At 49.7% G+C, this 144,179-nt stretch overlaps 1 protein-coding gene across 2 annotated transcripts; it reads right to left on the reverse strand.

The window, feature by feature from the left end:
• Window positions 1-8,474: 8,474 nt before the first annotated feature.
• LOC141235431 (resistin-like) lies at window positions 8,475-82,493 on the reverse strand. 2 transcript variants are annotated; one of them, XM_073668113.1, is made up of 4 exons: window positions 82,224-82,360; window positions 50,861-51,038; window positions 50,563-50,640; window positions 8,475-8,827 (listed from the first exon to the last, which is right to left on the reverse strand). In XM_073668113.1, the coding sequence occupies exons 2-4, from the start codon at window positions 50,943-50,945 to the stop codon at window positions 8,694-8,696; spliced, it is 297 nt and encodes a 98-aa protein (XP_073524214.1). In that variant the 5' UTR covers window positions 50,946-51,038; window positions 82,224-82,360; the 3' UTR covers window positions 8,475-8,693. The 2 variants fall into 2 exon arrangements, with proteins under 2 accessions (XP_073524214.1, XP_073524213.1); XM_073668112.1 differs by lacking the exon at window positions 82,224-82,360 and adding an exon at window positions 82,363-82,493 and having other exon boundaries at window positions 8,477-8,827.
• Window positions 82,494-144,179: the final 61,686 nt, after the last annotated feature.

Consider the following 144,179-nt stretch of genomic DNA (forward strand, 5'->3'; position numbering starts at 1 on the left):
ATTACCCACTACGTAGCTATCGGCAAGTGAGCAGTGAGCGTATGGCGTACACACCTCCGGATTCCAACGCATGGAATATGTGTATATGCCCCCGTACGATCACTGCCAGTTTCACGATAGCCCAATTAATATTATTCGCTGCCACCACCGATCAGTTTTAAAATATAATACAGGCCTGATCGGACGCCTGCTTTCTGGTAGCGTATAGCTTCAAGGAAGGAACGTTTACAGAGCAAAAGAAACAGGACTATTAAATTTTATATTTAATCCAAAAGGGAGGCAGTGTTTATGAAAAATATACAAATATTTTACAAAGGGGGGCAATACAATACAGAGTATACAGTTACACAAAATAAAAGGGATTAATAAAAGACTTACTAGACAGATCGCAGAGACGATTCAGTTTAGCTGGAGGGGAGGCGCTCCAATTGATTAGGCTGTTATGGAACGGGACCCCTGCTTATAGAATATATAACTCCTGGCATGAGTATGGATCAATCTTCATCTGGATCTTTTATGCCAAAGGGGGGACCTGCTCACATACTCCCCTGCGATGACTTCACGTGGGTTGATCTCCGCCTTTCATGGTTTTATTAAAATATCTAACTTCTGCGATAACTTCTTGCTGGTTGATCACAGAAATTCGCAAGTGATACCATATTTTTTATTACGAATTTACCTTTCTTTAGAGACTAGACATGGCATAACTACCATTGGTTATTTTGGATCTTTTGCGCCACAGCTCACCGGAAGGGCTCACAGATCCGAAAACATATGCGTATTGTTCCTTAGCTGACCCTGCTGCTAAAAATATGTGTCCCATTATTATCATACGTATAGAACTTCCGATATTCCATATTTCATGTCGGTGCCTACACGTCTGGTAAGCAAAGGGAGTTTGCAAATGATGCAAGTGTGATAGAATTTCTTTGAAGCTTAAACGAGCTGTTTCCTCTTTAGCCTGGTGTGTATTTATCACAGGCCTCTGCTGCTACAAGTTACATTTTTATGTTAATTAGAATGGACACTTGGTGGCTCCAGCTATTTGCATAGAAGCCATTTCTCTAGAACGCCAGCTCTTGCTCCTTTGACAAATGCTATAGGGGAGGGGGGAAGAGGGTTTTGGAGGAAGAGAGAGATTCTTAATATTTTCTATGACACTCACAAAGAAAGGTCAAAGATGATTAAGAAACCTGTTATAACTCCATATTTTTTGACCAAATACACCCCTTATTTCTTTTCTCCCTCTCTGCTTCCTGATGCAGTGCTGCCTTCGTGATCTCTCCCTCGATGCAGAATCTGCACTGTACGCACTCCTCTCTCTCCACTCTGTGATATAGTATGGATCATTGTTATCATTCTGCACATTGTACTCCTGTAGTATGAACATGAAAAATGGCTATTTTATATTTCAAATCCATATTGAAATATAAACCAGACATCTCAGCATTTGTAGGTGTCTTACCTCAGTAGACTCTAGGGGTCATTAGTCCAGACATACTAAAGCATTAGGCTAAGTTTGCTAAGTCTGAGGTTTAATGTTTATTACTGAAGGGAATTAGCCTTTTGTATGCGCTGTGTTTGTCAGGTGATGTAGAACTAGAGACAGACGATTGCACAAAATTGTAAATAAAACTACTGACATATGATTTAAGATGGAGAAGCTTATTGTAGTACCAAAAATATAAGTGGCTATCTGAAACCCATTATGATGTATCCAACCATTAATCAATATTTTGATTATATATTCTGTGTTAAGGTAGACTTTATCTGTGAATGTATCTCACTGATACATAGTTTCTTAACACAATATATTGTCTGGGAAGAAAACCTTGTTCTGATTTATAACCCGGTGTAGGATTTACTCTTATCATATGTAAACATTATGACAGAAGTAGAATGGTCCGTGAACAGGTCTTGTCCGGCATTGCTCATCTGTGATAGCTGGCCACTGTCACGGGATTGGAATGCTGGACAACAACCTATGAACTTTCATGCTTACGTAATATTAGGTTGGATAAGCATTATTCTAAAGTATAAAGCTGTTGAAGAATTCAGTTATGGCAGAAGCATTGTGGACCTGTGAAGAGGACGCTCTTCACAGTGTAGGACCTAGGACGCATTCTCTGCCCATCGCTGAGCGCTTCTCCAGCTGAGGTTTCCGGACAGATGATGTATATGCTACTAGGGAAATCTTTTTCTTCTTCTATCGGGACCTAGGATGCATTCTCTGTCCATCGCTGAGCGCTTCTCCAGCTGAAGTTTCTGGACAGATGATGTATATGCTACTAGGGAAATCTTTTTCTTCTTTTTATCCAATAGTAAGTATGTAACCTTTATAAGTATTTAAAATTAGTAACCTTTAATCTACAAAAGTGTACGCAATATCATAATATCATACTATTCCTTTGATTCTGTATTTTATCTTTCAAATTAACTATTATAAATAAAATTGCGTTATATTACAAGTGGTTGCCTTCTTTAAAGCCGTATCCGAACCTTATTGCTAAAAACTTGGCAATACATAATTTGGCGTAGTCGGCAGGTTGCGCAGAAGGCTCAGAAGTTATTTTTATTGGAAAGTAGAAGGGACTCTGTGTGATAGTGTGATATTGCGTAAAACATGCCTCTCTTTAAGAAAAAAGAGGTTGTAAGTGTTTCTGCAGAAATTCCACGGTGGGTGCAGGCTCCTTACCATATTTTAGCCAAAGAGTGGTCGCAATGTGTTGGATTAAGTGAATCATGGGAAAAATGTTTGAATGATGCTGAACCTGATGATGTCGTTGAATGTTTGCAAAAAGTGAGAGTGGAAAAAAAGCAGGAATTGGGTGCTGTGAGCAGGAGAGGATGGATTTTGTTACATGCATGTAGAAAACAGCTTGAGGAAAGAATACGTATATTAACAAAAGTTCAGGAATTGGAAAGACAATTGTGTGAGGCCCAGAATGCATTGGTTATAGCACAGTGTCAGAATAAGCTATTAATGGACAGATGTGATGGATATCAGCATGTAGCAAAAAAGGCAGCGGTATGTGTAGCGCAGTATAAATACAGAAGGAGACGAGGGAAGGTTAATAAAAAGAAAGTAGCTTTGGCCATAGCCAAATCAGGAATAGAGTGTAGCCCTGATCAATGGGATGGTGTCCACAGGGATAAAATAGACGGGATTGGTACTGACGAGATGTGGAAATTGTATCTAAAGAGAAGACTTAATAAAAAGTCAGGGGTTTCACATAATAGAAAGGTTACAGTAAAAGATTCTGAATCCCCACAGCAGGGGCCGGGCAGGACACGGGGGGGGAGAGAGAGGACCCACTCCCTCCTCGTCGCCAGCAAAGCCCACAGCAGGGGCCGGGCAGGACACGGGGAGAGAGAGGGCCCACTCCCTCCTCGTCGCCAGCAAAGCCCACAGCAGGGGCCGGGCAGGACATGGGGAGAGAGAGGGCCCACTCCCTCCTCGTCGCCAGCAAAGCCCACAGCACCGGGGTGTGAGGATCTTTATGCTGAAGTTAAATCCTTGATACAGGAATTCAAAGCCCAACAGAAGGGGGCATCATTTTCTCCTAATATGATGTCTTCATCTGAAATGGAGGATCGATGGAGGGAGACAGATAAAAGTGACTGACATGCTGGCCACGCCCCACAAATGTTGGTAGATACAGGGGCGGAGGCCAGTTTGATTAAGGGAACTCCAAAACAATTCAGTGAGTGCAAGATTATAACTACAGAATTAGGAGGAAAGCAAATTGAGGCAATTCAGGACAGAGGAAAACCAGGAGTTAGTGGAATCTCCACATTGCATGAGAAGTTAAGCAAAGTCTCTGTGGGACTTCAGGAGCAAGAGATACCCTTTGAACATTTGATTCCTGAGCAGAGGAAACAAGCGTGGTTTACAGAAGGGTCAGCTAATATCAAGGTAACAACCATGTGTGGAACGCAGTGGGCTATCAGACTACAAGTATACATAGCAAAGAAGTATGGGGAAAAGAGTTGGGGCAAGATATCTGGGCAATTGTGCAAATTATTAAAGTGACTGTGTTTCATGTTGATGCTATTTGTGCTTCAGATCCCGTGGAAAGATTCTTCAACTCAGTAGCAGACGAACAGTCCAAAATATCAGTCACTGAATCCAGTAAAGACTGACACCACTGAGGAGCTGCTCGGACTGACACCACTGAGGAGCTGCTCGGACTGACACCACTGAGGAGCTGCTCGGACTGACACCACTGAGGAGCTGCTCGGACTGACACCACTCAGGAGCTGCTCGGACTGACACCACTGAGGAGCTGCTCGGACTGACACCACTGAGGAGCTGCTCGGACTGACACCACTGAGGAGCTGCTCGGACTGACACCACTGAGGAGCTGCTCGGACTGACACCACTCAGGAGCTGCTCGGACTGACACCACTGAGGAGCTGCTCGGACTGACACCACTGAGGAGCTGCTCGGACTGACACCACTCAGGAGCTGCTCGGACTGACACCACTGAGGAGCTGCTCGGACTGACACCACTGAGGAGCTGCTCGGACTGACACCACTCAGGAGCTGCTCGGACTGACACCACTGAGGAGCTGCTCGGACTGACACCACTGAGGGGCTGCTCGGACTGACACCACTCAGGAGCTGCTCGGACTGACTAAATGGGCACAGACCAGAGGGTGCCCATCAGGTTAGATGTAATCAAGGAAACAATTGTGAAATGTCCAGTATGCCAACATTCACAACAAAGACCTGTCCCCCATGTTGTTAGGGGTCAAATAGCCCGAGGTAAACTACCTGGACAAATTTGGCAGGTAGATTACATCGGCCCCCTTCCACAAGATGGAGGGTGCGTGTATGTATGCACGGCTGAGGATACATACTCAGGGTATATGATGGCTTGTCCGTGTAAAATGGCCAATGCTAACAGTACCATTAAAACCATGGAAACCATAATATTATATTACGGTATTCCATTGCAAATTCAGAGTGACAATGGTAGTCACTGCAAGAACAGGAAACACCATTAATGAGAATGATTACCCCCAATTTACAGATCATGCCTTTAAAAGCTACTACCACAGGACAGACAGTTCTCTATTGGGAACTAGAGCCAGGGTCTCGGGGACCTTATAGGGCCACCCCACAGGCAGCAGGACTAGATTTACACTCTCATGAGGAAATTAGATTAGAAATAGGGGTGGTAAAGGCAATCAGAACTGCTATAGGATTACAAATGCCTCCTGAGCATTTTGGTTTTATAGCTCCAAGATCAGGTTTGGCCCTGAGAGGAATTCAAGTGATGGGAGGAGCGATAGATCAGGATGATCAAGGTGAAATCAAGGTGCTCCTGTTGAATAGTGGGGATAGTGACTTGTTGATCCAAAAAGGAGACAGGATAGCTCAATTATTAATTTTGTCTATCCAGAAAATGAAAATAATCAAGGGAACAGCTCCGACAATAATAACAGTTGGAGGAGACAGAGGTTTTGGCTCCACTCATTTTCTGAATGATGGTGCAAAAATCTGGGTGAAGCAACCTGGAGATAAAGGTCCTCCAGAACCTGCAGAGGTGATGGCCCAAGGGGCGGACAATGTGTTACTAGTGATGAAGCCAGGACAAGAGAAGTGGGAACATGTTCCTGCAGACAGGTGTTATCTCAGAGACTAATGTATATATTTCCATTGTAGACTCAAAATTGGAGATGGTGGATGATCGGTGTTACAGACATGGTCCTTTTGGTCTCTGTCACTACCCAACCGTTATACAGAAGGGAAAGAGAAACGCCGGAGAAGGAGAATGAGGCTTTATGGAAAATTAAGCAGAATTTATGGAGTTACTTGGCGCAACTGACAAACATGAGCCATTTTTGTATGGCAAAGACTGCTACGGCTACAAATGTGTTAGAAACTTGTCTGGTAGCTATACCAACCCCCTTACGACTGTGGACCAAATTGATAGGGGGATTTATCCAAGATGAGGAGATGGAAGAAGGAGATGTGCTTCAGAATTATACATACAACCCGTATTACGCTTGTATAAACTGTACTGGAGAAGATTTTATTACTGAAGATATGATCACTATAAAGACTCAAAACATTGCATCTGCTGAGTTACGTTATCAAATGACTTGCGACCAAAATAAAATAGGTAAATGCCAGCAAATGAAAATAGAAAGAAAAACAGGGACTAATGGGATTGATATTATTTCTAGTTCCCGTACAGGTAAAGATTGTAAGAAAATAAGGTCGGGGAAAAATATGAAGTGTAATAATACAGTAACGTCCCCCTCATACATACAACATGTAAAATTGCCCAAGGGGTGGATGTTTTCTTGTGGGAATATAACTTTTAACTATATTCCGGCCAATATAACAGGGGGGCCATGTGTTATCTCTAGATTAGGTTTAATGATGTATCCTTTATTCCCATCTCATAAAATTAAGCGTTCCAAAAGGGGATTTTCTCGCTTATCAGAAAATTGTAATTATAACGTAAATTTACTAACTGAATCAGAAATTCTAGGAATATATTTGACAATGATAGGATCCCCTGTCATAACGGCATATGCTGCCCATACTGTAGGTCGATTATCTTGTCTTGTGGCTAGATCAATAAATATTACTAGTAGAGCTTTAGAGAATATATCATTGGATATACAAAGTTAACGAAAAGCAATTTTACAAAATAGGGCAACTATAGATTATTTGTTGTTAATTCATAATCATGGATGTCAGGAGTTTGATGGGATGTGTTGTTTTAATCTGTCTGATCACAGCCAAGATTTGCAGTCTCAAATAGATCAGTTACAGGATGATGTTAATCACATCATGCACAGTGACGGTAAATGGTGGGACTGGTTATTTTCCTGGCTGCCTGATTTTGGGTATTTACGCTATATTTTAGGAGTAATTTTTGCAATAATTTGTGCATGTATTGCTTTATGTTGCTGTATACAATGTATTCCTTCTTTGTTATCTCTATGTCGCTCATCTGTTGAAGTTATTCCTTTGGGATATGGCGTTGGATATAAATAATGTATGGTTTCAGATAACCAAGGGTGGATTGTAGTATGAACATGAAAAATGGCTATTTTATATTTCAAATCCATATTGAAATATAAACCAGACATCTCAGCATTTGTAGGTGTCTTACCTCAGTAGACTCTAGGGGTCATTAGTCCAGACATACTAAAGCATTAGGCTAAGTTTGCTAAGTCTGAGGTTTAATGTTTATTACTGAAGGGAATTAGCCTTTTGTATATGCTGTGTTTGTCAGGTGATGTAGAACTAGAGACAGACGATTGCACAAAATTGTAAATAAAACTACTGACATATGATTTAAGATGGAGAAGCTTATTGTAGTACCAAAAATATAAGTGGCTATCTGAAACCCATTATGATGTATCCAACCATTAATCAATATTTTGATTATATATTCTGTGTTAAGGTAGACTTTATCTGTGAATGTATCTCACTGATACATAGTTTCTTAACACAATATACAGTCTGGGAAGAAAACCTTGTTCTGATTTATAACCCGGTGTAGGATTTACTCTTATCATATGTAAACATTATGACAGAAGTAGAATGGTCCGTGAACAGGTCTTGTCCGGCATTGCTCATCTGTGATAGCTGGCCACTGTCACGGGGTTGGAATGCTGGACAACAACCTATGAACTTTCATGCTTACGTAATATTAGGTTGGGTAAGCATTTTTCTAAAGTATAAAGCTGTTGAAGAATTCAGTTATGACAGAAGCATTGTGGGACTGTGAAGAGGATGCTCTTCACAGTGTAGGACCTAGGACGCATTCTCTGCCCATCGCTGAGCGCTTCTCCAGCTGAGGTTTCCGGACAGATGATGTATATGCTACTAGGGAAATCTTTTTCTTCTTCTATCGGGACCTAGGACGCATTCTCTGTCCATCGCTGAGCGCTTCTCCAGCTGAAGTTTCTGGACAGATGATGTATATGCTACTAGGGAAATCTTTTTCTTCTTTTTATCCAATAGTAAGTATGTAACCTTTATAAGTATTTAACCTTAGTAACCTTTAATCTACAAAAGTGTACGCAATATCATAATATCATACTATTCCTTTGATTCTGTATTTTATCTTTCAAATTAACTATTATAAATAAAATTGCGTTATATTACAAGTGGTTGCCTTCTTTAAAGCCGTATCCGAACCTTATTGCTAAAAACTTGGCAATACAACTCCCCTCCCTCCTTGCAGACAGTAACATAAGTGATATCTTCCATCTACACTAATACAGTACAGTCTGTGTGCTCCCCTCCTCCCCTACCAATCTGTGTGATTTCTCCTTCTCTGCACACTCTGACCTGCACGCTTTCCTCCCTCTCCACACTCTGATATAGTACAGTCTGTGTGCTCTCCTCCTCCCCTACTCTCCCCTATAAGACCTCAGAGATCACACATTTTTGGACAGAACGCTATTGGAAAGTTCTCTGGAATAAATAATGAATTCTGATTGAATGCTAATAACGTTTCTTTATTCACAACATGAGCATGACTACACAATGACAGGCAGACATAATACCGCCACGTAGACGGACCTCACATGCACTCCACCACTTCTACATGTGATGAGATTATAACCATGGTCTGATGACACCAGACACAATGTATACTGATAGGAGCCGTGTCTCGATACGTGGCTGGATGACGCCTGGATCCCGGACAGACACACGTTTAGCTGTAAGTTATCTTGCAGCATCGGGCTGATGTCCAGTCGATGTTACTACACTGACAATGGCAGGTGTTCTGATTTCTGATGTCCCATGAGCCACAGGCCATCCCGCAGGAGCAAGAGAAAGGGATGAAATCTACAGGAGAAGGAAAGAGTATTATAGGAGTAATTCATTATGTGCAGGGCAGTAATCTGTGGACTGAAGAGCCACCAGCCTGTGGGTCAACTGGGAGTTTCCTGTTGCTCATGTCTAGCTCTGTGTGATGTCACTGAGGAGTTTCCTGTTGCTCATGTCTAGCTCTGTGTGATGTCACTGAGGAGTTCCCTGTTGTTCATGTCTACCTCTGTGTGATGTCACTGGGGAGTTTCCTGTTGTTCATGTCTACCTCTGTGTGATGTCACTGAGGAGTTTCCTGTTGCTCATGTCTAGCTCTGCGTGATGTCACTGAGGAGTTTCCTGTTGCTCATGTCTACCTCTGTGTGTGATGTCACTGAGGAGATTCCTCTTGCTCATGTCTACCTCTGTGTGATGTCACTGAGGGGTTTCCTCTTGCTCATGTCTACCTCTGTGTGTGATATCACTGAGGAGTTCCCTTGTGCTCATGTCTAGCTCTGTGTGATGTCACTGAGGAGTTTCCTTGTGCTCATGTCTAGCTCTGTCTATGATGTCACTGAGGAGTTTCCTTGTGCTCATGTATAGCTTTGTGTGATGTCACTGAGGAGTTTCCTGTTGCTCATGTCTAGCTCCATGTGATGTCACTGAGGAGTTCCCTTGTGCTCATGTCTACCTCTGTGTGTGATGTCACTGAGGAGTTAACTCTTGCTCATGTCTACCTCTGTGTGTGATGTCACTGGGGAGTTTCCTGTTGCTCATGTCTACCTCTGTGTGATGTCACTGAGGAGATTCCTGTTGCTCATGTCCAGCTCTGCGTGATGTCACTGGGGAGTTTCCTGTTGCTCATGTCTACCTCTGTGTGTTGTCACTGAGGAGTTTCCTGTTGCTCATGTCTAGCTCTGTGTGATGTCACTGAGGAGTTTCCTGTTGCTCATGTCTAGCTCTGTGTGATGTCACTGGGGAGTTTCCTGTTGTTCATGTCTACCTCAGTGTGATGTCACTGAGGAGTTTCCTGTTGCTCATGTCTAGCTCTCTGTGTGATGTCACTGAGGAGATTCCTGTTGCTCATGTCTAGCTCTGCGTGATGTCACTGAGGAGTTTCCTGTTGCTCATGTTTACCTCTGTGTGTGATGTCACTGAGGAGATTCCTCTTGCTCATGTCTACCTCTGTGTGATGTCACTGAGGGGTTTCCTCTTGCTCATGTCTACCTCTGTGTGTGATGTCACTGGGGAGTTTCCTGCTGCTCATGTCTACCTCTGTGTGATGTCACTGAGGAGTTTCCTGTTGCTCATGTCTACCTCTGTGTGATGTCACTGGGGAGTTTCCTGTTGCTCATGTCTACCTCTGTGTGATGTCACTGAGGAGTTTCCTGTTGCTCATGTCTACCTCTGTGTGATCTCACAGAGGAGTTTCCTTGTGCTCATGCATAGCTTTGTGTGATGTCACTGGGGAGTTTCCTGTTGCTCATGTCTACCTTTGTGTGATGTCACTGAGGAGTTTCCTGTTGCTCATGTCTACCTCTGTGTGATGTCACTGAGGAGTTTCCTCTTGCTCATGTCTACCTCTGTGTGATGTCACTGAGGAGTTCCCTTGTCTAGCTCTGTGTGATGTCACTGAGGAATTTCCTGTTGCTCATGTCTAGCTCTGTGTGATGTCACGGAGGAGTTTCCTGTTGTTCATGTCTACCTCTGTGTGTGATGTCATTGGGGAATTTCTTGCTGCTCATGTCTAGCTCTGTGTGATGTCACTGAGGAGTTTCCTTGTGCTCATGTCTAGCTCTGTCTATGATGTCACTGAGGAGTTTCCTTGTGCTCATGTACAGCTTTGTGTGATGTCACTGGGGAGTTTCCTGTTGCTCATGTCTAGCTCTGTGTGATGTCACTGAGGAGTTTCCTCTTGCTCATAGCTACCTCTGTGTGTTGTCACTGAGGAGGTTCCTGTTGCTCATGTCTACCTCTGTGTGATATCACTGAGGAGTTTCCTCTTGCTCATGTCTACCTCTGTGTGTGATGTCTCTGAGGAATTTCCTGCTGCTCATGTCTAGTTCTGTGTGATGTCACTGAGGAGTTTCCTTCTGCTCATGTCTACCTCTGAGTGATGTCACTGAGGAGTTCCCTTGTGCTCATGTCTTGCTCTGTCTGTGATGTCACTGAGGAATTTCCTGTTGCTCATGTCTAGCTCTGTGTGATTTCACTGAGGAGTTTCCTTGTGCTCATGTCTAGCTCTGTGTGATGTCACTGAGGAGTTCCCTTGTGCTCATGTCTACCTCTGTGTGTGATGTCACTGGGGAGTTTCCTCTTGCTCATGTCTACCTCTCTGTGATGTCACTGAGGAGTCTCCTCTTGCTCATGTCTACCTCTTTGTGTGATGTCACTGGGGAGTTTCCTGTTGCTCATGTCTACCTCTGTGTGTTGTCACTGAGGAGTTTCCTGTTGCTCATGTCTACCTCTGTGTGATGTCACTGAGGAGTTTCCTCTTGCTCATGTCTACCTCTGTGTGATGTCACTGAGGAGTTCCCTTGTGCTCATGTCTACCTCTGTGTGATGTCACAGAGGAGTTTCCTCTTGCTCGTGTCTACCTCTGTGTGTGATGTCACTGGGGAATTTCTTGCTGCTCATGTCTAGATCTGTGTGATGTCACTGAGGAGTTTCCTTGTACTCATGTCTAGCTCTGTCTATGATATCACTGAGGAGTTTCCTTGTGCTCATGTATAGCTTTGTGTGATGTCACTGAGGAGTTTCCTGTTGCTCATGTCTAGCTCTGTGTGATGTCACTGAGGAGTTTCCTCTTGCTCATGTCTACCTCTGTGTGATGTCACTGAGGAGTTTCCTGTTGCTCATGTCTACCTCTGTGTGATATCACTGAGGAGTTTCCTCTTGCTCATGTCTACCTCTGTGTGTGATGTCACTGGGGAATTTCCAGCTGCTCATGTCTAGCTCTGTGTGATGTCATTGAGGAGTTTCCTTCTGCTCATGTCTACCTCTGAGTGATGTCACTGAGAAGTTCCCTTGTGCTCATGTCTTGCTCTGAGTGATGTCACTGAGGAGTTTCCTTCTCCTCATATCTAGCTCTGTCTGTGAGGTCACTGGGGAGTTCCCTGTTGCTCATGTCTAGCTCTGTCTGTGAGGTCACTGGGGAGTTCACTTGTGCTCATGTCTAGCTCTGTCTGTGAGGTCACTGGGGAGTTCACTTGTGCTCATGTCTAGCTCTGTCTTTGAGGTCACTGAGGAGTTCCCTTGTGCTCATGTCTACCTCTGTCTGTGATCTCACTGAGGAGTTTCCTGTTGCTCATGTCTAGCTCTGTCTGTGATCTCACTGAGGTGTTTCCTGTTGTTCATGTCTAGCTCTGTCTGTGAGGTCTCTGGGGAGTTTCCTTGTGCTCATGTCTAGCTCTGTCTGTGAGGTCACTGGGGATTTCACTTGGGTTCATGTCTAGCTCTCTCTGTAAGGTCACTGAGGAGTTTCCTTGTCCTCATGTCTAGCTTTCTCTGTGAAGTCTCTGGGGAGTTCCCTTGAGCTCATGTCTAGCTCTCTCTGTGAGGTCTCTGGGCAGTTCCCTTGTGCTCATGTCTAGCTCTGTCTGTGAGGTCACTGGGGAGTTTCCTGTTGCTCATGTCTAGCTCTGTCTGTGAGGTTTCTGGGGAGTTCCCTTGTGCTCATGTCTAGCTCTGTCTGTGAGGTCACTGGGGAGTTCACTTGTGCTCATGTCTAGCACTGTCTTTGAGGTCTCTGGGAGTTTCCTTGTGCTCATGTCTAGGTCTGTCTGTGAGGTCTCTGGGGAGTTTCCTGTTGCTCATGTCTAGCTCTCTCTGTGAGGTCACTGAGGAGTTCCCTTGTGCTCATGTCTAGTTCTGTTTGTGATGTCACTGAGGAGCTTCCTGTTGCTCATGTCTAGCTCTGTCTTTGATGTCTTTGGGGAGTTTCCTTGTGCTCATGTCTAGCTCTGTCTGTGAGGTCTCTGGGGAGTTTCCTGTTGCTCATGTCTAGCTCTCTCTGTGAGGTCACTGAGGAGTTCCCTTGTGCTCATGTCTACCTCTGTCTGTGAGGTCACTGGGGTGTTCACTTGTGCTCATGTTTAGCACTGTCTTTGAGGTCTCTGGGGAGTTTCCTTGTGCTCATGTCTAGCTCTGTCTGTGAGGTCACTGGGGAGTTCACTTGTGCTCATGTCTAGCTTTGTCTTTGAGGTCACTGAGGAGTTCCCTTGTGCTCATGTCTACCTCTGTCTGTGATCTCACTGAGGAGTTTCCTGTTGCTCATGTCTAGCTCTGTCTGTTATCTCACTGAGGTGTTTCCTGTTGTTCATGTCTAGCTCTGTGTGTGAGGTCACTGAGGAGTTCCCTTGTGCTCATGTCTACATCTGTGTGATGTCACTGAGGAGTTTCCTTCTGCTCATGTCTAGCTCTGTCTGTGATCTCACTGAGGAGTTTCCTGTTGCTCATGTCTAGCTTTGTCTATGAGGTCACTGGGGAGTTTCCTGTTGCTCATGTCTAGCTCTCTCTGTGAGGTCACTGAGGAGTACACTTGTGCTCATGTCTAGCTCTGTCTGTGAAGTCACTGGGGAGTTCACTTGTGCTCATGTATAGCACTGTCTTTGAGGTCTCTGGGGAGTTTCCTTGTGCTCATGTCTAGGTCTGTCTGTGAGGTCTCTGGGGAGTTTCCTGTTGCTCATGTCTAGCTCTCTCTGTGATGTCACTGAGGAGTTCCCTTGTGCTCGTGTCTAGTTCTGTTTGTGATGTCACTGAGGAGTTTCCTGTTGCTCATGTCTAGCTCTGTCTTTGAGGTCTCTGGGGAGTTTTTTGTGCTCATGTCTAGCTTTGTCTATGAGGTCACTGGGGAGTTTCCTGTTGCTCATGTCTAGCTCTGTCTGTGAGGTCACTGGGGAGTTCCTTTGTGCTCATGTCTACCTCTGTCTGTGAGGTCACTGGGGTGTTCACTTGTGCTCATGTTTAGCACTGTCTTTGAGGTCTCTTGGGAGTTTCCTTGTGCTCATGTCTAGCTCTGTCTGTGAGGTCTCTGGGGAGTTTCCTGTTGCTAATGTCTAGCTCTCTCTGTGAGATCACTGAGGAGTTCCCTTGTGCTCATGTCTAGCTCTGTCTGTGAGGTCACTGGGGAGTTTCCTGTTGCTCATGTCTAGCTCTGTCTGTGAGGTCACAGGGGAGTTTCCTGTTGCTCATGTCTATCTCTGGCTGTGAGATTACTGAGGAGTTCCCTGTTGCTCATGTCTAGCTCTGTGTGTGATGTCACTGAGGAGTTTCCTATTGCTCATGTTTAGCTCTGTGTGTGATGTCACTGAGGAGTTTCCTGTTGCTCAAGTCTAGCTCTGTGTGATGTCACTGAGGAGTTTCCTGTTGCTCAAGTCTAGCTCTGTGTGATGTCACTGAGGAGTTTCCTGCTGCTCATGTCTACCTCTGTGTGATGTCACTGAGGAGTTCCTGTTGCTCATGTCTAGCTCTGTGTGATATCACTGAGCAGTTTCCTCCTGCTCATGTCTACCTCTGTGTGATGTCACTGAGGAGTTTTCTGATGCTCATGTCTAGCTCTGTGTGAGGTCACTGAGGAGATTCCTCTTGCTCATGTCTACCTCTGCATGATGTCACTAGGGAGTTTCCTGTTGCTCATGTCTACCTCTGCGTGATGTCACTAGGGAGTTTCCTGTTGTTTACGTCTAGCTCTGTGTGATGTCACTGAGGAGTTCCCTGTTGTTCATGTCTAGCTCTGTGGGATGTCACTGAGGAGTTTCCTGTTGCTCATGTCTAGCTCTGTGTGATGTCACTGGGGATTTTCCTGTTGCTCATGTCAAGCTCTGTGTGATGTCACTAGGGAGTTTCCTGTTGCTCATGTCTAGCTCTGTGTGATGTCACTGAGGAGATTCCTGTTGCTCATGTCTACCTCTGCGTGATGTCACTGGGGAGTTTCCTGTTGCTCATGTCTACCTCTGTGTGTTGTCACTGAGGAGTTTCCTGTTGCTCATGTCTAGCTCTGTGTGATGTCACTGAGGAGTTTCCTGTTGCTCATGTCTAGCTCTGTGTGATGTCACTGGGGAGTTTCCTGTTGTTCATGTCTACCTCTGTTTGATGTCACTGAGGAGTTTCCTGTTGCTCATGTCTAGCTCTCTGTGTGATGTCACTGAGGAGATTCCTGTTGCTCATGTCTAGCTCTGTGTGATGTCACTGAGGAGATTCCTCTTGCTCATGTCTACCTCTGTGTGATGTCACTGAGGGGTTTCCTCTTGCTCATGTCTACCTCTGTGTGTGTTGTCACTGGGGAGTTTCCTGTTGCTCATGTCTACCTCTGTGTGATGTCACTGAGGAGTTTCCTGTTGCTCATGTCTACCTCTGTGTGATGTCACTGGGGAGTTTCCTGTTGCTCATGTCTATGTTATGTTCTGCTACCAGAGCTAAGGAAAGAGAGGAGATCTGTCCCTACGATAGAACTCAGCTTGATCCCTACGATGTAACAGGGGACCTGATCCTGCGATCAGACCTGCTAAAGTCCTCAGCTAGTCTGTACGGAGACCTATAGATGTGGGGAAGGAATCCCTACAAGTACTAGGGACTGAGAGCAAAATGGACACCTCCTAACAGAAATAGTAGCAGACAGACGAACAAATAATAAATATAGAACACAGAGGTCCGAAGACCAAGCAAACTAACAGAGTTAGATACTGAGCACCGGCTAGCTAAAGAGTAGTAATACAATGAAGTCCAGCAAAGCCAGAAGGGCGGAGCAGGACTAAATAGGCCAACAAGGTCATGTGACCAGCAATAGAAAAAACCTAAGAGCAAGGTTCTAACAGTACCCCCCCTTCTAAGAGGATCCTCCGGATCCCCTAGGACCAGGCTTATCAGGAAATCTCCTGTGAAACGCTCTGATAAGTCTGGACGCGGAAACATCATCCGACCTCACCCATGAGTTATCCTCGGGTCCGAAACCTTTCCAGGCCACGAGATACTGCAAACTACCTCTATACCGTCTAGAATTAAGGATGCGAGAAATTTCATATTCCCCGTCCTCCACCACCGGAGGAACAGAGGCAGAGGCGTCACAATCCGACACAACAGCTTTTTTCAACAGAGAGACATGAAACACCGGATTAATTCTCCAGGAGGCAGGAACCTCCAACCTAACAGCAGATTGGTTGACAACCTGAAGCACCTTAAAGGGCCCTACAAACTTGGGACCCAATTTCTTAGAAGGAATCCTCAACCGCAGATTCCTAGAGGACAACCAAACCATGTCACCAACAGCGAACAAAACCTCCTGTCGTTTCCTATCAAAGTAGTCTTTAGATTTTCTGTTAGCCTCCTGAAGATTACCACGCACATCCGTCCAAACTCTCTCCAAATCACCGGAAAAATTCTCCTCCTCAGGCACGGCAGATACCAACTTGGAGAACGACCCAAACGACGGATGTCTCCCAGAACAACAAAAAAAAGGCGAACAACCAGCAGAAGAAGATGTATGATTGTTCAAAGCAAATTCAGCAAGTGGCAGAAACTCAGACCACCCCTCTTGATTGTCTGCCACAAAACAACGCAAGAACTGCTCAACATCCTGGTTTTTCCTTTCTGTCTGGCCATTAGATTCAGGATGATATCCGGATGAGAACGACAAATGAACTCCCAACCTGTCACAAAAGGCGCGCCAAAAACGAGCCACGAACTGAGGTCCCCTATCAGAAACAATGTCAGTAGGAACGCCATGAAGTCTGACAATTTCCTTGACAAAGGCCTTAGCGAGAGTCTTAGCGCAGGGCAGTTTGACGAAGGGAACCAAGTGACACATCTTGCTAAAACGGTCCACGACCACCCAGATGACAGTAAAACCCTCAGAGGGGGGAAGGTCAGTTATAAAGTCCATAGCCAAATGTGTCCAAGGAGCACTGGGAACCTCCAGAGGGCAAAGCAACCCCGCAGCAGGAGTATGTGAGGACTTAGATCTAGCACATATAGTACATTGACGCACCCACTTAATGACTTCCTTCTGCCATCCAGGCCACCAAAAACTGCGACTCACCAGTCTCTTGGTCTCAGAGATTCCGGGATGACCTGCCAACCGAGATTCGTGACACTCAACAAACAAATCTCTCCTAAAGGTCCCAGGCACAAACAACCTCCCATGGGGAGTGTTAGATGGGGCATTCTCCTGTGCTTTAAGAATCTCATCTTCCAAAACGGAGTCCAAAGCAGCTATCACAACACCTTCTTGTAAAATGTTCTCCTCTTTCTCAGCACCGACCATGGGAGAAAAACTGCGAGACAAGGCATCCGCCTTAACATTCTTAGTACCTGGGATGTAAGTAACGGAAAAATTAAACCGCGAGAAAAACAGTGCCCACCTAGCCTGACGGGCATTCAGGCGCTTGGCAGCATCAAGATATATCAGATTTTTATGATCCGTAAAAACCTGAACGGGAAATTCAGCACCTTCCAAGAGGTGGCGCCAGTGTTCAAATGCGAGTTTAATAGCCAATAATTCCCGATTACCAATATCGTAATTCAGTTCAGTCTCCGAAAATTTTTTTGAAAAAAAGGCACAGGGATGTACTCCATCCCCGTTATCCTGAGACAATACTGCGCCAACCCCCACAGAGGAAGTATCAACCTCAACCAAAAACGGCTTAGTCACATCAGGCTGCATAAGGATGGGAGCAGAGGTGAACCTCTCCTTGAGATACACAAAAGCTTCAATGGCCTCAGAAGTCCACTGAACCGCATCAGCACCTTTCCTGGTGAGATCAGTCAGAGGTTTGACAATAATAGAAAAATTTTTAATGAATTTTCTATAATAATTGGCGAAACCCAAAAACCTCTGTATCGACTTCAAACCAATAGGCCTAGGCCATTCCTGCACAGCTTGAACTTTCACCGGGTCCATCTCAAAACCTTCGCTGGAGATAATGTAGCCCAAAAAACTAATTCTCTGTACAGCGAACTCACATTTCTCCAGCTTAGCAAAAAGCGAATTGTCAATTAATAACTGTAATACCTCACGTATGCTCCGCCAATGAGACTCCAGATCCGGGGAATAAATCAAAATGTCATCCAAATACACAACCACATTTTTGCCGATCAAAGGTCTAAGGATGTCATTAATAAGATTCTGAAAAAATGCAGGAGCATTAGTAAGACCAAAAGGCATAACCAAATTCTCAAAATGACCCACAGGAGTGTTAAAAGCAGTCTTCCATTCGTCACCCTCCTTCATGCGCAACAGATTGTATGCCCCCCGGAGATCAATTTTAGAGAACCACTTGGCCCCCACTAACTGGTTAAACAGATCAGGAATCAATGGCAGTGGGTAAGAATTGCGTACAGTAATTTTGTTAATCTCACGAAAATCCAGACAAGGACGTAAACCGCCGTCCTTTTTTTTTACAAAAAAAAATCCAACCGCCACAGGAGACTTAGAGGGCCTAATGTGACCGGCGGCCAAACTTGTCTGTATGTATTCCTCCAAAGCCTTTCTCTCAGGAATAGTAAGATTAAATAAACGACTCTTAGGAAGAGTCGCTCCAGGGACAAATTCAATAGTACAATCATAGTCTCTATGGGGAGGCAAAACCTGCGATTCCTTCTCAGAAAAAACTCTCCAAAAATCCTGAATAGGAACAGGCAATTCCCCCCTATCCACAGCTGCAATACGCCCGTTACAACACTTGTCATAACATTTATGGCTCCAGGATTTAATTTCATTGGTAGACCAATCCAGCACAAACCAGGGCAATCCCAACACCACCGGAGAAGGCAAGTTATTCAAAACTACCAAATCCAATTTCTCATGGTGAACACCATTAATAGTGAGGGGAAATTCACAGACCTTGAGAGTAACATTCTTCAAAGGGGAGCCATCCACAGAAACCACAGCAATGGGGGATGACAAAGGTTCGGGTTTTAAATTGAGTTTTTCCAAGAATCCCCCATCAATTACATTCAGAGTAGACCCACAATCGACAAACACCCGAAATTCCATGAATTTTTCCTGAGCAATAGTGGAAGCAGCTAAAAATACACCCTTGGAATTTAAACAGGCAATACGGGCATGACTGACCATTTTTTTTTCTTTCTTCATACGAAGCACACAGCTTTTAATGAAATGACCAGAATTTCCGCAATAGAAACACAAACCTTCAGAAAATCTGCGGTCTTTTTCTTGAGAGCGAGGTGCCATCGCTCCAATCTCCATCGGTTCACCACTGTTAGTACACACATTATCATAACCAGAAACTGACATAGCAGAGGATTTGCTCTCATTAACCCTTGCACGCAGTCTCCTATCCACCCGTATAGCTAATTGCATAGCCTGTTGCAAATCTTCAGGTGTGGGATAAGCAATTAGCAGGTCTTTAACCCTTTCACTAAGCCCTGCCAGAAACAGACTCTTCAGAGCAGAATCGTTCCACCCTATTTGAGTAGACCACCGACGGAAATGAGTACAATATTTTTCCACATTACCTGATCCCTGTCTCAAATGTCTCAACTCAGTCTCAGCAGATGAGACACGGTCAGGATCATCATATAATAGCCCCAAAACAGAAAAAAAACTATCCACTGATCTAAGGCATGTATCACTAGGTAGCAAAGAAAAGGCCCACTCCTGAGGTTCTTTGCGCAAAAGTGACATTATGAACCCTACGCGCTGGGATTCATCCCCAGAGGACCTGGGTCTCAAACGAAAATACAATAAGCAAGCATTTTTAAATGAAAAAAATTCTTGGTGTTCACCAAAAAATAAATCAGGCAAACGTACCTTAGGCTCCAAGAAATGTGCTCCAGAACAGTTACTCACGTGCTGATGGAGCTCGGCCACCTCCAGAGAGAGTCCCTGCAGGCGTTTAGCCAAATCCTGAACCGACACCATGATGGAACAGAAAAATCTTTCCTTAGAGAATTTGCGGGCTGGACTTACTGTTATGTTCTGCTACCAGAGCTAAGGAAAGAGAGGAGATCTGTCCCTACGATAGAACTCAGCTTGATCCCTACGATGTAACAGGGGACCTGATCCTGCGATCAGACCTGCTAAAGTCCTCAGCTAGTCTGTACGGAGACCTATAGATGTGGGGAAGGAATCCCTACAAGTACTAGGGACTGGGAGCAAAATGGACACCTCCTAACAGAAATAGTAGCAGACAGACGAACAAATAATAAATATAGAACACAGAGGTCCGAAGACCAAGCAAACTAACAGAGTTAGATACTGAGCACCGGTTAGCTAAAGAGTAGTAATACAATGAAGTCCAGCAAAGCCAGAAGGGCGGAGCAGGACTAAATAGGCCAACAAGGTCATGTGACCAGCAATAGAAAAAACCTAAGAGCAAGGTTCTAACAGTCTACCTCTGTGTGATGTCACTGAGGAGTTTCCTGTTGCTCATGTCTACCTCTGTGTGATGTCACAAAGGAGTTTCCTTGTGCTCATGTATAGCTTTGTGTGATGTCACTGGGGAGTTTCCTGTTGCTCATGTCTACCTCTGTGTGATGTCACTGAGGAGTTTCCTGTTGCTCATGTCTACCTCTGTGTGATGTCACTGAGGAGTTTCCTCTTGCTCATGTCTACCTCTGTGTGATGTCAGTGAGGAGTTCCCTTGTCTAGCTCTGTGTGATGTCACTGAGGAATTTCCTGTTGCTCATGTCTAGCTCTGTGTGATGTCACAGAGGAGTTTCCTGTTGCTCATGTCTACCTCTGTGTGTGATGTCATTGGGGAATTTCTTGCTGCTCATGTCTAGCTCTGTGTGATGTCACTGAGGAGTTTCCTTGTGCTCATGTCTAGCTCTGTCTATGATGTCACTGAGGAGTTTCCTTGTGCTCATGTACAGCTTTGTGTGATGTCACTGGGGAGTTTCCTGTTGCTCATGTCTAGCTCTGTGTGATGTCACTGAGGAGTTTCCTCTTGCTCATAGCTACCTCTGTGTGTTGTCACTAAGGAGGTTCCTGTTGCTCATGTCTACCTCTGTGTGATATCACTGAGGAGTTTCCTCTTGCTCATGTCTACCTCTGTGTGTGATGTCACTGAGGAATTTCCTGCTGCTCATGTCTAGTTCTGTGTGATGTCACTGAGGAGTTTCCTTCTGCTCATGTCTACCTCTGAGTGATGTCACTGAGGAGTTCCCTTGTGCTCATGTCTTGCTCTGTCTGTGATGTCACTGAGGAATTTCCTGTTGCTCATGTCTAGCTCTGTGTGATTTCACTGAGGAGTTTCCTTGTGCTCATGTCTAGCTCTGTGTGATGTCACTGAGGAGTTCCCTTGTGCTCATGTCTACCTCTGTGTGTGATGTCACTGGGGAGTTTCCTCTTGCTCATGTCTACCTCTCTGTGATGTCACTGAGGAGTTTCCTCTTGCTCATGTCTACCTCTGTGTGTGATGTCACTGGGGAGTTTCCTGTTGCTCATGTCTACCTCTGTGTGTTGTCACTGAGGAGTTTCCTGTTGCTCATGTCTACCTCTGTGTGATGTCACTGAGGAGTTTCCTCTTGCTCATGTCTACCTCTGTGTGATGTCACTGAGGAGTTCCCTTGTGCTCATGTCTACCTCTGTGTGATGTCACAGAGGAGTTTCCTCTTGCTCGTGTCTACCTCTGTGTGTGATGTCACTGGGGAATTTCTTGCTGCTCATGTCTAGATCTGTGTGATGTCACTGAGGAGTTTCCTTGTGCTCATGTCTAGCTCTGTCTATGATGTCACTGAGGAGTTTCCTTGTGCTCATGTATAGCTTTGTGTGATGTCACTGAGGAGTTTCCTGTTGCTCATGTCTAGCTCTGTGTGATGTCACTGAGGAGTTTCCTCTTGCTCATGTCTACCTCTGTGTGATGTCATTGAGGAGTTTCCTTCTGCTCATGTCTACCCCTGAGTGATGTCACTGAGAAGTTCCCTTGTGCTCATGTCTTGCTCTGAGTGATGTCACTGAGGAGTTTCCTTTTCCTCATATCTAGCTCTGTCGGTGAGGTCACTGGGGAGTTCCCTGTTGCTCATGTCTAGCTCTGTCTGTGAGGTCACTGGGGAGTTCACTTGTGCTCATGTCTAGCTCTGTCTGTGAGGTCACTGGGGAGTTCACTTGTGCTCATGTCTAGCTGTGTCTTTGAGGTCACTGAGGAGTTCCCTTGTGCTCATGTCTACCTCTGTCTGTGATCTCACTGAGGAGTTTCCTGTTGCTCATGTCTAGCTCTGTCTGTGATCTCACTGAGGTGTTCCCTGTTGTTCATGTCTAGCTCTGTCTGTGAGGTCTCTGGGGATTTTCCTTGTGCTCATGTCTAGGTCTGTCTGTGAGGTCTCTGGGGAGTTTCCTGTTGCTCATGTCTAGCTCTCTCTGTGAGGTCACTGAGGAGTTCCCTTATGCTCATGTCTACCTCTGTGTGATGCCACTGAGGAGTTTCCTTCTGCTCATGTCTAGCTCTGTCTGTGAGGTCACTGGGGATTTCACTTGTATTCATGTCTAGCTCTCTCTGTAAGGTCACTGAGGAGTTTCCTTGTCCTCATGTCTAGCTTTCTCTGTGAGGTCTCTGGGGAGTTCCCTTGAGCTCATGTCTAGCTCTCTCTGTGAGGTCTCTGGGCAGTTCCCTTGTGCTCATGTCTAGCTCTGTCTGTGAGGTCACTGGGGAGTTTCCTGTTGCTCATGTCTAGCTCTGTCTGTGAGGTTTCTGGGGAGTTCCCTTGTGCTCATGTCTAGCTCTGTCTGTGAGGTCACTGGGGAGTTTCCTGTTGCTCATGTCTAGCTCTCTCTGTGAGGTCACTGAGGAGTTCCCTTGTGCTCATGTCTAGCTCTGTCTGTGAAGTCACTGGGGAGTTCACTTGTGCTCATGTCTAGCACTGTCTTTGAGGTCTCTGGGGAGTTTCCTTGTGCTCATGTCTAGGTCTGTCTGTGAGGTCTCTGGGGAGTTTCCTGTTGCTCATGTCTAGCTCTCTCTGTGAGGTCACTGAGGAGTTCCTTTGTGCTCATGTCTAGTTCTGTTTGTGATGTCACTGAGGAGTTTCCTGTTGCTCATGTCTAGCTCTGTCTTTGATGTCTTTGGGGAGTTTCCTTGTGCTCATGTCTAGCTCTGTCTGTGAGGTCTCTGGGGAGTTTCCTGTTGCTCATGTCTAGCACTCTCTGTGAGGTCACAGAGGAGTTCCCTTGTGCTCATGTCTACCTCTGTCTGTGAGGTCACTGGGGTGTTCACTTGTGCTCATGTTTAGCACTGTCTTTGAGGTCTCTGGGGAGTTTCCTTGTGCTCATGTCTAGCTCTGTCTGTGAGGTCACTGGGGAGTTCACTTGTGCTCATGTCTAGCTCTGTCTTTGAGGTCACTGAGGAGTTCCCTTGTGCTCATGTCTACCTCTGTCTGTGATCTCACTGAGGAGTTTCCTGTTGCTCATGTCTAGCTCTGTCTGTGATCTCACTGAGGTGTTTCCTGTTGTTCATGTCTAGCTCTGTGTGTGAGGTCACTGAGGAGTTCCATTGTGCTCATGTCTACATCTGTGTGATGTCACTGAGGAGTTTCCCTCTGCTCATGTCTAGCTCTGTCTGTGATCTCACTGAGGAGTTTTCTGTTGCTCATGTCTAGCTTTGTCTATGAGGTCACTGGGGAGTTTCCTGTTGCTCATGTCTAGCTCTCTCTGTGAGGTCACTGAGGAGTACACTTGTGCTCATGTCTAGCTCTGTCTGTGAAGTCACTGGAGAGTTCACTTGTGCTCATGTCTAGCACTGTCTTTGAGGTCTCTGGGGAGTTTCCTTGTGCTCATGTCTAGGTCTGTCTGTGAGGTCTCTGGGGAGTTTCCTGTTGCTCATGTCTAGCTCTCTCTGTGATGTCACTGAGGAGTTCCCTTGTGCTCATGTCTAGTTCTGTTTGTGATGTCACTGAGGAGTTTCCTGTTGCTCATGTCTAGCTCTGTCTTTGAGGTCTCTGGGGAGTTTCTTTGTGCTCATGTCTAGCTCTGTCTGTGAGGTCTCTGGGGAGTTTCCTGTTGCTATTGTCTAGCTCTCTCTGTGAGATCACTGAGGAGTTCCCTTGTGCTCATGTCTACCTCTGTCTGTGAGGTCACTGGGGTGTTCACTTGTGCTCATGTTTAGCACTGTCTTTGAGGTCTCTTGCGAGTTTCCTTGTGCTCATGTCTAGCTCTGTCTGTGAGGTCTCTGGGGAGTTTCCTGTTGCTAATGTCTAGCTCTCTCTGTGAGTTCACTGAGGAGTTCCCTTGTGCTCATGTCTAGCTCTATCTGTGAGGTCACTGGGGAGTTTCCTGTTGCTCATGTCTAGCTCTGTCTGTGAGGTCACAGGGGAGTTTCCTGTTGCTCATGTCTATCTCGGGCTGTGAAATTACTGAGGAGTTCCCTGTTGCTCATGTCTAGCTCTGTGTGTGATGTCACTGAGGAGTTTCCTATTGCTCATGTCTAGTTCTGTGTGTGATGTCACTGAGGAGTTTCCTGTTGCTCAAGTCTAGCTCTGTGTGATGTCACTGAGGAGTTTCCTGTTGCTCAAGTCTAGCTCTGTGTGATGTCACTGAGGAGTTTCCTGCTGCTCATGTCTACCTCTGTGTGATGTCACTGAGGAGTTCCTGTTGCTCATGTCTAGCTCTGTGTGATGTCACTGAGGAGTTTCCTCCTGCTCATGTCTACCTCCGTGTGATGTCACTGAGGAGTTTTCTGATGCTCATGTCTAGCTCTGTGTGAGGTCACTGAGGAGTTTCCTGCTGCTCATGTCTAACTCTGTGTGATGTCACTGAGGAGTTTCCTGATGCTCATGTCTATCTCTGTGTGAGGTCACTGAGGAGATTCCTCTTGCTCATGTCTACCTCTGCGTGATATCACTAGGGAGTTTTCTGTTGCTCATGTCTACCTCTGCGTGATGTCACTAGGGAGTTTCCTGTTGTTTACGTCTAGCTCTGTGTGATGTTACTGAGGAGTTCCCTGTTGCGCATGTCTAGCTCTGTGTGATGTCACTGAGGAGTTTCCTGTTGTTCATGTCTAGCTCTGTGTGATGTCACTGATGATTTTCCTGTTGCTCATGTCAAGCTCTGTGTGATGTCACTAGGGAGTTTCCTGTTTCTCATGTCTAGCTCTGTGTGATGTCACTGACTGGTTTCCTCTTGCTCATGTCTACCTCTGCGTGATGTCACTAGAGAGTTTCATGTTGCTCATGTCTACCTCTGCGTGATGTCACTGAGGAATTTCCAGTTGCATACTTCTAGCTCTGTGTGATGTCACTGAGTAAATTCCTGCTGCTCATGTCTACCTCTGTGTGATGTCACTGAGGAGTTTCCTGTTGCTCATGTCTACCTCTGTGTGTGATGTCACTGAGGAGATTCCTCTTGCTCATGTCTACCTCTGTGTGATGTCACTGAGGGGTTTCCTCTTGCTCATGTCTAACTCTGTGTGTGATGTCACTGAGGAGTTTCCTGTTGCTCATGTCTACCTCTGTGTGATGTCACTGAGGAGTTTCCGCTTGCTCATGTATAGCTCTGTGTGATGTCACTGAGGAGTTCCCTTGTGCTCATGTCTAGCTCTGTGTGATGTCACTTAGGAGTTTCCTTGTGCTCATGTCTAGCTCTGTCTATGATGTCACTGAGTAGTTTCCTTGTGCTCATGTATAGCTCTGTGTGATGTCACTGAGGAGTTTCCTGTTGCTCATGTCTAGCTCTGTGTGATGTCACTGAGGAGTTCCCTTGTGCTCATGTCTACCTCTGTGTGATGTCACTGAGGAGTTTCCTCTTGCTCATGTCTACCTGTGTGTGATGTCACTGGGGAGTTTCCTGTTGCTCATGTCTACCTCTGTGTGATGTCACTGAGGAATTTCCTGTTGCTCATGTCTACCTGTGTGTGATGTCACTGAGGAGTTTCCTCTTGCTCATGTCTACCTCTGTGTGATGTCACTAAGGAGTTCCCTTGTGCTCATATCTACCTCTGTGTGATGTCACTGAGGAGTTTCCTCTTGCTCATGTCTACCTCTGTGTGTGAGGTCACTGGGGAATTTCTTGCTGCTCATGTCTAGCTCTGTGTGATGTCACTGAGGAGTTTCCTTGTGCTTATGTCTAGCTCTTTGTATGATGTCACTGAGGAGTTTCCTTGTGCTCATGTATAGCTTTGTGTGATGTCAATGGGGAGTTTCCTGTTGCTCATGTCTACCTCTGTGTGTGATGTCACTGAGGAGTTTCCTGTTGCTCATTTCTACCTCTGTGTGATATCACTGAGGAGTTTTCTCATGCTCATGTCTACCTCTGTGTGATGTCACAGAGGAGTTCCCTTGTGCTCATGTCTACCTCTGTGTGATGTCACTGAGGAGTTTCCTCTTGCTCATGTCTAGCTTTGTGTGATGTCACTGAGGAGTTCCCTTGTGCTCATGTCTACCTCTGTGTGATGATACTGGGGAGTTTCCTGTTGCTCATGTCTACCTCTGTGTGTGATGTCACTGAGGAGTTTCCTGTTGCTCATTTCTACCTCTGTGTGATGTCACTGAGGAGTTTTCTCTTGCTCATGTCTACCTCTGTGTGATGTCACTGAGGAGTTCCCTTGTGCTCATGTCTATCTCTGTGTGATGTCACTGAGGAGTTTCCTGTTCCTCATGTCTAGCTCTGTGTGATGTCACTGGGGAGTTCCCTTGTGCTCATGTCTAGCTCTGTCTGTGAGGTCACTGAGGAGTTTCCTGTTGCTCATGTCTACCTCTGTGTTGTCACTGAGGAGTTTCCTGTTGCTCATGTCTACCTCTGTGTGATGTCACTGAGGAGTTTCCTCTTGCTCATGTCTACCTTTGTGTGATGTCACTGAGGAGTTCCCTTGTGCTCATGTCTAGCTCTGTGTGATGTCACTGAGGAGTTTCCTGTTCCTCATGTCTAGCTCTGTGTGATGTCACTGGGGAGTTCCCTTGTGCTCATGTCTATCTCTGTCTGTGAGGTCACTGAGAAGTTTCCTGTTGCTTATGTCTACCTTTGTGTTGTCACTGAGGAGTTTCCTGTTGCACATGTCTACCTCTGTGTGATGTCACTGAGGAGTTCCTGTTGCTCATGTCTAGCTCTGTGTGATGTCACTGAGGAGTTTCCTTTTGCTCATGTCTACCTCTGTGTGATGTCACTGAGGAGTTTCCTGATGCTCATGTCTAGCTCTGTGTGAGGTCACTGAGGAGATTCCTCTTGCTAATGTATACCTCTGCGTGATGTCACTAGGGAGTTTCCTGTTGTTTACGTCTAGCTCTGTGTGATGTTACTGAGGAGTTCCCTGTTGCTCATGTCTAGCTCTGTGTGATGTCACTGAGGAGTTTCCTGTTGTTCATGTCTAGCTCAGTGTGATGTCACTAGGGAGTTTCCTGTTGCTTACGTCTAGCTCTGTGTTATGTCACTGAGAAGATTCCTGTTGCTCATGTCTACCTCTGTGTGATGTCACTGAGGAGATTCCTGTTGCTCATGTCTACCTCTGTCCATGATGTCACTGAGGAGTTTCATGTGGCTTATGTCTACCTCTGTGTGATGTCGCTGAGGATTTTCATGTTGCTCATGTCAAGCTCTGTGTGATGTCACTAGGGAGTTTCCTGTTGCTCATGTCTAGCTCTGTGTGATGTCACTGAGGAGTTTCCTGTTGCTCATGTCTAGCTCTGTGTGATGTCACTGAGGAGTTTCCTCTTGCTCATGTCTACCTCTGCGTGATGTCACTAGAGAGTTTCATGTTGCTCATGTCTACCTCTGTGTGATGTCACTGAGGAGATTCCTGTTGCTCATGTCTACCTCTGTGTGTGATGTCACTGAGGAGATTCCTCTTGCTCATGTCTACCTCTGTGTGATGTCACTGAGGGGTTTCCTCTTGCTCATGTCTACCTCTGTGTGATGTCACTGAGGAGTTTCCTCTTGCTCATGTATAGCTCTGTGTGATGTCACTGAGGAGTTCCCTTGTGCTCATGTCTAGCTCTGTGTGATATCACTGAGGAGTTTCCTGTTGCTCATGTCTAGCTCTGTGTGATGTCACTGAGGAGTTCCCTTGTGCTCATGTCTACCTCTGTGTGATGTCACAGAGGAGTTTCCTCTTGCTCATGTCTACCTGTATGTGATGTCACTGGGGAGTTTCCTGTTGCTCATGTCTACCTCTGTGTGATGTCACTGGGGAATTTCTTGCTGCTCATGTCTAGCTCTGTGTGATGTCACTGAGGAGTTTCCTTTTGCTTATGTCTAGCTCTTTGTATGATGTCACTGAGGAGTTTCCTTGTGCTCATGTATAGCTTTGTGTGATGTCAATGGGGAGTTTCCTGTTGCTCATGTCTACCTCTGTGTGTGATGTCACTGAGGAGTTTCCTGTTGCTCATGTCTACCTCTTTGTGATGTCACTGAGGAGTTTTCTCTTGCTCATGTCTACCTCTGTGTGATGTCACTGAGGAGTTCCCTTGTGCTCATGTCTACCTCTGTGTGATGTCACTGAGAAGTTTCCTCTTGCTCATGTCTACCTTTGTGTGATGTCACTGAGGAGTTCCCTTGTGCTCATGTCTACCTCTGCGTGATGTCACTAGGAAGTTTCCTGTTGTTTACGTCTAGCTCTGTGTGATGTTACTGAGGAGTTTCCTGTTGCTCATGTCTAGCTCTGTGTGATGTCACTGAGGAGTTTCCTGTTGTTCATGTCTAGCTCTGTGTGATGTCACTGAGGAGTTTCCTATTGCTCATGTCTAGCTCTGTGTGATGTCACTGAGGATTTTCCTGTTGCTCATGTCAAGCTCTGTGTGATGTCACTAGGGAGTTTCCTGTTGCTCATGTCTAGCTCTGTGTGATGTCACTGAGGAGTTTCCTGTTGCTCATGTCTAGCTCTATGTGAGGTCACTAAGGCGTTTCCTCTTGCTCATGTCTACCTCTGCGTGATGTCACTAGAGAGTTTCATGTTGCTCATGTCTAGCTCTGCGTGATGTCACTGAGGAGTTTCCTGTTGTTCATGTCTAGCTCAGTGTGATGTCACTAAGGAGATTCCTGTTGCTCATGTCTACCTCTGTCCATGATGTCACTGAGGAATTTCATGTGGCTTATGTCTACCTCTGTGTGATGTCACTGAGGAGTTTCCTGTTCCTCATGTCTAGATCTGTGTGATGTCACTGGGGAGTTCCCTTGTGCTCATGTCTAGCTCTGTCTGTGAGGTCACTGAGGAGTTTCCTGTTGCTCATGTCTACCTCTGTGTGATGTCACTGAGGAGTTTCCTCTTGCTCATGTCTACCTTTGTGTGATGTCACTGAGGAGTTCCCTTGTGCTCATGTCTACCTCTGTGTGATGTCACTGAGGAGTTTCCTGTTCCTCATGTCTAGCTCTGTGTGATGTCACTGGGGAGTTCCCTTGTGCTCATGTCTAGCTCTGTGTGATATCACTGAGGAGTTTCCTGTTGCTCATGTCTAGCTCTGTGTGATGTCACTGAGGAGTTCCCTTGTGCTCATGTCTAGCTCTGTGTGATATCACTGAGGAGTTTCCTGTTGCTCATGTCTAGCTCTGTGTGATGTCACTGAGGAGTTCCCTTGTGCTCATGTCTACCTCTGTGTGATGTCACAGAGGAGTTTCCTCTTGCTCATGTCTACCTGTATGTGATGTCACTGGGGAGTTTCCTGTTGCTCATGTCTACCTCTGTGTGATGTCACTGGGGAATTTCTTGCTGCTCATGTCTAGCTCTGTGTGATGTCACTGAGGAGTTTCCTTTTGCTTATGTCTAGCTCTTTGTATGATGTCACTGAGGAGTTTCCTTGTGCTCATGTATAGCTTTGTGTGATGTCAATGGGGAGTTTCCTGCTGCTCATGTCTACCTCTGTGTGTGATGTCACTGAGGAGTTTTCTGTTGCTCATGTCTACCTCTTTGTGATGTCACTGAGGAGTTTTCTCTTGCTCATGTCTACCTCTGTGTGATGTCACTGAGGAGTTCCCTTGTGCTCATGTCTACCTCTGTGTGATGTCACTGAGAAGTTTCCTCTTGCTCATGTCTACCTTTGTGTGATGTCACTGAGGAGTTCCCTTGTGCTCATGTCTACCTCTGCGTGATGTCACTAGGAAGTTTCCTGTTGTTTACGTCTAGCTCTGTGTGATGTTACTGAGGAGTTCCCTGTTGCTCATGTCTAGCTCTGTGTGATGTCACTGAGGAGTTTCCTGTTGTTCATGTCTAGCTCTGTGTGATGTCACTGAGGAGTTTCCTATTGCTCATGTCTAGCTCTGTGTGATGTCACTGAGGATTTTCCTGTTGCTCATGTCAAGCTCTGTGTGATGTCACTAGGGAGTTTCCTGTTGCTCATGTCTAGCTCTGTGTGATGTCACTGAGGAGTTTCCTGTTGCTCATGTCTAGCTCTATGTGAGGTCACTAAGGCGTTTCCTCTTGCTCATGTCTACCTCTGCGTGATGTCACTAGAGAGTTTCCTGTTGCTCATGTCTAGCTCTGCGTGATGTCACTGAGGAGTTTCCTGTTGTTCATGTCTAGCTCAGTGTGATGTCACTAAGGAGATTCCTGTTGCTCATGTCTACCTCTGTCCATGATGTCACTGAGGAATTTCATGTGGCTTATGTCTACCTCTGTGTGATGTCACTGAGGAGTTTCCTGTTCCTCATGTCTAGATCTGTGTGATGTCACTGGGGAGTTCCCTTGTGCTCATGTCTAGCTCTGTCTGTGAGGTCACTGAGGAGTTTCCTGTTGCTCATGTCTACCTCTGTGTGATGTCACTGAGGAGTTTCCTCTTGCTCATGTCTACCTTTGTGTGATGTCACTGAGGAGTTCCCTTGTGCTCATGTCTAGCTCTGTGTGATGTCACTGAGGAGTTTCCTGTTCCTCATGTCTAGCTCTGTGTGAGGTCACTGAGGAGTTTCCTGTTGCTCATGTCTAGCTCTGTCTGTGAGGTCACTGAGGAGTTTCCTGTTGCTCATGTCTAGCTCTGTGTGATGTCACTGAGGAGTAGCCTGTTGCTCATGTCTAGCTCTGTGTGATGTCACTGAGTAGTTTCCTCTTGCTCATGTCTACCTCTGCGTGATGTCACTAGAGAGTTTCATGTTGCTCATGTCTACCTCTGCGTGATGTCACTGAGGAGTTTCCTGTTGCTTACGTCTAGCTCTGTGTGATGTCACTGTAGAGATTCCTGTTGCTCATGTCTACCTCTGTGTGATGTCACTGAGGGGTTTCCTCTTGCTCATGTCTACCTCTGTGTGTGATGTCACTGAGCAGTTTCCTCTTGCTCATGTATAGCTCTGTGTGATGTCACTGAGGAGTTCCCTTGTGCTCATGTCTAGCTCTGTGTGATGTCACTGAGGAGTTTCCTTGTGCTCATGTCTAGCTCTGTCTATGATGTCACTGAGGAGTTTCCTTGTGCTCATGTATAGCTTTGTGTGATGTCACTGGGGAGTTTCCTGTTGCTCATGTCTACCTCTGTGTGTGATGTCACTGAGGAGTTTCCTGTTGCTCATGTCTACCTCTGTGTGATGTCACTGAGGAGTTTTCTCTTGCTCATGTCTACCTCTGTGTGATGTCACTGAGGAGTTCCCTTGTGCTCATGTCTAGCTCTGTCTGTGAGGTCACTGAGGAGTTTCCTGTTGCTCGTGTCTATCTCTGTGTTGTCACTGAGGAGTTTCCTGTTGCTCATGTCTATCTCTGTGTGATGTCACTGAGGAGTTTCCTCTTGCTCATGTCTACCTTTGTGTGATGTCACTGAGGAGTTCCCTTGTGCTCATGTCTACCTCTGTGTGATGTCACTGAGGAGTTTCCTGTTCCTCATGTCTAGCTCTGTGTGATGTCACTGGGGAGTTCCCTTGTGCTCATGTCTAGCTCTGTCTGTGAGGTCACTGAGGAGTTTCCTGTTGCTCGTGTCTATCTCTGTGTTGTCACTGAGGAGTTTCCTGTTGCTCATGTCTATCTCTGTGTGATGTCACTGAGGAGTTTCCTGTTGTTCATGTCTAGCTCTGTGTGATGTCACTGAGGAGTTTTCTACTGCTCATGTCTAGCTCTGTGTGATGTCACTGAGGAGTTTCCTGTTGTTCATGTCTAGCTCTGTGTGATGTCACTGAGGAGTTTCCTGTTGTTCATGTCTAGCTCTGTGTGATGTCACTAAGGAGTTTTCTACTGCTCATGTCTAGCTCTGTGTGATGTCACTGGGGTGTTTCCTGTTGTTCATGTTTAGCTCTGTGTGATGTCACTGAGGATTTTCCTGTTGCTCATGTCAAGCTCTGTGTGATGTCACTGAGGAGTTTCCTGTTGCTCATGTCTAGCTCTATGTGAGGTCACTGAGGCGTTTCCACTTGCTCATGTCTACCTCTGCGTGATGTCACTAGAGAGTTTCATGTTGCTCATGTCTAGCTCTGCGTGATGTCACTGAGGAGTTTCCTGTTGTTCATGTCTAGCTCAGTGTGATGTTACTAGGGAGTTTCCTGTTGCTTACGTCTAGCTCTGTGTGATGTCACTGAGAAGATTCCTGTTGCTCATGTCTACCTCTGTGTGATGTCACTAAGGAGATTCCTGTTGCTCATGTCTACCTCTGTCCATGATGTCACTGAGGAATTTCATGTGGCTCATGTCTACCTCTGTGTGATGTCACTGAGGAGTTTCCTGTTGTTCATGTCTAGCTCTGTGTGATGTCACTGAGGAGTTTCCTGTTGCTCATGTCTACCTCTCTGTGATGTTCACTGAGGAGTTTCCTTTTGTTCATGTCTAGCTCTGTGTGATGTCACCAGGGAGTTTCCTGTTGCTCATGTGACGCGCCCCTGGGCCTGAGTCGCGCAGCGTTGCGCACGCGGGAGCCTACCCGGAGCCGGATCAGATGGGGGTAGTAGTCTCGTGGCGGTGACCCGGTCCGTGCCCAGGGAGTCAGACTAAGTGGCAGTCTATTAGCAGTAGATGGTGGATGACTACGCCACCCGTTGAATGCAGCTATGGAGCTGCCGCTGCAGGGCAGACCGCTGAGGCCGGTGGAAGGATGGTGCAACGCGGATGGTATAACCCCCAACGGGAGGGGTATGGCCTCAGGGCAGCCGACGTGGATGATGGGGGTAGCAGGAACCACTCAGAGACGATGCGGTGTAGTTCAGGGTCTTTACTGGTGACAAAGATAGACCCTCCCGGAGTACTTGCTAGCAATCGGGGCCTGGTCAGTCCTTGAGCAGATGGGATCTCCCCTGGCCAGGCGGAGTTGTAGGCCTTCCCAACTAACTGTACTCTTCTGGCTACCTTGCTAGAGGCGGGTAAAAGTAGCCCACGTCCGTGAGTGTACCGTGTGGTGCTCACCCGTATGGCCGGTGACTCGGGGCCTTCTAATGGCTTCCGCTCCACGATGGCGGTGCTGGTCCCACGCGTGTGACCGTGCCTTCGGGTTTTTGGGCCAGAGGACCTGCAATCCCCTGCCGGTCGGTTTCTGCTGCTGGGTAGAGATTAGTCCCCACAGCCTCGGACTCAGTCAGGGCGAGCTCTGCAGCTGCCAGCCCCTGACTCCTTGTAGCACTGTTCCCACAGAGCTCCTGATGTTCTTTTCCTATATCTGCTTCTCTGTCTCTACTTCTTCTCTACTCCCTAACCCTGCCTCAGCCCTAGGTTTATATAGGGGAAGTTCTTCCCCTCCCAGGACTGGGCAGGAGGTGTGGCATGCATAGGATCCCTGACCAAGAGACCTCCCACCTGCTCTCAGACGTAATATCTCTATCACTGTGGCAACCAGACCCCTGGGGTGTCACATTCCCCCCTAGTGAAATTTAGTACTCCGGGACTAAACATATTTTTGGAAAAACATAACAAGGTATAAACCATAATAATACAATAAGAAAAACACATAAAGATGGTCACGGCGTGTCCGCAACCGGGTGCAGTTTTTTGAAGAAAAACAAGGTGTCCATTTCACCAAAACAGGGAGACGTAACCAGGTAGGGGTCTGTCCTGCCCCGAGTCCTTAACAGTCTTTAGTCCGTCCTGGGTTACGCTCCAACTATGTACACAGGATTCTCGGTAAATCCACCAAAGACTCCTATAAACAACTAGAAACACATAATTATACACAAGCAACAAGAAAAACAGGTAACCACAAATAAAACAATTTATACACTTCAAATCCTCCAACGTGCGGGTAACTGGCCTCTAGTGGCCCTAGTGGACCTACGGAGCTGACTGTCTGGCCCTGAACTACAGGGTGTAGGAGCTGTTAAGGGTAAACTGGGCAGCGGTCTACGGGCCCTTTGGCTCACTAGGGATATGGCAGGCTCACTGCAAGCAGAGGGTTGATCCTCCTGGTCTGCTGGTGTGGGGTCTTCTGCCTCCTGGACCGGCTGTTCTTCCAGCTCTACCTGTTGCTCCGTAGGTGCTTGGGATGCTGGTTGGAGGAAGGTGAGTACGGGTACCACAACTGCACCATTGACTTGAGTCCAAGACCGAGGGAAATCTCCGAGCACAGTACTAACCATGTCTTCCCTTTCCTCTACGGGTCGAGGGTCTTCTTGTTCCTCCTCAGGGTTCCGTAGCTGTTCGGGACACTTCTTCAGGTGATCCCGGGATACAATGGTCGTGGGTTCCCCTCCGTCTTTACTGATGGTACAGACCTTTGGGTTGTCGTGGCTTGAGGGCAGTACGGTGTACGGGTCCTTCTCCCACTGGTCGTCCAACTTGTGGAGCCGTCTTTTTCTCTTCAAGACCTGCTCTCCGGGTACCAGGGGAACAGCGGGAGCATACTGGTTGTAAGTTTTCTCTTGTCTTTCCCTAGCCTGACAGAGACTTCGCTCCACACTCTCCTGTACTCTCCGGTACTGCTGCTGCCTCTCTGTGTCCCAGTCTGCTTCTGGTGAAGTGTCCTCGGGTGTCAGGACTCCCATTTCCAGGTCAACAGGTAACTTACCAGGTCTCGCCCTCATTAGGTAAGCCGGGGTACAGTTGGTGGAACCTACCGGGATGTGGTTGTATAGGTCCACCAGATCGGGCAGCTTCTCAGGCCACAGACTGCGTTCTTCCAGGGGCAACGTTTTCAGAAGATCCATTACCACCTGGTTCATTTTCTCACAAAGTCCATTAGTTTGCGGATGATGGGGTGTTGTCCTTATCTTTTCCGGCAGCCATACAGAGTGCAGAATTCTTGGAAGACCTCCTCTTCAAAGGCAGGTCCCTGGTCTGTCAACACTTGGTCCGGGTACCCATGTGGACGGCAGAAATGCTGCTGGAAGGCTCTAGCTGCTGTTCGAGCTGTTAAGTCCTTGACGGGGACGACAACCAAGAACCGGGAGTAGTGATCCACGATGGTTAGTGTGTAGACGTAGCCACTTCTGCTTGGGGTCAGTTTTACATGATCCAAGGCTACCAGTTCCAATGGCTGCCGGGTGACGATGGACTGCAGGGGAGTCTTCTGGCTGGCACGGTCCTTCCTTCTTAGGTTGCACGGGCCACAGTCTCTGCACCACCTCTCGATGGTTCCCCTCATGCCTACCCAGTGGAACCGCTCGCGCAGCAGGAACTCCAGCTTCTTCCATCCGAAGTGTCCAGCCCCGTCGTGGTATGCCTCCATCACCATGGCTGCGTCTCTTCGTGGCACCACTACTTGCCAGATTAGTTCATGCGTCCGGGAGTTAACCATTCTGCGGCACAACTTCCCCTTGTAAAGGAACAGTCGACTCTTCTCAGCCCATAGTTGCTTGGCTTCCTCCGGAGCGTCTGGGTCAAGGCGAGCCTCTGGCCGAGTCAGCATCTCCTTCACCAGTCGGACGGCAGGGTCACTGTCTTGCGTTTCCTCCCAGTTGTAGTGAGGCAAGGGGTTAAACGTAGCGGCTTGCTTACTCCTTACCCGATGGGAATACTGGATAGTCCCATGACGGTGGAACGCGGGGAGTTCAACTTCTTCCAGTCCCTCTGGATCTTCTCCTACGTCCGGTAGGTTTGGCATCCTGGACAGGGCGTCCGCGTTGGTATTGGAGCGTCCTGCCCGGTATTTGATTGTGAACTCGTAGTTGGACAGACGGGCCATCCATCTCTGCTCTAGGGCACCGAGTCTTGCCGTGTCCAGGTGTGTCAACGGGTTGTTATCCGTGTACACGATGAACCGGGAAGAAGCGAGGTAGTGCTTAAAGCGTTCGGTGACTGCCCACACCACTGCCAGGAACTCTAGCTTAAATGAGCTGTAATTCTCAGGGTTTCTCTCGGTGGGTCGCAGTTTTCGGCTGGCGTAAGCGATTACTCGTTCTTTCCCCTGCTGGATCTGGGACAGCACGGCTCCTAGCCCGATGTTACTTGCGTCGGTGTAGAGGATAAAGGGCTGGCTGTAATCAGGGTACGCCAGGATTTCATCCCCCGTGAGGGCCATCTTCAGCTGGCGGAAGGACTCTTCTTCTAACTTCTCCCATCTGAAGGGTGGCTTCTGGTTCTTGGCCTTCCGGGACTGGCCTATCAGGAGGTCCTGCATAGGAGCTGCCTTTTTGGTGAAACCGGGGATGAATCTGCGGTAATAGCCTACCAACCCGAGGAACTGCCGCACTTCTTTTACACTGGAGGGACTTGGCCATTCCTTAATTGCGGTGATCTTATCAGGGTCGGGAGCCACTCCGTCAGCGCTCACCACGTGTCCCAGGTACTGCACCTTTGGTTTCAGGAGGTGACACTTGGAGGGTTTCACCTTTAGGCCGTAGCTTGCCAGAGCTTCGAACACTTCCGCCAGGTGTTTCAGGTGGTCCTCATACGTCTTGGAATATACGATGACATCGTCCAGGTACAACAAGACCGTCTCGAAGTTTCTGTGGCCCAGACAGCACTCCATTAATCGTTGGAAGGTTCCTGGTGCGTTGCAGAGTCCGAACGGCATGCAGGTAAACTCGCTAAGTCCCATCGGGGTGGTGAATGCGGTCTTCTCCCAGTCCGCCTCTGCTACAGGAACCTGCCAGTACCCACTAGTGAGATCCAAGGTAGAGAAGAAGTTAGCAGATCTTAAAGCAGCCAAAGACTCCTCTATCCTTGGTAAGGGGTACGCATCCTTGTGTGTGATACGGTTGATTTTCCGGTAATCTACACACATCCTCATGGTGTTGTCTTTCTTTTTGACTAAGACTAGTGGAGCTGCCCAGGGGCTACAGCTATCCCTGATCACCCCAGCCTCCTTCATGTCTCTAAGCATCCCCTTGGCGTGTTGGTAGTGTGCAGGGGGTACGGGTCGATACCTCTCTTTTATGGGAGGATGGTCTCCCGTGGGGATGTGGTGTTCTACCCCCTTGACTCGCCCGAAATCTAACGGGTGTTTACTAAACACTCTCTCGTACTCTTGAACCACCCGATAGACTCCCTGTTTCTGGTGTGAGGGAGTGGAGTCAGTACCCAAATGTAGTTGCTGACACCAGTCCTCCATCGTTTTCTTAGAGCCGTTACCTTCCTCCGGGGAAGATGGAGGCAAGGGTTTTACGGACTGTATGGAATCTTGATTGATGGTATACAATTTGGCTAGCGTGGCATACCGGGGCAGGTACACTTCCCTCTTCCCGATATTTATTATGCGAACGGGCACCCTCCCATGGCGTACATTGACCACCCCCCGTGCTGTCAAAATGGTGGGCCTACTGTCTGAGTAAACTGGTTCTACCATTGCCTGGTAATCTCTACCTCTCAGACCAATAGCTGCCCGGCACCAAATCATCATTTCACTTTTCGGGGGCATGGCAATAGGGAAAGGGTCACACATTCGCACGCTACCAATCTCACCACCGGAGAGTTCTAGCTGTTGCCGTCGCATCAGTGCCCGGATCTCTTTCTGGAGCACTCGCTGCTGGCCGGAGCTGGCGTTCTTGGCAACCTGCTGTAAAAGGAAAATCACCTCTGCAAGACAATTTTCAATTACATTAGTTCCTAGAGTTATCTTTGGGTGACTCTCGTGTTTGTCAATGTCTACAATGATCAGTCCCTGTGCTGCCAATTTGACTCTACCGATTTTAATGGTCACCTCTTTAAATCCAATCTGTGGCACGGGCTGACCATTGCTGGCGATGATACTCAAGTCGTCGTCAGGGTAGCGGGTGATATCCGAGTCATTCCAGTACTGCTTGAAGAGCACGTACGGGATGGTGGTGACCTGTGACCCGGTGTCCAGTAGGGCACTCATAGGAATGCCATCCAGTACCACGGGTAAGACTGGACGTCCTCCCACATATTTGTCGCGCCAGTTCGATGGGCCTGGTGATCTTTTTCCTGGGGGTTGGCCCTCTACCCCAGGTTGTGCCAGTTTAAAGGACAGTACCTTGCCATATGTCCGGGTTGATTGCAGCGGCGGCAGATGGGTCGTCCGTCCTCGTTGTATCGGTCGCTGGGTCTTCCTCTGGCCGGTGGGGTCCTCCTTGGTCGACGCCACGGGATGTCCTCCGGTCCGGATGCCAGCTGGATCTTCCCTGGAGTGGAAACCTGTAAAGACTGCACAGTTCGGGTTAGCGCAGCAACGCTTTTAGCGAGCTCTTGGACCTGATGGTGCAGGTCTGGAGCCGGGTCATTGTTCAAAGCCTGCGCATCAGCTCCCACAGGCCCTGCCGACAAGGGCGCCGCCTCCTGGTGGTAAGTGGGGCGTTTGTGGGTCACAACGCCACCGGGTGCCGGTTCTCGAAGCACCCGGATGGCTCTGTCCTTGAACTGTGCAAATCCCAGATGAGGGTCCTGTAAGGCCATTGCCCGCAACTGGGTTCGGTGGGCATTGCAATATAAACCCTCTATAAATTGTTCAGTCAACAGCCTGTCCTCGTCTCCCACGCCGTCAGGGTCGGTCTGCTTAATGGCTCTCAGGGCCTCTTGTAGGTTCAGGGCATAGTCCCTTATACTCTCATGTGCCCGCTGTTTGCACCCGTAGAATCTAAGCTTGATCTCGGCTGAGGTGCGGGTATCAAAGGTGTCCCTCAGCCGGGTTAGTATCCCCGCGACAGTCCTCCCCCCAGGTGGCCAGGACTTTACCTCCCTTTGGGCTGCCCCGGTTAGTTGGGCCACCAGGATGCTCACTTTTTGCTCCTCTGTGAGGGGGTACACCTGGAAGAGGCTATCCAGCTTTTCTCTAAAGTCATGCAGGGTATGGGACTCCCCTGAGTACTGGGGTAGCCAGGCTGCCCCCGGGATATAGGGCATGGTGAAAGGCATGACCGCAACAGCGGTGGCGCTGGCGGGGGTTGAAGCGGTGAAGCTCTCCTCCGTATCCAACATCCTTCTCCCCCCTAGTGGACCGTGGCCTACCTTGCGACGATCCTCTTCCGTAGGCCGCGGCTCCGCAGTGGATCGTCAGGGTTGAGGACCTTCCGTCGCGCTCCTGTGACGTCGGCGTCTGCTGGGCTCCTTCCAGGACCTTACGCAACGTCCGGACGTGAGGCGGGGCTTCAGTTCTCGCGCGCTTTCGGAGTCCACGCCCCTCTTCTTCCCGCGCGGCGTCTTCAAGATGGCGGCCAACGGCGGGAAAACTCCACGGATGGCGGGAAGAAGGCTGAAGATGGCGCCGGATGGCGGGAAAACCTCACGGATGGCGGGAAGAAGGCTGAAGATGGCGCCGGATGGCGGGAATATTCACGGATGGCGGGAAGAAGGCTGAAGATGGCGCCGGATGGCGGGAAAACTTCACGGATGGTAAGTTTTAAAAGTCTCTTTTTCAGGCACGCAGTACCCGGTGGTTGCGGGCACGAAATCCTGCCGACTACGCCAAAAGTTGACGCGCCCCTGGGCCTGAGTCGCGCAGCGTTGCGCACGCGGGAGCCTACCCGGAGCCGGATCAGATGGGGGTAGTAGTCTCGTGGCGGTGACCCGGTCCGTGCCCAGGGAGTCAGACTAAGTGGCAGTCTATTAGCAGTAGATGGTGGATGACTACGCCACCCGTTGAATGCAGCTATGGAGCTGCCGCTGCAGGGCAGACCGCTGAGGCCGGTGGAAGGATGGTGCAGCGTGGATGGTATAACCCCCAACGGGAGGGGTATGGCCTCAGGGCAGCCGACGTGGATGATGGGGGTAGCAGGAACCACTCAGAGACGATGCGGTGTAGTTCAGGGTCTTTACTGGTGACAAAGATAGACCCTCCCGGAGTACTTGCTAGCAATCGGGGCCTGGTCAGTCCTTGAGCAGATGGGATCTTCCCTGGCCAGGCAGAGTTGTAGGCCTTCCCAACTAACTGTACTCTTCTGGCTACCTTGCTAGAGGCGGGTAAAAGTAGCCCACGTCCCTGAGTGTACCGTGTGGTGCTCACCCGTATGGCCGGTGACTCGGGGCCTTCTAATGGCTTCCGCTCCACGATGGCGGTGCTGGTCCCACGCGTGTGACCGTGCCTTCGGGTTTTTGGGCCAGAGGACCTGCAATCCCCTGCCGGTCGGTTTCTGCTGCTGGGTAGAGATTAGTCCCCACAGCCTCGGACTCCGGGTCCGGTGATACTTCTCAGTCAGGGCGAGCTCTGCAGCTGCCAGCCCCTGACTCCTTGTAGCACTGTTCCCACAGAGCTCCTGATGTTCTTTTCCTATATCTGCTTCTCTGTCTCTACTTCTTCTCTACTCCCTAACCCTGCCTCAGCCCTAGGTTTATATAGGGGAAGTTCTTCCCCTCCCAGGACTGGGCAGGAGGTGTGGCATGCATAGGATCCCTGACCAAGAGACCTCCCACCTGCTCTCAGACGTAATATCTCTATCACTGTGGCAACCAGACCCCTGGGGTGTCACATTCCCCCCTAGTGAAATTTAGTACTCCGGGACTAAACATATTTTTGGAAAAACATAACAAGGTATAAACCATAATAATACAATAAGAAAAACACATAAAGATGGTCACGGCGTGTCCGCAACCGGGTGCAGTTTTTTGAAGAAAAACAAGGTGTCCATTTCACCAAAACAGGGAGACGTAACCAGGTAGGGGTCTGTCCTGCCCCGAGTCCTTAACAGTCTTTAGTCCGTCCTGGGTTACGCTCCAACTATGTACACAGGATTCTCGGTAAATCCACCAAAGACTCCTATAAACAACTAGAAACACATAATTATACACAAGCAACAAGAAAAACAGGTAACCACAAATAAAACAATTTATACACTTCAAATCCTCCAACGTGCGGGTAACTGGCCTCTAGTGGCACTAGTGGACCTACGGAGCTGACTGTCTGGCCCTGAACTACAGGGTGTAGGAGCTGTTAAGGGTAAACTGGGCAGCGGTCTATGGGCCCTTTGGCTCACTAGGGATATGGCAGGCTCACTGCAAGCAGAGGGTTGATCCTCCTGGTCTGCTGGTGTGGGGTCTTCTGCCTCCTGGACCGGCTGTTCTTCCAGCTCTACCTGTTGCTCCGTAGGTGCTTGGGATGCTGGTTGGAGGAAGGTGAGTACGGGTACCACAACTGCACCATTGACTTGAGTCCAAGACCGAGGGAAATCTCCGAGCACAGTACTAACCATGTCTTCCCTTTCCTCTACGGGTCGAGGGTCTTCTTGTTCCTCCTCAGGGTTCCGTAGCTGTTCGGGACACTTCTTCAGGTGATCCCGGGATACAATGGTCGTGGTTTCCCCTCCGTCTTTACTGATGGTACAGACCTTTGCGTTGTCGTGGCTTGAGGGCAGTACGGTGTACGGGTCCTTCTCCCACTGGTCGTCCAACTTGTGGAGCCGTCTTTTTCTCTTCAAGACCTGCTCTCCGGGTACCAGGGGAACAGCGGGAGCATACTGGTTGTAAGTTTTCTCTTGTCTTTCCCTAGCCTGACAGAGACTTCGCTCCACACTTTCCTGTACTCTCCGGTACTGCTGCTGCCTCTCTGTGTCCCAGTCTGCTTCTGGTGAAGTGTCCTCGGGTGTCAGGACTCCCATTTCCAGGTCAACAGGTAACTTACCAGGTCTCGCCCTCATTAGGTAAGCCGGGGTACAGTTGGTGGAACCTACCGGGATGTGGTTGTATAGGTCCACCAGATCGGGCAGCTTCTCAGGCCACAGACTGCGTTCTTCCAGGGGCAACGTTTTCAGAAGATCCATTACCACCTGGTTCATTTTCTCACAAAGTCCATTAGTTTGCGGATGATAGGGTGTTGTCCTTATCTTCCGGCAGCCATACAGAGTGCAGAATTCTTGGAAGACCTCCGCTTCAAAGGCAGGTCCCTGGTCTGTCAACACTTGGTCCGGGTACCCGTGTGGACGGCAGAAATGCTGCTGGAAGGCTCTAGCTGCTGTTCGAGCTGTTAAGTCCTTGACGGGGACGACAACCAAGAACCGGGAGTAGTGATCCACGATGGTTAGTGCGTAGACGTAGCCACTTCTGCTTGGGGTCAGTTTTACATGATCCAAGGCTACCAGTTCCAACGGCTGCCGGGTGACGATGGACTGCAGGGGAGTCTTCTGGCTGGCACGGTCCTTCCTTCTTAGGTTGCACGGGCCACAGTCTCTGCACCACCTCTCGATGGTTCCCCTCATGCCTACCCAGTGGAACCGCTCGCGCAGCAGGAACTCCAGCTTCTTCCATCCGAAGTGTCCAGCCCCGTCGTGGTATGCCTCCATCACCATGGCTGCGTCTCTTCGTGGCACCACTACTTGCCAGATTAGTTCATGCGTCCGGGAGTTAACCATTCTGCGGCACAACTTCCCCTTGTAAAGGAACAGTCGACTCTTCTCAGCCCATAGTTGCTTGGCTTCCTCCGGAGCGTCTGGGTCAAGGCGAGCCTCTGGCCGAGTCAGCATCTCCTTCACCAGTCGGACGGCAGGGTCACTGTCTTGCGTTTCCTCCCAGTTGTAGTGAGGCAAGGGGTTAAACGTAGCGGCTTGCTTACTCCTTACCCGATGGGAATACTGGATAGTCCCATGACGGTGGAACGCGGGGAGTTCAACTTCTTCCAGTCCCTCTGGATCTTCTCCTACGTCCGGTAGGTTTGGCATCCTGGACAGGGCGTCCGCGTTGGTATTGGAGCGTCCTGCCCGGTATTTGATTGTGAACTCGTAGTTGGACAGACGGGCCATCCATCTCTGCTCTAGGGCACCGAGTCTTGCCGTGTCCAGGTGTGTCAACGGGTTGTTATCCGTGTACACGATGAACCGGGAAGAAGCGAGGTAGTGCTTAAAGCGTTCGGTGACTGCCCACACCACTGCCAGGAACTCTAGCTTAAATGAGCTGTAATTCTCAGGGTTTCTCTCGGTGGGTCGCAGTTTTCGGCTGGCGTAAGCGATTACTCGTTCTTTCCCCTGCTGGATCTGGGACAGCACGGCTCCTAGCCCGATGTTACTTGCGTCGGTGTAGAGGATAAAGGGCTGGCTGTAATCAGGGTACGCCAGGATTTCATCCCCCGTGAGGGCCATCTTCAGCTGGCGGAAGGACTCTTCTTCTAACTTCTCCCATCTGAAGGGTGGCTTCTGGTTCTTGGCCTTCCGGGACTGGCCTATCAGGAGGTCCTGCATAGGAGCTGCCTTTTTGGTGAAACCGGGGATGAATCTGCGGTAATAGCCTACCAACCCGAGGAACTGCCGCACTTCTTTTACACTGGAGGGACTTGGCCATTCCTTAATTGCGGTGATCTTATCAGGGTCGGGAGCCACTCCGTCAGCGCTCACCACGTGTCCCAGGTACTGCACCTTTGGTTTCAGGAGGTGACACTTGGAGGGTTTCACCTTTAGGCCGTAGCTTGCCAGAGCTTCGAACACTTCCGCCAGGTGTTTCAGGTGGTCCTCATACGTCTTGGAATATACGATGACATCGTCCAGGTACAACAAGACCGTCTCGAAGTTTCTGTGGCCCAGACAGCACTCCATTAATCGTTGGAAGGTTCCTGGTGCGTTGCAGAGTCCGAACGGCATGCAGGTAAACTCGCTAAGTCCCATCGGGGTGGTGAATGCGGTCTTCTCCCGGTCCGCCTCTGCTACAGGAACCTGCCAGTACCCACTAGTGAGATCCAAGGTAGAGAAGAAGTTAGCAGATCTTAAAGCAGCCAAAGACTCCTCTATCCTTGGTAAGGGGTACGCATCCTTGTGTGTGATACGGTTGATTTTCCGGTAATCTACACACATCCTCATGGTGTTGTCTTTCTTTTTGACTAAGACTAGTGGAGCTGCCCAGGGGCTACAGCTATCCCTGATCACCCCAGCCTCCTAAATGTCTCTAAGCATCCCCTTGGCATGTTGGTAGTGTGCAGGGGGTACGGGTCGATACCTTTCTTTTATGGGAGGATGGTCTCCCGTGGGGATGTGGTGTTCTACCCCCTTGACTCGCCCGAAATCTAACGGGTGTTTACTAAACACTCTCTCGTACTCTTGAACCACCCGATAGACTCCCTGTTTCTGGTGTGAGGGAGTGGAGTCAGTACCCAAATGTAGTTGCTGACACCAGTCCTCCATCGTTTTCTTAGAGCCGTTACCTTCCTCCGGGGAAGATGGAGGCAAGGGTTTTACGGACTGTATGGAATCTTGATTGATGGTATACAATTTGGCTAGCGTGGCATACCGGGGCAGGTACACTTCCCTCTTCCCGATATTTATTATGCGAACGGGCACCCTCCCATGGCGTACATTGACCACCCCCCGTGCTGTCAAAATGGTGGGCCTACTGTCTGAGTAAACTGGTTCTACCATTGCCTGGTAATCTCTACCTCTCAGACCAATAGCTGCCCGGCACCAAATCATCATTTCACTTTTCGGGGGCATGGCAATAGGGAAAGGGTCACACATTCGCACGCTACCAATCTCACCACCGGAGAGTTCTAGCTGTTGCCGTCGCATCAGTGCCCGGATCTCTTTCTGGAGCACTCGCTGCTGGCCGGAGCTGGCGTTCTTGGCAACCTGCTGTAAAAGGAAAATCACCTCTGCAAGACAATTTTCAATTACATTAGTTCCTAGAGTTATCTTTGGGTGACTCTCGTGTTTGTCAATGTCTACAATGATCAGTCCCTGTGCTGCCAATTCGACTCTACCGATTTTAATGGTCACCTCTTTAAATCCAATCTGTGGCACGGGCTGACCATTGCTGGCGATGATACTCAAGTCGTCGTCAGGGTAGCGGGTGATATCCGAGTCATTCCAGTACTGCTTGAAGAGCACGTACGGGATGGTGGTGACCTGTGACCCGGTGTCCAGTAGGGCACTCATAGGAATGCCATCCAGTACCACGGGTAAGACTGGACGTCCTCCCACATATTTGTCACGCCAGTTCGATGGGCCTGGTGATCTTTTTCCTGGGGGTTGGCCCTCTACCCCAGGTTGTGCCAGTTTAAAGGACAGTACCTTGCCATATGTCCGGGTTGATTGCAGCGGCGGCAGATGGGTCGTCCGTCCTCGTTGTATCGGTCGCTGGGTCTTCCTCTGGCCGGTGGGGTCCTCCTTGGTCGACGCCACGGGATGTCCTCCGGTCCGGATGCCAGCTGGATCTTCCCTGGAGTGGAAACCTGTAAAGACTGCACAGTTCGGGTTAGCGCAGCAACGCTTTTAGCGAGCTCTTGGACCTGATGGTGCAGGTCTGGAGCCGGGTCATTGTTCAAAGCCTGCGCATCAGCTCCCACAGGCCCTGCCGACAAGGGCGCCGCCTCCTGGTGGTAAGTGGGGCGTTTGTGGGTCACAACGCCACCGGGTGCCGGTTCTCGAAGCACCCGGATGGCTCTGTCCTTGAACTGTGCAAATCCCAGATGAGGGTCCTGTAAGGCCATTGCCCGCAACTGGGTTCGGTGGGCATTGCAATATAAACCCTCTATAAATTGTTCAGTCAACAGCCTGTCCTCGTCTCCCACGCCGTCAGGGTCGGTCTGCTTAATGGCTCTCAGGGCCTCTTGTAGGTTCAGGGCATAGTCCCTTATACTCTCATGTGCCCGCTGTTTGCACCCGTAGAATCTAAGCTTGATCTCGGCTGAGGTGCGGGTATCAAAGGTGTCCCTCAGCCGGGTTAGTATCCCCGCGACAGTCCTCCCCCCAGGTGGCCAGGACTTTACCTCCCTTTGGGCTGCCCCGGTTAGTTGGGCCACCAGGATGCTCACTTTTTGCTCCTCTGTGAGGGGGTACACCTGGAAGAGGCTATCCAGCTTTTCTCTAAAGTCATGCAGGGTATGGGACTCCCCTGAGTACTGGGGTAGCCAGGCTGCCCCCGGGATATAGGGCATGGTGAAAGGCATGACCGCAACAGCGGTGGCGCTGGCGGGGGTTGAAGCGGTGAAGCTCTCCTCCGTATCCGACATCCTTCTCCCCCCTAGTGGACCGTGGCCTACCTTGCGACGATCCTCTTCCGTAGGCCGCGGCTCCGCAGTGGATCGTCAGGGTTGAGGACCTTCCGTCGCGCTCCTGTGACGTCGGCGTCTGCTGGGCTCCTTCCAGGACCTTACGCAACGTCCGGACGTGAGGCGGGGCTTCAGTTCTCGCGCGCTTTCGGAGTCCACGCCCCTCTTCTTCCCGCGCGGCGTCTTCAAGATGGCGGCCAACGGCGGGAAAACTCCACGGATGGCGGGAAGAATCCTGAAGATGGCGCCGGATGGCGGGAAAACCTCACGGATGGCGGGAAGAAGGCTGAAGATGGCGCCGGATGGCGGGAATCTTCACGGATGGCGGGAAGAAGGCTGAAGATGGCGCCGGATGGCGGGAAAACTTCACGGATGGTAAGTTTTAAAAGTCTCTTTTTCAGGCACGCAGTACCCGGTGGTTGCGGGCACGAAATCCTGCCGACTACGCCAAAAGTTGACGCGCCCCTGGGCCTGAGTCGCGCATCGTTGCGCACGCGGGAGCCTACCCGGAGCCGGATCAGATGGGGGTAGTAGTCTCGTGGCGGTGACCCGGTCCGTGCCCAGGGAGTCAGACTAAGTGGCAGTCTATTAGCAGTAGATGGTGGATGACTACGCCACCCGTTGAATGCAGCTATGGAGCTGCCGCTGCAGGGCAGACCGCTGAGGCCGGTGGAAGGATGGTGCAGCGTGGATGGTATAACCCCCAACGGGAGGGGTATGGCCTCAGGGCAGCCGACGTGGATGATGGGGGTAGCAGGAACCACTCAGAGACGATGCGGTGTAGTTCAGGGTCTTTACTGGTGACAAAGATAGACCCTCCCGGAGTACTTGCTAGCAATCGGGGCCTGGTCAGTCCTTGAGCAGATGGGATCTCCCCTGGCCAGGCGGAGTTGTAGGCCTTCCCAACTAACTGTACTCTTCTGGCTACCTTGCTAGAGGCGGGTAAAAGTAGCCCACGTCCCTGAGTGTACCGTGTGGTGCTCACCCGTATGGCCGGTGACTCGGGGCCTTCTAATGGCTTCCGCTCCACGATGGCGGTGCTGGTCCCACGCGTGTGACCGTGCCTTCGGGTTTTTGGGCCAGAGGACCTGCAATCCCCTGCCGGTCGGTTTTTGCTGCTGGGTAGAGATTAGTCCCCACAGCCTCGGACTCCGGGTCCGGTGATACTTCTCAGTCAGGGTGAGCTCTGCAGCTGCCAGCCCCTGACTCCTTGTAGCACTGTTCCCACAGAGCTCCTGATGTTCTTTTCCTATATCTGCTTCTCTGTCTCTACTTCTTCTCTACTCCCTAACCCTGCCTCAGCCCTAGGTTTATATAGGGGAAGTTCTTCCCCTCCCAGGACTGGGCAGGAGGTGTGGCATGCATAGGATCCCTGACCAAGAGACCTCCCACCTGCTCTCAGACGTAATATCTCTATCACTGTGGCAACCAGACCCCTGGGGTGTCACACATGTCTACTTCTGTGTGATGTTGTAGCACCCCGAGGACTCGGCTGCTACAGGGGTATTGCACCTCGAACCAGAGGTGTGGTATTCCACTCCCGGGTAAGGATGGAGTGTGGACCAGGACTCGGTAGGCTGCATGCACCACACACACCCCATTTCCGAGGGACAGCTCAACGGTGCTCCCACTAGACAGAAGTGCAGGCATGACAGCATCTGTCCCTGGCTGGAGTGGGGAGGGGAAAGTACACCCAGTGGTGTAGGAGCAGATAGGGGTGGGTCTCTGGGCATAGATAGGAGCCCATTGGTTGCTAGTTACCTGGGCTCGGGTGTTAGAAGGAGGTATATAAGGTGGGCACCATCTTAGGACAGCGAGTTCCAGTTCAGTTCAGAGAGGAGGAGAAGAAGACAGGAGCTCAGCCAGGAGGGCTGACAGGGAGCTGTGGCTCAGTCTGGGCGCAGCTCCAGAGGCAGGCCTGGAGTGGAGGCCAGAAACAGCAGAAAGAGAGAGGAGAAGGAACGGAAAGGAAAGTAAGAAAGGAACTGGAACAGAGGAGAAAGGAAGCAAGGAACACAGAGAAAGGCCCAGAGACACGAGGACAGAAGGAACCCCATATGCCCAGGAGATACAGGGTGAAGGGTTGGCAGAGCAGGGTACCGGAACCCAAATTGGTGGAGGCGACTAATCCTCAGCCAAAACCGGAGGTTGTGACCATATCTTGGTGCGACCCCTCACTACATCCACCAGGAAAGCATACCACATAGGGTCAGGGAAACCGGAGAGAGGTTTCGCCAACAGAAGGCCCGAGGAAGCTGGACAAAGGTGGGTCACTGGTGGGGACGGCCAGGGAAAGGAAGAGAAGGGAGCTCTGAACCGCACTCTGGAATTGCCTGGGAGTTGACTGAGTCCCTCACCTGGTGGACGCAGCATGACTCGGGCGGTCCTAACTGCGCACAAGTGACCTGATAAAGAACTGTGAGTAAAGCACTGAAAACTGCAACTGCACGTCTCTGTGGTTCCTCGCCGCACCAGCACCATTAGTACTGGGACGCTCACACCATACACATTAGCTGCCCTGAGGCAATACTTCTCCCGTGGGGAGTTATTCCATACTCGGCTGCGCAAATTACATCAGCCTTAGCGGTCTGCAGCGCAGCGGCGGTCCCCACTGACCGCAATCCACGGGTGGCGTAGTCGGACATTGTTATTACCTAAGACTGCCACTGGTTTGACCGCCCTGGGCACGGACCGGGTCACCGCCACACGGAGACTACAATCCCCAGCATCTTACAGGAGGCCCGGCTCCGGGTTCCCCAGCACAGGCCCAGGGGGCGCGTCAATGTCACTGAGGAGTTTCCTGTTGCTCATGTCTAGCTCCGTGTGTGATGTCACTGGGGAGTTTCCTGTTGCTCATGTCTAGCTCTGTGTGATGTCACTGAGGATTTTCCTGTTGCTCATGTCTACCTCTGTGTGTGATGTCCCTGAGGAGTTTCCTGTTGCTCATGTCTACCTCTCTGTGATGTTCACTGAGGAGTTTCCTGTTGTTCATGTCTAGCTCTGTGTGATGTCACCAGGGAGTTTCCTGTTGCTCATGTCTAGCTCTGTGTGATGTCACTGAGGAGTTTCCTGTTGCTCATGTCTAGCTCTGTGTGTGATGTCACTGGGGAGTTTCCTCTTGCTCATGTCTAGCTCTGTGTGATGTCACTGAGGAGTTTCCTGTTGCTCATGTCTACCTCTGTGTGTGATGTCACTGAGGAGTTTCCTGTTGCTCATGTCTACCTCTGTGTGTGATGTCACTGAGGAGTTTCCTCTTGCTCATGTCTAGCTCTGTGTGATGTCACTGCGGATTTTCCTGTTGCTCATGTCTACTTCTGTGTGTGATGTCCCTGAGGAGTTTCCTGTTGCTCGTGTCTAGCTCAGTGGGATGTCACTGAGGAGTTTCCTGTTGCTCATGTCTAGCTCTGTGTGTGATGTCACTGAGGAGTTTCCTGTTGCTCATGTCTACCTCTGCGTGATGTCACTGAGCAGTTTCCTGTTGCTCATGTCTACCTCTGCGTGATGTCACTGGGTAGTTTCCTGTTGCTCATGTCTAGCTCTGTGTGATGTCACTGAGGATTTTCCTGTTGCTCATGTCTAGCTCTGTGTGTGATGTCCCTGAGGAGTTTCCTGTTGCTCATGTCTAGCTCAGTGTGATGTCACTGAGGAGTTTCCTGTTGCTCATGTCTACCTCTGTGTGATGTCACTGAGGAGTTTCCTGTTGCTCATGTCTAGCTCTGTGTGTGATGTCACTGAGGAGTTTCCTGTTGCTCATGTCTACCTCTGTGTGTGATGTCACTGAGGAGTTTCCTGTTGCTCATGTCTAGTTCCGTGTGTGATGTCACTGGGAAGTTTCCTGTTGCTCATGTCTAGCTCTGTGTGATGTCACTGAGGATTTTCCTGTTGTTCATGTCTACCTCTGTGTGTGATGTCCCTGAGGAGTTTCCTGTTGCTCATGTCTAGCTCTGTGTGATGTCACTGAGGAGTTTCCTGTTGCTCATGTCTACCTCTGTGTGATGTCACTGAGGAGTTTCCTGTTGCTCATGTCTAGCTCTGTGTGATGTCACTGAAGATTTTCCTGTTGCTCATGTCTACCTCTGTGTGTGATGTCCCTGAGGAGTTTCCTGTTGCTCATGTCTAGCTCTGTGTGATGTCACTGAGGATTTTCCTGTTGCTCATGTCTACCTCTGTGTGTGATGTCCCTGAGGAGTTTCCTGTTGCTCATGTCTAGCTCTGTGTGATGTCACTGAGGAGTTTCCTGTTGCTCATGTCTACCTCTGTGTGATGTCACTGAGGAGTTTCCTGCTGCTCATGTCTACCTCTGAGTGATGTCACTGAGGAGTTTCCTGTTGCTCATGTCCAGCTCTGCGTGATGTCACTGGGGAGTTTCCTGTTGCTCATGTCTACCTCTGTGTGATGTCACTGAGGAGTTTCCTGCTGCTCATGTCTAGCTCTGTGTGTGATGTCACTGAGGAGTTTCCTGTTGCTCATGTCTACCTCTGCGTGATGTCACTGAGCAGTTTCCTGTTGCTTGTGTCTAGCTCTGTGAATGATGTCTCTCAGGAGCACACAGAGAGATCTTTGTGGCCACATAACAGTGAAAAGTAATCCTCAGAAATAATAGGAGTTGTGGGGGTTTTGATCCATATCCTGGCAGGTAAGGACTGAGAAGCCCCTCGTCCTGCTTTATAACCTGATCACCTCTACACATTGGATACTGAAATATGGCTTCTGTATTGTACCTGGTGGGCAGGAGGCCAGGGCTCCTTTTGCGTTAACATCAATGCACACAGTCTTACTATTCTTTATGATGGTCTCACCTGAAAGAATAAAAACAACATAATGAGGATTAAAAGGAGCAAATCAACCCTCGCTTTTCAGTAAATGAAGTATCATGACAAGGAACGCAAGTTAATGAAGAATTATGAATCCTGAAGACCCCAGTGATGCGGAGGATCTTCATAAAATGGGACAATAATATGTAGCAAACATCTGACAGTCTGAGAGGGTTGATACCCATGGAGCAAATCATTTACTGACCCATTGATTTCATGAGATTGGTGAGGGAGATGACATCAGTGAGACTACATTCTGCTGGACACCCGCTGTTGACGGTGATGACCATGATGGACAGGATGACGAGAGTCAGACACTACTTCATCCTCATTGTTACAAGCAGAATCGTGCGGGCTCTGGTGGCGTGGACTCCGGGGGCTTCCTGTGAATGATAAATCCTAGTATATTAAGAGAACATATTCTAGTCTTATGTGATACCTGTGGTCAGGTATCTTTAGGTGCTACGACAAAGGGGCTTAGAAAAGGCATCACCTCTGTCCTTGGTACTTGCTTCATACTGCAGCTCATTCACACTACAACATGGTTTTTCACATATTGATATTGTCAGGAGAATTTCTCTTTACCAATGGAAACCTGGAGACATCGGAGTTGGCATCACCCTAACTCCTGGAGACCCACAACTCGCCTCCATGAAGATGGCACGAAGAGTGTCCGCCCACTATACATTTACCGTAGATTATATAGAGGTGACGCTGCTATATCAGCTTTCATTCCCTTTGGAGATAGGGTCATCTTTACGTCGATCTGTTTAGGAAGCTGTATGCTGTCTGATCATTGCAGAATGAGATTGTTATGGTTTATTCCTTTACCCGTAGAGGTAACTGTACCCCCTATTCTTCCATTGTTGTGCAATCACATTTCTGGTTGACAAGGTGTATTGGCTGTCAGTGTAGATAGCCACAACTTTCTCTTTAGCAAGTGTACAAGCTTCTGTAAGTGCTACAAGTTCTTGTGCGGGTAGCTGTTTTGGGAGCACTTTGGCTCTCAGGACTTTACCCTGAGTTACTACTGTGTATATGACGCACCCCCTGGGGCCGTGGGGTACTCGGTAGCTGTGCCGGTCCTTTCTGGGGTAGTCACAGTGGCAGTGACCCGGTCCATGGCCCAGGGTGGTCAATAAAGAAAAGTCAATTGGGGAATAAAGGCTTGTGGGGATAATGTTCGTGACGCCACCCGTGGTATGCGGCTATAGGGGGCCGCCGCTGCGGTGCAGATCCTCTGGAGCTGATGGTGACGCAGCAGAGATAGTGCAGCTCTCCACGGGCAGAGCCAAGACCCAGGGCAGTATATTGGACTTGACGAGGTAGATGTTGTTGGCAGGGACAGTGCACTGCAGGGCCGGTGACGCAGCAATTAAGTCAAGGACACAGTGGGGTGCAGTCTTCAAGTGTTTACTCACAGTTGATATGGAGTTTCAGGTTACAATGGCCAGATTATAACCGCCCACCGAGTCCTGTGTCCTCCGGGGAAGTGATCCAGCCAACTCTCAGATATCTTGGGTGCACTTGAACGGGACCCCTTTCTTGTGTACCTTTCCAGGTCCTCTCTCTCTGCGCTGGCTCTCGCCCTCCTGCCCTGCGCCTCACACACAGTGTCCCGAGCCAGTGGCCGTGGGCCTAGTTGGGTGGCATCCTTTCTGTCCCCTTTTGTCCTATATGGCCACCTTTTCAGCGAATATGTGTGGATTTTGGCGACGGCACATGAAGATACCGCAACCTCCCATTTGCTAGTTGAGTCTTGCAGTCCTCCACTGGTCTGGGGCCAGACCCCTACTGCGGCCTGATCCTTTCACGATCAGCAGGAACTAGGGCTCACGGGTGGGCTCCGCACTTCCCGTGCCCCTAGGATCCTTTTTCTCTCTGGAGCCTTTCTCACTGCTCCGGTCTTCTCTCCTCACTCTCCCACTGCTGGGCCCCTTTTACTGGGCCCCCTCGTTGTCTGGACCTCACTTCTCACGGTCCTCCCTCCTTCTACTAACTACTTCTAGATGTTTCTACCCTTCCTTTTATACTCTTCTTTCAGTGCTCCCCTAAATTACTTCCTCCACCCACCTCCTCTACTTAGTTCCACCTTCCAGACAGGGACCAGGCCTGTGCTCTCCCTTAGGAGCTATCTGGACCTTCCCTTATGAAGTGGTGTAGTGTTGGATGTGAGTGGTTGGGTCCCAGGTAGTGCTCCTGTGGCACCCCAGGGGTCTGGTTTCCACAGTAATAGCAGTATTACGTCTGTGAGCAGGTGGGAGGTCTCCTGGGCAGGAATCCTAAGCATGCCACACCTCCTGCCCAGTCCTGGGAGGGGAAGAACTTCCCCTACATAAACTGGGGCTGAGGCAGGGTTAGAGAGAGGAGTTCCAGACAGAGACGGAGTCTGGTCTGGACACGCAGAAACAGGGACAGATAGACATCAGGAGCTCTGTAGGAGCCAAGGAGAAGCGCCAGGGGCTGGAGCTGTGCAGAGCTCGCCCTGGGAGAAGGTACTAAAACCGGACACAGGAGTCCGAGGCTGTGGGGACTAAGATATACCCAGCAGCAGAATCCATCCGGCAGGGGATTCCAGGTCCTCTGGCCATAAAAGCCCGGAGGCTCAGTCACAACGAAGGGACCAGCACCGCCATCCCGGAGCGGAGGCTAACAGGAGGCCCCAGGTCACCAGCCATACGGGTGAGCACCACACGGTATACCCAGGGACGTGGGCTACTTGTAACCGCCGAAAGCAGGGTAGCCAGGAAGGGTACAGACTAACGGGAAGGCCTACAACTCCACCTGGCCAGGGGAACTCCGGCTTACTCGCAGACTAACCACGCCCCAACTACTAGCCAGTACTCCCGGGGGAATTTGCCTTGTACCATCAGTAAAGGCCCCGAACTGTACCCTCGCGTCTCCGTGCTTCCTTGTCGCACCGTTAGTGCTGGGACATCCACACCATCACACCCAACATCACCCACATCCGCTGCCCTGAGGCCATACCTTTCCCGTTGGGGGTTATATCAACATTGCTGCACACCTATACCACCGGCCTCAGCGGTCTGCCCTGCAGCGGCGGTTTCATAACCGCATTCAACAGGTGGCGTAGTCGGACACTAATACCATCATACCAATAACTGCCACTTAGTTTGACCACCCTGGGCGCGGACCGGGTCACCGCCACACGAAGACTACTACCCCCATCGGATCCCGCACGCGCGCCGCACTACAGCACTGGCCCAGGGGGTGAGACAACTTTGGCGTAGTCGGCAGGATTACGTGCCCGCAACCACCGGGTACTGCGTGCCTGAAAAAAGAGACTTTTATACTTACCTGTGGTGAAGTTTCCCGCCGTCCGGAGTCGTTTCCCGCCATCTGGAGCCGATTCCCGCCATCCGACGCCATCTTCTGCCTTCTTCCCGCCATCCGTGGAGTTTTCCCGCCATTGGACGCCATCCTGAGGGCGCCGCGCGGGAAGAAGAGGGGCGTGGACTCCGAAAGCCCGCGAGAACTGAAGCCTCGCCTCACGTCCGGACGTTGCGTAAGGTCCTGGAAGGAGCCCAGCAGACGCCGACGTCACAGGAGCGCGACGGAAGGTCCTCAACCCTGACGATCCACTGCGGAGCCGCGGCCTACGGAAGAGGATCATCGCAAGGTAGGCCACGGTCCACTAGGGGGGAGGAGGATGTCGGATACGGAGGAGAGCTTCACTGCCACAGCCGCCGCCAGCGCCACCGCTGCTGCGGTCATGCCTTTCACCATGCCCTATATCCCGGGGGCAGCCTGGCTACCCCAGTACTCAGGGGAGTCACATACCCTAAATGACTTCAGAGAAAGGCTGGATAGCCTCTTCCAGGTGTATCCCCTCACGGAGGCGCAAAAAGTGAGCATCCTGGTGGCCCAATTAATCGGGGCAGCCCAAAGGGAGGTAAAGTCCTGGCCACCTGGGAGGAAGAGGACTGTCAGAGACATACTAACCCGGCTGAAAGACACATTTGACACCCGCACCTCAGCCGAAATAAAACTAAGATTTTATGGGTGCAAACAACGGGCACATGAGAGTATAAGAGACTATGCTCTAAACCTACAAGAGGCCCTGAGAGCCATTAAGCAGGCAGACCCTGACAGCGTGGGAAATGAAGATAAGCTGTTGACTGAACAATTCATTGAGGGTCTACTGTGCAATGCCCACCGAACCCAGTTGCGGGCAATGGCCTTACAGGACCCTGACCTGGACTTTGCACAGTTCAAGGACAGAGCCATCCGGGTGCTCCGAGAACCGGCACCAGGTGGCGCTGTGACACACAGGCGCCCTGCTATCACTTATCACCAGGAGACGGCGCCCTTGTCTGCAGGGCCTGTGGGAGCTGATGCGCAGGCTTTAAACAGTGACCCGGCTACAGACCTGCACCATCAGGTCCAAGAGCTAACTAAAAGCGTTGCCGCGCTAACCCGAACTGTGCAATCTTTACAGGTTTCTACTGCAGGGAAGATCGAGCTGGCATTCGGACCGGAGGACATCCCGTGGCGCCGACCAAGGAGGACCCCACCGGCCAGAGGAAGACCCAGCGATCGATACAACGAGGACGGACGACCTATTTGCCGCCGCTGCAATCAACCCGGACATGTGACAAGGTACTGTCATTTAAACGGGCACAACCTGGGGTAGAGGGCCAACCCCCAGGCATAAGACCATCAGGCCCATCAAACTGGCATGATAAATACGTAGGGGGACGTCCAATCTTGCCTGTGGTACTGGATGGCATTCCTATGAGTGCCCTACTAGACACTGGGTCACAGGTCACCACCATCCCGTACGTGCTCTTCAAGCAGTACTGGAATGATTCGGACATAACCCGCTACCCAGACGACGACCTGAGTATCATCGCCAGCAATGGTCAGCCCGTGCCGCAGGTGGGATTCAAGGAGGTGACCATTAAAATCGGTAAAGTCGAACTGGCGGCACAAGGACTGATTATAGTGGACATAGACCGTCATGAGAGTCACCCTAGAATCACCCTGGGAACCAATGTAATTGAAAATTGTCTTGCAGAGGTGATTCTCATTTTACAGCAGGTTGCCAAGAACGCCAGTTCCGGCCAGCAGCGCGTGCTCCAAAAAGAGATCCGGGCACTGATGAAGCGCCAACAGGTGGAACTATCTGGTGGTGAGATAGGTAGCGTGAGAATGTCTGACCCGTTCCCTATTGCCATGCCCCCAAAAAGTGAGATGATGATTTGGTGCCGGGCAGCTATTGGTCTAAGAGGTAGAGACTACCAAGCAATGGTAGAACCCGTCTACTCAGACAGTAGGCCCACCATTTTGACAGCACGGGGGGTGGTCGATGTACGCCATGGGAGGGTGCCCGTTCGCATCATAAATATCGGTGAGAGAGAAGTACACCTGCCCCGGTATGCCACGCTAGCTAAATTGTTCACCATAAACCAGAATTCTGTACAGGCCGTGGAACCCTTGCCTCCATCTCAACCAGAGGAAGGTAACGGCTCTAAGAAACCAGTGGAGGACTGGTGTCAGCAACTACATCTGGGTACTGACTCCACTCCCTCACACCAGAAACAAGGAGTCTATCGGGTGGTTCAAGAGTACGAGAGAGTGTTTAGTAAACACCCGTTAGACTTCGGGCGAGTAAAGGGGGTAGAACACCACATCCCCACGGGAGACCATCCTCCCATAAAGGAGAGATACCGACCCGTACCCCCTGCACACTACCAACACGCCAAGGGGATGCTTAGAGACATGAAGGAGGCTGGGGTAATCAGGGACAGCTGTAGCCCCTGGGCAGCTCCACTAGTCTTAGTGAAAAAGAAGGACAACACTATGAGAATGTGTGTAGACTACAGGAAGGTCAACCGTATCACACACAAAGATGCGTACCCCTTACCAAGGATAGAGGAGTCCTTAGCTGCATTAAAATCTGCTAACTTCTTCTCTACTTTGGATCTCACTAGCGGGTACTGGCAGGTTCCTGTAGCAGAGGCGGACAGGGAGAAGACCGCATTCACCACCCCGATGGGTCTCAGCGAATTTAACTGTATGCCGTTCGGGCTCTGCAACGCACCAGGAACCTTCCAACGGTTGATGGAATGCTGTCTGGGACACCGGAACTTCGAGACGGTCCTGTTATACCTGGACGATGTCATCGTCTATTCCAAGACCTACGAGGACCACCTGAAACACCTGGCAGAAGTGTTCGAAGCTCTGGCAAACTACGGCCTAAAGGTGAAACCCTCCAAGTGTCACCTCCTGAAACCAAAGGTGCAATACCTGGGACACGTGGTGAGTGCTGACGGAGTGGCTCCTGACCCTGATAAGATCACCGTGATTAAGGACTGGCCAAGACCCTCCAGCATAAAGGAAGTGCGGCAGTTCCTTGGGTTGGTAGGCTACTACCGAAGATTCATTCCCGGTTTGACCAAAATGGCAGCCCCTATGCAGGACCTCCTGATAGGTCAATCTCGAAAAGCCAAAAACCAGAAGCCGCCCTTCAGGTGGGAAAAGCTGGAAGAGGAGTCCTTTTGCCAGCTGAAGATGGCCCTCACGGGGGATGAAATCCTGGCATATCCAGACTACAGCCAGCCCTTTATCCTCCACACGGACGCAAGTAACATCGGGCTAGGAGCCGTGCTGTCCCAGATCCAGCAAGGAAAAGAACGGGTAATCGCTTACGCTAGCCGAAAGCTACGACCCACCGAGAGGAACCCTGAGAATTATAGCTCATTCAAGCTGGAGTTCCTGGCAGTAGTGTGGGCAGTGACCGAACGTTTCAAGCATTACCTTGCCTCCTCCAAATTCATCGTGTACACGGATAACAACCCGTTGACACACCTGGACACTGCAAAGCTCGGTGCTCTGGAACAGAGATGGATGGCTCGCCTGTCCAACTTTGAATTCACCATCAAATACCGGGCAGGACGCTCAAATGCCAACGCGGATGCCCTGTCTAGAATGCCGAACTTACCGGACGTAGGGGAAGATCCAGAAGATCTGGAAGAAGTTGAGCTCCCTGCGTTCCACCGTCATGGGATTACCCTGTATTCCCACCGTGTGAAGGACAGGCGCTCCGCGACGTTCAATCCCTTGCCCCACTACAACTGGGCGGAGACGCAAGACAGTGATCCTGCAGTCCGTCTGGTGAAGGAAATGCTGACCCAAGCCGATGCCAGTCTGGACCCAGACGCCCCAGAGGAGACTAAGCAACTGTGGAAGGAGAAAAGTAGGCTGTTCCTCTACAGGGAGAAGTTGTGCCGGAGAATGGTTAACTCTCGAACACATGAGTTGACCTGGCAGGTAGTGGTCCCCAGACGAGACGCGGCTATGATTCTGGAGGCGTACCACAACGGAGCAGGACATTTCGGGTGGAAGAAGCTGGAGTTCTTATTGCGTGAACGGTTCTACTGGGTAGGCATGAGAGGAGCCATCGAGAGGTGGTGCAGAGACTGTGGACCGTGCCACCTAAGAAGGAAGGACCGTGCCAGCCAGAAGACTCCCTTGCAGCCCATCATCACCCGACAGCCACTGGAACTGGTAGCCCTGGACCATGTGAAACTGGCTCCAAGCAGATCTGGGTATGTCTACGCCCTCACAATCGTAGATCATTACTCCCGGTTCCTGGTGGTGGTCCCGGTCAAGGACTTAACGGCTCAAACAGCAGCTAGAGCCTTCCAGCAGCACTTCTGCCGTCCACACGGGTACCCGGACCAAGTGCTGATAGACCAAGGGCCAGCCTTCGAAGCGGAAGTCTTCCAGGAGTTCTGCAACCTGTATGGCTGCACGAAGATAAGAACAACGCCCTATCACCCACAGACTAATGGACTCTGCGAGAAGATGAACCAGGTGGTGATAGACCTCCTGAAAACATTGCCCCTGGAAGAACGCAGTCTGTGGCCTGAGAAGCTGCCTGATCTGGTGGACCTATACAACCACATCCCTGTAGGTTCTACCAACTGTACCCCGGCTTACCTAATGAGAGCGAGGCCTGGTAAGCTGCCTATCGACCTGGATATGGGAGTCCTGACGCCCGAGGACACCTCGCCAGAGGCAGACTGGGATACAGGACGGCAGCAGCAGTATCGGAAAGTGCAGGAGAGCGTGGAGCGAAGTCTGTCTCAAGCTAGAGAAAGGCAAGAGAGGGCTTATAATCAGTATGCTCCCGCTGTTCCCCTGGTACCTGGAGAGCAGGTCTTGAAGAGGAAAAGACGGCTCCACAAGTTGGACGACCAGTGGGAGAAGGACCCGTACACCGTACTGCCATCAAGCCATGAGAACCCAAAGATTTGCGTGATCAGTAAGGATGGAGGAGAAACCACAGCCGTTGTCTCCAGAGACCACCTGAAGAAGTGTCCCGAGCAGCTGCAAAACCCTGAAGAAGAAGATCAAGAAAACCCTCGACCCGCAGAGGAAAGGGAAGAAATGATCAGGACTGTACTCGGAGACTTCCCCCGGTCTTGGACACAAGTAAACGGTGCTGTCGTGGTACCCGTCCTCACCTTTCTCCAGCCGGTCCCGCAAGTGCCTACAGAGGAACCAGTAGAGCTGGAAGAGCAGCCGGCCCAAGAGGCAGAAGAGTCCACGCCAGCAGTACAGGAGGATCAACCCTCTGCTAGTAGTGAGCCTGCCGTGCCCCTAGTGAGCCAAAGAGTGCGCAGAAAGCTGCCCAGCCTGCCCATAACACCTCCTACACCCTGTAGTGCAGGACCAGTTAGTGAGCTCCGTAGGTCCACTAGGGTTACCAGAGGCCAGATGCCCGTACGTTGGAGAATCTAAGTTGGCTAGTTGCTTTAACTATTTTATGTTTACCTGTTTTGTTGTAGCCGTTGCTAATTATGTTTTTCAGTTACAGATTTCTTTATATGGACTGACAGGTTATGGACAGTGAGTAACCGGAACTCTGTTGTAAATATGTTTGGAGCGTAACCCAGGAATGGACTAAAGACTGTTAAAGACTCGGGGCAGGACAGACCCCTACCTGGTTACGGCTCCCTGTTCTTTGGTGAAATGGACACCCTTATTGCTTCCCGGTTACGGACACGCCGTGACCATCTCATGTATTTAATTGTTATTGTTTATACCCTGTTATGTTTTAAAAAAAAAAAAAATATGTTTAGTCCAGGAGTACTAAAATTTCACTAGGGGGGAATGTGGCACCCCAGGGGTCTGGTTTCCACAGTAATAGCAGTATTACGTCTGTGAGCAGGTGGGAGGTCTCCTGGGCAGGAATCCTAAGCATGCCACACCTCCTGCCCAGTCCTGGGAGGGGAAGAACTTCCCCTACATAAACTGGGGCTGAGGCAGGGTTAGAGAGAGGAGTTCCAGACAGAGACGGAGTCTGGTCTGGACACGCAGAAACAGGGACAGATAGACATCAGGAGCTCTGTAGGAGCCAAGGAGAAGCGCCAGGGGCTGGAGCTGTGCAGAGCTCGCCCTGGGAGAAGGTACTAAAACCGGACACAGGAGTCCGAGGCTGTGGGGACTAAGATATACCCAGCAGCAGAATCCATCCGGCAGGGGATTCCAGGTCCTCTGGACATAAAAGCCCAGAGGCTCAGTCACAACGAAGGGACCAGCACCGCCATCCCGGAGCGGAGGCTAACAGGAGGCCCCAGGTCACCAGCCATACGGGTGAGCACCACACGGTATACCCAGGGACGTGGGCTACTTGTAACCGCCGAAAGCAGGGTAGCCAGGAAGGGTACAGACTAACGGGAAGGCCTACAACTCCACCTGGCCAGGGGAACTCCGGCTTACTCGCAGACTAACCAGGCCCCAACTACTAGCCAGTACTCCCGGGGGAATTTGCCTTGTACCATCAGTAAAGGCCCCGAACTGTACCCTCGCGTCTCCGTGCTTCCTTGTCGCACCGTTAGTGCTGGGACATCCACACCATCACACCCAACATCACCCACATCCGCTGCCCTGAGGCCATACCTTTCCCGTTGGGGGTTATATCAACATTGCTGCACACCTATACCACCGGCCTCAGCGGTCTGCCCTGCAGCGGCGGTTTCATAACCGCATTCAACGGGTGGCGTAGTCGGACACTAATACCATCATACCAATAACTGCCACTTAGTTTGACCACCCTGGGCGCGGACCGGGTCACCGCCACACGAAGACTACTACCCCCATCGGATCCGGCTCCGGGTATCCCCCGCGCGCACGCGCGCCACACTACAGCACTGGCCCAGGGGGTGAGTCACTCCCTCCTTACCTGAGAGTGGGGTACCACACCTCTGGCTGAGATGCAGTACCTACAGTATGTGGCAACTGGACCCACAGGGGAGCCACATATACTGGGGCATTTGCACCATCTGGGTCCTTTTTGCAAGAACCATCTACAAATAGCACTAAGTCAGTGTCTGGAATTGGTGTATCCTTAAGATCTGCTCTGGGCAGAAATGTCAAGCAAGGTGTGGGAAATACTAAGTGCAACACAAAGGGAATAGGGGAAGGGAGTCCAGACTCTAGGGAAGGGGGGGGAGTGGAGACCTCTTAGGCTGATCTGATGTCACCCTGTCTCCCCTACCGTCCCTATATTGGTTCTTCACTAATCGCTGCACAGGAACCTATCCCTGTATTTCCCTGTACGTCGCCACTGACCGATTCCCCTGCTGAAGGTGATCTAGCCTAGACTCAGCCAAGGCGACTCAGTCAGAGTCATCATAGATGAGGGCCAGAGCCCCAAAAAACTCCTCTACAGACTGGAGGCAAATTGAGTCCTGAGGTAAAGAAAACGCCCATTGTGGCACCCCTGAGGGTTCGACCACCACAGGGATGCTGCACCTTTGTAATGGGGTGTGGTATCCCTCCTTCGAGGTAAGATCGGTGCAATGGTCAGGACCCCACCTCTACATCCAACACCACACTTCTCCCACAAGGGGAGGGGGGCTAATAGGCACCAGTGTGCTGCTCCAGCCGGGATAATGGGAGATTGGGGAACCAAACGATAGGGGGAACCATGTAGTGGGTGAGGGTGGAGGACGCACATTTAGGTTACACATAATAATTTATATTTAATAAACAGCCATCTTGGGCTCAAGGTTCTTTGATTGTGATCTTCATTACTGAACGTGGCTTTCTGTGTGAACCTGCAGATGATGGAGACACGGTCCTCGTACTCTGGCCTTGAGTCGAGGAGCGGGTTTGAGCTAACGGCTGTCTCATCCCGGTCAAGGTCCCAGCCCAAGAAGGCCTGGAGCTTAGGAGTGTAGCTCCATCGCAAAAGGATCCCAGGGGGATGCAGATGGAGCGGTATACGCCACCTGTCCTCACTATTCTAGCCTTGTCAGAGGGATTCCGGCTGCGAGAGGGGTACCGGCCCCCGACACCTGACTTTGCTACTCTACGTCCTAGTCAGGGAAGTCCGGCAGGCACAGAGGATCCCACCAGGTAATGGAAGGAGCGGAGTCGCCACCTGTACCCTTTTTCTGAGCGTAGTCCAGAGGGAGACTCAGCCTATCTACACACACAGACAGGAGAGGACTCAGTCTGAAGTCTAGGAACACTCTGGTGCGGGGTCCTGATTAAGCACTTGAATTAATCGGAGGTTGTCGGACCCCCGTTCCTGGTGACCGCAGAACTCCGTGAGGAGCAGGGAGAAGCCTTGCAGCTGCACGCTCTACTGTGAGTAAAAACTCTGGAAGTCAACCCCTATGGCCTCCGGACTCTTTATTTCTGCACCGCACCGCGCAGCACCAGACCTCCTACACTACGACTCCCTCCATCCTTGTCTCTGCCCTGAGGCCCTGCTCCGCCTGTGGGGAGTAGTATCAACGACGGCTGGCACAACATCCCGCCTCAGAGGACTGCAGCAGCGCTGGTGGCCTTCACCAGATACCACAGGTGGCGTAGTCGATAGCAACCACTCAACCCTGATAGCCCATTGCACCCCTTTTTTTAATGTGACGGCCCTGGGCACGGAACGGGTCCAGGCCACGGCTACAACCCACCAAACATCTGACCCGGCTCCGAGTAACCCCCCATCTTCCCAGGGTGTGGGCTGTGAGCGTCACACCATGACTGAGGATCTCCCTGCCGTAGAGAGATCACAATTCCAAACCGATGTTCCTCTCATCTGCAGGAGTAAAGATGAAGTTTAAAACACAGTTTTCAGGCCTCACTGAATACAAAAAAATTGTCCCTACCTCCTGAAAACCTGTCCGGGAGGGCAACCTTGGGTTTAGGCTGGACAGGCCTACCTGCAGAGACTCCCACATTAGCGACCAGTAGCCGCTGATGCTGTTGCTGAACCTCACAGCGGAGGTCATTCACCTCCAGAGAAAGCCTTCGCAGCCGCTCTGCGAGCTCCGTAAGTTCTGCAACTGATCCAGTACCAAGGAGAAAGAAAAAAAAAAAAAAACACCCGAAAAAAACCCACACAATTAAACCCAAGTGTCAGGTTTTTTTTTTTCTCAAAATGTGCACGGCCGGTGATAATATCAAGCAAGGTGTGGGAAACACAAAGTGCAACACGAATGGAAGAGGGGAATGGAGCCCAGACTCAAGGGAAAGGGGGGAGTGGACTTTGGCTCTCAGGACTTTAACCTGAGTTACTACTGTGTATACTGGGGCATTTGCACCATCTGGGTCCTTTTTTGCAAGAACCATCTACAAATAGCACTAAGTCAGTGTCTGGAATTGGTGTATCCTTAAGATCTGCTCTGGTCAAAAATGTCAAGCAAGGTGTGGGAAAGACTAAGAGAAACACAAAGGGAAGAGGGGAAGGGAGTCCAGACTCTAGGGAAGGGGGGGGAGTGGAGACCTCCTAGACTGACTGATATCACCCTGTCTTCCCACTGTCCCTATTTTTTTTCTTCACCAATCGCTGCACAGGAACCTATCCCTGTATTTCCCTAGCGCCTGGATAGGGAAGGGGAGGATGAGCCCTAGTCGATCCCCACTAACAACTAAAGACAACAAGGTAGACGGACACGGGGGAAAAATAACTTAGCTTGAGCCGACTTCAGAGAGATAACACACAAGTCCTCTTAGCACCAGAGAGGAAGTAAACAGACTGCACTCGCTCCAAGTTTTCAAAAGGAAACATGTGAATACCACCGGCACCTCCCTGCAGCAAAGTGAAACTATTTAAACACCCAGGCAAGGGTGTCAATTAGAGCACGAGGGAGGTAGCCGCTGGGTCCTCGAGTGAAACAGTTAAAAAGGCGTCTATAATGCCAAAAGAAGAGATCTTCTTCAACCAACTGCAGGGCGACTGTTTGTCACATCTGACACACCCGTGACAAGAACCTTTCTGAGATGAAGTTTAAGCAGTCATGTGGTTCCCCATGTATAGGTGTGAGTGTGGATGGGTCAGTGTGGGACATCTCTGCCACCAGGTGCTGCTGTGGTTGCATCAGAGTCATACAAGAAAGATTCCTCGAGGGGGGAGAGATATGAAATCTTATTCTGCAGAAGTATGATGGGCACAGCATGTGGCTGCCTGAGGGTAGAGGATGGAACAATACTAGTGAGTAGAGATGAGCGTTGTTCTACTCGAACTGTTCGCCAATCTCAAATTCAAGCTGTTTTGGGCGGTGTTCGAGCCGGTCGGCGAACACGAACAATTTGAGAAAAATTCGGCTGTTCGAGGTTATGTTCGATAACTGTTCGTGCACCAAAATCATAACTGGATTTTTTCTCAGTAATGATGAAAATTAATGTTAATACGCAGTTTGAGTGTACAGCGGGGTGGGGGGAGGGGCAGGGGATGGATCTCTGCAGGAACAATGAAGATCTCCATTTTTTTTTCTCTTTCCCGCATTTGCAGTGGGGAGGTGCAATCTGTCAGCCTATCAGCAGCGCACACACGGAGCGAAGTGCTTTTTTTCACACAAGCAAGGGCATGTGTGATTGGCAGTGTATGTCACATGTCCTTGCCCTATAAGACCAAGCCATTTTCCCCGTCGCCACCATTTTCTCACTGCTGCAGCTGCGTGTTAGACGGCACCGCTGTTGCTGTGTGCGCTATACCTTGTTAATTTCAAGCCAATTTTCGCACAAATATACAGATAGCTTGGGAGTAGGGAATAGTTGTGATTGCAGTCCTTTTAAGGACTAGGTTACAGCATTTCCTACGACTTTTATCAGGCAGGTCTGTGCTCTTATATAGATAGATTGTGGGAGTAAAGACTAATTGTAATTGGAGTCCTTTTCAGGACTAGGTTACATCAGTTCCTATCAGTTTTTGCCAGGCAGGTCTGTGCCAGTGCTGTGCAAGTTTTTTTCACAGCATTTGGCTGAATCTAGCAAAGCTAATCCTTTTTGGCCTATTGCAGAGTGTGTTAGTCAGTGGAGTAGCCTATCTGTGTTGCAAGATATACCACCTGTGTATAGAATACCAATTTTTTTACTGCACCTAGTGAAGTAAAATCTTTTGGGCATAGCATCATTCTATTAGTCCATCTATACTGACCTCCATCAGGTTGCAAACTGAATATAATTTTTTTCTGCATCTAGCTCTGAAAAAATATTTGGGCTTCTAGCTGTGTGTGGTACTTGGTCTATTAGTCCATCTATACTGACCTCCATCAGGTTGCAAATTGAATAAAAAAATTTTCTGCATCTAGCTCTGAAAAAATATTTGGGCTTCTAGCGGTGTGTGGGACTTGGTCTATTAGTCCATCTATACTGACCTCCATCAGGTTGCAAATTAAAAATAATTTTTTCTGCATCTAGCTCTGAAAAAATATTTGGGCTTCTAGCAGCGTGTGGGACTTGTTCTATTAGTCCATCTATACTGACCTCCATCAGGTTGCAAATTGAATAAAAAAATTTTCTGCATCTAGCTCTGAAAAAATATTTGGGCTTCTAGCGGTGTGTGGGACTTGGTCTATTAGTCCATCTATACTGACCTCCATCAGGTTGCAAATTAAAAATAATTTTTTTCTTCATTTAGCTCTGAAAAAATATTTGGGCTTCTAGCAGTGTGTGGGACTTGGTCTATTAGTCCATCTATACTGACCTCCATCAGGTTGCAAATTGAATAAAAAAATTTTCTGCATCTAGCTCTGAAAAAATATTTGGGCTTCTAGCGGTGTGTGGGACTTGGTCTATTAGTCCATCTATACTGACCTCCATCAGGTTGCAAATTAAAAATAATTTTTTTCTGCATCTAGCTCTGAAAAAATATTTGGGCTTCTAGCAGTGTGTGGGACTTGGTCTATTAGTCCATCTATACTAACCTCCATCAGGTTGCAAATTAAAAATAATTTTTTTCTTCATTTAGCTCTGAAAAAATATTTGGGCTTCTAGCGGTGTGTGGGACTTGTTCTATTAGTCCTTCTATACTGACCTCCAGCAGGTTGCAAATTGAATATAATTTTTTTCTGCATCTAGCTCTGAAAAAATATTTGGGCTTCTAGCGGTGTGTGGGACTTGGTCTATTAGTCCATCTATACTGACCTCCATCAGGTTGCAAATTAAAAATAATTTTTTCTGCATCTAGCTCTGAAAAAATATTTGGGCTTCTAGCGGTGTGTGGGACTTGGTCTATTAGTCCATCTATACTGACCTCCATCAGGTTGCAAATTAAAAATAATTTTTTTCTTCATTTATCTCTGAAAAAATATTTGGGCTTCTAGCAGCGTGTGGGACTTGTTCTATTAGTCCATCTATACTGACCTCCATCAGGTTGCAAATTAAAAATAATTTTTTTCTGCATCTAGCTCTGAAAAAATATTTGGGCTTCTAGCAGTGTGTGGGACTTGGTCTATTAGTCCATCTATACTGACCTCCATCAGGTTGCAAATTAAAAATAATTTTTTTCTTCATTTATCTCTGAAAAAATATTTGGGCTTCTAGCGGTGTGTGGGACTTGGTCTATTAGTCCATCTATACTGACCTCCATCAGGTTGCAAATTAAAAATAATTTTTTTCTGCATCTAGCTCTGAAAAAATATTTGGGCTTCTAGCAGTGTGTGGGACTTGGTCTATTAGTCCATCTATACTGACCTCCATCAGGTTGCAAATTGAATAAAAAAATTTTCTGCATCTAGCTCTGAAAAAATATTTGGGCTTCTAGCGGTGTGTGGGACTTGGTCTATTAGTCCATCTATACTGACCTCCATCAGGTTGCGAATTAAAAATAATTTTTTTCTGCATCTAGCTCTGAAAAAATATTTGGGCTTCTAGCAGTGTGTGGGACTTGGTCTATTAGTCCATCTATACTGACCTCCATCAGGTTGCAAATTAAAAATAATTTTTTTCTTCATTTATCTCTGAAAAAATATTTGGGCTTCTAGCAGTGTGTGGGACTTGGTCTATTAGTCCATCTATACTGACCTCCATCAGGTTGCAAATTAAAAATAATTTTTTTCTTCATTTAGCTCTGAAAAAATATTTGGGCTTCTAGCAGTGTGTGGGACTTGGTCTATTAGTCCATCTATACTGACCTCCATCAGGTTGCAAATTAAAAATAATTTTTTTCTGCATCTAGCTCTGAAAAAATATTTGGGCTTCTAGCGGTGTGTGGGACTTGGTCTATTAGTCCATCTATACTGACCTCCATCAGGTTGCAAATTAAAAATAATTTTTTTCTGCATCTAGCTCTGAAAAAATATTTGGGCTTCTAGCAGTGTGTGGGACTTGGTCTATTAGTCCATCTATACTGACCTCCATCAGGTTGCAAATTAAAAATAATTTTTTTCTGCATCTAGCTCTGAAAAAATATTTGGGCTTCTAGCAGTGTGTGGGACTTGGTCTATTAGTCCATCTATACTGACCTCCATCAGGTTGCAAATTGAATAAAAAAATTTTCTGCATCTAGCTCTGAAAAAATATTTGGGCTTCTAGCGGTGTGTGGGACTTGGTCTATTAGTCCATCTATACTGACCTCCATCAGGTTGCAAATTAAAAATAATTTTTTTCTGCATCTAACCCAGCCAATAGTTTTGGCCTAATACCACAGTTTGGCCACTCAGCTCTGCTCGGTTACCATCCATTGTTTTTTTGTGCAAACAACTCCAGAGTTGTGAATTAGTTAACCACCAAAATGAGTGGAAAAAGGCCTGCTGCTGGTGGAAAGGGGAATAGGCGTGTTGGGAAGGGGAAAAAAGGTTGTGTCCGTGGGGTAGGTGCAGAAGAAAGACCATCTTCCAGCCAAACTAAAATGTCTACTTCTTTTAGCGGACAATGTGATAAGATCCCTTTCTTACGGCCACGCCAATCGCTACAAATTCCAGATGAGGCACAAAAACAGCAGGTGCTTCAACGGATATCAAGTGCTCCTTTAAGTGGGCTCTCCTCCACATCAACTTCAACATCACAAATACTCCAGTCCTCAAAGGTGTCACCCAAATCGCACTTGCTTCCTCACAGCTCCCAAATCTCCAGCTGCCCGTCTGAGTATGAGGTAGAACAGATGGTTGAGTCTGCAGAGCTGTTTACTCATACTATAGCCTGGGAATCAGAGGTCGACTCCAGCGCTTCTGTGAATCCAGACGAGGAAATGATCTGCACTGATGCCCAGAATCTTTATGAGTCGGATCCAGGACCAGACGCAGAAGGTTCTGACCATAATGTAGACCCTCATTCCCAAACTGTAACTCCTGTTGGTGGAGACAATGAGGAAGACGATGATAAGACTCAAATACCTGATTGGAGCGACAACTTTAGTTTTTTGTCAGGGCAGGAACAGGTTGGCTCTGAGGACGACGGGTGTGATAACACACAGGGTGATGATGATGAGGTTGGAGATCCCACTTACTGTCAACCCACAGTCAGCCAAGAGATGAGGTCAGCAGAGGAGGTGGAGGAAGATGCTAGTGACGACGAGGTCAGGTTGCGCCTTCCTGGACAGAGACGTAGTACTGGAAGCACGTCAACAACTGCATCCTCAAACACAACTCTGCCTCTGACCACAAGTCGTGGTGGCTCTTCAGGTCGCATGGGTGCTAAGCCTTGCATAGCCTGGGCATTTTTTCAGATCGATAAAGATGACCCAACTCGTGTTATCTGTAACATTTGTCAGCAAAAGCTAAGTAGAGGCCAAAAAATACATAGTTTGAGTACTTCATGCATGAACCGGCACATGGACATGAAGCATAAGTTGCAGTGGGAAGCTCAGTGTGCTACAATGCGGTCTAGCCGGCCGGGCCAACCACCGTCTGCCATATCTTGTGCATCCGCGGCCTCTTCATCCTCTGTGACTGGGGGGACAGCAGTCACACCTGTTTTGGGGCGCAGACCTGCCACCTCTTTACCCGCAACAGCCAGCGTGATTGGCAGGTCATCATTTTCTTTGGAGGTGGTAACACCAGTTGGTCTTGAGCGCTGTCCGACATCGATAGCACCACCTTTGGATCAAGGCAACCTAACATGTCCGCCTGCATCTTCCTCACAGACCGGCAGTTTGCCGGGGACACCCTTATCAACCCCGTCTAAGCACAATAGCCAGCCCTCGGTCCCTCAGATGTGGACAAGTAAAAGACCATTTCCTCCTAGCCATGAGAAAGCTAAGAGGTTGAATTTCACCATCTGCAAGCTCTTGGCTACAGAAATGCTGCCTTTCCGCCTGGTGGACACAGAGGATTTTCGAGACCTTATGTCCGTCGCAGTGCCCCAGTACCAGATGCCCAGTCGGCACTACTTCTCAAAGAAAGGTGTGCCTGCGCTCCACCAGCATGTCGCACACAACATCACCGCTTCTTTGAGAAACTCTGTGTGTGACAGGGTGCATTTCACCACAGACACTTGGACGAGTAGGCATGGACAGGGGCGTTACATGTCGCTGACTGGGCACTGGGTAACTATGGTGACAGCAGGACAAGGGGCTGCTGTCCAAGTCTTGCCGTCCCCACGAGTTGTGTGTCAATCCTCTTTATGTCATTTTTCCTCCACTGCTTCTGCCTCCTCAACCTCCTCTCGGTCTTCCACCTGCACCCAAAGCCTGTCTGGTCATGCCACAAGCTTTCTAACTGCGCAGAAGGGATCCTGCACACCTCCTTACTATGCTGGCAGTAGGGCTCAACGTCATCAGGCGGTTTTTACATTGAAATGTCTGGGAAATGTGAGTCACACAGCTGAGGAGTTGTGGTCAGCTCTGGAGAACCAATTTCATGAATGGTTGTCTCCACTGGACCTGAAACCAGGGAAGGCCGTGTGCGACAATGCTGCAAACCTGGGTGCAGCCCTTCGCCGGGGCAATGTCACACACGTGCCTTGTATGGCTCACGTGTTGAACCTGGTTGTCCAGCAATTTTTAGCCCACTATCCCAGACTAGATGGCCTTCTGCAGAGGGCACGGTCGCTGTGTGCTCACTTCCGCCGTTCGCATCCCGCAGCTCAGCGACTTACATCTCTACAGAAGTCGTTGGGCCTGCCACTTCACCGGCTAAAATGCGATGTGCCTACCCGGTGGAATTCAACTCTGCACATGTTGCAGCGACTGTGGCAGCACCGACAAGCCCTGGTGCAATACGTTCTGACGTATAGCCTGGGCCAACGAGATCCAGAGGTGGGGCAAATCACGCTGGAGGAGTGGTCTCAGATCAGGGACCTATGCACCCTTCTGCACAGTTTTGAAATGGCGACGAAGATGTTTAGTGCTGACGATGCCATTATCAGCATGACTATTCCGGTGATTTACATGCTGGAGCACATGTTAAACAGAATTCGGAGTCAGGTGGTGGCACAAGAGGAGGTGGAGGAAGTAGAGGAGGAGGAGTTGTATGCGGAAGGGCTAACATCTGCAAGGTCCAGACGGTCGGCAGCACCAAGGCGGCAGGCATGTGAGGGTGGGGGAGATGATTTTACCAGGGCGCATGGTAGCAGCCAAACTAGTGAGGAAGGTGCAGGAGCCCAGGAAGAAGTGGAGGACGAACTGATGGAAGACTCATCAGATGAGGGAGACCTTGATTACATTTCTGTTGTGCGAGGTTGGGGGGAGAGGACAGAGGAAGGAAGCATGATTGTTACCTCGCCACCAACACAACAGGGACTTGGTGCTCCTGGATGCGCAACACACATGAGTGCCTTCTTGCTGCACTACCTGCAACATGACCCTCGAATTGTGAGAATTAGAAATAATCCTGACTACTGGGTTGCCACACTGTTAGATCCCCGGTACAAAAGTAAATTTGCAGAAATTATTCCTGCCATAGAAAGGGATGCACGCATGCAGGAGTATCAGCAGAGACTGTTGCAGAATCTTACATGTGCTTTTCCACAAAACACCAGTGGTGCACGTAGTGAATCTCACAGTTCCAACTTGCCAACCGTGGTCTGTATGGAATTGTTCAATAAAGGGCCCAAAATTAAGATATCATAGATGGGAGAGGTCTCTATGAATAGGAATTCCTAAGTATTTGATACCCTGTGAGGGCCAGGCAAAGGGAAAGTTGGACTGGATGGAATCCTATATGGATTTGGGGAGGGAAACATCGAGGGCCTCAGACTTCGCTGCATTGATTTTAAAATTTTACCATGTAACAAAGTGATCTATTTCAGCCATAACAGCAGGGATGGATATATGTGATTGAGTGATATATACTAGGACATCATCAGCAAATAGAGAGCACTTGTACTCGGTGCCTCCCACCTCAATCCACCTAATATTGGGGTTATGGCGAATTGATGAGAGCAGGTGCTCCGTCACTAGGATGTATAAGAGAGGGGACAGAGGACATCCCTGCCTTGTCCCATTGGTGATTGTGAAAGGTGATGAAAATGTTCTGACGCACCCCCTGGGCCTTGGGACACCCGGAGCCGGACCCTTTTTGGTGGATGCTGGTGGTTGTAGTCTTCGTGGCGGCGACCCGGTTCCGTGGCTCAGGGCGGTCAAACCAGTGGCGGAACTATTTATGTGGTTTTGATGTTTAAATGTCCGACTACGCCACCCGTGGATTGCGGTCAGAGTGAACCGCCGCTACAGGGCAGACCGCTAAGGCTGGTGTTGTGGGTGCAGCAGAGCGTAGCATAACTCTCCACGGTAGGAGTATAGCCTCAGGGCAGTGTATGCGGAGGATGGGGGTGATGGTGCAGGGCAGCAGCAGTAACGACACGGAGTCAGTGATGCAGTTCAGGGCCTTTACTCACAGTTCTTATTATCCAGACCACGTCTGCAGGTAACGGCTGCCCACGTCGTACTGTGCTCACCAGGTGAGGGGCTCAGACAACTCCCAGATAACTTTGGAGCGCTTCACAGGACCCCCTGTGAGTGTGTCCTTTGTCTGGCCTTTCTTACCAACACTTCTGTCCGGCTGCCTCGGGCCTCCTCTTGGTAAACTTGGCGCCAGTTTCCCTGACCCTATGTGGTGCCTTCCTAGTGGGTGGAGCAAGGGGCTGCGCCACATAAAATGTCAGAGCCTCCGGTTTCTAGCTGAGGGTCGTTTCCTGCCTCCACTAGTTCGGGGACCGGTCTCCCCCTTTGGCCTGACCCCTCCACGCAGGTGGATTCGGGCGTGCGGTGGCGACTCGCCCGTCCGCACCCCTGGGATCCCTTCATTCCTCGTTCCTGGAGCCTTCTCCGCTCCTCTTCCTTCCTTCTCCCTCTTGCAGGCCTGGGCCTCTGTTACTAGGCCCGCCTCCGGAGCAGAGCTCATGCAGAGCCCCTGCTCCCTGCCACTTCTGCTCAGACTTCTCTGCACTGAACTAAGATGGTGCCCACCTTTTATACTCCCTTCTCAATGCACCCAGGAACTGCTTCCTCCCTGCTCCTGCACTGCAGGGTTCCCCTTCCTCAGTGTTCCCTCCCCCCACTCCAGCCAGGGACAGGGACTGTCGTGCCCATCTCAGGGGCATATTGGTCGCCCTGCCCCACGGCAATGTGGTGTAATGCATGCAGGTGTCGGGTCCTGATCCACACTCCATCCTTATCTGAGAGTGAGATATCACACCTCTGGGTGAGGTGCAATACGTCTGTAGCAACCGAGCCCTCGGTGCTACAGTTCCATTTATCTTCAGCCTAGGTGACGTATTGTGATACAGGGCCGTGATTTTGGCTATAAAAGGGTCCCCTAGACCCCTACCCCAAGCTTTTTAAGAGAATCATATATGGCATGCCAGGAGACTCTATGGAATGCTTTCTCAGCATCCAACGAGAGTATCTACTTACAAATTTTTAACTGCATCTAGCCCAGGAAATACTTTGTGCCTAGTAGCAGTGTCTGCTAGTCAGCGGATTATCCCGGCTGTTAAGCAAGCTACACCACCTGTAGTTTGGACACTTAATTTTTTCAAAGGAAATGCTTCGGGACCACGGGATACTTAGTGAAGAGCATCAGGAGGCACCCCAAGGCATAGGGGCTGGGACTGGCACTAGGATGCCTTGCGGTGGACAGCCGAGCTCGATCCTTATAAAAGCTTTTTAACTGCAGCAGCTTTAGTGGACGCTACTGGAGCTGGAATTACGCGGCTGCTGGCATGAGACTTGCCCTCCAATAGATCCTTGTAAATGGATTTAAAGTGTATTCATTCAAATTAGAGGGACAATTTAAATTAAAAAGCTTAGAGCTGCCTCCACCACAGGGGGGCTCTCTCGACCCACCAGCGGACAGACACCAGTATTGGGAGAGGGGGGCTGGCCGTCAGGGTTCACCGCGGCTCTGGCACAAACCCGGCGACACGGAGGTGGCACGGGCAGGAGCGGACTGGCCGTCTCGGCTTCTCACTTTTTGGATTTTAGAAGGGCATGACATGCCTATATCTGTGTCTCCCCCTCCTTTTACTCCTCCACCTCTTTTCTTTTCGCATGACTATATGTACTTGTCACTTTTCCATGTGTTAGTTGTGTCTTCTGAGCAGTTTGTCAGCTTTTGGACACCTTTGAAGGTGTTTTCTATGTGTTTCTATGTGTTTTTGTTTGCCTGCCATTGGTTTTAACGGTGTTCGAAGGTGTTCGACGAACAGTTCGACGAACAGTTCGGCGAACACACGGGTGTTCAACGAACCGAACCGAACTCGAACACTACGGGGGTGGCTCAACACTAATCCAGAGATGTAGAAGCAGAAGAGAAGTTTGATGCTGGACAAGTCCAGAAGAAGTTGTTGAGATCATTGGGAATGGGGTAAATCAGCAAAGACATCAATTTGCAGCTGAAACAGTACCTAGAAGATCCTGGCATTTTGGACCTAAAGAAAGCACAGAATACAATGGACCTAAAAGAAGTCAAGGTAGGCTTACGCCCATCCATATCATCCCTGCAAACCAAATGATGGGGGTGAGATTTGGAGTCCGGGTAGAACCGGGAAGAAAAGTCCAGAAAAGATTGTTCATGCCAAAAGACTTCTGAGAACTTCCGGAAGGCCTAGTTCAAGGTGAGACTGTGCTTACGATTCCTACTGGTGGGTTTGTTCGAGTGACAGTACCAGTGATGAATACTATGAAACACGAAATTAGACTGGATCCAAAGACTATGTTAGGTCACATCGAAACCGTTAAAATGGTATATCCAGCCAGTAGAGATCAGCCCAGGGATCTACAGTGAATTCAGTCTCCCCATCAAGGAACAGGAGTTGCCCAAAGGAGGAAATTGCGCAACCCACCTTGGGGTCCTGGGACCCCCCAGTACCCCTGGAACACTTGTGTGCTGAAGATCTAGCAGTAGCAAAACAGATGCTGAGAGAAGAGTGTCATGGGTTCTCCAAAGATGACTCTGATATAGGCTGTATCCCGTCGTTGCATTTGAAAATCAATTTGAAAGACACGACCCCAGTAACCAGAAGTTACATATCTGTGCCAAAACCATTACATCGTGAAGTGAAAGAATATTTACAAGATCTCATCAACAGAGGTTGGGTCCCTAAGTCAAAGTTGTCTTATTCCTTTACTATTGTCTGTGTTAGGAAGGAGGACGGTGCGTTAAGACTCTTTTGTGATTACCGGGAACTAAACGGAAAGTCAGTAACTGATCGACACCTGATACCAAAGATCCAAGATATGCTGGATAGTCTATCAGATATGCTGGATAAACTATCAGGAAGCACCTGGTTCTCTGCCCTCGATCAGGGTAAGACATACCACCAAGGGTTTGTCGAAGAGTCCAGTAGACCCTTGAAAGCAATCATCACACCGTGGGGATTATATGATTGTATGATTGGATCCGCATACCGTTTGGGCTCAATTCAGCTCCAGCAGAATTCCAGAGGAGCATGGAGACATGTTTAGAAGGACTGAGGGACGATATCTGCCAGCCATACTTGGATGACAATGTGGTACACAGCAAAACCTTCCGGGAGCATGTTGAACACGTGAGGACCGTATTACAGCGGTATCAACAACACGGAGTTGTTAACTCCAAAGAAGTGTGAACTGTTCAAAAGACAAGTCCGATTTCTAGGGAAAATTGGGTCCGGAGAAAGATATACCATGGACCCAGCAGAAATCGCTCCGGTACTGGCCTTAAAAGACAAGCGGCCCTCTACCATCGGGAGTTGAGGCAGGTATTAGGATTTCTCTCCTACTATCGAACTTACGTTTGGAACTTCTTCAGGATTGCCACCCCACTATACCTCCTCTTGGGGGAAACAACAGAGACAACACCACCCACAGAGAAAAAAGAACGCAGGTAGGACTGGGCTTAAAAGAAACAACGCCGTTTCGTCCCATCAGCCCATTCTCTGGATAGCAGACCACCAGGAGGTATTGGAAGAACTAGTAGGCTACCTGGTAAAACCACCCATCTTGGGATATCCTGATTTCAATTTACCATTTGTTCTTCATTGTGACGCTTCTCAAGTTGGACTGGGAGCTGCCCTGTATCAGCATCAAGATGGAAATTGAGAGTTATCGGTTACGGTTCTAGAGCGTTGAAAGACGCCAAGGAGAATTATCATCTACATTCCGGAAAATTGGAGTTCCTGGCATTGAAATGGGCTATCTGTGAATGATTTAGAGATTATCTCTACTACAGCAAATAGTTTGAGGTATACACTGACAACAACCCTTTGACCTATGTCCTTACTACAGCCAAACTGAATGCAACGGGTCAGAGATGGGTCGCTGAACTAGCTGACTTCAATTTCAGCATCAAGTACAGGCCAGGAAAATGCAATGCGGATGCTGATGGATTGTCAAGAATGCCACTAGAACCTGAGGAGTTCATGCGAGAAGGCTCGGAGGAAGTCAGTCTGGAAGCAATTGAGAGCACTACCCAAGCAGTGCAAGCTTATCAAGAGGAAGACACACCATTGTGGTGTCCGTTGACGGTGGAAACCACCATAAAAATGAGAGAAAATGATCATCCCCGGTTTATTCAACAACAACCAAAAGGGAAAATTCGTAGAGCACAACTGGAAGATCAGATAATTGGTAGAATACTACTTTATGCGGACCAAAATCGGTTTCCAAGTAAACGGGAGAGAGACAATGAGTCACCAGCAGTATCTGTTTAATTAAAGAATGGACAAAGCTCTACCTCAGTGAAGACGGTCTCCTGTATAGTAAAGGAGGACAAAACCGGCAGTTGGTACTACCCAGAGTATTCCGTAGGTTGGTCTTCAAAGAACTCCATGAAAACATGGGACACCTGAGAGTGGAAAGGACAACAAATCTGATCCGTGAACGTTTCTTCTGGCTGTTAATGCAGAGAGATATTGAGAGGTACGTGACCAGGGAGTGTGGGTGACTGAAAGATAAACGTCCTAACACATCAACCTGGGCACCTATGGGCAACATCCAAACTACGTATCCATTTGAGATGGTCTCAATAGACTTTCTACATCTCGAGACGTGCAAGGATGGTTACAAATATATCTTGGTGGTGATGGACCATTTCACTCGATTTGCTCAAGCATATGCCACCACCAATACAACGGGTTGAACAGCGGCAGAGAAGATTTTCAATGATTTTTCTTTGAGGTTTGGGTTCCCTATGAGGTTACACCACAACCAAGGAAGAGAATTTGAGAATCAGCTCTTTGCCAAGCTAGGAAAGTACTGTAGAATTCAGAGATCCCACACAACGGCCTATCACTCAGAAGGTAATGGACAAGTGGAACGTTTTAACCGGACATTATGGTCGATGTTGCGCACTTTAACAGCTGACGAGATGAAAGACTGGAAAAGTTCTCTGTCAAATGTGGTACATGCCTATAACTGTACAAAGAGCGATGCAATGGGTTATTCATCCTTCTTCCTATTGTATGGATGATCGCCAAGACTGCCAATCGACATCATGTTCGATACTCCGGTGTCAGAGACTTACAGAACATATCCAAAGTACGTTCGGAAATGGAAGGAACGGATGGCAGAGGCATACAACATAGCATCCAAAGTGATTACGCAAGGACATAGCAAGAGTAAGGAGTACTATGATCGAAAATGTGATGGAGCAGAATTGGCACCGGGAAGCCGGGTTCTAGTCAAGAACGTACGTAAGAAAGGCGGGCCAGGAAAACTTCATTCGTACTGGGAAGACAAGGTGTATGTGGTCATAAGGAGGAAAGCCGATGAAAGCCCAGTGTATGAAATCCGATTGGAAAAGGGAGACAAGAAAACAAGAATAGTCCATCGTAATTTGCTACTACCCTGTGATTATCTCCCACTACAACAAGACTTCCCAGAAGTAGACCGTCGACACTCCGGAGAAGCGGAATTACCAGACCGCATGGAACCAGGCAATTCCGGAGAAGTACAGGAGCTTACAGAGGCAGTTCCAGGAGCATCTGAGAAATCACAAATCCTTCCCAACATCTGCAGTGTAGAGTTCCAACCTGTGGGGACATCACACACCAGTCTGTGAGCTGGAAGCTGCAAACACTGCTGAAACACGGCAAGGATGGCGGAAGCTGTAGGTGACTTTCTAAAATGGCGACAGACAGCATACTTTAACAAGCAGATCCGGCAGCTCCGGGTAGGATTTGAGAAACCGCTGAACCACGAGGTTAAGCACATGGGCCAGGCATGGTACTTGTGTGAACTCGCCTTGCCTCAGAGCTGCCACCAGGTTTCGGCCATTGTCACTCACGACCATGCCTGGCTGTAGGTTCAGCAGTATCAGCCACAAATCTGCCTGCTCTTTCAGAGTTGTCCACAACTCTTCAGCATTGTGCGGTTTGTCACCTAAGCATATTAGCTTCAAGACAGCCTGTTGCCGCTTGGCTGAGGCAGTGCTGCAGTGCTTCCAGCTTGTGACTGATGTGGTCATTTCGGAGATGGAGGCTGAAGAGGAGGAGTAGGCTGAGAAGGATGAGGTGCAGGAGCTGTAGAATGTGGGGGCAACCCTGTTTGACCTAAGGCCTGCAATCCTTGGCTTTGGGAGGATGTGTTCCCTCCCAAGGTCCGACTGGGTCCCAGCTTCCACTATGTTAACCCAGTGTGCCGTCAGCGAAATGTACTGAGGAACGGCTGCCGCCATCAGGTTGCGGAATGCTTCCATCTCTAGGAGCCTAAAAGGCAACATTTCGAGCTCAAGCAGTCACGAAATGTGGGATTTTAGTAGTGTGGCCTGTGGGGCGTTGGCTGCGTATTTGCGCTTGCGTTCCAAAGACTGGGGTATGGACAACTGAACGCTGCGCTGGGACAAGGAAGTGGACATGCTTCCTGATGCTGCTACTTGAGAGTGTGCAATGACAGGTTCAGGGCAGGAGGCATCTTCACATGCACCATGGACAGGGGATTGGCTTGTATGCACAACAGCGGAAGAAGCAGTGGTGCAACCCGCAGACACTGTTCCTGGACCCAGGGGTTCTGCCCGCAAAGACGGGTGCTTTGCTGCCATGTGCCTGATCATGCTGGTGGTGGTGAGGCTGGTTGTTTTGCCACCCCTGCTGATGCTGGCCTGGCAGTTGGTGCAAATGGCCTTTTTTAGGGTTATCGGCAGAGTCTTTAAAAAAACAACCAGACTCTGGAAGACCTAACAGTTGTACTGGCAACTTCCTTTGTGTTGGTGTTACAGGGAATGGTTGCCCGCCTTCTGTCTATGGCCACCACACTGCTTCTTCCTGCCTGTTGGGGTGCTCTGCCTCCCTCCCCCTGTGTGCTGCTCTCCTCGCTCTGCATGTCCTCCTGCCAGGTTGGGTCAGTTACTATATCATCCACCACCTCGTCTTCCAATTCCGCACCCTGGTCCTCCTCCTGACTTTCTGACAATTGTGTCTCATCATCATCCACCTCTTGTGACACTTTCCCACGGTCTCCTTCATGTGAACATGGCTCCTCAAATATTTGGGCATCGCTACATGCGATCTTCTCAAGTGGACCGGGCGAGAGGCCCGAATCTATAAATGGAAAAGTGAACAGATCTTCAGAGTGTCCAAGTGTGGGATCAGTTGTCTCTGGGCACTCGGCATGGTGGGAGGAAGGAGGATCAGGGTGAGGAATATGCGGTCCAGACTCACGGCTACTGAGACTTGACCGTGTTTAAGACAGGGTGGTGGTGGTGGTGGCTAAGTGACTTGAAGCATTATCTGCTATCCAACCAATAACCTTTTCACACTGCTCTGTCAATAGTGGCGGTCTCCAATTAATTGGGACAGGAAGGTCGAGCAAAAAGATGTGGGTGTTTGTTGTGGCACAATTTCAGCTTGGCCACGGCCTCAGCAGCACCTCTCCCTACACTGTCTGATTCCGGAGTGACTGTGACAAGCATGGTGGCGCCAGGTCTGATATAGACCTGATGACGCTGTGCGGCCAACCAATCACTATAATGCCACAACCAACATGGCTGCAGCATTACAGTGAGTGGCAGACAATCCCTGCTTGTTCATTGGCACTGTAAAGAGCGCCAAACAAGCAGGGAGGGGACACGAGCTCCCGCAACCATGGAAATACTCGGCGAGCGCCGAGCATCTCGAGCAGTGAGATGCTCGGGCGAGCACCGAGCAGTAGCGAGCATGTTCGCTCATCACTAATGCTGATTGTTTTAATTGTGTTAATTGTTTATTTCTTACAGGCATCCTACAAGAAAAAGGTCATAAGATTAGGTTGTTATCAATGTTTATGAACGTTATACCAATTTCACAATGCTAATGTGTATATAAAGTTATCCATCTTTCACCACTGTCTCAGAATTGATCAGATTTACCGAGGACGACATTCAAAAAGGAGGGAAGAGTGTGACATGCAGAAGTAGTGCTTTTGCAGAGTGTGACATGCAGAAGTAGTGCTGGTGCTTTAAAAGCATCCAGCAACTAGAGGGGTTAACACAGTCACAGGAAAAGGGGAGTGTTTTAGCAGAGCCCCAGGGGGATTATGGGGAAGTTGTTTACTGTCTGGCTGGAGCCAAAGAGAAAGGTGGTGTGTGTTCTGTATCTCACAGAAGCGCCCCTGCAAGTGAAAAGGATTCAAGTCAGGAGTGAAGCTAAGCACAGGTCAGGTAGAGTTACTGAACTAGCAGTGCAGAGTATTGTCAGGCATAAATATAAGGACTGGAAGAAATGGTGTCACAGGGATCATCTCCCTCAGCAAACCCTCCCCCCTCCTCCATCTCACTGTGCTGTAAAGAATGCTGTGCTCATTAATGTGCCTTTGCATTAGAACTGTGCTGTACTGTACTACTGGGAAGACTGTGAACTGCTGTGCTGCTAAGGAAACTGTACTGTTTGTCACTGGAGCCTGTTGCTCATAAGACTTATCTTGCACTGGCTGTGCTGCTTCTTATTAAATGCTACTGTTCTACCATTTATGAGGACTCTTGTTAAGTGTGTCTGGTCATCAAGTGAAACAACCTACGTGTCTGTGCCTGACGGTCAATACCACTGTGTGCCTGAGAAAAGTTGCAGCACATGGTCTATGGTCAACCTGAGTAACGGTTCCCCTAGGATTCCAAAGAATTCATGCAACCTGTCTCGCCCCTATCTGAACCTAGCGGCGTGCGTGTAACACTAAGATTATCTAACCTAAGTGTCAAATCTGCATTATTGAAAGGTATGGGGACCAGTGGATCCCTACGGAGACTGGTAAAGTCCCCACATCCTATGTACAAGTCTGGTCCTATAATCTTCCTGATCACTCGCTCCAATTCAACCCTGTTTAATCTAAAACTGATGTGTAATCCTCTGACTCCATCCTCAAATTCCCTCTATTTAACCTTGGGGTGGGGAATTCCCTGAGTCGCTTCACAATATCTTTATCAGTCCATGGTCTAAAAACATTTGTAATTTGTTCCTGCTCATTGGGCACCTCTATCATCGGCAAGATGTCCGTAGGATTATCAGTAGGTAGAGGTCTACCCTGTGGGTCCATGCTCCATAAACCATATGGGTGACCGCTAGGGGTAGGATTTCTTTGTAGCCAGATTGGGGTCATTAACCCCCTGGATAATAAGGGCTTTTTTGGGGTCTATCTGCATTCCTTCACTAGTGTCTGAAGGTTGTGGTGGCCACACTGGGGTAGCAGGAGCTTGTGCTCCTTGATATTGGGGGTCTATTAATTACTGACATGCATCACTCCTCTTTACCACACAATGGCTGCATCTAGCTTTTGTCTGGATATCTGACAGAAAGTGAACCAGATCCCGTATTCTAAAGGGTATAACCATCCTCCATTATTTTATCAATTCTCCACCCCTCAGAATATATGGTTAAGAGTAGTCCACATTTACATTCAGGGCAAGACATTTACAGTATTCTAGCTGGTGGTCGTCCCTTCAGCAGATTACATTAATCCTGATCACCAGATAGCGTGCAAACAAAACAATTCCAACCAGAATAATCAGTCCCTTCCGCACAGTTATTGTTTGCCCATCCTTTTACCATCATATTTCACAACCTAGTATTAATACATGTATTACTTGGCCGTCAGGACTCTGTCGGGGATACAAAGCATTTGTCCTCTTGTTCTCTTGTCCTCGTCTGGGGCAGGTACCCTCCAAGAAAATATGACAGCTTGAGATCAACAATGCCCACATGGTACCTTATGGTCACAATTCAGTATCATGTTTTTGTGGTTATATATCTTCCTTACTATCCGAGAACCAATGTGTCCACCACCAAACACACAGAACACAGTCTGCAGTCCATCCAATACAATCTGTCCTCTCTCAACTACAATTTATTCCAAAGATCCGAGGCATTAAGTCAGACCATGAACCTTCAGTCTTTATGGTTAATCTTGAAACAAACTATTTCGTTTCAGTTTATCTCAGTCTATCGTATTTGTGTCTGTGACTTTTTTGCTTAATGTTCCAATAGTTTTGTTCTTAACTCCAATCGACTAAGAACCACAGCTAGTTGGCCTCCCTTATACATCCAGGGTTTTATCTCCATCCTCATGGATGAAATCACACTCATCACTTCAGGAGTCTCATCATTTTCACACACAATTCACACACAGTGCAACACTATTTAACGTGCGCATGGAGTACTTTATTACCGTGGTCTTCTCATAGACCGTGTACTATCTGAAGGACCTCTCAACTTACAGAAGACCCTCAGTCTTCAACTGGGTGTAGAATTACCTTTACTACTTAGTCCTAGAAACCGTCACTATTACACAGACAGAAACTATTATAGTAATAATAATAATGATCACAAGATGTATCCCGTAATCTGCGTCTCCTGGTCTATATTCTGCCCTGTCACCGTCCTCTGTTAGTGAGGACACCGGCCTCTTTAACGCCAGTTCAGGCAGAGGACTTCTTCCTCAGAGGTTGTTTCCATCCTACCCTATGCACCGTATCAGAACTCACCCAACGTTGGGGGAGATGTTGGATTTCTGTTTGAAAGACCAAATTTGTCAAGAGACTTTTTCTTTAGCAATGGAAAACCATAAACATGTGAATTGGCATCGCGGTTTATTATTCATATACAAGGAGACCCCCAACTCACCTCTATGTAGACGGCACGAGGAGGGTCTGCCCACTATACATTCACCGTAGATTATATAACTATGGTGACGCAGTAGGTACCAGCACAAACCAGTTATTTTCCACAGTGTCTTATCGAAACTAAATGTAGGCACATATAGGGAAGTTGCATTGTCGCGGCTCCGCTTGCTCATCATCTTGTGATTTTGTTCTTTAAACAATTGTTTCTATCTTTAGTTATTCATGAATCACTTAGGCATTGGCTACAATTAAGACATTTTAGTATTTGCACATTAATTTAACGTTTTAGAATATTTTTTCAAATTAATTTCTCTATATATTTAATCACATAAAATTTTTATAACAGATATTGACCTGCATGGGTTTTTAATTCACCCCAGCTTAAAATTGTACCATTGTTAATAGCCACAACGTGTGAGCCCAGTAGGCATGTATGTGGACCCAGCCATCATGTATGGATGCCCCCAGTCAACAGATATGGGAACCGATTCAGCATCTATGGAAGCTCCCAGCCAACACATATGAGAGCCCTGCCATGATGTATCAAAGCCCCCAGGCAACATACAGTGGGGGAAATAAGTATTTGATCCCTCTGGCAAATAACACTTAATACTTGGTGGCAAAACCCTTGTTGGCAGCACAACAGTCAGACGTTTTTTGTAGTGGATGATGAGGGTTGCGCACATGTCAGGAGGAGTTTTGGTCCACTCCTCTCTGCAGATCATCTCTAAATCATTCAGATTTTGAGGCTGTCGCTTGGCAACTCGGAGCTTCAACTCCCTCCATAAGTTTTCTATGGAATTAAGGTCTGGAGACTGGCTAGGCCACTCCATGATCTTACTGTGCTTCTTTTTGAGCCACTCCGCTGTTGCCTTGGCAGTATGTTTTGGGTCATTGTCTTGCTGGAAGACCCAGCCATGACCCATCTTCAATGCTTATAGTGAGGGAAGGAGGTTATTGGCCAAAATCTCGCAATACATGACCCCATCCATCTTCCCTTCAGTACGGTGCAGTCATCATGTCCCCTTGCAGAAAAGCACTCCCAAAGTATAATGTTTCCCCCACCATGCTTCATGGTTGCGACGATGTTCTTAGGGTTGTACTCATCCTTCTTCTTCCTCCAAACATGGCGAGTTGAGTTAATGCCAAAGAGCTCAATTTTTGTCTCATCTGACTACAGCACCTTCTCCCAATAACTCACAGAATCATCCAGGTGTTCATTGGCAAAGTTCAGATGGGCCTGCACATGTGCCTTCTTGAGCAGGGGGACCTTGCGGGCACTGCAGGATTTTAAACCTTTAAGGCGTAATGTGTTACCAATGGTTTTCTTGGTTACTGTGGTCCCAGCTGCCTTGAGATCATTAACAAGTTCCCCCGTGTAGTTTTAGGCTGATCTCTCACCTTCCTCATAATCAAGAATACCCCACGAGGTGAGATTTGCATGGTGTCCCAGATCAATGTCGATTGACAGTCATTTTGTATTTCTCCCATTTTCCAGCTTTGTGCAGGTCTATGATCTTGTCCCTGACATCCTTAGAAAGCTTTTTGGTCTTGCCCATGTTGTAGAGGTTAGAGTCTGACTGATTAATTGAGTCTGTGGACAGGAGTCTTTTATACAGGTGACTATGTAAGACAGTTGTCTTTAATGCAGGTAACGAGTTGATTAGGAGCATCTAACTGGTCTGTAGGAGCCGGAACTCATAATGGTTTGTAGGGGATCAAATACTTATTTCTCACTGCAAAATGCAAATAAATCTATCTAATTTATACAATGTGATTTTCTTGATTTTTTTTTATATACTATCTCTCAATGTTAAAATTAACCTACCATTAAAATTATAGTCTGTTCATGTCCTTGTCAGTGGGCAAACTTACAAAAACACCAAGGGATCAAATACTTATTTCCTTCACTGTATGTATGGATGCTCCGGCCAAGATACAGTGCTGTGAAAAAGTGTTTGCCCCCTTCCTGGTTTCTTATTCTTTTGCATGTTTGTCACACTTAAATGTTTCAGATCACAGCAAAAATGTAAATATTAGACAAAGATAACACAAGTAACACAAAATGCAGTTTTTAAATGAAGGTCTTTATTATGAAAGAAAAAAGAAAACCAAACCTACAGAGCCCTGTGTGAAAAAGTGATTCCCTCCCCACCCTTAAAACATATATTAATTGTGGTTTATCACATCTTTGGGAAGCAGAGTTCAATTTTCCGATCCAGACACAGGCCTGATTACTGCCACATCTGTTCTCAATCAAGAAATCACTTATATAGGACCTGCCTGACAAAGTGAAGTAGACCAAAAGAACCTCAAAGCTAGACTTCATGCTGTGATCTAAAGAAATTCAGGAACAAATGAGAAACATGATTGAGATCTATCAGCCTGGAAAATGTTATAAAGCCATTTCTAATCTTTGGGTCTCCAGTGAACCACAGTGCGAGCCATTATTCACAAATGGCGAAAATATGGAACAGTGGTAAACCTTTCCAGGAGTGGCCGGGCGACCAAAATTACCCAAAGAGTGCAGCAACGACTCATCCAAGAGGTCACAAAAGACCCCATAACAACATCCAAAGAACTGCAGGCCTCACTTGCCTCAGTTAAGGTCAGTGTTCATGACTCAACCATAAGAAAGAGACTGGGCAAAAATGGCATGCATGGACAAAAACAATGCTGAGCAAAAAGAACATAAAGGCTCATCTCAGTTTTGCTAGAAAACAAATTGATGATTGCCAAGACTTTTGGGAAAATACTCTGTGGACTGACAAGACAAAGTTTGAACTTTTTGGAAGGTGTATGTCCCATTATATCTGGCGTAGACGTAACAGCATTTCAGAAAAGGAACATCATACCAACAGTAAAATATGGTGGTAGTAGTGTGATGGTCTGGGGCTGTTTTGCTGTTCAGGACCTAGAAGACTTGCTGTGGTAAATGGAACCATGAATTCTGCTGTCTGCCAAAAATCCTGAAGGAGAATGTCCGGCCATCTGTTTGTGGCCTCAAGCTTAAGTGCACAGCAGGACAATGATCCAAAACACACCAGCAAATCCACCTCTGAATGGCTTAAGAAAAATAAAATTAAGACTTTGAAGTGGCCTAGTCAAAGTCCAGGCCTTAATCCAATTGAGATGCTGTGGCCAGAGCACGGTGGCTCAGTGGTTAGCACTGCAGCCTTGCAGCACTGCAGTCCTGGGTTCAAATCCCACCAAGGACAACATCTGCAAGGAGTTTGTATGTTCTCCCTGTGTTTGCGTGGGTTTCCTCCGGGTTCTCCAGTTTCCTCCCACACTCCAAAGACATACTGATAGGGAATCTAGATTGTGAGCCCCGATGGGGACAGTGACAATAATGTATGTAAAGTGCTGCGGAATATGTTAGCGCTATATAAAGATTATTATTATTATTATTACTACCTTAAGAAGCTCGGAAACCCTCCAATGTGGCTGAATTACAACAATTTTCCAATGATAAGCGGCCAAAATTCCTCCAAGCGTTGTAAAGACTCATTGCTAGTTATCACAAATGCTTGATTGCAGCTGTTGCTGCTAAGGGCCCAACCAGTTATTAGGTTTAGGGGGCAATCACTTTTTCACACAGGGCCCTGTAGGTTTGGATTTCTTTTTCCCTTAATAATAAAAACCTTCATTTAAAAACTGCATTTTGCATTTTGTGTTTCCTTGTGTTATCTTTGTCTAATATTTACATTTGTTTTGTGATCTGAAACATTTAAGTGACAATCATGCAAAAGAATAAGAAATCAACAGGGGGCAAACACTTTTTCACACCACTGTATATGGGAAAAAAGATCAAGCATGTGTGGATGCGTGTGAGCCCAGTAGGCATGTATGGAAGCCAGTATCTAGGCTTGCTGAGTGAAATGAGGACTGCAGTGATGAGCAAGCACTAAAATCCTCGGGTACTCGTTGCTCGGGTCGAGCAAATTAGAATACTCGGGTGCTCGACGCGAGCAACGAGCCCAATGTAAGTCTATGGGAACCTCGAGCATTTTTCAGGCTGCTCCACCCGGAGGTCTGCAGAGGACCTAAAAATTGCCCAAATCGATGGGAACAGTGCTCAAATGACATGGGAACAGCATGGGGAAGACCCCTGGAAGCATCTCTGACTCCCAGGTCACTGCTGTCAGCAACGTTGTCAGAGGTATTATGCCACTTTTATGGACTCACAATAAAACATACAAAAACGAAACCAAAATGGATTTTCCTGGGAAATATGTTAAGGAACATCCTTTCCAGGGTAATGACTTGTATATAAGGCAAAATAAATAACCAAAACCAAAAATACTCCTCCACACCTTGGGCTATGTTCACACGTAGCGTTTTTGATGCGTTTTTGCACTTTTGCATTGCTTTCAACCAAGACAAATGCATTCACTGGGAAAAGTCATTTTAACATTTTACAACCTTATCTGGCCATGTGGTGTGTGACACATCAGACACATGCATACAGTGCTGAAAAGACATGGGAACAGCATGGGGAAGACCTCTGGAAACATTTCTGACTCCCAGGTCACTGCCTAAAAGTGTGCCCATCAGAAGTGATCCTTGCCGCATCAGAGGATGCCTCCCGCCATGCACCTGTCGTTGCAGACTTGCAACAATCATCGTCCACGTCCTTGTCCCTCTGCAGCGTTCAATTGTCCTTACCCCATTCCTTGGAATGCAAGCGCAAGTATGCGGCCAGTCACCCACCCACCCACAGGCTGCAATACTATACTGCCAAATTTTTGACAGCTGCTTGCACTTGAAATGTGGCCTTTTAGACTCGTGGAGGCAGAAACTTTTCACAACCTCATGCCGGCGGCAGCCAGGTGTCCATACTCGGTCCCCAGCCACCACTATATTTCCCGGTATCGCCTCCGCCTTCCACAGGCACGGGCCTAACAACATTACCCGTGCCGTCCACAGTGCACTTACTGGGAAGGACCGCTAACCACAAACACGTGGACAGGTGAATGTGGCCAGGGACGGTACGGAGCCAGTCCACAAGTTTTTTTGCTGACAGCTGTATTTAGCTCAGTGAAAGGACTAGCATAGAGGGAAACCGTATCTACCCTGCATGTCATTTCTCCCAGGAAGTCCTCTAAAGCTGCTTGCACTTGAAATGTGGCCTGAACATTACTGCTGGTACTTTTCTGTGGGAATTTGCTTGCCTCCTACCAGCCTGGAATATTTCCAGCAAACTATGGTACGACGCCATGGTATTAGCACTGCTGTCAGTACCAGTAGCGAAGCCATCCACAATTTCCTTCTCAGGAATTTTATTTGGTAGACTGAGTGGCTGCCAAATACATTTTCTCACAAAGGAGCTGAAGATAGAGTGGCAGTATGTGCAAGTTTCTCCAGCCTGTTAGATATTAGAGGGAGAACGGCAGCACATTGGATCAGTGGTTAGCACTGAAGCCTTGCAGCACTGGGATCCTGGGTTCAAATCCCAGCAAGGACAACATCTGCAAGTATTTTGTATGTTCTTCCCGTGTTTGCGTGGGTTTCCACCTCTGTAAAAAAAGCAGCCTTAGAGTGTCCGAGAACCTTCCCACACACTTTTCTTAGCCAGGACTGCTTCTCAGTAGGGTTGGATGGTCCCACCAGAGAATCCTCTGGTGTGCCTTGGCTTCTACCTCAGGAGAGTTCATGATAGCGCTAACTTTGCAGCTGCTATGGGGCTCTTGAGCGGGTGAGAAAAGTGGGCCCTCAGAATCAAATCCTCTGGTGGGCCCAATGTTTTTCAATCTGAAACAGCTTCTCAGTGTGAGTTGTATTTCACCACAGCCATATTTTTTAGCTCGATGAAAGGACTGGCATAGAGGGAAACCGTATCTACCCCAGCTGTCATTTCTCCGTCACCAGGTTCCGCCCATTGTCACACACGACCATGCCTGGCTGTATGATCAGCGGTGAGAGCCACAGATCAGGCTGCTGTGTTACAGCTTTCAACAACTCTGCAGCGCTGGGCGGTTTGCCACCTAAGCATTAAGCATTAGTGTTGAGCGAGCACTAAAATGCTCGGGTGCTGGAAGCTCGGGCCGAGCTCACCGTGATACTCGGGTGCTCGACCAATGGTAATGTTAGTCTATGGGAGACCCGAGCATTTTTGCGGCGGCACCCCCGGCAGTCTGTAGAAAGCCTAAAAAGTGCCCAAAACGATAGTGCCAGTGCTCAAAAGACATGGGGACAGCATGGGGATTGCCCCAGGAAGCATTTCTGACCCCCAGGTCACTGCTGTCAACAACGTGGTCAGGGGTATTAAGCCACTTTTAAGGGTTCACAATAAAACATTCAAAAACAAAACTGAAACTGCTTTCCTGTGAAATATGTTAAGGAACATCCTTTCAAGGGTAAAGACTTGTGTATAAGGTAAAATAAATAACCAAAAACAAAAATACTCCTCCACACCTTGGGCTATGTTCACAAGTAGCATTTTTTATGCGTTTTTGCACTTTTGTATTGCTTTCAACCATGACAAATGCATTCACCGGGAAATGTAATTTTAACATTTTACAATCTTATCTGGCCATGTGCTGTGTGACACATGCATACAGTGCTGAAAAGACATGGGAACAGCATGGGGAAGACCCCTGGAAGCATCTCTGACACCCAGGTCACTGCCTAAAAGTGTGCCCATCAGAAGTGATCCTTGCCTCATCAGAAGATGCAGACTTGTAACTATCCCCGTGCAAGTCCTTGTCCCAGGGCAGTGTTCAATTGTACCTCCCCCATTCCTTGCAATGCAAGCACAAGTATGCAGCCTGCCACCTACCCAGGCTGCAATACCATACTGCTAGCTTGCTCTTGAAATGGGGCCTTTTAGTTTGAAGGAGGCCGAAGCTGGCCACTACCTCATGGTTGCTTCGGCAGCGAGGTATCCATACTCAGTCCCCAGCCGCCCAGCAGCCAGGTGTCCACGCTCGGTCCCCAGCCGCCAGGGGGCGGCCGGGTGTCCACACACGGTCCCCAGCCGCCCCTATTTCTCCTTGGAAGTTCCCCCACACTTTTCTTAGCCTGGCCTGCTTTAGGGCAGCATTGGACGAGCCCACCAGAGAACCAGACTCCTCCGGTGGACCCTGGCTTCTCCATCAGGGGAGTTGAGAGTGCCAAGGTGAGGAGCATGATGATGATGATGATAGAAGTTAGCGTCTGCTTTGTTTTCTTGTAATGCAAGCGCATGTATGTGACGCGCCCCCTGGGCCTGTGCTGTGCAGGGGATACCCGGAGCCGGATCACTGGGGGTTGTAGTCCTCCGTGGCTGTGACCCGGTCCGTGCCCAGGGCGATCAAACCAGTGGCAGTATTAGTAATGTGACAAATGTCCGACTACGCCACCCGTGGATTGCGGTCAGTGGGGACCGCCGCTGCGCTGCAGACCGCTGAGGCTGATGTTGTATGCGCAGTCAAGTATGGGAGAAGTATTGCCTCAGGGCAGCTAGTGTGGATGATGGGAGTGATGGTGTGAGCGTCCCAGTACTGATGGTGCTGGTGCCGCGATGAAACACAGAGACGTGTGGTGCAGTTCAGGGTCTTTACTGATGGAATAACGCAGACCCTCCCGGGAGTACTGGTTAGCAGTAGGGGCCTGGTCAGTCTGTAAGCAAGTAGGATCTCCCCTGGCCAGGTGGAGTTGTAGGCCTCCCCGACTATCTGCACTCTTTCCTGGCTACCTTGCTCTATGCGGGTAGAAGTAGCCCTCGTCCCTGAGTATACCGTGTGGTGCTCACCCGTATGGCCGGTGACTTGGGGCCTTCCGTTAGCCTCCGCTTCACAATGGCGGTGCTGGTCCCTTGCTTGTGACCGTGCCTCCGGGCTTCTATGGCCAGAGGACATGGAATCCCCTGCCGGTTGGATTCTGCTGCTGGACCTGGATGTCCCCACAGCCTCGGACTCCGTGTCTGGGTTTAGTGTCTTCAGCCAAGGCGAGCTTCCTAGCTTCCAGCCTCTGGCACTCGCTCCTGCTCCTACAGAGCTCCTGTTGTCACTTTCCCTCTCCAGGCTCTGACTCCCAGACTCTGACTGTCCTAATCCCGCCCCAGACCTAGTTTATAAGGGCAGATTCCTCCCCTCCCAGGTCTGGGCGGGCAGTGTTGCATGCTTAGGGCTCCTGACCAGAGAAACCTCCCACTTGCTCTCAGACATAATATTTCTATTACTGTGGCAACCAGACCCCTGGGGTGCCACATATGTAGTAGCGGCTAGGCCTGAGGTGGTCAGCGTTTTGGCACATATCCTACCTCCTCCGAGGATTGCTGGATGTTTTCCTGCTACTATCCCAGTTCTATGACTCCTGTTAAAACAAAGCTTCAGGTGATGAATGATGGATGAGGTGGTGGCAAAGGAGAAAGAGCAGGAGGAACAGGGACCATTCACATTAATATCAGGCCAGTCAACCACACATGTCTTGTAGGATTTGTTTCTGTACTAAAAGGAGCGGTTCGGCTACACAGTTATAGGGCATACAGTGAGTGCAATGCCTACCAAAAATTTCGAGGCACTCCAATGCCCCTTGGAAGTGACATGGAGGTCAGAGGGCCTTAACTAAACCATTTTTTCCATTTATAGCAACTGGGTCTCCTGTGCACTGCTGGCCTAAGCAGTGAATGGAAGGCTTTCCAAAACTTATGAGAAACTGCAATGCCCCTTGAAACAGACGTGGATTACAGCGTACTAAAACCTTCTACCCATTATTGGGTAGTGGGTCTCCCTTTGTGTTCGCCTATGCATTGAAAAACAAAAGCTGACTAAAATTAGGAGGAAATGCAATGCCCGTTGGATGAATGGTGGAGGTCGCAGTGGAATAAAAAGACAATATCAATGCCCCTGGGAAAAGTGGTGGAGGTCGCAGTAGCTTAACAAGACGGTTTTAATGCCCCTTGGAAAAGTGGTGGAGGTCGCAGTAGCTTAACAAGATGGTTTTAAGGCCCCTTGGAAAAGTGGTGGAGGTCGCAGTAGCTTAACAAGACGGTTTTAATGCCCCTTGGAAGAGACGTGGAGGTCGCATTAGCTTAAGAAGACAGTTTTAATGCCCCTAGGAAGAGACGTGGAGGTCACAGTGGAGTAAAAAGACAATATCAATGCCCCTTGGAAGAGACGTGGAGGTCGCAGTAGCTTAACAAGACGGTTTTAATGCCCCTTGGAAGAGACGTAGAGGTCGCAGTGGAATAAAAAGACAATATCAATGCCCCTTGGAAAAGTGGTGGAGGTCGCAGTAGCTTAACAAGACGGTTTTAATGCCCGTTGTAAGAGACGTGGAGGTCGCAGTAGCTTAACAAGACGGTTTTAATGCCCCTTGGAAAAGTGGTGGAGGTCGCAGTAGCTTAACAAGACGGTTTTAATGCTCCTTGGAAGAGACGTGGAGGTCGCAGTAGCTTAACAAGATGGTTTTAATGCCCCTTGGAAGAGACGTGGAGGTCGCAGTGGAATAAAACGACAATATCAATGCCCCTTGAAAAAGTGGTGGAGGTCGCAGTAGCTTAACAAGATGGTTTTAATGCCCCTTGGAAAAATGGTGGAGGTCGCAGTAGCTTAACAAGACAGTTTTAATGCCCCTTGGAAAAGTGGTGGAGGTCGCAGTAGCTTAACAAGATGGTTTTAATGCCCCTTGGAAGAGACATGGAGGTCGCAGTAGCTTAAGAAGACGGTTTTAATGCCCCTTGGAAGAGAAGTGGAGGTCACAGTGGAATATAAAGACAATATCAATGCCCCTTGGAAGAGACGTGGAGGTCGCAGTAGCTTAAGAAGACGGTTTTAATGCCCCTTGGAAGAGACGTGGAGGTCGCAGTGAAATAAAAAGACAATATCAATGCCCCTTGGAAAAGTGGTGGAGGTCGCAGTAGCTTAACAAGACGGTTTTAATGCCCCTTGGAAGAATGGTGGAGGTCGCAGTGGAATAAAAAGACAATATCAATGTCCCTTGAAAAAGTGGTGGAGGTCGCAGTAGCTTAACAAGACGGTTTTAATGCCCCTTGTAAGAGACGTGGAAGTCGCAGTAGCTTAACAAGACGGTTTTAATGCCCCTTGGAAAAGTGGTGGAGGTCGCAGTAGCTTAACAAGACGGTTTTAAAGCCCCTTGGAAGAGACGTGGAGGTCACAGTAGCTTAACAAGATGGTTTTAATGCCCCTTGGAAGAGACGTGGAGGTCGCAGTGGAATAAAAAGACAATATCAATGCCCCTTGGAAAAGTGGTGGAGGTCACAGTAGCTTAACAAGATGGTTTTAATGCCCCTTGGAAAAGTGGTGGAGGTCGCAGTAGCTTAACAAGACAGTTTTCATGCCCCTTACAAGAGCCATGCAGTACAGCATATTAAATACATTATTCCCATTATTGGGGAGTGGGTCTCCCATAGTCTTTGCCTATGCCTTCCAAGCAAAAGCTGCCAAAAATTAGGATGGAGGAACTTACAATGCTGGCAACACAGACCACGGTCACCCTGGTGGTATAGTGGTGGTGGAGGCTGAGGATAAGGAGAAGAGCAAAATACAGCCGAAATGAGGAAGCGTATACCCATGTGTGAGTGTGAAGCGGTGCATGGGAATACACCTCCCGAAATAACACAGTGGATTTGACTTTATGTTACTCTGCTGTCATTTGGTGGTGATGAGAAGTCTGGCCCAATCCAGCCCTTGTTCATTTTGATAAGGGTCAGCTTGTCAGCATTGTCAGTTGACAGACGAGTGCGCTTATCAGTTATAATTCCCCCAGCGGCACTAAAAACACGCTCCGATAACACGCTAGCGGCAGGGCAGGCCAGGACCTCCAAGGCGTACAGAGCGAGTTCATTCCAAGTGTCCAGCTTGGATACCCAATAATTAAAAGGCACAGAGGAATCACGGAGGATGCTGGTACGGTCGGCAAGGTACTCCCTCACCACCTTTTGAAACTTTCCACTCCTTGTGAGAGTACCCCGCACCTCAGGGCCTGTAAGCTGGGCGGATCTCAGAAAACTGTCCCAGAACGATGACAGTGTTCCCCTGCCTCTGCTGGATTGGAGTTGCGTCTCCCTCGCCTGTACGCCTTGGTTGGTCAACGAACTGTGACCTCTGCCGCTAGCGTGTTCAGATGGGAATTTTTTTAACAGTTCTGCAGCAAGGGCCTTCTGGTACTGCCACATTTTTGTAGACCTCTCCACCTCAGGAATAAGAGAGTGAAAGTTCTCCTTGTAGCGGGGGTCTAAAAGTGTCACCAACCAGTAATGACCCTCACCCAACATTTTGACAACGCGAGGGTCACGGTTAAGGCAGCGTAACATAAAGTCAGCCATGCGTGCCAGACTGGTAACGGGCATGACTTCCGTGTCCTCACCAAGATGACGTCTGACCATGCTCTCCTCCTCCTCCTCCTCCCCCCTGTCCTCAGGCCACCCACGCTGAACCGATTGTATGACGGTTGTACAGGTACTACCGTCTACAGCGCATGATACCAGCTCCTGTTCTTCCTCTTCCTCCTCCTCCTTTCCCTCATTGTCCCCCAATGCACGTTGGGATGAGATGAGGCTGGGCTGTGTGTAATCGCCCATTACGGGTTCTTGATCCATCTCCTCATTCTCTGGCTGCAATGCCTCCTCTTTAATTCTCTGCAGAGAGCGTTGCAAAAGACAGACAAGTGGGATGCTGACGCTAATGATGGCGTCATCGCCACTCACCATCTTGGTGGACTCCTCAAAGTTTGTCAGGATGGTACATATGTCAGACATCCAGGTCCACTCCAGAATTCTTATGTGTGGAGTCTGACCTGAATATCGACAGCCTTGTTGCAGCTGGTACTCTACAACTGCTCTCTTCTGCTCACAAATCCTTTGCAACATGTGGAGGGTAGAGTTCCAACGTGTGGGGACATCACACACCAGTCGGTGTGCCGGAAGCTGCAAATGCTGCTGCAACACAGCAAGGGCGGCGGAAGCTGTAGCCGACTTCCGAAAATGAGCTGACAGGCGGCGTACCTTGACGAGCAGATCTGGCAACTCGGGGTACGATTTAAGAAACCGCTGAACCACGAGGTTAAGCACATGAGCCAGGCATGGTACGTGTGTGATCTCGCCTCGCCTCAGAGCCGCCACCAGGTTACGGCCATTGTCACACACGACCATGCCTGGATGTAGGTTCAGCGGTCTCAGACACAGATCTGCCTGCTCTTTCACAGCTGTCCACAACTCACAAGCAGTGTGAGGTTTATCACCTAAGCTTATGAGTTTCAGCACAGCCTGTTGCCGCTTGCCTGAGGCAGTACTGCAGTGCTTCCAGCTTGTAACTGATGTGGTGATATCTGAGATGGAGGCTGAACATGAGGAGGAGGAGGAGGATGATGCGCAGGAGCTATACACTGTGGGGGCAACTCTGACTGACATAGGGCCCGCAATCCTCGGTGTGGGGAGGATGTGTTCCGTCCCAAGGTCCGACTGGGTCTCGGCTTCCATTATGTTTACCCAGTGTGCCGTCAGGGAGATGTACCGTCCCTGGCCACAAGCACTTTTCCACGTGTCCGTTGTCAGGTGGACTCTCCCAGTAACTGCGTTGTTGAGGGCACGGCAGATGTTTTGGGACACGTGCTTGTGTAGTGCAGGGATGGCACACCCGGCAAAATAGTGTCGGCTGGGGACCGAGTACCGAGGGACGGCCACCGCCATAAGGTTGCGGAAGGATTCTGTCTCCACCAGCCTAAAAGGCAGCATTTCCAATGCAAGCAGTCGTGAAATGTGCGAATTTAGGACTGTGGCCTGTGGGGCGTTGGCTGCGAATTTGCGCTTTCGTTCAAAGCTCTGTGATATGCGGTTAGAGATGAGCGGTGTTCGACTCGAACTGTTCGCCATTCTCAAATTCGAGCTGTTTTGAGCGGTGTTCGAGCCGTTCGGCGAACACGAACAATTTGAAAAAAATCCGGCTGTTCGAGGTTATGTTCGATAACTGTTCGTGCACCAAAATCATAACTGGATTTTTTCACAGTAATGCTGATAATCAATGTTAATACGCAGTTTGAGTGTACAGCGGGGCGGGGTGAGGGGCAGGGGATGGATCTCTGCAGAAATAATGAAGATCTCCATTTTTTTTTCTCTTTCCCGCATTTACAGTGGGGAGGTGCAATCTGTCAGCCTATCAGCAGCGCACACAAGGAGCGAACTGCTTTTTTTCACACAAGCAAGGGCATGTGTCATTGGCTGTGTATGTCACATGTCCTTGCCCTATAAGACCCAGCCATTTTCCCCGTCGCTACTATTTTCTCACTGCTGCAGCTGCGTGTTAGACGGCACCGGTGTTGCTGTGTGCGCTATACTTTCAGTGTTAATTTCAAGCCAATTTTCCCTGAGATATAAAGATAGCTTGGGAGTAGGGAACAGTTGTGATTGCAGTCCTTTTGAGGACTAGGTTACAGCATTTCCTACGACTTTTAGCAGGCAGGTCTGTGCTCTTAAATAGATAGGTTGGGAGTAGGGACTAATTGTAATTGCAGTCCTTTTGAGGACTATTTTACAGCATTTCCTAGGACTTTTTGCCAGGCAGGTCTGTGCCAGTGCTGTGCAAGTGTTTTTCACAGCATTTGGCTAAATCTAGCTAAGCAAATCCTTTTTGGCCTCTTACAGTGTGTGTTAGTCAGTGGAGTAGAGTATCTGTGTTGCAAGCTACACCACCTGTGTATAGAATACAATTTTTTTACTGCACCTAGCCAAGTAAAACCTTTTGGGCATAGCATCATTCTATTAGGCCATCTATACTATGCTCCACCAGCTTGCAAATTAGTAATAATTTTTATCTGCATCTAGCTCGGAAAATAATTTTGGGCTTGTAGCAGTGTGTGGGACTTATTCTTAGTCCATCTATACTAAGCTCCTCCAGCTTGCAAATTACAAATGATTTTTATCTGCATCTAGCTCGAAAAATAATTTTGGGCTTGTAGCAGTGTGTGGGACTTATTCTTAGTCCATCTATACTAAGCTCCTCCAGCTTGCAAATCACAAATAATTTTTATCTGCATCTAGCTCGGAAAATAATTTTGGGCTTGTAGCAGTGTGTGGGACTTATTCTTAGTCCATCTATACTAAGCTCCTCCAGCTTGCAAATTACAAATAATTTTTATCTGCATCTAGCTCAGAAAATAATTTTGGGCTTGTAGCAGTGTGTGGGACTTATTCTTAGTCCATCTATACTAAGCTCCTCCAGCTTGCAAATTACAAATAATTTTTATCTGCATCTAGCTCGGAAAATAATTTTGGGCTTGTAGCAGTGTGTGGGACTCATTCTATTAGTCCATCTATACTAAGCTCCACTACCTGTGTATGTAATAAAATTGTTTTACTGCTTCTAACCCAGCCAATCCTTTTGGGCTAATACCACAGTTTGGCCACTCAGCTCTGCTCGGTTCCCATCCATCGTTTTTTGTGCAAACAACTCCAGAGTTGTCAATTAGTTAACCACCAAAATGAGTGGAAAAAGGCCTGCTGCTGGTGGAAAGGGGAATAGGCATGTTGGGAAGGGAAAAAAAGGTTGTGTCCGTGGGGTAGGTGTTAAAGCAACAGTAACATCTGCAGAAGAAAGACCATCTTCCAGCCAAACTAAGATGTCTACTTCTTTTAGCGGACAATGTGATACGATCCCTTTCTTACGGCCACGCCAATCGCTACAAATTCCAGATGAGGCACAAAAACAGCAGGTGCTTCAACGGATATCAAGTGCTCCTTTAAGGGGGCTCTCCTCCACCTCAACTTCAACATCACAAATACTCCAGTCCTCAGAGGTGTCACCCCAATCGCTCTTGCTTCCTCAAAGCTCCCAAGTCTCTAGCTGCCCGTCTGAGTATGGGGTAACACAGATGGTTGAGTCTGCAGAGCTGTTTACTCATACTATAGCCTGGGAATCAGAGGTCGGCTCCAGAGCTTCTGTGAATCCAGACGTGGAAATGATCTGCACTGATGCCCAGAATCTTTATGAGTCGGATCCAGGACCAGACGCAGAAGGTTCTGACCATAATGTAGACCCTCATTCCCAAACTGTAACTCCTGTTGGTGGAGACAATGAGGAAGACGATGATGAGACTCAAATACCTGATTGGAGCAACAACTTGAGTATTTTGTCAGGGCAGGAAGAGGTTGGCTCTGAGGACGATAGGTGTGAGAACACACAGGGTGATGATGACGAGGTTGCAGATCCCACTTACTGTCAACCCACAGTCAGCCAGTCGATGAGGTCAGCAGAGGAGGTGGAGGAGGATGCTAGTAACGACGAGGTCAGGTTGCGCCTTCCTGGACAGAGACGGAGTACTGGAAGCACGTCAACAACTGCATGTGACGCGCCCCTGGGCCTGTGTCGCGCTGCGTTGCGCACGCGGGAGCTTACCCGGAGCCGGATCTGTTGAGGGTTGTAGTCTCGTGGCGGTGATCCGGTCCGTGCCCAGGGAGTCAGACTAAGTGGCGATGTTTTAGCAGTAGATGTTAGATGACTACGCCACCCGTTGAGTGCAGCCAGGGAGCTGCTGCTGCAGGGCAGACCGCTGAGGCCGGTGGTAGGATTGTGCAGCGTGATAGTATAACCCCCAACGGGAGGGGTATGGCCTCAGGGCAGCCGACGTGGATGATGGGGGTAGCAGGAACCACTCGGAGACGGTACTGTGTAGTTCAGGGTCTTTACTGGTGACAAAGATAGACCCTCCCGGAGTACTGGCTAGCGATTGGGGCCTGGTCAGTCCTTGAGCAGATGGGATCTCCCCTGGCCAGGCGGAGTTGTAGGCCTCCCAAACTAACTGTACTCTTCTGGCTACCTTGCTAGAGGCGGGTAAAAGTAGCCCACGTCCCTGAGTGTGCCGTGTGGTGCTCACCCGTATGGCCGGTGACTCGGGGCCTTCTAGTAGCTTCCGCTCCACGATGGCGGTGCTGGTCCCATGCGTGTGACCGTGCCTTCAGGTTTCTTGGCCAGAGGACCTGGAATCCCCTGCCTGACGGATTCTGCTGCTGGGTAGGAGTTAGTCCCCACAGCCTCGGACTCCGGGTCCGGTAAGAAATCTTCTCAGTCAGGGCGAGCTCTGCAGCTGCCAGCCCCTGACTCCTTGTAACACTGCTCCCACAGAGCTCCTGTTGTTTCTTCCTATATTTGCTTCTTTTCTCTGCTTCTTCTCTACTCACTAACCCTGCCTCAGCCCCAGGTTTATATAGGGGAAGTTCTTCCCCTCCCAGGACTGGGCAGGAGGTGTGGCATGCATAGGATCCCTGACCAAGAGACCTCCCACCTGCTCTCAGACGTAATATCTCTATCACTGTGGCAACCAGACCCCTGGGGTGTCACATTCCCCCCTAGTGAAATTTAGTACTCCGGGACTAAACATATTTTTAGAAAAACATAACAAGGTATAAACAATAATAATACAATAAGAAAAACACATAAAGATGGTTACGGCGTGTCCGCAACCGGGTGCAGTTTTGAAGAAAACAAAGGTGTCCATTTCACCAAAACAGGGAGACGTAACCAGGTAGGGGTCTGTCCTGCCCCGAGTTCTTAACAGTCTTTAGTCCGTCCTGGGTTACGCTCCAACTATGTACAAAGGATTCCCGGTAAATCCATCAAAGACTCCTACAAATAACTAGAAACACAAAATTATACACAAGCAACAAGAAAAACAGGTAACCACAAATAAAACAATTTATACATTTCAAATCCTCCAACGTGCGGGTAACTGGCCTCTAGTGGCCCTAGTGGACCTACGGAGCTGACTGTCTAGCCCTGAACTACAGGGTGTAGGAGCTGTCAAGGGTAAACTGGGCAGCTGTCTACCGGCTCTTTGGCTCACTAGGGGTACGGCAGGCTCACTATAAGCAGAGGGTTGATCCTCCTGTTCTGCTTGTGTGGAGTCTTCTGCCTCCTGGACCGGCTGCTCTTCCAGCTCTACCTGTCGCTCCGTAGGTGCTTGGGATGCTGGTTGGAGGAAGGTGAGTACGGGTACCACAACTGCGCCATTGACTTGAGTCCAAGACCGAGGGAAGTCTCCGAGCACAGTACTAACCATGTCTTCCCTTTCCTCTACGGGTCGAGGGTCTTCTTGTTCCTCTTCAGGGTTCCGTAGCTGTTCGGGACACTTCTTCAGGTGATCCCGGGATACAATGGTTGTGGTTTCCCCTCCGTCTTTACTGATGGTACAGACCTTTGGGTTGTCGTGGCTTGAGGGCAGTACGGTGTACGGGTTCTTCTCCCACTGGTCGTCCAACTTGTGGAGCCGTCTTTTTCTCTTCAAGACCTGCTCTCCGGGTACCAGGGGAACAGCGGGAGCATACTGGTTGTAAGTTTTCTCTTGTCTTTCCCTAGCCTGACAGAGACTTCGCTCCACGCTCTCCTGTACTCTCCGGTACTGCTGCTGCCTCTCTGTGTCCCAGTCTGCTTCTGGTGAAGTGTCCTCGGGTGTCAGGACTCCCATTTCCAGGTCAACAGGTAACTTACCAGGTCTCGCCCTCATTAGGAAAGCCGGGGTACAGTTGGTGGAACCTACCGGGATGTGGTTGTATAGGTCCACCAGATCGGGCAGCTTCTCAGGCCACAGACCGCGTTCTTCCAGGGGCAACGTTTTCAGAAGATCCATTACCACCTGGTTCATTTTCTCACAAAGTCCATTAGTTTGCGGATGATAGGGTGTCGTCCTTATCTTCCGGCAGCCATACAGAGTGCAGAATTCTTGGAAGACCTCCGCTTCAAAGGCAGGTCCCTGGTCTGTCAACACTTGGTCCGGGTACCCGTGTGGACGGCAGAAATGCTGCTGGAAGGCTCTCGCTGCTGTTCGAGCTGTTAAGTCCTTGACGGGGACGACAACCAAGAACCGGGAGTAGTGATCCACGATGGTTAGTGCGTAGACGTAGCCACTTCTGCTTGGGGTCAGTTTTACATGATCCAAGGCTACCAGTTCCAACGGCTGCCGGGTGACGATGGACTGCAGGGGAGTCTTCTGGCTGGCAAGGTCCTTCCTTCTTAGGTTGCACGGGCCACAGTCTCTGCACCACCTCTCGATGGTTCCCCTCATGCCTACCCAGTGGAACCGCTCGCGCAGCAGGAACTCCAGCTTCTTCCATCCGAAGTGTCCAGCCCCGTCGTGGTATGCCTCCATCACCATGGCTGCGTCTCTTCGTGGCACCACTACTTGCCAGATTAGTTCATGCGTCCGGGAGTTAACCATTCTGCGGTACAACTTCCCCTTGTAAAGGAACAGTCGACTCTTCTCAGCCCACAGTTGCTTGGCTTCCTCCGGAGCGTCTGGGTCAAGGCGAGCCTCTGGCCGAGTCAGCATCTCCTTCACCAGCCGGACGGCAGGGTCACTGTCTTGCGTTTCCGCCCAGTTGTAGTGAGGTAAGGGGTTAAGCGTAGCGCCTTGCTTACTCCTTACCCGATGGGAATACTGGATAGTCCCATGACGGTGAAACGCGGGGAGTTCGACTTCTTCCAGTCCCTCTGGATCTTCTCCTACGTCCGGTAGGTTTGGCATCCTGGACAGGGCGTCCGCGTTGGTATTGGAGCGTCCTGCCCGGTATTTGATGGTGAACTCGTAGTTGGACAGGCGGGCCATCCATCTCTGCTCTAGGGCACCGAGTCTTGCCGTGTCCAGGTGTGTCAACGGGTTGTTATCCGTGTACACGACGAACCGGGAAGAAGCGAGGTAGTGCTTAAAGCGTTCGGTGACTGCCCACACCACTGCCAGGAACTCTAGCTTAAATGAGCTGTAATTCTCAGGGTTTCTCTCGGTGGGTCGCAGTTTTCGGCTGGCGTAAGCGATTACTCGTTCTTTCCCCTGCTGGATCTGGGACAGCACGGCTCCTAGCCCGATGTTACTTGCGTCAGTGTAGAGGATAAAGGGCTGGTTGTAATCCGGGTACGCCAGGATTTCATCCCCCGTGAGGGCCATCTTCAGCTGGCGGAAGGACTCTTCTTCCAACTTCTCCCATCTGAAGGGCGGCTTCTGGTTCTTGGCCTTCCGGGACTGGCCTATCAGGAGGTCCTGCATAGGAGCTGCCTTTTTGGTGAAACCGGGGATGAACCTGCGGTAGTAGCCTACCAACCCGAGGAACTGCCGCACTTCCTTTACACTGGAGGGACTTGGCCATTCCTTAATTGCGGTGATCTTATCAGGGTCGGGAGCCACTCCGTCAGCGCTCACCACGTGTCCCAGGTACTGCACCTTTGGTTTCAGGAGGTGACACTTGGAGGGTTTCACCTTTAGGCCGTAGCTTGCCAGAGCTTCGAACACTTCCGCCAGGTGTTTCAGGTGGTCCTCATAAGTCTTGGAATATACGATGACATCGTCCAGGTACAACAGGACCGTCTCGAAGTTTCTGTGGCCCAGACAGCACTCCATTAATCGTTGGAAGGTTCCTGGTGCGTTACAGAGTCCGAACGGCATGCAGGTAAACTCGCTAAGTCCCATCGGGGTGGTGAATGCGGTCTTCTCCCGGTCCGCCTCTGCTACAGGAACCTGCCAGTACCCACTAGTGAGATCCAAGGTAGAGAAGAAGTTAGCAGATCTTAAAGCAGCCAAAGACTCCTCTATCCTTGGTAAGGGGTACGCATCCTTGTGTGTGATACGGTTGATTTTCCGGTAATCTACACACATCCTCATGGTGTTGTCTTTCTTTTTGACTAAGACTAGTGGAGCTGCCCAGGGGCTACAGCTATCCCTGATCACCCCAGCCTCCTTCATGTCTCTAAGCATCCCCTTGGCATGTTGGTAGTGTGCAGGGGGTACGGGTCGATACCTCTCTTTTATGGGAGGATGGTCTCCCGTGGGGATGTGGTGTTCTACCCCCTTGACTCGCCCGAAGTCTAACGGGTGTTTACTAAACACTCTCTCGTACTCTTGAACCACCCGATAGACTCCCTGTTTCTGGTGTGAGGGAGTGGAGTCAGTACCCAAATGTAGTTGCTGACACCAGTCCTCCATTGTTTTCTTAGAGCCGTTACCTTCCTCCGGGTGAGATGGAGGCAAGGGTTCCACAGATTGTATAGCATTTTGGTTAATGGTATATAATTTGGCTAGCGTGGCATACCGGGGCAGGTACACTTCCCTCTTCCCGATATTGATTATGCGAACGGGCACCCTCCCATGGCGTACATTAACCACCCCCCGTGCTGTCAAGATGGTGGGCCTACTGTCTGAGTAAACTGGTTCTACCATTGCCTGGTAATCTCTACCCCTCAGACCAATAGCTGCCCGGCACCAAATCATCATTTCACTTTTTGGGGGCATGGCAATAGGGAAAGGGTCACACATTCTCACGCTACCAATCTCACCGCCGGAGAGTTCCACCTGTTGCTGTCGCATCAGTGCCCGGATCTCTTTTTGGAGCACTCGCTGCTCGCCGGAGCTGGCGTTCTTGGCAACCTGCTGTAAAAGGAAAATCACCTCTGCAAGACAATTTTCAATTACATTAGTTCCTAGAGTTATCTTTGGGTGACTCTCGTGTTTGTCAATGTCTACAATGATCAGTCCCTGTGCTGCCAGTTCAACTCTACCAATTTTAATGGTCACCTCTTTAAATCCGATCTGTGGCACGGGCTGACCATTGCTGGCGATGATACTCAAGTCGTCGTCAGGGTAGCGGGTAATATCCGAGTCATTCCAGTACTGCTTGAAGAGCACGTACGGGATGGTGGTGACCTGTGACCCGGTGTCCAGTAGGGCACTCATAGGAATGCCATCCAGTACCACTGGTAAGACTGGACGTCCTCCCACATATTTGTCGCGCCAGTTCGATGGGCCTGATGATCTTTTTCCTAGGGGTTGGCCCTCTACCCTAGGTTGTGCCAGTTTAAAGGACAGTACCTTGCCATATGTCCGGGTTGATTGCAGCGGCGGCAGATGGGTTGTCCGTCCTCGTTGTATCGGTCGCTGGGTCTTCCTCTGGCCGGTGGGGTCCTCCTTGGTCGACGCCACGGGATGTCCTCCGGTCCGGATGCCAGCTGGATCTTCCCTGGAGTGGAAACCTGTAAAGACTGCACAGTTCGGGTTAGCGCAGCAACGCTTTTAGCTAGCTCTTGGACCTGATGGTGCAGGTCTGGAGCCGAGTCATTGTTCAAAGCCTGCGCATCAGCTCCCACAGGCCCTGCCGACAAGGGCGCCGCCTCCTGGTGGTAGGTGGTAGTGGGGCGTCTGTGGGTCACAACGCCACCTGGTGCCGGTTCTCGGAGCACCCGGATGGCTCTGTCCTTGAACTGTGCAAATCCCAGATGAGGGTCCTGTAAGGCCATTGCCCGCAACTGGGTTCGGTGGGCATTGCAATATAAACCCTGTATAAATTGTTCAGTTAACAGCCTGTCCTCGTCTCCCACGCCGTCAGGGTCGGTCTGCTTAATGGCTCTCAGGGCCTCTTGTAGGTTCAGGGCATAGTCCCTTATACTCTCATGTGCCCGCTGTTTGCACCCGTAGAATCTAAGCTTGATCTCGGCTGAGGTGCGGGTATCAAAGGTGTCCCTCAGCCGGGTTAGTATCCCTGCGACAGTCCTCCCCCCAGGTGGCCAGGACTTTACCTCCCTTTGGGCTGCCCCGGTTAATTGGGCCACCAGGATGCTTACTTTTTGCTCTTCTGTGAGGGGGTACACCTGGAAGAGGCTATCCAGTTTTTCTCTAAAGTCCTGCAGGGTATGTGACTCCCCTGAGTACTGGGGTAGCCAGGCTGCCCCCGGGATATAGGGCATGGTGAAAGGCATGACCGCGACAGCGGTGGCGCTGGCGGGGGTTGGAGCGGTGAAGCTCTCCTCCGTATCCGACATCCTTCTCCCCCCTAGTGGACCGTGGCCTACCTTGCGATGATCCTCTTCCGTAGGCCGCGGCTCCGCAGTGGATCGTCAGGGTTGAGGACCTTCCGTCGCGCTCCTGTGACGTCGGCGTCTGCTGGGCTCCTTCCAGGACCTTACCCGACGTCCGGACGTGAGGCAGGGCTTCAGTTCTCGCGCGTTTTCGGAGTCCACGCCCCTCTTCTTCCCGTGCGGCGTCCCCAAGATGGCGTCCAACGGCGGGAAAACTCCACGGATGGCGGGAAGAAGGCTGAAGATGGCGCCGGATGGCGGGAATCTTCACCGATGGCGGGAAGAAGGCTGAAGATGGCGCCGGATGGCGGGAATCTTCACCACAGGTAAGTTTTAAAAGTCTCTTTTTCAGGCACGCAGTACCCGGTGGTTGCGGGCACGAAATCCTGCCGACTACGCCAAAAGTTGACGCGCCCCTGGGCCTGTGTCGCGCTGCGTTGCGCACGCGGGAGCTTACCCGGAGCCGGATCTGTTGAGGGTTGTAGTCTCGTGGCGGTGATCCGGTCCGTGCCCAGGGAGTCAGACTAAGTGGCGATGTTTTAGCAGTAGATGTTAGATGACTACGCCACCCGTTGAGTGCAGCCAGGGAGCTGCTGCTGCAGGGCAGACCGCTGAGGCCGGTGGTAGGATTGTGCAGCGTGATAGTATAACCCCCAACGGGAGGGGTATGGCCTCAGGGCAGCCGACGTGGATGATGGGGGTAGCAGGAACCACTCGGAGACGGTACTGTGTAGTTCAGGGTCTTTACTGGTGACAAAGATAGACCCTCCCGGAGTACTGGCTAGCGATTGGGGCCTGGTCAGTCCTTGAGCAGATGGGATCTCCCCTGGCCAGGCGGAGTTGTAGGCCTCCCAAACTAACTGTACTCTTCTGGCTACCTTGCTAGAGGCGGGTAAAAGTAGCCCACGTCCCTGAGTGTGCCGTGTGGTGCTCACCCGTATGGCCGGTGACTCGGGGCCTTCTAGTAGCTTCCGCTCCACGATGGCGGTGCTGGTCCCATGCGTGTGACCGTGCCTTCAGGTTTCTTGGCCAGAGGACCTGGAATCCCCTGCCTGACGGATTCTGCTGCTGGGTAGGAGTTAGTCCCCACAGCCTCGGACTCCGGGTCCGGTAAGAAATCTTCTCAGTCAGGGCGAGCTCTGCAGCTGCCAGCCCCTGACTCCTTGTAACACTGCTCCCACAGAGCTCCTGTTGTTTCTTCCTATATTTGATTCTTTTCTAGGCTTCTTCTCTACTCACTAACCCTGCCTCAGCCCCAGGTTTATATAGGGGAAGTTCTTCCCCTCCCAGGACTGGGCAGGAGGTGTGGCATGCATAGGATCCCTGACCAAGAGACCTCCCACCTGCTCTCAGACGTAATATCTCTATCACTGTGGCAACCAGACCCCTGGGGTGTCACACATGCTCAAACACAACTCTGCCTCTGACCACAAGTCGTGGTGGCTCTTCAGGTCGCATGGGTGCTAAGCCTTGCATAGCCTGGGCATTTTTTCAGATCGATAAGGATGACCCAACTCATGTTATCTGTAACATTTGTCACCAAAAGCTAAGTAGAGGCCAAAAAATCCATAGTTTGAGTACTTCATGCATGAACCGTCACATGGATATGAAGCATAAGTTGCAGTGGGAAGCTCACTGTGCTACAATGCGGCCTAGCGGGCCGGGCCAACCACTGTCTGCCCCATCTTGTGCATCCGCGGCCTCTTCATCCTCTGTGACTGGGGGGACAGCAGTCACACATGTTTTTGGACGCAGACCTGCCACCTCTTTACCCGCAACAGCCAGCGTGATTGGCAGGTCATCATTTCATTTGGAAGTGGAAACACCAGCTGGTGTTGAGCGCTCTCCGACATCGAGAGCATCACCTTTGGATCAAGGCAACCTAACTTTTCCGCCTGCATCTTCCTCACAGACCGGCAGTTTGCCGGGGACACCCTACTCAACCCCGTCTAAGCACAACAGCCAGCCCTCGGTCCCTCAGATGTGGACAAGTAAAAGACCATTTCCTCCTAGCCATGAGAAAGCTAAGAGGTTGAATTTCACCATCTGCAAGCTCTTGGCTACAGAAATGCTGCCTTTCCGCCTGGTGGACACAGAGGATTTTCGAGACCTTATATCCGTCGCAGTGCCCCAGTACCAGATGCCCAGTCGGCACTACTTCTCAAAGAAAGGTGTGCCTGCGCTCCACCAGCATGTCGCACACAACATCACCGCTTCTTTGAGAAACTCTGTGTGTGACAGGGTGCATTTCACCACAGACACTTGGACGAGTAGGCATGGACAGGGGCGTTACATGTCGCTGACTGGGCACTGGGTAACTATGGTGACAGCAGGACAAGGGGCTGCTGTCCAAGTCTTGCCGTCCCCACGAATTGCGCGTCAATCCTCTTTATCTCGAAGTTCCTCCACTGCTTCTGCCTCCTCAACCTCCTCTCGGTCCTCCACCTGCACCCAAAGCCTGTCTGGTCATACCACATGCTTTCTAACTGCACAGAAGGGATCCTGCACACCTCCTTACTATGCTGCCAGCAGGGCTCAACGTCATCAGGTGGTTTTTTCTTTGAAATGTCTGGGAAATTTGAGTCACACAGCTGAGGAGTTGTGGTCAGCTCTGGAGAACCAGTTTCATGAATGGTTGTCTCCACTGGACCTGAAACCAGGGAAGGCCGTGTGCGACAATGCTGCAAACCTCGGTGCGGCCCTTCGCTGGGGCAATGTCACACACGTGCCTTGTATGGCTCACGTGTTGAACCTGGTTGTCCAGCAATTTTTAGCCCACTATCCCAGACTAGATGGCCTTCTGCAGAGGGCACGGTCGCTGTGTGCTCACTTCCGCCGTTCGCATCCCCAGCTCAGCGACTTACATCTCTACAGAAGTTGTTGGGCCTGCCACTTCACCGGCTAAAATGCGATGTGCCTACCCGGTGGAATTCAACTCTGCACATGTTGCAGCGACTGTGGCAGCACCAACAAGCCCTGGTGCAATACGTTCTGACGTATAGCCTGGGCCAATGGGATCCAGAGGTGGGGCAAATCCCGCTGGAGGAGTGGTCTCAGATCAGGTTCCTATGCACCCTTCTGCATAGTTTTGAAATGGCGACGAAGATGTTTAGTGCTGACGATGCCATTATCAGCATGACTATTCCGGTGATTTACATGCTGGAGCACATGTTAAACAGAATTCGGAGTCAGGTGGTGCGACAAGAGGAGGTGGAGGAAGTAGAGGAGGAGGAGTTATATGCGGAAGGGCTAACATCTGCAAGGTCCAGAGGTCGGCAGCACCAAGGCGGCAGGCATGTGAGGGTGGGGGAGATGGATTTACCAGGGCGCATGGTAGCAGCCAAACTGTTGAGGAAGGTGCAGGAACCGAGGAAGAAGTGGAGGACGAACTGATGGAAGACTCATCAACATTTCTGTTGTGCGAGGTTGGTGGGAGAGGGCAGAGGAAGGAAGCATGATTGTTACCTCGCCACCAACACAACAGGGACTTGGTGCTCCTGGATGCGCAAGACACATGAGTGCCTTCTTGCTGCACTACCTGCAACATGACCCTCGAATTGTCAGAATTCTAAATAATCCTGACTGGGTTGCCACACTCTTAGATCCCCGGTACAAAAGTAAATTTGCCGAAATAATTCCTGCCATAGAAAGGGATTCACGCATGCAGGAGTATCAGCAGAGACTGTTGCAGAATCTTACATGTGCTTTTCCACAAAACACCAGTGGTGCATGTAGTGAATCTTACAGTTCTAACCGTGGGACCGTCGAGTGTTCAGCTCTCAAACCATAACAGAAACACAGTATCTGCTGGTAACAGCAATTTTGCGGAATCATTTCACCACTTTTTTAGCCCATCTTTTGCAAGGCCACAGGAGACAAGAAGTCTGACACATAGTCAACGCCTAGAGACGATGGTACAGGAGTATCTCCAAGTAAACATTGAAGCCATGACTGTGTCATTGGACCTTGCTCTTTTTGGGCTTCCAATCTGGATAAATGGCCGGAGCTCGCCACTTACGCTTTGAAGATCTTGTCATGCTCCGCAGCCAGCGTTCTCTCTGAACGTGTGTTCAGCGCTGCTGGTGGTGTGCTGACAGATAAGCGCATGCGGCTGTCCACTGAGAATGTAGACAGACTCACGTTCATAAAGATGAACAAATCATGGATCCGAAAGGACTTTTCTACCCCTGTGTCATCCTGGGGAGAGTAAAAGCTTGAGGATTTCGTAAAATCACCTCACCAACCGTTTTAAGCTTTCAAACTACTAATAATTTTTAGCTGCATCTTGTCTGGAAAATAACTTTGGGCCTTGTAGCAGTGTGCGGTACTCATTCTATTATGCCACCTATACTAAGCTCCACCAGCTTGCAAATTACTAATAATTTTTAGCTGCATCTTGTCTGGAAAATAATTTTGGGCATAGTAGCAGTGTGTGGTACTCATTCTAACCAACCGTTTTAATCAACTCTGGGGCAATTGATGCCACTTAAGTGGTGTCTGTGCCACAAATTTTTGGAAAAAATGGAGACTCTTTTTGGAGTCCCCTTGCTTTGTTTTACGTGACGTTGCCATCGTCAATTAGAGGTGGGTTGGGTCCCCCCCCCCTTTTAACCGTAAGAAAATACATACACTATGGCTTGGGGTAACACAGATGGTTGATTCTGAAGAGCTGTTTACTCAGAGGTCTGCTCCAAAGCTTCAGTGTCTGCTAGTTAGCGTAGTAACCCAGCTGCGAAGCAAGCTGCACCGCCTGTGTATCTAATAATGATTTTTAAATGCATCTAGCCTAGGCAGACTGTGGGGACCCCTAACCAAACCCAGACGCTCAGCCCCCTAACGCCCCGCTTTCATTGACAATACAATCATGTAACTCTTACAACTGGATGGGTGAGGATCGGTCACAGCTTTATTAACTCTTTATACTCAGGGCAATGGGGTACTCGGAGTCCGGGCCGATAGATGCTGGGGGAAAGGGATGTGTCACAGTGGCTGGCCCGGTCCGTGGCCCAGGGCGGTCAACTAAAAGGGGGGGGAAGTTTATATGGGGTTTATAGTTCGATCGTGACGCCACCTGTGGTTTCTGGTAATTTGTACCAGTGCTGCTGCAGACCTCTGAGGCAGTTGATAAGGCAGCTGGGATGGAACGGCTCCCCACAGGTGGAGCGGGCCTCAGGGCAGAGCAGAGTTTGATGGTGGGTGGTGATGCTGGGACCTGTAGTGCAGGCGGAATGCCGCAGCAGGAGTAACTGACAGACAGGGGATTCGCTTCAATACCTTTACTGGTGCGGATGTCAGGTACGATCCAGGGTACTCAGTAGGATGGGTGCACTTCAGGACTTCTCCCCAGTGAGCTGGTATAAGGCCTCCTGGTCCGTGTCTGCCTCTCTGTATGCTCCTGGCCAGCCTGCAACTGGGCCTAGCTTCTGTGTCGTGCTGTTCCTTCACCTGTCGCTTAGTAGTAGGACCTTCTGCTGGCAACCACTATCCCTGGTAATGCTGGGGCCTTCATGGTTCCAGATCCTGTTAAGGGTTTAGCTTCAGGTCGGCCAGGGACTTGTAGTCCTCCTGGTATGCCGGTGATCCCTACTGGGTATAAAGGACCCTGTAGGCGCGGACCCGGTGTCCAGTTTATATATTCGGGGTGAGCCTATGATGCTCCTCTGCCCCCTCAACTCCTCTCTCTTCTCCTCCTTGCCTCCGGCCACACTCGGGGCCCTCAATACTGCAGCAGACGTGCTGCGTCTTCGCTGCTCTCAGCATCAGCACGCTCTCAGACTCTGACTCTATCTGACTACTTCTTCTCTTCTCACTGACTGCCTGGCTCCACCCTCCATATATATATATCCCTAACGGGCTCCCTCTGGTGGTATGAGGTGGAAGGGTGGAGGTGTTTGTATGTAATGAGGGCCTCTTGTGGAGAAGTCCATCCATGCACCCTGGGTCCTGTGGTACCTGTGAACAGCAGGGTGCCACAATCGTCCACCTCTTGTGACAAATTGCCAGCGTCGACTTCCTGTGGCCGTGCTGTTCAAATATTTGGGCATCGCTACATGGGATCTCCTCTTCCACCACTTCAAGCGGAGCAGGCGAGGGGCACAGATATGGAAATGGACCAGTGAACAGCTCTTCAGAGTGTCCAAGTGTGGGATCAGTTGCTGTCTGACGACACTCGGCATGGTGGGAGGAAGGAGCATCAGGTTGAGGAGGAGTATGCGGTCGAGACTCACGGCTACTAAAACTTGACCGTGTGGAAGACAGACTGGAGGTGGTGGTGCCCAGGTAACTGGAAGTATTATCTGCTATCCAATTAATAACCTGTTCACACTGATCAGTTCGCAATACTGGTGTTGTAGTGTGCTTCCCTAGTAATTCGGTCAAGAAGTGGGAGTGAGAAGATGTGGCTACACGCACCATCACCAGAACGTCCAGTTCCACGTCCCTTGCCACGCGCCTTGCCCATTGTAAAGGAAGTAAAATAGCTTACACTCGCACTATCAATGGAAAAAGGGTAATAAAAAGGAGATTAGAACCGTGGAAGAGGAAAACCACAGTTCTATTTCTCTGGCCTACACCAGACTCTTTTAAACAGATATATTGGTGTCTGTCCAGTCAGGGAGACACTATTACAGGTTTTTTTACGGCAAAAAATGCCAAAAGCAGGATAATACAGAGATTTGACCCGTGGAACTGCAAAACCACAGTTCTATTTCTCTGGCCTACACCAGACTCTCTTAAACAGATATATTGGTGTCTGAACAGTCACAGACACATTCAATTTTTATTTTTTTTTTGGGGGGGGGGGGGGGTACCAAAAGGTTAATAAGACGTGTATTTGTACAGTCTGACTGAGGAAAAAAAAAAATACAGGATTTAGATGAAAGAAAAAAGGATTTTTCCTGACCCCTGAGACCGGGGGATAAGTCTAGCAATTTGACCAACAGGAGCACACAGGACTGTAATGCAGCGTTTGCTGGTATAACCACTGCGTCTCCTATACAGCCTGCCTGCCTGATATCTGGGATGGATATTAGTCCTGAGAAGGACTGTTTGTTTGATTTGGCAGGCTTTACAGACCCTACACTACCTATTTCGCACTATATATCTCTCCCTAACTCAGCAGCACCCTCTCTACACTGTCTGATCCGGAGCGACTATGTCCAAGATGGCGGCGCCCGGTTTTAAATACTCGAGGTGACGCTGTGCGGCCAGCCAATCACTGTAATGCCCACAAACAACATGGCTGCGGCATTACAGTGACTGTCTGGCAATCCCTGCATGTTCATTGGCTCTGTAAAGAGCGCCAAACGTGCAGGGCGGAGACCCGAGCTCCCGCCCGAGTAATCCAGAAATGCTCGGTGCTCGCCGAACATCCCGAGTAGTGAGATGCTCGGGCGAGTAAAGAGCAGTGTCGAGCATGCTCGCTCAACACTATTAAGCATGTTATCTTCAGCACAGCCTGTAGCCGCGTGGCCAAGGCAGTGCTGCAGTGCTGTCAGCTTGTGACTGATATGGTCATTTCGGAGATGGAGGAGGAGGTGCATGAGCTGAACAATGTGATTACATTGAGGTTAAATTGGTGACGCTGTTTTTTATACTAAAGAAAGATCCTATTGTTTTGTTTTTTTTACGTTATTTTTTAAGACAAATGCATTCACTGGGAAATGTCATTTTAACATTTTACAACCTTATCTGGCCATGTAGTGTGTGAGACATCATCAGACACATCCTGTTTTATTTATGATGGAGGGTTTCTGAAAGTCATAAAGCCTATTTTTATTGGGACATCAGACGGCCCTTACTATTCTTAAAAGGCCAGCAGTCGGCCCTCTCTATTGTTAGAGAGCCATCAGCCGGCTATGCTTTGTTGTTCCCATTATTAACAAGTGGGTCTCCTATACTGTTATCGCGTATCCAGTGACTGCAAGGGCTGCCAAAAATTTGGACGCAACCCAATACCCCCTTTGAAGAGACATAGAGGAGGGTCTCAGTAAAAAAAAAATGTTCCCATTATAAAGGAGCGGGTCTGCTATAGTGGTAATGCCCATGCTGTGACTGCAAGGGCTGCCAAAATTTGGGAAAAACCCCACTAAGAATTTAAAGACACACAGAGCAGGGCCACAGTAACAAGGTACAACATGTTCCCATTAGAAAGGAGAGAGTCTGCTATACAGTTATAGGGTATGCAGTGAGTCCAACGGCTGACCAATTTTAGGAAAAACCCTACTAAGAATTTAAAGACACATAGAGCAGGGCCACAGTAACAAGGTACGACATGTTCCCATTAGAAAGGAGAGGGTTTGCTATACAGTTATAGGGTATGCATTGAGTCCATCGGCTGACTAAATTTAGGAAAAACCCCACTAAGAATTTAAAGACACACAGAGCAGGGCCACAATAACAACAAATTCCCATTAGAAAGGAGAGAGTCTCCCATAGTGTTGGCCTATGCAGTGAATGCAAGGGCTGCCAAAAATTTGGAGGCACTTCAATGACCCTTGGAAGAGATGTGGAGGAGGGCCTCATAAAAAAATGTTCACATTACTAAGGAGCGGGCCTCCTATACTTGTAATGCCCATGCACTAAGTGTATGGGCTGACAAACAATTACCCCTGGGGGGTATACATGAACATACTGTATACATTTTTTTTTTACGGGTATCATAAACACCCTTTAAAAAAAGTATGTGGGTGTTGCATCACGGAGACCACGGTCACCCTGGTGATAAGGTGGTGGAGGATGAGGATGAGGAGAAGGAGGAGGACAAATAGCCAAAATTAGGAAGCGTATACCCATGTGTGGGTGTGAAACGGTGCATGGGAATACACCTCCCAAGAAAAGACACTGGAATGGAGTTTGTTACGCTGCTATCATTCAGTGGTGTTGAGAAGTCTGGCCCAATCCAGCCCTTGTTCATTTTTATAAGAGTCAGCCTGTCAGCATTTTCAGTTGACAGGCGGATGCGCCTATCAGTTATAATTCCACCAGCGGCACTAAAAACCTGCTCTGATAAAACCCTGGCGGCAGGGCAGGCCAGGACCTCCAAGGCATAGAGAGCCAGTTCATTCCACGTATCCAGCTTGGATACCCAATAATTATAAGGCACAGCGGAATCACGGAGGATGTTGGAACGGTCGGCAAGGTACTCCCTCAGCATCTTCCCAAACTTTGCACTCCTTGTGAGAGTACCCCGCGTCTCAGAGCCTGTGCGATGGGAGGGTCTGAGAAAACTTTGACAGTGTTCCCCTGCCTCTGCTAAATTGAAGTTGTGTCTCTCTCGCCTGTACTCCTTGGTTGTCCAATGAACTGTGACCTCTGCCGCCAGCATTTTCAGATGGGAATTTTTTTAATAGTTCCGCAACAAGGGCCTTCTGGTACAGCCCCATTTTTGTAGACCTGTCCTCCTCAGGAATAAGAGATATAAAGTTCTCCTTGTAGCGTGGGTCTAGAAGTGTCACCAACCAGTAATGACTGTCACCCAAAATTTTGAGAACGCGAGGGTCATAGGAAAGGCAGCGTAACAAACTCAGCCATGCGTGCCAGACTACTAACAGGCAAGACTTCCGTGTCCTCACCAAGAGGATGACTGACCATGCTCTCCTCCTCCTCCTCCTCTCTGTCCTCTGGCCATCCACGCTGAACAGATGGTATCACAGCTGTGCAGGTAGTACAGTTTATAGTGCATGAAACTAGCTCCTGTCCTTCCTCCTCCTCCTCCTCTTCCTCATTGTCACCCAATCCACGTTGGGATGAGATGAGGCTGGGCTGTGTAATCACCCTGTATGTTTCCTTGCTCCATCTCATCGTGCTCCGCTTGCAATGCATCCTCTTTGATTGTGAGCAGAGAGCATTTCAGAAGACAGAGAAGCGGAATGGTGACGCTAATTATGGTGTCATCGCCGCTCACCATCTTGGTGGAGTCCTCAAAGTTTTGAAGGATGGTACATATGTCTGACATCCATGTTCACTCCTGAGGTCTTATGTGTGGAGTCTGACCTGAATACCGACGGCCTTGTTGATGCTGGTACTCAACAACTGCCCTCTTCTGCTCACAAATCCTTCCCAACATCTGCAGTGTAGAGTTCCAACGCGTGGGGACATCACACACCAGTCTGTGAGCCGGAAGCTGCAAACGCTGCTGAAACACGGCAAGGGCGGCGGAAGCTGTAGGTGACTTTCTAAAATGGGCACACAAGCGGCGTACAGGGAGAGAGGCCCGAATTTATAAATGGAAAAGTGAACAGCTCTTCAGAGTGTCCAAGTGTGGGATCAGTTGTCACCTGGCACTCGGCATGGTGGGAGAAAGGAGGATCAGGGTGAGGAATATGCAGTCCAGACTCACGGCTACTGAGACTTGACCGTGTGGAAGACAGGGTGGTGGTGGCGGCGGCTAAGTGACTGGAAGTGATTATCCGCAATCCAACCAACAACCTTTTGACACTGCTCTGGGTTCAATAGTGGTGTGCTGCGGTCCCCTAGAAATTGGGACAGGAAGGTCAGGCGAGAAGATGCGGGTGTTTGTTGTGGCACAATTTCAGCTTGCCCACGGCCTTGTCCTCAGCCTCTGCATGCACCATCACCATCACGTCCAGTTCCCCGTCCCCTGCCACGTGCCTTGCCCATTTTAAATGGAGGACAGCATCTTCCACGCTCACTACAACTGACTGAGTTTGGAGCGAACTTATATGTGATCTGTGTGATGGAGAAAACACAGTTTTAAATACCTGGCCTGTAGGTAAGTAGTTTGAGCAGCAAACTGGTGTGAATTGCTTCAATGACACACTAAAGGAAATTTTTAATGGAGACCAGAAATGGCCGTATTTTCTGACAACGTATATGTGATCCATGTGACGGAGAAAACACAGTTTTAAATAGCTGGATTTCTAGCGCTGTAATATGGAAAGGACCTGGCTGTATTCTGCAGTGCCAACAAGCAAAAAAACAGTGTTCTCTGGATTACTTTTTAAGCAAATAATGAGGATTAAGATCCAAAAAAAATTATTCCTGGCCCCTGAGACCTGGGACTATGTCTAGAAATATCTAACAGCAGCAGAAGGCAGAATTGGAATGGAGCCTCTTGTGCTATATGCACTGCAGTCTGCTATATACCCTGCCTGCCTATATACACCCTGCCTGCCTGATATCTCTGCAGATGGATTAGTCCTCAGAAGGACTGTTTGTTAAGATTAGAGATGAGCGGTGTTCGGCTCGAACTGTTCGCCAATCTCAAATTCAAGCTGTTTTGCGCTGTGTTCGAGCCGTTCGACGAACCCGAACGATTTGCAAAAAATCCGGCTGTTCGAGGCTATGTTCGATAACTGTTCGTGCACCAAAATCGTAACTGGATTTTTTCACAGTAATACTGTTAATCAATGTTAATAGACAGTTTCAGTGTAGAGTGGGCGGAGGGAGGGGCAGGGGATGGATCTCTGCAGAAATAATGCCAATCTCCATTTTTTTTTTCTTTCCCGCATTTACAGTGGGGAGGTGCAATCTGTCAGCCTATCAGCAGTGCACACACACAGCAAAGTGCTTTTTTTTTCACACAAGCAAGGGCATGTGTCATTGGCTGTGTATGTCACATGTCCTTGCCCTATAAGACCCAGCCATTTTCCCCGTCGCCACCATTTTCTCACTGCTGCAGCTGAGTGTTAGATGGCACCGCTGCTGCTGTGGGCGCTATACTTTGTAACTGTGTGAATTGCAAGCGAATTTGCTCTTAAATAGTCAGATAGGTTTAGGGAGTAGGGACTAGTTGTAATTGCAGCCCTTTTGAGGACTAGGTTACAGCAAGTAACCAAGTAAAACCTTTTGGGCATAGTAGCAGTGTCTGTTACTCATTGGAGTAGCCCATCTGTACCAAGCTACACCACCTTTGTATTTAATAACAATTTTTACTGCATCTAGTCCAGTAAATCCTTTTGGGCCTGTAGCAGTGTCTGTTACTCATTGGAGTAGCCCATCTGTACGGATATGCAGCGATACTAAATAACCAATGGTGCACAAGCTTATGGCCTCCATATTGGGCAGAACAAGTGCTGACAAAAAAACAGACACTCCTGGAACTCTTCCCAATAGTGGTAGCAAAAGAAATATGGGGCGCGCGCCTGGCTAACAAAAATATACGCTTCATAACAAAAAACACCAGTCTAGCGCACTGCATTAATAAGTTGGCATCATCGTCTCTCCCAGTGCTAGGCCTACTATGCCGGCTAGCATTCCTGTGCCTAAAACACAATGTATGGGTCCGCGCTAGCCATGATGCTGAGGGGTCTAACGCTGCTGCTAACGCTTTATCACAATTCAATTGGCAGATTTTCACAGAGCTCCTCCCCAACGCCCACCCATTGGGCAACAGTTTCCCACTCTCCCTATGGGCTCTAGTGGTGATGCCATTAATCAGAGCGTCAGTTGCCCCGTCGACCTGGCAAGCATATGATAAGGCATGGGAAGAGTGGACACGACTAGTAGCAGGCAGACGGGTTGACCAATGTGAACAAGCCAGATTACAAGTCACCATAGAATTTCTCCACCAGCTAATGATGAGGGGCATATCAGGGGCGTCAGCGCAGCGGTGGCTGACCGGAGTAGCATTTCACTTCCAACTACTGAATTGGGGAGATGTGACAAAGAGATTCATCATCAGACAATCCATAAAAGGGTGCAAAAGGGGTCAGCCAAGTCAGGAGTGTAGACGTCCCGTCCCGTGTCACTAAAACTGATTTCTCACATCATATCCCTAACACCATTAACATGACACTCACAATTTGAAGCAACACTACTGTCTACTGCATTTGCGATCGCCTTCTTCGAGGTGCTATGGATAAGCGAATTAGTCCCTCAATCCAAAATTACCACCAGTTGAGGCTTATTACACTGAGTCGGGTAACAACAGTAAAAACAAATATAACCATCAGATCACAAAGTAATTTCTTCCTATCACGCATTGATGGAACGCCATTGTCAAGATACAAGTTCCAAGCTATATTTAATAAATGCCTAACATCGGCAGGGAACCACCCCAAAGATTACGGGACACACTCATTCCGCATAGGCGCGGCCACGGAAACAGCAAGAGCAGGACTGTCAGAAACGGAAGTTCAGAGGATAGGGAGATGGCGATCCACGTGTTTGGCGAGATACATAAGACCGGACTTGTTATCCTAACGTGGTTTGTTTCTTTTACAGGTGACGCTAAGCCAACAGTGTGGATGATAGGCCACGCGTATATATATTGGGCAGAAAAAAGGGCGAAAGTCTGCCCAGGCGGGAGGAAATTAGAGTTTCATAACACATATTTCAACTGGAGAGGTATTAGAGGCCTGCAATGGCCACAGGTACTAATGGAGGTAATCAAGGTAGGGAGAGAGGCAAGATGTCCGGTCATCTTAGTTATACAGTCCGGGGGAAATGACCTACACAAGAGTGCATAACTAATAGCAATAATGAAACTAGACACTGAGCGCTTCAGAGAATTTTTCACAAAACTAACTATAGTATGGTCAGAGATTGTGCCGATAGCGGTATGGCAAGGTGCGTGAGACATCACGGCCATCGAATGGACAAGGCGGGTAATAAATATTCGGATGGCAAAATTTAGAAGAGACAGAGGCGGTGTAGTGATACGACACGGACAACTGGAAGGAGATAAAGCAGGCCTCATACGGCCCGACGGTGTTCACTTAATGGATATTGGACTGGACCTATTCCTGTCAGGACTCCAGGACGGAGTGGAACAAGCGTTAAGAGTGATGGATGGGGGTCAGAGTCCTGCATACGAGTACGCAGGATCCTCTGTGGCCTGGAAATAGAAAGGACATGTTGGAGAGTTACACTTGTTGGCCAACTTGCCGGTGTGGAGACCCAGGGCATGCTGCAACAAGCTGAATTATTTTAGAAATAAAATACCTTTCTAATGGAATGAGTATAAAGAGTTAATAAAGCTGTGACCGATCCTCACCCATCCAGTTGTAAGAGTTACATTATTGTATTGTCAAGGAAAGGGGGGCGGTAGGGGGGCTGAGCGTCTGGGTTTGGTTGGGGGTCCCCACAGTCTGCCTAGGCTAGATGTAGTTAAAAATTCTTATTAGATACACAGGCGGTGTAGCTTGCTTCGCAGCTGGGCTACTACGCTGACTAGCAGACTAGCAGAGCTTGGAGCAGACCTCTGAGTAAACAGCTCTTCAGACTCAACCATCTGTGTTACCCCAAGCCATAGTGTATGTAGTTTCTTACGGTTAAAAGGGGGGGGCGACCCAACCCACCAGGAATTGACGATGCCAACGTCACGTAAAACACAGCAAGGGGACTCCAAAAAGAGTCTCCATTTTTTCCAAAAATTGTGGCACAGACACCACTTAAGTGGCATCAATTGCCCCAGAGTTGCTTAAAATGGTTGGTGAGGTGATTTTACGAAATCCTCAAGCTTTTAGTCTCCCCAGGATGACACAGGGGTAGAAAAGTCCTTGCGGATCCATGATTTGTTCATCTTTATGAACGTGAGTCTGTCTACATTCTCAGTGGAAAGCCCCGTGCGCTTATCTGTCAGCACACCACCAGCAGCGCTGAACACACGTTCAGAGAGAACGCTAGCTGCAGGGCATGACAAGATCTCCAATTTTTCCAGATTGGAAGCCCAAAATGAGCAAGGGTTCAGTGACACAGTCAATGCTTCGATGTTCACTTGGAGATACTCCTGTACCATCAGGGGCGGACACAGACTGTAGTGGGCCCCTGTGCAAGAAATTTTTTGGGCCCCCCCCCCCTGCGCTTCATAAGGCAACAAAGTTATCTAAACATAACCCCCCCCCATGTGCATCTCTCGCCCCCCCATGTGCAGCTCTCATCCCCCCCATGTGCAGCTCTCATCCCCCCCATGTGCAGCTCTCATCCCCCCCATGTGCAGCTCTCATCCCCCCCCATGTGCATCTCTCAACCCCCCCCATGTGCATCTCTCAACCCCCCCCATGTGCATCTCTCAACCCCCCCCATGTGCATCTCTCATCCCCCCCATGTGCATCTCTCATCCCCCCCCATGTGCATCTCTCATCCCCCCACTCCTAGTTAACTACTTGTATTTAAAACAAATAAAACTTGTTATACTTACCCCCATGCGATCCCTGCAGAATCCTGGCGCTCGTCCACGTCGCTGCCACCAGACGGTGCCACATGCATAGCCATCAGCTTTTGTTTTGGCCAAAAGATTTTTAAAGCCGCCACCACGATAAGGTAGACTCTTCTGGCAGGGCCCTACTCTAACCTATTAAAATTTTCTTAAAATATCCAATACTCTTTTTAGATATATTTTTATTTAGTTTTCTTTAAGGGAATGTGTCATATACATTTTTTTTTAAAATGACCAATAATACCACATACAGGGAATACCGCCACACCATGACCAGACCACATATTACCACAACATAGTGACCGAATAATACCACACAGAAGGGGGAAAAACTGCCACACCATGACAGACCACATATTACCACCACATTACTAATATTACCACCACATTACTAATATTACCATAAGTGTCATTATGCACGGGAGCTCTATACATGGTATGTATAATGTAAGTGTCCAGGTAATCTAGTGATCACCAGTGACATTATACACAGGAGCTCTGTATATAGTGTCAGTGTACAGGTAATACAGTGATCACCAGTGACATTATACACAGGAGCCCGGTACATAGTATATAGTGTAAGTGTACATGTAATACACTGACTCACTGGTGACGTCTCTAGGTGAAGTACTTCAGCTACGCTTTTCTCCTTCATCCAGCACAGACCGCCATTACGTCTTCCAGCCAGGACTCGTCTCTGCATAAAATAACACAGTTATCTAGAGCACATTCCCCAACTTCTACATTACGCAGCTGAATACAGACGTGCATCCACCATCAATATATGGTTAGTTATTATACAACCTACCATTCCAAATATAAATTGTAATCCACCACGGTGCCCCCATTAACTGTAAATAGGCACTCAATATATAATTTAATTAGAACCTCTACTCTTTCCGCCAATTTGTTACCAGTTACACTCCTGCATCCGCAACGCCCCCTACTCTATACTTCCTGCTCCCCGCATTCATTATTTACATGCACCCCCTGCCCCAATTCATTATATCATGTCCTGCTCTCCCCACCCCATCATCATTTATCATTTACTGTCCCCCACCCCACATTCATTATGTGCAGCTCATTATCCCCCTACTCCCAATTCCCCCATGTGCAGCTCATTTTCTCCCAATTCCCCCATGTGCAGCTCTCACCCCCCCATGTGCCCCTCTCTCATCCCCCTCCCCCACATGTGCCCCTCTCTCATCCCCCTCCCCCACATGTGCCCCTCTCTCATCCCCCTCCCCCACATGTGCACCTCTCTCATCCCCCTCCCCCACATGTGCACCTCTCTCATCCCCCTCCCCCACATGTGCACCTCTCTCATTCCCCTCCCCCACATGTGCACCTCTCTCATTCCCCTCCCCCACATGTGCACCTCTCTCATTCCCCTCCCCCACATGTGCACCTCTCTCATCCCCCTCCCCCACATGTGCACCTCTCTCATCCCCCTCCCCCACATGTGCACCTCTCTCATCCCCCTCCCCCACATGTGCACCTCTCTCATCCCCCTCCCCCACATGTGCACCTCTCTCATTCCCCTCCCCCACATGTGCACCTCTCTCATTCCCCTCCCCCACATGTGCACCTCTCTCATTCCCCTCCCCCACATGTGCACCTCTCTCATTCCCCTCCCCCACATGTGCACCTCTCTCATCCCCCTCCCCCACATGTGCACCTCTCTCATCCCCCTCCCCCACATGTGCACCTCCCATTCCCCCCACTCCTAGTAAATTGTATTTAAAAAAAAAAAAAAACTTGTTATACTTACCCCCATGCGATCCCTGCAGAATCCTGGCGCTCGTCCAAATCGATGACACCAGGTTCTCCTGACTTCCGGTCATGTGACGGTGCCGTCACATGACCGGAAGTCAGGGGAATCATGAAAGCGCTGCCGCAGCAGCGCAGCGCTGAGATGTTCCGGCCCCGGCGCTTAGCATGGGGCCGGGGGCCCCATGAGGAGAGAGACGCACAAGAGGGGGCCCCCTTGGGGCCCCTACCGGCTGGGCCCCATACTGGAGTCAGGGCAGTCATGCCCTGATGGCGGCCCTGCTGGAGGCTGAAGGGGCCCCCTCTCCCTCGGGGCCCCCGTTCAATGAACCGGCTGCACGGGCGGTAGTTCCGCCCCTGTGTACCATCCTCTCTAGGCGTTGACTATGTGTCAGACTTCTTGTCTCCTGTGGCCTTGCAAAGGATGGTCTAAAAAAGCGGTGAAACGATTCCACAAAATTGCTGTTACCAGCAGATACTGTGTTACTGTTACGGTTTGAGTGATGAAGACTCGACAGTCCCACGGTTGGCAAGTTAGAACTGTGAGATTCACTACGTGCACCACTGGTGTTTTGTGGAAAAGCACATGTAAGATTTTGCAACAGTCTCTGCTGATACTCCTGCATGCGTGAATCCCTTTCTATGGCAGGAATTATTTCGGCAAATTTACTTTTGTACCGGGGATCTAAGAGTGTGGCAACCCAGTAGTCGGGATTACTTCGAATTCTGACAATCCGAGGGTCATGTTGCAGGTAGTGCAGCAAGAAGGCACTCATGTGTCTTGCTCATCCAGGAGGACCAAGTCCTTGCTGTGTTGGTAGCGAGGTAAGAATCATGCTTCCTTCCTCTGCCCTCTCCCCCCAACCTCGCACAACAGAAATGTGATCAAGGTCTCCCTCATCTGATGAGTCTTACATGCCCATCGCCAGTTCATCCTCCACTTCTTCCTCGGCTCCTGCACCTTCCTCAACAGTTTGGCTGCTACCATGCGCCCTGGTTAATCCCTCTCCCCCACCCTCCCATGCCTGCCGCCTTGGTGCTGCCGACCGTCTGGACCTTGGAGATGTTATCCCTTCCGCATAAGACCCCTCTACTTCCTCCACCTCCTCTTGTCCCACCACCTGACTCCGAATTCTGTTTAATGTGTGCTCCAGCATGTTAATCACCGGAATAGTCATGCTGATAATGGCATCGTCAGCACTAAACATCTTCGTCGCCATTTCAAAACTGTGCAGAAGGGTGCATAGGTCCCTGATGTGAGACCACTCCTGCAGCGTGATTTGCCCCACCTCTGGATCTCGTTGGCCCAGGCTATACGTCAGAACGTATTGCACCAGGGCTTGTCGGTGCTGCCACAGTCGCTGCAACATGTGCAGAGTTGAATTCCACCGTGTCGGCACATCGCATTTCAGCCGGTGAACTGGCAGGCCCAACAACTTCTGTAGAGATGTACGTCGTTGAGCTGCGGGATGCGAACGGCGGAAGTGAGCACACAGCGACCGTGCCCTCTGCAGAAGGCCATCTAGTCTGGGATAGTGGGCTAACAATTTATGGACAACCAGGTTCAACACGTGAGCCATACAAGGCACGTGTGTGACATTGCCCCGGCGAAGGGCCGCACTCAGGTTTGCAGCATTGTCGCACACGGCCTTCCCTGGTTTCAGGTCCAGTGGAGACAACCATTCATGAAATTGGTTCTCCAGAGCTGACCACAACTCCTCAGCTGTGTGACTCACATTTCCCAGACATTTCAAAGTAAAAACTGCCTGATGACGTTGAGCCCTGCTGCCAGCATAGTAAGGAGTTGTGCAGGATTCCTTCTGCGCAGTTAGAATGCGGGTGGCATTACCAGACAGGCTTTGGGTGCAGGTGGAGGACCGAGAGGAGGTTGAGGAGGCGGAAGCAGTGGAGGAACTTCTAGATAAAGAGGATTGACGCACAACTCGTGGGGACGGCAAGACTTGGACAGCAGCCCCTTGTCCTGCTGTCACCATAGTTACCCAGTGCCCAGTCAGCGACATGTAACGCCCCTGTCCATGCCTACTCGTCCAAGTGTCTGTGGTGAAATGCACCCTGTCACACACAGAGTTTCTCAAAGAAGCGGTGATGTTGTGTGCGACATGCTGGTGTAGCGCAGGCACACCTTTCTTTGAGAAGTAGTGCCGACTGGGCATCTGGTACTGGGGCACTGCGACGGACATAAGGTCTCGAAAATCCTCTGTGTCCACCAGGCGGAAAGGCAGCATTTCTGTAGCCAAGAGCTTGCAGATGGTGAAATTCAACCTCTTAGCTTTGTCATGGCTAGGAGGAAATGGTCTTTTACTTGTCCACATCTGAGGGACCGAGGGCTGGCTGTTGTGCTTAGACGGGGCTGAGTAGGGTTCCCCAGCAAACTGCCGGTCTGTGAGAAAGATGCAGGCGGAAAAGTTAGGTTGCCTTGATCCAAAGATGGTGATCTCGATGTCGGAGAGCGCTCAACACCAGCTGGTGTTTCCACTTCCAAATGAAATGATGACCTGCCAATCACACTGGCTGTTGCGGGTAAAGAGGTGGCAGGTCTGCGTCCAAAAACATGTGTGACTGTTGTCCCCCCAGTAACAGAGGATGAAGAGGCCGCGGATGCACAAGATGGGGCAGACGGTGGTTGGCCCGGCCCGCTAGGCCGCATTGTAGCACAGTGAGCTTCTCACTGCAACTTATGCTTCATATCCATGTGACGGTTCATGCATGAAGTACTCAAACTATGGATTTTTTGGCCTCTACTTAGCTTTTGGTGACAAATATTACAGATAACACGAGTTGGGTCATCCTTATCGATCTGAAAAAATGCCCAGGCTATGCAAGGCTTAGAGCCCATGCGACCTGAAGAGCCACCACGACTTGTGGTCAGAGGCAAAGTTGTGGTTGAGGATGCAGATGTTGACGTGCTTCCAGTACTCCGTCTCTGTCCAGGAAGGAGCAACCTAACCTCGTCGTCAATAGCATCCTCCTCCACCTCCTCTGCTGACCTCATCGACTGGCTGACTGTGGGTTGACAGTAAGTGGGATCTCCAACCTCGTCATCATCACCCTGTGTGTTCTCACACCCGTCGTCCTCAGAGCCAACCTCTTCTTGCCCTGACCGAAAAGTCAAGTTGTCGCTCCAATCAGGTATTTGAGTCTCATCATCGTCTTCATCATTGTCTCCACCAACAGGAGTTACAGTTTGGGAACGAGGGTCTACATTATGCTCAGAACCTTCTTCATCTGGTCCTGGATCTGACTCATAAAGATTCTGGGCATCAGTGCAGATCATTTCCTCGTCTGGATTTACAGAAGCTCTGGAGCAGACCTCCATTTTCCAGGCTATAGTATGAGTAAATGACTCGCCCCCTGGGCTGTGGGGCACTCGGATCCGGGCAATAGGGGCAACGATGGGAGTAGTAGTGGCAACCCGGTTCCGTGGCTCAGGGTGGTCAGGCCAGTGGTAGTCCGTTACGTGTTGTTGATTATGTCCGACTACGCCACCCGTGGATTTGCGGTCATTAGGAACCGCCGCTGCAAGGCAGACCGCTGGGGCTGATGATATGTGCAGCTGGGATGGTGTGACTCCCCACGGGAAGAGTGCGGCCCCAGGGCAGTGTAGTGGATGGTGGGAGTGATGGTGGTGAGAGTCCCAGTACCGGTAGTGCTGGAGGCGCGAAGGAGCACACAGACAATAGGTTGCAGTCCAGGGTCTTTACTGAAACAGGTAAACTGACCCATAAACAGTCCCAGCTAGGAGGGGACCTGGATGTCTGAGAGCAACGGGGAAATTGGCCCTGGTAAGGGTGAGGGTGTAGGCCTACCGTGCTTTCTGCGCTCCTTCTGGCTATCTCCTCGTTATAGGGTAACCGCCCACGTTTCCGAGCTTTCCGTGTATTCTCGCCTGTATGGCCTGCGACGTGGGTTCCTTTCTGCTCCCAGCCTTGTACGGCTTTACTGGTCCCTTCGGTTGTGGCAGGGCCTCCAGGCTTCTTAGGCCAAGGAATATACAGTCCCTTGCGGACTGGTTATCTGCTGGAGGATGTAGAATCCTCTCAGCCTCAGACACCAAAGTCTGGTAAATTAAGTCCTCTTTCTGCCAAGACAGGCTCTCTTCGCCTCTTGTCTCTGGCTTGTGGCTCTCCTCCTGCCACACTTCCTCTTAGGTGCAGTGCAACTGTCTGTCCCTGTTCTGCTCTGGGACAAGTCTCAGTGCTGAGACAGGCCATCAGTTCTCCCTAACCCTGCCCCCAGCACCAGCTTTTATAGGGGCAGCCTGCTCCCCCTACTGGCCTGAGACAGGAGGCATTGCATGCTAATGTTCCCCTGACCAGAGAACCTCCCCCTTGCTCTCAGACACAGCTTTAATACATTTTGTGGCATCCAGGCCAGGGTGCCACATTCCCCCCTAGTGAAATTTAGTACTCCGGGACTAAACAATAAACAAAGACAATATACATGACTATAAAACATTATCAGGCAAGTGACGCACAGATTGAGTTCTTAAGGTCACAGTGTGGTCTGTGACCGGGTGTCCATATCACCAACACAACGGGGAGCCTTAACCAGGTGGGGGTCTGTCCTACCCCAAGTCCTTTACAGTCTTAGTTCATTCCTTGGTTAAGCTCCGAACGCAGTCCATACAAGGTCCCGGTTATAAAAAGTCCATAACCTTTGAGTCCTTAAGGTAGCTGCAAGAAACTGAAACACAGAATTACCAAACATGCATGTAACTTGGCAAACAATTCAACATTTGGCAACAGGGTTATTTACAATCTTAGTACACTCTATATTCTCCAGCGAGCGGGTATCTGTCCCTTTGTGCTCCTGGTTGACCTTCTTAACCCACTGTCTGGTGGTGGACCAACCTGGCTTTCCCCACTAGCGTTAGGGGTACAGCTACCAGCTGGGTGCACAGGTAGGGCAGGCAGCTGTCTGCGGGTTCTTTGGCTTACCGCAGGCATGGCAGGCTCACTGTCAGCAGAGGGTTGACTCTCCTGGGCTGCTGGTACAGGCTCTTCTGCCTCTGGAACCGCTTGCTCCTCTTCACCTTCCGGCTCTGGTGTTGGTTGTTGCTGTGCCGGTTGCAGGAAATGCAGGACGGGTACCACTATGGCATCATTTATGCGAGTCCAGGACTGAGGGAACTCTCCAAGAACGGTGCTGATCATTTCTTCCTTGTCCTCTGCGGGTTCAAGGTCACTCTGATCCTCTTCTGCACTACGGAGTTGCTCGGGGCACCTTTTGAGGTGGTCTCTGGAGATGGTGTTAGTGGTTTCTCCTCCGTCCTTGGTGATTACGCACACCTTTGGGTTGTCGTGGTCAGACTGCAGTACGGTGTAGGGTTCCCTTTCCCACTGATCGTCCAACTTATGTAGCCTTCTCTTCCGCTTCAGGACTTGCTCACCAGGTTCCAGGGGACCAGCAGGGGAGTGTTGATTGAAGAGTTTTTCTTGCCTCTCTCTCACCTGGGCCAGGCTCTTCTCCACACTCTCCTGTACCTTCTTGTACTGCAGTTGCCTTTCCGTATCCCAGTCCGCATCCGGGGAGGTGTCCTCAGGTATTAGGACTCCCATCTCCAGGTCTACGGGCAGCTTACCTGGTCTAGCTCGCATCAGGTAAGCCGGGGTGCAGTTTGTAGCATTCACCGGGATATTGTTGTATAGGTCTATCAGGTCCGGCAGTTTTTCTGGCCACAGGCTGCGTTTCTCCAGGGGCAACGTCTTCAGGAGATCAATGACTATATTGTTCATCTTCTCACACATCAAGTTGGTTTGTGGGTGGTAAGGCGTTGTACAAATTTTCTTACAGCCATAGAGGTTGCAGAACTCCTGGAAGATTTCAGCCTCGAACGCTGGACCCTGGTCTGTCAGGACCTGTTCCGGATACCCGTGTGGACGACAGAAGTATTGCTGGAAGGCTCTGGCCGCTGTTTGGGCTGTCAAGTCTTTTACCGGGACCACCACGAGAAAACGGGAATAGTGGTCCACGATTGTCAGGGCGTAGATGTATCCGGACCGGCTTGGAGCCAATTTGACGTGGTCCAGAGCTACCAGCTCAAGAGGCTGCGTGGTGACGATGGGCCTCAAGGGTGTCTTCTGGCTGGTGCGGTCCTTCCTCCTTAGGTGACAAGGGCCACAATCTCTGCACCATTTTTCTACAGCTCCTCTCATGCCAACCCAAAAGAACCTTCCTCTTAGCAGGAACTCCAGTTTCTTCCAACCGAAGTGCCCCGCTCTGTCATGGTAAGCTCCCAGGACCATAGCTGCATCCAGCCTTGGAACCACGACTTGCCAGGTCAGCTCGTGCGTCCGGTGGTTGACAATCCTTCTGCACAACTTGCCTTCGTAGAGGAACAGCTTGCTCTTCTCCTTCCACAGCTGCTTGGCTTCCTCTGGGGCATCTGGATCTAGGCGGACGTCTTCCCGGGTCAGCAGATCTTTCACCAGGCGGACTGCAGGGTCACTATCTTGGGTCTCGGCCCAGCTGTGGTGAGGTAGGGGATTGATCATCACTGTAACGGGTCTGGGAGGCGGAACCTCTGGGCTACTATACAAGGGAGCGGTCCGTGTAAGGGAGCGGGTGGCGACCAGGCAGGCAGTCACAGCAGGTGACCGGGACAGTCTCTGGGTGTACGGGCAGGAGGTCACGGCAAGTGATCAGGGCAGTCTCTGGAAGAACGGGCTGGAGGTCACGGCAAGTGACCGGGGCAGTCTCTGGAAGAACGGGCTGGAGGTCACGGCAAGTGACCGGGGCAGTCTCTAGGTAAAGGGTAGGTACGACCTGTGATGGCTGAACCTCCAGGTAGGCTAGCAAGGCAGATGGAGGATGTGTGCTCCCAGGTGAGCAAGCGAGAGTCTCTGGAATAGCAGGTGGTCACAGCACGTGACGGCGGAGCCTCCAGGTAGGCAAGCAGGCCGGTAGCGGAGAAGCGCTCCCAGGTGAGCGGGCAAGAGTCTGGAATAGCTGGTGGTCACAGCACGTGACAGCGGAGCCTCCGGGCAGGCAAGCAGGCAGGTAGCGGAGAAGCGCTCCCAGGTGAGCGGGCAAGAGTCTGGAATAGCTGGTGGTCACAGCACGTGACAGCGGAGCCTCCGGGCAGGCAAGCAGGCAGGTAGCGGAGAAGCGCTCCCAGGTGAGCGGGCAAGCTGGTCCATAGACAGACTGACCGGAGTTGTAAGGCAGACCGTCGGACCTCAGGCAAGCAGGCAGGTAGCTGATGTGCGCTCCCAGGTGAGCGGGCAAGTTGGTCCTTAGACAGACTGACCGGAGTTGTAAGGCAGACCGTCGGACCTCAGGCAGGCAGGCAGGTAACAGGAAATCAGGCAGGATTAGGACAGCAAGCTGGCAGGAATCTGGCAGGTAACTGGCAGGTAACTGGCAACGGGACCTGAGGGCTGAAGCAGAGTAGAACGGTGCAACAACATTGCTCGGGCACCTCCATTTTGGAGGAGGTGCCTTATATATGGTAAAGTCCTCCGGCCATTGGCCGGGGACTCCTTAGGACGGCGCGCGCGGCCCCTTTAAGAGGGAGGGAGGGCGCACGCGCGCGCCCTAAGCACAGTGGCCGTGAAGGAGCGCGCGCTGCCAGCAGAGCGGGAGAGGGACGCCGGGCACGGAGCAGAGCGGTGAGGGGAACAGCGTCCCTGCCTAGCAGAGGGCAGGGACGCCGGCACTACAGTACCCCCCCCTTTAGGCCCCCCCTTTTTTAGGCCAGATAGAAATTTAGCTAGGATGAGAGGGGCATGGATGTTCTCCCGGGGCTCCCACGCTCTCTCCTCAGGACCAAACCCCTTCCAATCTACCAGAAAAAAGGTCTTTCCTCTTACCCTTTTGGTGGCAAGAATGTTCTCTACCTCAAACTCGTCCTCAGCAGAAACCGGAGCAGGAGGCGTACCTGTAGACTTGGAAAAAGAGTTAAGCACCACGGGTTTGAGGAGAGATACATGGAAGGAGTTAGGGATCCGTAAGTTGGCCGGGAGTTTCAATTTATAGGCCACCGGGTTGATCTGACTGATGACCTCCAGAGGACCGATGAACCGAGGCCCTAACTTGTAAGAAGGTATCTTGAGTCGAACATATTTAGATGAGAGCCAGACTTTATCTCCTGGACGAAATTGTGGAGGATCCAGGCGTTTTTTGTCAGCGTGTCTTTTCATACGCTCGGATGACAGAAGGAGTGCGGACCGGGTACTCTCCCATATGGAGGAAAATTTGCTAACGAGAGATTCCACAGCCGGGTTGTCCACAGAGGTGGAGACAGGAAAAGGAATCCGAGGATGCTGACCAAAGACTACAAAAAACGGGGATTTGGAGGAGGATTCGCTCTCGTGATTATTATAAGAGAACTCGGGCCATGGTAGGAGATCCACCCAGTCAGAATGGTGGGCATTAACGAAGTGCCGGAGGTAACTGGTCAGGTTCTGATTGATCCGCTCCACTTGACCATTGGACTGTGGGTGGTAAGCGGAAGAGAAGTCCAGGGTGACGTCTAGTAGTTTACAAGTGGCTCTCCAGAAACGTGAGGTGAACTGTACCCCACGATCCGACACGATGTGGAGGGGCAGGCCATGAAGACGGAAGATGTGGCGGATAAAGTCTTTAGCCAGCTCGGGTGCAGACGGAAGGCCTGGCAGGGGAATAAAGTGAGCCATCTTGGAAAAGCGGTCAGCGACCACCCAAATGACCGTACAACCGGCAGAGACGGGGAGATCAGTTATAAAGTCCATTGCTATATGCTGCCAGGGGGCAGCAGGTACAGGAAGCGGAAGGAGGCGTCCGGCTGGCAGATGTCTCGGGACTTTGTTGCGGGCGCAGGACACACAGGCAGAAACAAAGTCTATTATGTCCTTGTCCAGGGTAGGCCACCAATAGTGCCGGGCAATAAGCTGGAGGGTCTTTTTCTGACCGGCGTGGCCAGCTAGTTTAGACGAATGGCCCCAGTGTAGGATCTTCTCCCGATCAGGTACTGAAACAAACGTCTTACCGGGAGGGAGACGATTTAGACTCACGGGAGCCACCTGCATTACTCTGGCGGGATCGATGATATGTTTAGGTTCTTCCTCGAGATCGGACACCAGAAAGGATCGGGACAAGGCGTCTGCTTTGACGTTTTTGTCAGCCGGGCGAAAATGAAGAACAAAATCAAAGCGAGCAAAAAACAAGGACCACCGGGCTTGGCGCGGGTTAAGTCTCTGGGCATGCTGGAGGTAAGCCAAGTTCTTGTGGTCAGTGTAAATTATTACCGGATGAAGAGCCCCCTCGAGTAGGTAACGCCACTCCTCCAACGCCAGCTTGATGGCCAATAACTCTCGGTCTCCTATGGAATAGTTGCGCTCAGAAGAGGAGAAGAGTTTGGAGAAGAAGCCACAAGTTACCATTCTCCCGGAAGATGATTTTTGAGTAAGTACCGCTCCGGCTCCAGAGGAGGAGGCGTCAACTTCCAGGAAGAACTGCTTGTTGCCGTCCGGGCGATGCAGCACCGGGGCGGAAGAGAAGGCCTGTTTTAGGGAAAGAAAGGCCTCCTCTGCTTCGGGCGGCCACTCTTTGGGATTAGTACCCTTATGGGTGAGCGCGGAAATTGGGGCAGTCCGGGAAGAGAAGTGCGGGATGAAGAGGCGGTAATAGTTGGCGAAGCCCAGGAACCGTTGAATAGCCTTCAACCCCTCTGGTCGGGGCCATTTCTCGATGGCAGACAGTTTCTCAGGATCCATTTGTAGGCCGGTCTGAGAGATAATGTAGCCCAGAAACGGAAGCGAGGTCTGCTCAAAGAGACACTTCTCATATTTAGCGTAGAGATGGTTCTGCCTGAGCCTGAGCAGGACCTGACGAACATCCCTCCGGTGAGTCTGGAGATCCGGAGAGAAGACCAAGATGTCGTCCAGGTACACCACTACGCAGGAGTAGAGAAGGTCCCGGAAGATGTCATTGACCAACTCTTGAAAGACGGCAGGAGCATTACAGAGGCCAAAGGGCATTACCAGATATTCATAGTGGCCGTCCCGGGTGTTGAATGCCGTCTTCCATTCATCCCCCTGACGGATACGAACCAGGTTGTACGCCCCACGGAGGTCCAGTTTGGTGAAGATTCTAGCCCCCCTCAGACGATCAAATAACTCCGGAATGAGCGGAAGGGGGTACTTATTCTTCACCGTGATCTGGTTAAGGCCTCTATAGTCTATACAGGGACGGAGAGAGCCGTTCTTCTTTTTGACGAAAAAGAAGCCTGCTCCCGCCGGGGAGGTAGATTTCCGGATGAATCCCCTGGCCAGATTCTCCTCAATATATTCGGACATCGACCAGGTCTCAGCAGCGGATAATGGATAAATACGCCCACGGGGAGGAGAAGTACCAGGTAACAGGTCGATAGGGCAGTCGTATGGTCTATGAGGGGGTAGTGTCTCTGCCTCCTTTTTATTAAAGCCATCAGCATAAGACCAATAAGGAATCGGAAGTCCAGGTAGATTAGCTGGGGTAGGAGAAGGACGGACGGGATGAACGGGAACCAGACAGGTCTTATGGCAGCCCTGTCCCCAGCGAAGGACTTCTCCGGTCTGCCAGTCAAGAACGGGTGCATGTTTCTGGAGCCAAGGTAGGCCTAGCAAGAGGGCGTGAGAGAGTCCAGGCAGAACATGGAAGGAGATACTTTCAGAATGCAGCATTCCCACCTGCAGAGTAATGGATTCGGTGATGAGTTGGATGGGGCGTGGTAAGAGCCCCCCATCCACGGCAGCAACAGACAAGGGTACAGCCAGAGGTTTGGTGGGGATGCTGTATTTCTCTACCAGGGACTGTGAAATAAGATTCCCGGCTGCTCCAGAGTCCAGTTGGGCTAGTTCGAAATAACGGTTCTCCCCGTAGACGATTGAAACTGACAACAGCAGGGATGGAGAGGATTTATTCTTGTCTAGGTGGACCTCTCTGAGCGAACCTAGACACAGGCGTTTCCCGACCTCTCCGGGCAGGCACGGATACGGTGCTCCTTACTGCCACAGTAGAAGCAGGTCCCCTCGGCACGGCGTAAGTCCTGACGGGTCTTGACCATCTTGGTCTGGTCGACCTGCATAGGCTCAGGAGGGTGTACCTGGTTAGAGACAGAAGGAGTGACGGATTTCTGAAAAGTAGGAGCTAGACGTGGTAACCTCCTCTCACGGGTGACCTCTCTGGCACGCTCCTGGAACCGTAGGTCAATCCGGGTGGCAAGAGTTATTAAGTCATCGAGAGTGGTAGGAATGTCCCGACCGGCAAGTTCATCTTTAATACGGCCGGACAGACCCTCCCAGAAGACGGAAACCAGAGCGTCGTTATCCCAGGCCAGCTCCGAGGCAAGGGTACGGAACCGTATGGCATATTGGCCCACGGTGAGACTTTCCTGACGGAGGCGTAGCAACGATGATGCGGATGAGGTCTTCCGTCCGGGTTCCTCGAAGACTTTCCGGAAAGCCGTGAGAAAAGCAGGCAAGTTGGACACCAGGGGGTCTCCTCTCTCCCATAGAGGATTTAGCCAGGCCAGGGCCTCCCCGGTGAGATGGGACATGATGAATGCAATTTTGGCTCGGTCGGAGTTAAACTGGTGGGACAATAGTTCAAAGTGCAGGGTGCACTGATTTATGAAGCCCCGAGCCTGGGCTGAGTCGCCTCCGAAGCGAGGAGGTGCAGAAAGCCGAGGTCCGGGGTAGGATATCATGGTGTTAGTGGACAGCGGAGCTGCCGGATTGCGAGACATGGCACTGGCGGAGGTTGTTGGTGGAGCAGTCAGAGTGTCCAGGCGAGTATTGACATTCCGCAGGTGACCCAGGATGGACTCCTGTTGGGACCTTTGACGGGACAGTTCATGACACAGGTCCGAGAGCGAGGGAGCTTGGGTGCCACCGGGTTCCATGGCCCGAGCAAACTGTAACGGGTCTGGGAGGCGGAACCTCTGGGCTACTATACAAGGGAGCGGTCCTTGTAAGGGAGCGGGTGGCGACCAGGCAGGCAGTCACAGCAGGTGACCGGGACAGTCTCTGGGTGTACGGGCAGGAGGTCACGGCAAGTGATCAGGGCAGTCTCTGGAAGAACGGGCTGGAGGTCACGGCAAGTGACCGGGGCAGTCTCTGGAAGAACGGGCTGGAGGTCACGGCAAGTGACCGGGGCAGTCTCTAGGTAAAGGGTAGGTACGACCTGTGATGGCTGAACCTCCAGGTAGGCTAGCAAGGCAGATGGAGGATGTGTGCTCCCAGGTGAGCAAGCGAGAGTCTCTGGAATAGCAGGTGGTCACAGCACGTGACGGCGGAGCCTCCAGGTAGGCAAGCAGGCAGGTAGCGGAGAAGCGCTCCCAGGTGAGCGGGCAAGAGTCTCTGGAATAGCTGGTGGTCCCAGCACGTGACAGCGGAGCCCCCGGGCAGGCAAGCAGGCAGGTAGCGGAGAAGCGCTCCCAGGTGAGCGGGCAAGAGTCTGGAATAGCTGGTGGTCACAGCACGTGACAGCGGAGCCTCCGGGCAGGCAAGCAGGCAGGTAGCGGAGAAGCGCTCCCAGGTGAGCGGGCAAGAGTCTGGAATAGCTGGTGGTCACAGCACGTGACAGCGGAGCCTCCGGGCAGGCAAGCAGGCAGGTAGCGGAGAAGCGCTCCCAGGTGAGCGGGCAAGCTGGTCCATAGACAGACTGACCGGAGTTGTAAGGCAGACCGTCGGACCTCAGGCAAGCAGGCAGGTAGCTGATGTGCGCTCCCAGGTGAGCGGGCAAGTTGGTCCTTAGACAGACTGACCGGAGTTGTAAGGCAGACCGTCGGACCTCAGGCAGGCAGGCAGGTAACAGGAAATCAGGCAGGATTAGGACAGCAAGCTGGCAGGAATCTGGCAGGTAACTGGCAGGTAACTGGCAACAGGACCTGAGGGCTGAAGCAGAGTAGAACGGTGCAACAACATTGCTCGGGCACCTCCATTTTGGAGGAGGTGCCTTATATATGGTAAAGTCCTCCGGCCATTGGCCGGGGACTCCTTAGGACGGCGCGCGCGGCCCCTTTAAGAGGGAGGGAGGGCGCGCGCGCGCGCCCTAAGCACAGTGGCCGGGAAGGAGCGCGCGCTGCCAGCAGAGCGGGAGAGGGACGCTGGGCACGGAGCAGAGCGGTGAGGGGAACAGCGTCCCTGCCTAGCAGAGGGCAGGGACGCCGGCACTACAATCACAGTTGTTAAATCCTCCTCCTTCACGCGGTGAGAGTGTTGAGCGGCTCCATACCGGTGAAACGCGGGGAGTTCTACCTCCTCCAGCTCTTCTGGGTCTTCGTCACCCTCAGGTAAGTGAGGCATTCTTGATAGGGCATCCGCGTTGGCATTGGTTTTGCCTGCCCGGTACTTGATCACGAAGTTATAGTTGGAGAGACGGGCCATCCACCGCTGTTTCAGGGCACCCAGTCTTGCATTGTCCAGGTGTGTCAACAGGTAATGCTTGAAGCGTTCCGTCACGGCCCACACCACCGCCAAGAATTCTAGCTTGAAGGAGCTGTAATTCTCCGGGTTCCTCTCGGTGGGCCTCAGCTTCCAGCTGGCGTATGCGATCACCTGTTCTCTGCCCTGTTGGTTTTGGGATAGTACGGCTCCCAGTCCCACATTACTGGCATCTGTGTGGAGAATGAAAGGCTGGCCATAATCAGGGTAGGCCAGGATCTCATCCCCGGTGAGGGCCATCTTTAGCTGGCGGAAGGACTCCTCTTCCGGTTTATCCCACTTGAAGGGTGGTTTTTGACTTCTGGACTTAGACTATCCGATCAGGAGGTCCTGCATAGGAGCTGCCATCTTGGTGAACCCGGGGATGAACATTCGGTAGTAGCCTACCAACCCGAGAAACTGTCTCACCTCTTTGATGTTCGAGGGGCTTGGCCAGCTCTTGATTGCCGTGACCTTGTCAGGGTCGGGGGCCACTCCTTCCGCGCTTACCACGTGCCCTAGGTACTGGACCTTTGGTTTCAGCAGGTGACACTTCGATGGTTTCACCTTCAGGCCATAGCCTGTCAGGGCTTCGAACACCTCAGCCAGGTGTTTGAGATGGTCCTCGTAGGTCTTTGAATAGACGATCACGTCGTCCAGGTAAAGGAGGACCGTCTCGAAGTTTCGGTGCCCTAGACAGCATTCCATCAGCCGCTGGAAGGTCCCTGGTGCGTTGCAGAGCCCGAAGGGCATACAGTTGAACTCACTCAGTCCCATCGGGGTGGTGAAGGCGGTTTTCTCCTTGTCAGCCTCAGCCACAGGAACCTGCCAGTACCCGCTAGTAAGGTCCAAAGTAGAAAAGAAGTTAGCTGATTTTAGTGCGGCTAAAGACTCCTCTATTCTAGGCAGCGGATATGCGTCTTTGTGAGTGATACGGTTGATTTGTCTATAGTCGACGCACATTCTCATGGTGCCGTCTTTCTTTTTCACCAGAACCAAGGGGGCTGCCCAGGGGCTACAGCTGTCTCTAATAACCCCAGCTTCTTTCATCTCTCTTAGCATGCCCTTTGCGTTCTGATAATGTGCAGGGGGTACAGGTCTGTGCCTCTCTTTTATTGGTGGGTGGCTCCCGGTGGGGATGTGGTGTTCTATCCCCTTTACTCTGCCGAAGTCTAGCGGGTGCTTACTAAAGACTCTCTCGTACTCCTGTACCACCCGGTAGACTCCTTGTTTTTGGTGCAGGGGAGTGGAGTCAGCACCCACATGGAGTTTCTGGCACCAGTCCTCCTTTTGTTTCTGGGAGCCATTACCCTCCGCCTGTGGAGATGGAGGCAAGGGTTCCACGGCCCTGATAGCTTTGTGTTCGACGACAAACAGTTTGGCGAGTGTAGCGTACCTGGGTAAGTGTACTTCCCTCTCCCCAATGTTGAGTATGCGGACGGGCACCCTCCCATGACGGACATCAACCACCCCCCGGGCTGTCAAAATGGTGGGCCTGCTGTCTGAGTACACGGGTTCTACCATGGCTTGGTAGTCTCTACCTCTCAACCCGATTGCAGTCCGACACCAGATCATCATTTCACTTTTGGGAGGCATGGAAATGGGGAATGGGTCACTCAGTCTTACGCTACCGATCTCACCACCAGACAGTTCTACCTGCTGCCGTCTCATCAGGGCTTTTATCTCCTTGTTGAGGACTCTCTGCTGGCTGGAACTAGAATTCACCGCCACCTGTTGTAAGATTACAATTACCTCTGAAAGACAATTTTCAATTACGTTAGTACCCACAGTTATTTTAGGGTGACTTTCACGACGGTCAATGTCCACAATAATCACTCCCTGTGCCGGTAGTTCAACTTTACCAATTTTAATGGTCATCTCCTTGAACCCCATCTGCTGCACGGGTAAGCCATTACTGGCGATGATGCTCAAGTTACTGTCTGGATACCGTGTGATATCAGCATCAGTCCAATACTGCTTAAAAAGTACATAAGGGATAGTGGTTACTTGTGACCCAGTATCCAGCAAGGCGCTCATGGGGATACCGTCCAGCACCACGGGTAAAACCGGGCGCCCCCCAACGTACTTATTACGCCAATTGTAAGGGCCTGGTGATCTTATGCCTGGGGGTTGGCCCTCTGCCCCAGGTTGGACCCGTTTAAATTACAGTACCTGGAAATGTGTCCGGGCTGGTTTCATCGACGGCAAATGGGCTGTCCATCCTCTGCGTAGCAGTCTGTGGGCCTCCCTCGGAACGACGGGATCCTCCACTGTCGACGCCACGGGACATCCTCCGGACTTGAAGCCAGCTCGATGGGTCTTGACGGGTCCACTTGCAATGCCTGGACGGTCCTGGTCAACGCCGCGACGCTCCTGGTCTTCTCCTGGACTTGGTGGTGCAGGTCTTTCGACGGGGCTTGGTTCAGGGCCTGTGCATCAGCCCCCACGGGGTCCATAGAGGAGGGCGCCGCCTCCTGGTGGTAGGTGAGAGCAGGGCGCCGGGGGTTTATAGCGCCACTGGTTGCAGATTCACGGAGCACCCTTATGGCCCTGTCCTTAAATTGGGCAAAGGTCAGGTCGGGGTTCTGAAAGAACATGAGGCGCAGTTGGGCCCTGTGGGCGCTAGACAGCAGACCTTCTATGAATTGTTCTGTTAGCAGTTTATCCGTTTCCTGCACCCTGCCAGGGTCAGTTTGTTGAATAGCCCTCAAGGCTTCCTGCAGATTTAAGGCATAGTCTCTGATGCTGTCATGTGCCCGCTGCTTACATCCATAGAACCTCATTTTAATTTCAGCGGAGGTACGTGTGTCAAAGGTACCCCGCAGCCGGGCCAGAATACCCTTCAGAGTCCTTTTCTCCTCAGGGGGCCATGATTTTACCTCCCTTTGGGCTGCGCCAGTTAACTGCCCTGTTAATATGCTGACCTTCTGTTCCTCTGTCAGGGGGTAGACTTGGAACAAACTATACAGTCTTTCCTTGAAGTCAGTTAGGGCATGGGGCTCCCCTGAGTACTTGGGCAGCCAGGCCGCTCCAGGGATGTAGGGCAGGGAAAAGGGCATCACCGCTGCTGCAGCTGTGTTGGTGGTAGTGGGCGCCTCTGTGTCCGACATCTTCCTCCCCCCTAGTTAAGCGTGGCCTACCTTCCGACGATCCTCTTCTGTAGGCCGCGGCTCCGCTGCTGCTGCTCTGGACGAGGACCTTGCGTCGCGTCCTGATGACGTCAGCGTCGCTCTCTCTCCCTTCCAGGACCTTGCGCAGCGTCGGTGCGTGGTGCGGAGCTTCGGATCTCGCGCGGTTTTGACGTCCACGCCCCTCTTCTTCCCGTGCGGCGTCCTGAAGATGGCGTCCGATGGCGGGAAACAGCTGCGGATGGCGGGAAGACGGCGGGAAACGGTCCAAGATGGTGTCTGATGGCGGGAATCGGCTCCGGATGGCGGGAAACGACTCCGGACGGCGGGAAACTTCGCCACAGGTAAGTTACAAAAGTCTTTTTCAGGCACGCAGTACCCGGTGGTTGCGGGCACGAAATCCTGCCGACTACGCCAAAGCTGACTCGCCCCCTGGGCCGTGGGGCATTCGGATCCGGGCAATAGGGGGAACGATGGGAGTAGTAGTGGCAACCCGGTTCCGTGGCTCAGGGTGGTCAGGCCAGTGGTAGTCCGTTACGTGTTGTTGATTATGTCCGACTACGCCACCCGTGGATTTGCGGTCATTAGGAACCGCCGCTTCAAGGCAGACCGCTGGGGCTGATGATATGTGCAGCTGGGATGGTGTGACTCCCCACGGGAAGAGTGCGGCCCCAGGGCAGTGTAGTGGATGGTGGGAGTGATGGTGGTGAGAGTCCCAGTACCGGTAGTGCTGGAGGCGCGAAGGAGCACACAGACAATAGGTTGCAGTCCAGGGTCTTTACTGAAACAGGTAAACTGACCCATAAACAGTCCCAGCTAGGAGGGGACCTGGATGTCTGAGAGCAACGGGGAAATTGGCCCTGGTAAGGGTGAGGGTGTAGGCCTACCGTGCTTTCTGCGCTCCTTCTGGCTATCTCCTCGTTATAGGGTAACCGCCCACGTTTCCGAGCTTTCCGTGTATTCTCGCCTGTATGGCCTGCGACGTGGGTTCCTTTCTGCTCCCAGCCTTGTACGGCTTTACTGGTCCCTTCGGTTGTGGCAGGGCCTCCAGGCTTCTTAGGCCAAGGAATACACAGTCCCTTGCGGACTGGTTATCTGCTGGAGGATGTAGAATCCTCTCAGCCTCAGACACCAAAGTCTGGTAAATTAAGTCCTCTTTCTGCCAAGACAGGCTCTCTTCGCCTCTTGTCTCTGGCTTGTGGCTCTCCTCCTGCCACACTTCCTCTTAGGTGCAGTGCAACTGTCTGTCCCTGCTCTGCTCTGGGACAAGTCTCAGTGCTGAGACAGGCCATCAGTTCTCCCTAACCCTGTCCCCAGTACCAGCTTTTATAGGGGCAGCCTGCTCCCCCTACTGGCCTGAGACAGGAGGCATTGCATGCTAATGTTCCCCTGACCAGAGAACCTCCCCCTTGCTCTCAGACACAGCTTTAATACATTTTGTGGCATCCAGGCCAGGGTGACACATAAACAGCTGTGCAGACTCAACCACCTGTGTTACCCCATACTCAGACGGGCAGCTGGAGACTTGGGAGCTGTGAGGAAGCAAGTGCGATTGGGGTGACACCTCTGAGGACTGGAGTATTTGTGATGTTGAAGTTGAGGTGGAGGAGAGCCCACTTAAAGGAGCACTTGATATCCATTGAACCACCTGCTGTTTTTGTGCCTCATCTGGAATTTGTAGCGATGGGCGTGGCCGTAAGAAAGGAATTGTCCACATTGTCACATTGTCCACGAAAAGAAGTAGACATCTTAGTTTGGCTGGAAGATGGTCTTTCTTCTGCAGATGTTACCCCCCCCCACCGCGGGGGGGCTCGACCCACCAACGGACAGGCACCAGTATTACTATCTGTAAGTACCAGTACAATCTGCCTGTGGGTTCACAGCCTACAATGCAGCTTTAAGTTTACAAAATTATCCAATTTTCCTATGATTGCTAGTGTAGGCTGTGGCTCATAGACCTCATACTGCCTCATACTGCCTGCAAAGATAGATGTTGTGGGTTTGATTTCTGGGAAGACCAGATAAAGAGAAAAAAAATGTAATTTAAATAAATAGTAATTGTGTGCAAAAAGACGCCAGCCCTGACCCCAAGAAGGAGAAGCCACTGAGCAATGAAAAGAGTCAGGGGACGTCGGGACAAAGCCCTGACCTGCCGGGACAGTGGGGCTGACTCCTCTAATTGGGATAGTCCCGCTGAGCTATGCTCAGAGCATTGCAAACCTGGAGAAAAGTTTAGAGCTCACCGAATGGCTCTGGCTGGGACCTGTGATATGGAAATTGTTGGAGATGGGGAAGATCAGGACTCAGAAGTAGGTATCTGGGTAATAGAAAAAAGGGAATGGGGAAAAGTGTCAAGGAGCCTTATCCCTAGGATCTAGGATCACTAGGAGTGCAGCAAAGGCCAGACAGATGTTGGTGGTAGGGGACTCTATAATTAGGGGACAGACAGGGTCATCTGCCACCGAGACCATGAATGCTGAATAGTGTGTTGTCAGGTTCGGCATACTGTGGATAGAATAAACAGATTGCTGGGTGGGGCTCGGGAAAACCCAGCGTTCATGGTACACATCTGTATCAATGACAAGGTCAGGGTAAGGTCGTTAAAAATTATTACAGGGAACTAGGAGAGAAGCTGAAGGCCAGGACCTTTAAGATGGTGTTTTTTAGAATACTGCCTGTGCCACTACCATCACAAGAAAGACAGCGGGACCTTAGGGAGATAAATAAGTGGCTGAGAAATTGGTGCAGAAACTAAGGGTTTGGGTTCATGGAGAACTTGGCCAACTTTGCTGCTGGCTACAGGCTCTACGGTAGGTACGGGTTGCACCTCAATGGGGAGGGGGCCACTGTGCTGGGGGAAAAATGGTCAGACAAATGAAGAACTTAGTGCATGAGCATTGCCAGTATAGGAGACCCACTCCTTATTAATGGGAACATTTTTTTTAATGAGGCCCTTGTCTACATCTCTTCAAAGGGGTATTGGAGTGTGTCCTAATTTTTTCAGCCCTTGCAGTCTCTGCATATGCAATAACAGTATAGGAGACCCACTCCTTTATAATGGGAACATTTTTTTAATGAGGGCCTCCTCTACGTCTCTTCAAAGGGGAAAAAACCTGGGAGTCTGAACTGAAACGTAAATTGATGTGCATGCAAAATGTAAATGCATGTTCACATAAGGCCACTAGACAGAGAAAAACCAAAGAGAAGCAAAATACCCAAATAATTGGAAGTAAATGGATAAATCGCACAGTGCAAAAAAATATGATAAATAATAAAGGGTATTTAGTTAACATAATTTTGATCAAAATAATGTAAAAGCCATCCCGCCACGTCACGGCAACCCTTATGGGACAGTCCTAACTCTAATAATAAAGGTCCATGATTCTACTAGGGGTTCAGTCTCTCTGCCCTTATCCATATGTATGTCACTTGAGAAATGGTAAGGTTTTAATATTAGAGTTAGGACTGTCCCATAAGGGTTGCTGTGACGTGGCAGGATGGCTTTTACATTATTTTGATCAAAATTATGTTAACTAAATACCCTTTATTATTTATCATATTTTTTTGCTCTGTGCGATTTATCCATTTACTTCCAGTTATTTGGGTATTTTGCTTCTTCAAAGGGGTAATGGAGTGCATCCTAATTTTGAGCAGCCCTTGAACTTGCTGCATATGCAATAACAGTATAGGAGACCCATTCCTATGTTGTATGTTACAGTACCAGATGGCTCTTGTTGAAGAATTATTTAAAAAAAATCCCATCTGATAATTCTGGCGGCAGAGGGCACAGTGTCTTGGACAACCAAGGAGTATAGGTAAGAGAGAAATAAAGCAAATGCAGCAGAGGCACGGGAACACTGTCAAAGGTCTGGAACAGTTTTCTCAGACCCTCCCAGCGCCCAGGCCCTGATGAGCGGGTTACTCTGACAAGGAGGCAAACGTTTTTGAAGATGCTGAAGGACTACCTTGCTGACCGTACCAGCATCCTCCAGGATTCCTCTGTGCCTTACAACTATTGGGTATCCAAGCTGGACACGTGTCATCAACTATCTCTCTGTGCCTTGGAGGTCCTGGCCTCTAGCGTTTTGTCAGAGATGGTTTTTAGTACCACTGGGGGTAGTATAACATATACACAATAACAGTATAGGAGAGCCACTCCTTAATAATGGGAAGACCAATTCAAATTGATTCTATATTCTACAATATTACCTCTCTTATCTGAAATTAATTTACGGGTGAGGTATCGCAGTATGCATAGCATATTACACCAATCCAGGCAGGTATTATTGCCTTATACTGCGTACTGCTGCAAAAAAAAAAAAATTATATTCTCTATTGATACTGCTGTTAGATGCATTTACAATAGGGACAAGTGCAAGGTATCATCAGCTGGAGATGAGTGTTGTTAATTGTCGCCGAATACATCTCTTCCATAGTGCATAACTTGACCTATTCATAATTTTTAATGGTGATCTGTAATTAGAAAATGATGAAAGCAGACAGGGTTGCTTGTGTTCCTTCACAGTTTGATGGTACAACGAAGCAAAAATACCTCTTCGGAGCCGGTTAAATTCTATTTTCTATTGTACTATGTTACCTCTCTTATCTGAGATACGTGTGCGGGTGACCTATAGCAGTTGGCATAGAGTCTTACAGGCATCTAGTCAGGGATTATTGTATTATACTCCGTGCTGAAGAAAAAAAATTCTATTCCCTATTGATAATGCTGTTAGCTGCTTTTAAAATAGGGACAGGTGCTAGAATTGTATTATCAGCTGGAAATGAGTGTTCATTCTGGATGTGTCTGATCATGTCTCACACACCACATGGCCAGATAAAGTAGTAAAATGTTAGAATTACATTTACTGGTGAGTGTATTTTTCACCATTGAAAGAAATGCAAAAGTGCAAAACTGCATCAAAAACTCTATGTGTGAATATACCCAAGGTGTGGAGGAGCATTTTTGTTTTTGGTTATTTATTTTGCCTTATATATAGGTCATTATCCTGGAAAGAATGTTTCTTAACTTTTTTCCAGGAAAATTCATTTTTGCTTTGTTTTTGTATGTTTTATTGTCAGTCCATAAAAGTTGCGTAATACTCTGACAACTTTGTTCAAAGCAGTGACCTATGAGTCCCCATGGTGTTCCTATGTCATTTGAGCACTGTTTCCATCAATTTGACCAATTTCTAGGCCTCCTCCAGACCTCCAGGGTAAGGGGGTCCGCTGGAAAAATGCTCGAGTTTCCCATTGACTTACATAGGGCTCGTTACTATTTTATACAAAACCTCAAAAATGGGCTGGACAAAATTGTTGGCACCTTTCCAAAATTTTGGGTAAACAACTTTATTTCAAACATGTGATGCTCATTCAAACTCACATGTGGCAAGTAACAGGTGTGAGCAATATGAAAACCTGAAACCAGATTAAAGGGGAGAAGTTAATGCAATCTTTGCATTGTGTGTCTGTGTGTGCAACCCTAAGCATGGAGAACAGAAAGCGGAGAAGAGAACAGTCTAAGGACTTGAGAACTAAAATTGTTGAGAAATATTAACGATCACCAGTTTACAAGTCCATCTCCAGAAATCTTGCCCCTTTACAGAAAAACACCTCCAAAGTATGATGTTTTCCTCCACAATGCTTCACGGTTGGGACGGTGTTCTTGGGGCTGTACTCATCCTTCTTCTTCCTCCAAACACGGCGAGTTGAGTTGATACCAAAAAGTTCTATGTTGGTCTCATCTGACCACATGACCTTCTCCTATGTCTCCTCTGGATTATCCAGATGGTCATTGGTGAACTTAAAGTGGGTCTGGACATGTGCTGGCGTGAGCAGGGGGACATTCCATGCCCTGCAGGATTTTAATCCATGACGGTGTAGTGTGTTACTAATGGTAATGTTTGAGACTGTGGTCCCAGCTCTCTTCAGGTTATTGACCAGGTCTTCCCGTGTATTTCTGGGCTGATTCCTGACCTTTCTTCGAATCAACCTTGCCCCAACAAGATGAGATCTGGCATGGAGCCCCAGAGGAAAGAAGATTTACAGTCATCTTGTGTTTTTTCCATTTTCTAATAATTGTGCCAACAGTTGTTGCCTTCTCACCAAGCTGCTTGCCTATTGTTCTGTAGCCCATCCCAGCCTTGTACAGGTCTACAATTTTGTCCTTGGTGTCCTTAGACAGCTCTTTGGTCTTGACCATGGTGGAGAGGTTGGACTGTGATTGAGTGTGTGGACAGGTGTCTATTATACAGGTAACGAGTTCAAACAGGAGCCATTAATACAAGTAATGAGCACAGGGTAGGAGGGCTTCTTAAAGAAACACTAACAGGTCTGTGAGAGGCAGAATTCTTGCTGGTTGGTAGGTGATCAAATACTTATTTCATGCAATAAAATGCAGTTTAATTATTTAAAAAATCATACAATGTGATTTTCTGGCTGTTATTTTTAGATTCTGTCTCTCACAGGTGAAGTGACCTACGATAAAAATTACAGATTTCTCCATTCTTTGTAGGTGGGAAAACTTGCAAAATCTGCAGTGTATCAAACACTGATTTTCCCCACTGTATATACAGTACAGACCAAAAGTTTGGACACACCTTCTCATTTAAAGATTTTTCTGTATT

Source organism: Phyllobates terribilis, unplaced genomic scaffold (assembly GCF_046119375.1).
Source record: "Phyllobates terribilis strain yellow unplaced genomic scaffold, ASM4611937v1 Scaffold_664__1_contigs__length_860015, whole genome shotgun sequence".
Lineage (NCBI taxonomy): Eukaryota > Metazoa > Chordata > Amphibia > Anura > Dendrobatidae > Phyllobates > Phyllobates terribilis.

Excerpts from the sequence above, each read along its gene's own strand:
- LOC141235431 (XM_073668113.1), bottom strand. The coding sequence starts at position 50,945 with ATGGTCATCACCGTCAACAGCGGGTGTCCAGCAGAATGTAGTCTCACT. Across the intron at positions 50,641-50,860 it reads CAATCTCATGAAATCAATGG|GTGAGACCATCATAAAGAAT; the intron begins GTCAGTAAATGA and ends TTATTCTTTCAG. Across the intron at positions 8,828-50,562 it reads CCTGGCCTCCTGCCCACCAG|ATTTCATCCCTTTCTCTTGC; the intron begins GTACAATACAGA and ends CTTCTCCTGTAG.